Here is a 126999-nt window from a genome sequence, read left to right as displayed (position 1 = left end):
CCTTCCTTCTCATTAGGTGGCCAAAGTATTTGAGTTTTAGCTTCAGGATCTGGCCTTCTAAAGAGCAGTCAGGATTGATCTCCTCTAGGACTGACCGGTTTGATCGCCTTGCAGTCCAAGGGACTCGCAGGAGTCTTCTCCAGCACCATAGTTCAAAGGCCTCAATTCTTTGGCGCTCAGCCTTTCTTATGGTCCAACTTTCACTGCCATACATTGCAACTGGGAAGACCATAGCCTTGACTATACGCACTTTTGTTGACAGGGTGATGTCTCTGCTTTTTAGTGTGCTGTCTAGATTTGTCATGGCTTTCCTCCCCAGGAGCAAGCGTCTTTTAATTTCTTGGCTACAGTCCCCATCTGCAGTGATTTTGGAGCCCAGGAAAATAAAATCTGTCACTACCTCCATTTCTTCCCCATCTATTTGCCAGGAATTGAGAGGGCCAGATGCCATGATCTTGGTTTTCTTAATGTTAAGTTTCAACCCAAGTTTTGCACTCTCCTTCTTCACCCGCAACAAGAGGCTCTTTAGTTCTTCTTCACTTTCTGCCATTAGAGTGGTATCATCTGCGTATCTTAGGTTGTTGATATTTCTTCCGGCAATCTTAATTCCAACTTTTGATTCATCTAGCCCTGCCTTTCTCATGATGTGCTCTGCATATAAGTTAAATAGGCAGGGCGACAGTATACAGCCTTGCCGGACTCCTTTCCCAATTTTGAACCAATCAGTGGTTCCATGTCCAGTTCTCACTGTTGCTTCTTGACCCGCATATAGGTTTCTCAAGAGACAAATAAGATGGTCTGGTACTCCCATTTCTTTAAGAACTTGCCAGTTTGTTATGATCCACACAATCAAAGGCTTTAGCATAGTCAATGAAGCAGAAGTAGATGTTTTTCTGGAACTCCCTAGCTTTCTCCATGATCTAGCGTATGTTGGCAATTTGATCTCTAGTTCCTCTGCCTCTTCGAAATCCTGCCTGTACTTCTGTTAGTTCTCGATCCACATACTGCTGAAGTCTAGCTCGTAGGATTTTAAGCATGACTTTACTAGCATGAGAAATGAGTGCAACGGTGCGATAGTTTGAACATTCTTTGGCACTGCCTTTCTTTGGAATTGGAATGTAAACTGATCTTTTCCAATCCTGTGGCCACTGTTGAGTTTTCCAAATTTGCTGGCAAATTGAGTGTAGCACTTTTACTGCACTGTCTTTTAAGATTTTGAATAGCTCAGCTGGAATACTGTCACCTCCACTAGCTTTGTTGTTGCTCAGCTTTTCTAAGGCCCACTTCACTTCACATTCTAGGATGTCTGGCTCGAGGTCAGTGACCACCTCATTGTGATTATCAGGGACATTAAGCTCATTCTTGTATAGTTCTTCTGTGTAATTTTGCCACCTCTTCTTAATCTCTTCTGCCTCTGTTAGGTCCCTGCCATTTTGGTCCTTTATCATGCCCATTTTTGCATTAAATGTTCCCTTCATCTCTCCAATTTTCTTGAAAAGATCTCTGGTCCTCCCTATTCTATTGTTTTCTTCTATTTCTTTGCACTGTTCATTTAAGAAGGCATTCTTATCTCTTCTAGCTATTCTCTGGAATTCTGCATTCAATTGGGCATATCTATTTTTTTCTTCCTTGCCTTTCGCTTCCCTCCTTTCCTTAGCTATTTGCAAAGCTTCCTCAGACAGCCATTTTGCTTTCTTGCATTTCTTTTTCTTTGGGATGGTTTTGGTTGCTACCTGTTGTACAATGTCGCGAACCTCTGTCCATAGTTCTTCAGGCACTCTGTCTATCAGATCTAATTCCTTAAATCTATTTGTCACCTCTACTGTATATTCAACAGGGATATGATTTAATTCATACCTGAGTGGCCTAGTGCTTTTCCCTACTTTCTTCAGTTTAAGCTTAAACTTTGCAAGGAGAAGCTCATGGTCTGAGCCACAGTCAGCTCCTGGTCTTGTTTTTACTGACTGTATAGAGCTTCTCCATCTTTGGCTGCAGAGCATATAGTCAATCTGATTTCTGTGATGACCGTCTGGTGATGTCCATGTGTAGAGCCGTCTCTTGGGTTGTTGGAAAAGAGTGTTTGCTATGACCATCGTATTCTCTTGACAAAATTCTATCAGCCTGTGCCCTGCTTCATTTTGTACTCCAAGGCCAAACTTGCCTGTTATTCCGGTTATCTTTTGGCTTCCTACTTTAGCATTCCAATCCCCCATGATGATAAGGACATCATTTTTTGGTGTTAGTTCTATAAGGTGCTGTAGGGCTTCATAGAACCGGTCAATTTCATCCTCTTCAGCACTGGTGGTTGGGGCATAGACTTGGACTACTGTGATATTGAATGGTTTGCCTTGGATTCGAACTGAGATCATTCTGTCATTTTGAGGATTGTATCCCAGTATTGCTTTTCCTACTCTTTTATTGACTATGAAGGCTACTCCATTTCTTCTGAGGGATTCTTGCCCGCAGTAGTATACCTGATGGTCATCTGAATTAAATTCACCCATTCCTGTCCATTTTAGTTCGCTGATACCTAAGATGTCGATGTTCAGTCTTGTCATCTCTTGTTTGACCACGTCCAGCTTTCCTTGATTCATGGATCTTACATTCCAGGTTCCTATGGAGAAAAAATCTTTACAGCATCGGACTTTCCTTTCACCACCAGACACATCCACAGCTGAGCGTCCTTTCGGCTTTGGCCCAGTCGCTTCATTCTTTCTGGCGCTACTAGTACTAGCCCTCTGCTCTTCCCCAGTAGCATGTTGGACGCCTTCCGACCTGAGGGGCTCATCTTCCAGCGTCATATCGTTTTGCCTTTTGGTACTGTCCATAGGGTTTTCATGGCAAAGATACTGGAGTGGGTTGCCATTTCCTTCTCCAGTGGATCACGTTTTGTCAGAACTCTCGGCTATGACCTGTCCGTCTTGGGTGGCCCTGCACGGCATAGCTCAGCATACCAGACCACAATACCGTACGAGAGGACGCTCTCTAGAGTAGACCTGTAAAAGAGGGTCATTAGCCTCTTTAGAACGCTGCGGCGGCGTTCTGGGCCCGAGTCCGAATCAAACGATCCTGGCAGAGCAGCATTCCCTGCCCTCCCCCTGCCCTGCCTGGCGGCAGGAACTCGAAGGGGCAAACCTCGACTTTTCCCAGAGTTGGGAGCAGAGGCGGGTGAAGACATTCGAAGGCGAGAACTTCGTAGGCCGGCTTCTTCGGAGAGAAGAGGGCTTACAGCTGGCGGAATGTCGGAACCAAATCTTACTAACCGGCGTTACTTCAGAAAACGTTCAAAGGGAGGAGGGGGAAGCGGTCAGGAGAACCCGCATTGCTGTAGGGCGATTAGAGCCCGAGGTCGCTGAGGCCCCTTCCCGGCAGCAGCACAGAAGGACCTGCTCTGGAAAAGGGAGGCCCGCGAAGTTATTCGGTTCCTGTCTTCGAGCCTCATCTTTCGGGGAGGTCCGCAAGAATCGCCGGGAGACCGGTGGGGCTCCGCCTCTGGCCCAGAGCAAGACGCCCCCCCACCCCTAGGGAGGGTCTGGAAGCCAGAGCTCCGCCCCCGCTGCTATAAGGCGCGGGAAGCCGGCGGACTCGCCGTCTATTGGGGAACGAACGATGGCGGCGGATCGGGTGGGGAGGCGCTTGGGGCGCGCGTCGCCGGCCCGCTCTACCGGCCTCTCTCCCGGAGGCAGCCGCGCGGAACGGACAGCCAGCCCAGGCATCCAGAAGCGCCACGCGCGGGTCACGGTTAAGTATGACCGACGGGAGCTGCAGCGGCGCCTTGACACGGAAAAGTGGATCGACGGCAGGCTGGAGGAGCTGTACCGAGGACGGGTGAGGGGGACGCTGGGCTGGACGAGAGGATTCGCGGTCTTGTCCTTTGGCGGGATGCTTCCGCCTTCCTCCCCCCCCCCCCGTCCAGATTGCCCGCCTGGGACGGAGCAACTCTTATGGCCAAAGGCAGCCTCGTTCAGCTTCCTGTCCTGGTGAAAGAGAGCCGGCCTTCAAGTCTGGTTCCTCGACGCCATGAGGGGGTTAACGTTAAGGCTGCTTGGGACCCCCTCCCCTCCCTCCCTCCCAACTGCTAGTGCTCCTCTGGGGACTGGGGAGCCATCTGCCTTGCTGGAAGGCACATCTGCCGGGGTTGCTTACTTTTAAGGCTGCCGGGAGGCACTTCAATTGCAGCAGCTCGCAGCCCTTCCGGTGAGCAGTCTTGGTCCAGCCTTGCGTTGAGCAGAGTGGTTGCTGCTAGTTTTGCTCAGTGGGATTTTAAGGCTCAGGAGACTGAAGGTTGCTGGTGGCTCTGGGCCAGGAGAGCGACTTGTGGCAACTGGCGAGAGGGGAAGCTGCCCTCGGAAATATAATGGACTGGGGGCTGTGGGGTGGGCCTGTCGCCTTTGGTCACCCATTCAGGTGTATTTCCAGGAACCAGATATTTGTGCCCTGGCTTTTCCTGGGATCTCAGGACAAATTCAGAAATGCCCTCCTCAATCAATACATGGGAAGACCCTGTATGGGCTGCGGAACAGGCAAGACTGAGCAAGAGAGCAACTTCCATCAAATTCAGGCTGGAATCGCGGGAGGTGCATCCCCAGCTCCAAGGTTCTTTCTGGCCCCAAGGCACCTTGGTTTGGAAATGAGGCCAACCTGACCAGGGCAGATGGGCTTGCAGAGGAGAGTCCTCCACCTCCTCCTCCTCCTTGGGAGGAATGTGCATCTCCACAGCTGCTGACATTTTCCTTGCCTAGAAAGGATTCCTTGGGGTGGGGGTGGGGAGCCTGGCCTAGCTATAAAAGAGACATCTCCAATCCTCCCATGAAAGGAGCGAGTTACCATCTGGCTTGCTTTTTTCCCTCCCCAGGGAGTCTGGGAGGGGAGCAGCTCAGCTGGCAGGCCAGCTCTTCTGAGGGAAGCAAGCCCTGGGCAGCCATAGGTTGTTGCTCCCATTGGGGGGCGGCCTTCTTGGTGCAAGGGGCAGCAGTGGCTGTGACTATCCTCTTTCCCCCTGCACACTTACAGGGAGGTTGCACAAAAAGGTTTTTGCACCGGAGGCTTTTACAAAGAGACTGGACAGCCATTTGCCTGGAGTGCAGAGGTCCCTTCCAACTCTGTTATTCTGTTAAGGGGTACAGATGGAACCAGGCTCTTCAAACTGGATCAATTACTTATTACGTGGTGGGAAGATGGAGCAATGGCCTAAGAGTATTTATGCTCCCAGGGAAAGCAGCAGCTACATCCCTGGGATGTTGTAGGGGTGAGATGCTCCTCCTCTTGCCTAAAAAGGGGGTTGTGGGTGGGCCTGGGTTTTGAAAACTTTGGAAGCTTTGTCGTTCCAGATGTTTTTGAACTATGAACTGTGTCACCAAAGAGCTGTGCAAGTTGGAGAGCCTGGGCTATTGTTAAAATGCCTCCCTCTTGTGACACCTCATAACTCATGTTCATAACTCTTGTCTGGATGTTACCATGTTCCAAGCCCCCTTTAGCCTGACTTGATTTTGTGGCAGGAAGACGAGATGCCAGATGAAGTCAATATTGATGATCTCCTGGAGATGGACACAGATGAGGAAAGGGCAAAGAAGTTACAGGTAAGCTGCCTTCACATTACTAGGCCTGCTGACTCACAAGGGAGGAATCCCGAATTGGCACCCTTGATTGGATCCTATCGGGAGGAGTGGAAGGGAGGCAAAAAGTTCAGATTTGAGTTTATAAACCCGGCAGAGACAGAGCAAGCAGTGGAGTGTACAGGGAGCTCTTAAACAGATGCGCACAAATTCTGAAGACGTCGCTGCTCTGAAGTGAAGCTCTTTTCCAGAACCAAACGGTCAAATGATCCTTCATGCTCATTAGCAAAATGCTGGTGCTAATTTCTGAGCACTGAGAATGAGACATAGATTCATCTCACCCTGAGCTATTTATTAATAAGCATACTTAATGTGGAGTCAGCCTAGGGCATGCCATTTTGTTACTAAATAAGAAAAGGGAACTGGGGATCCAAGGCTTCACTACAGAAGGGAATCTGACCCATGGGGGAGATTTTCCTGGTTTAGTTCAAGAATAAAGCTGGGAAAGAGGCTGGAAATGAAAAGGGCTAGACGAATAAATGCTGGCTCCCCCATCCTTTGGGGCTGTTCCTCACTGTAATTTTTTTCTAGGGCACCTTGGAGTCATGCCGCAACAACATAGAGGTGGGTGTCCACTTTCTGAGCACCAGCAATTGCTGGCTTTGACCTGGGTCCTGTGGAACATATATGCCCGCCAAGGGTAGGGTTTGCTTTCCCCAAGAGATGTCCCATTTCCAGCTGCTGTGTAATAGTTGAGGAAAGGCTCCCTTTCACTCTTTGGGGTACCCAGCCTTCTTCCCACCCCATGACTCTCTGAGGAGGCTCCCTTGCAATTCCTGGGGATCTGGTTGCTCTTGGTCTGGGAGTCCCTATTGGAGAGAGATCCCTTTTCTGGCAGGGTTCCCCCAGTGCCAGACATCATCTTCACCTTACTGGAGAAGGATGGTAGGACTCAACCTCCTCCCCACCCCCAGGACTTCACCAGAGAGTTGCTGGAGAAGCTGAGAGGCCTCCGAACTGAACATGTTCTCCGTCGGACAAGTCCCAGCAGCCAGAGGAACCTGGAGCAGGGCCCCAAAGTCCCACAGTGACCGTGAGGCTGGAGAGTTGCAGAGAGGGCTGAGCTGCTGGAAGAACTTGCTGCTGTCTCCCTGCCTACACTAGAATGGACTGGCTCCATGGTCTGCAGGGCGCTGGCCTCAGCCACCTCCACCCTGCTGGAAGGGTCTCCCTGGCCCTTTTGAACTTCTTCTCTTTCTGGTAGATGATGGGCTCTGCTCGGCCCCCTCCCCCCAATAAAGTGCTCTGTCCCCCAGAAGCTCAACTGTTGCCTCTGCCAGAGGGGTGGGGGAGATGGAGGCTTATCATGATTGGGACCCTTGTGGGGGAGAACTTGGCCAAGATCGGGTTTGCCCCGTGAGGCTCTCTGGACATTTGTGGCCATCACCCCAAAGCTGCGTCTGTGTTTGCATGCTCTTGGCTAGGTTTTCTCTGGCTGGGCACATTTGGCACAGTCTGCCTGATTGTCCAGGGCCATGAAAACTCAGAAATGGCTTCCTTGGCCAATGCATTTCTCAGCAGTTGCCCTGTACCTGGTGAAGTCAGGTGAAGTCTCACAGCAGTGAACCCAGCCAGCCTTTCCCTGTTTCAGACAACCCCCTCCGTCAGACAGAGGCACCCAGTGAGGAGTCCTGCCTCCTCCCCTCCCAGCTGGGACCCAGAGGGGGATTGTTACCTTCTGGGTTAGAAGCTGCTTCAGGAGACCAGCAGCACTTTGCGCTTCCTCCTTGCCTGGAGGTCTGCATGGTCCACCAGCAGGTGGGGGGATCCCAGATGTTCAGCCCACCTGCCTGCGGCAGCCCACTCAGTCCAGTCCTCCCTCGAGCTTCTGGATCCCCAGCATTATCTGGCTACAGAAGGGCTTCTCCCAGGCCCCACAGATGTCTGTGCGCATATGGCTCCCCACGTGCACACCCTTCTTGCCATTACTGTCTCTGCAAATCAATCTGTGCCAGCTACTGCCTGCCTCAGTCCAAGCAGGAGGCGGGGGGGGGGGGGAATCCTTTCCTCAGGGAAGAGGCTTACAAAGGGAAGCCAGGCCAGGCCCGGCCCTTCCTCCCTCCTCCCATGGCTGGTCCAGCAGACACTGAAGCCACTGAAGCTGGTGCCCTTATTTGGGAACAAGCAGAGGCTGGAGAGGAGAGGGACTTGGCAGAGCCCTGGGCGGCCAGCTCAGCTTGGCCCTTGTGGCCTCCCGTGGCCTAGAGATGCCCATAGCCCCCTCCCCCCCAAGAAAGGGCTTTTTCTCCAGAGGGGTTGGCCTGAGGGGGAATGCTGGACAAGGGCAGGAAGGGGAGTGCAGTCTGCATTGGGGGCTGCTTTTCAGGGGCTGCTCTGGCAAATGACTTTTTCCTCAATTCTTCCTCCTCTTCAAAAAAATTCATTGAAATTTTGAAAGAGAAATAATCCCCCCAAATAAGCCCCCACAGCATACAAAACAAAAAATAAATTATGAGATAGCGTTAACAAAATGAGGAAAATGGCCTTTTAAGTCACACTTCCTGAATACAATTTTGCTACCGAGCACTTTCCCCATCCCGCAGTATAAGTCTATTAGCTATTCTGCACAACAAATAAACACCGCAGAAACAGCCGTGTGATCAGGTCCCAGAGTTTTGTAATGCAGTTCAAAATAACATTGACAAATGTAACTTGAAAACGTTCACAGCCGTCTACTTAATGTATGTTAAAATATTCCAAAAAAGAAACCCAAATTAGACGGTTCCTTCTTGGCACAAAACATCAAAACTTTAATCCCAATCTGTATATAATGTTAACTGTATAATGTGTTATCCTAAAGTTAACATTGAATTAACTCACTTCATTGTCTTTTACACTTCATTGTTTTATAGTGAGGTGAATTAATGTTTAGTGTCTGAATACAATGAGTTTAAGTTTGTGTGTGTTTATATAAATACATTTAGGTCAAATATAATTGTTTAGTTTTGCAGATGTTATGATTTATTCTTATGTGCTGTTGGGCACCCAGAGTTGCTGTGGTGAGAATCAAATAAATAAACAGGAGTGGCTTGAGCATCTTCAGCATATTCAGGGAAGGATAAATTTAGTTTGTTCCCCAGATCAGTCTTGAGCCAAAATAGAACGAAGCCCAAAATCACCAACTGCAGCCTTGGGCGTTTGGGCTGTTGCCATCCTCCTGTGCTCTGAAAGGCTCCATACTCTCTACCTCTCACTCCAGACCCCCAGTTTGGTGACTTCTCTGGCACTGGGGGAGGGGGCACTTTGCAAATTAAAAGTCCATACTCTGGCCCTGCCAAGCCTGCCCTGCCTGGCCCTGGACCTTGTGGCATTCCTGTCGTGGCAAAGGCTTAACGGGAAGGGCCATGCTGATTCCTCATGCTCCTGTGGTCAAGTCACCATCCATTTTCTCCTGGCTTGCCAGATCCTTGCTTTCCCTTTCCTGTAAGATCCCAGACCCCAAACAGGTTCACTGCCTACTGGAAAAAGAGCCTTTCCACCCTTGCTCCTCAGGCTGTCTCTGATTTCATCTGCAAAATGCGATCCTGGTAACTAAAACCATCTTTGCTCACTTCCGGATCCAGGAGCAATGCACAGCCAGTAACAGTGGCCTTTGTAATCCTGTGAGACACATGGGGGAAGTCCGAGTGCTGTCATTCTAAGGGAGGGAAAAAGGAGCCAGGAGGCAAAGCTTTGCCTTGTCATATTAGGGTTATTGGCAGTCCATAGACCGTAGGGAGGCATCACAGTCCCAAAGGGATCTCTTGCCAAAACTGATTTCAGGTTGATTGGGTCCCAATTAACCTTTGGGATCTGCTTCTCTGAGTTACATCGGTAACCACCAATTGAAAGCGGTAGCTTCCCCTGGCCTACGCACCCACTCAGTGAGCCTTTCCCCGGCTTCAGAGGCAGGCAACTGGTGTGCTTGGGAAGACCCCTGCCCTTCTGGCAGAGGGGGGCCTCTCACCTGCTTAGGAACTGGCAATTGGGGCAGCGGGGCCTGTGAGCTGATCCAGCACAGCAGTTCCAGGATTGCTGGGATGATGATTTTCTTACAGCTGTGCAGAGACCTGGGACCTGCCTTGCCTTATTTCGCACCATAAACTTTGGTGCAAATGGCTTTGCACAATCCACTGATCTAAATCAGCTATAATGTTAAGTGCAGCCACCTATTCTCTAACTGACCTGGCTGTCTCTGCTGCCAAAGAAGGGCCAGCTGATGCCACCAGAAAGTGACTTTGACCCAGGACCTTGGGATGGTCTTGACCTTTGCTCATGTGTGGAACTGAAGGTGTGCAAATGGGCACGCAGACCCCACTGTGCTTGAGCACCTCTCTTCTGCCTCACCTGCTGCAGGGCCCACGGCCCTGGGAGGACCTTCCAATGGTACCTGTGATGCCCCCAGGGGTTCTGCTTGCCTCCTGTCGCTCCCCAGTCCCTTCCCCTTCTTGCCTGAGCAGAAAGAAAAGAGCTACTGAGGAGGAGGCCTTGCTCCACTCACCATTGGAAGGTAATCTCTTGTCCCAACCACAACACAATCTCACTTTGGCTCAGTCCCACCTACTGCCCTTCCTCCCTTCTCCTTCCCCAGTCTGAACTGGTGCTGGTAAAGAGCTCGTGCGCTTTCCGTCCCAGCTTGCCTTTCCACCTCAGAGCAAAATTGTGCCAGTTACAGTGCAAGCTGTGTCTGAAAGAGGCCCCTTCCCAAATTATCTCCTGCTTCCCAAAACAAAGAGGTGTCTGGCAGCAACTTTTCAGACTAGCACGTGTAATTAAAAGTAACCAGCTTTTGCGAGCTAGTTTTCTTCATCAGATACATAAAGTCTCCATGTGCTTGTCTGAAAATCCTACTGAACGCTGGAGGGCAGACCAGAGACTAACGTCTACAGTATTTTCATCTCCCACCTCTTCTATGTGCCTGAGGCAGGCCAGGAATTTCCATCCCTTTTTTTCTAAATTGCTTTCAGCAATGCTAATAAAGGAAACAAGGGTCATATAAATTAGTGAGGTTTTTTTAGCTTCCCGGTTCAATGGGACAGCAATGTTTGTGCTGAAGATAGACCTCTCATACAATAGGGTAGTTAGTAAGTCACAGAATCAAAGGCCAGAAAGGACCTGGGAGGCCTTCTAATCTAATCCAACCCTTTGCTCAAGGCGTTTGTTTGTGTCAGGAATTTGTTTTCTGCTTCCTGTTCCATCCAAGTCTAGGATTCTTTTTGTAGAAATAGGATGCTGAGCTTTAATGTTGCAGAAGACCCAATACTGTTTTTCATTTTAATATCTTTGTCATTATAGTAGCGATGGCAGTGGCCACTTCTCTGGGATTTAGGGATGCAGGTAGCCAGCGCCATCCTGTGGTCTTTTAAGAATTGCACATTAAATGATTTATTTGGTGAGAATGACTTTTGTCTCAGAGGCAAAGGAAGGAAGAAGAGCTCACTTTGGCCTGAAATCCTATTTTGGGATTTCCACCTTTGTATTGCCAAGCTGGCTGCCATAGTTCACTCACTCAGGAACTCCCCTAGGAGACAGGGAGGACACACACCCCAGCAAGCACCTTCAAGCTTCCAACCCACAGCAGAAGCAGTTTCTGGGTGAAGGCTCCTCCAGTACAGCCTAGCCTTGGAGTAGGGAGCCCTCTTGATGTTCAATCAAGCCCAGGCTGATCCTTTCCCAGCCCAGCACAAATAGTCTCCTCTTTCTTGACTGGTAATAAGGCAGTGAGAAATCTCCCTGGATTCTTCTGGGACACCCCCCCCCCTTCCAGGTGGATTGAGGCTGTTGTAAATGTTTTGTTTCTAAAAAGCTGAGATACAACCAAAACCAACATCAGGAAGGCAAGAGGGGTACCCATCTCTGCCATTGGGGAAGCAATGGGTTAGGAGATCAGCAGGGCTACCACCACCACCCCCCAATTCTGCAGGTGCCCTGCCTCTGCCCCCATGTGCAAAGAGGAAAGGGCTTCTCACGACAGGGGGCTGCACCCAAGAGCTACACATTGAGCAAGGCCGGGAGAGTGGATCACCCAGGGGGGATCTTCACTGACTGCTTTTCTAGGTAGCCCCTCCAGGGATGCCCAACGGGCCTCCTGTGCCTGCTGGTATCTCATTCTTGGGATTAGGTGGGCTCGCTCTCCAGGCCACGCATGACCTGCCCAAGGCCAAGGTTTGGCTAGCCCAAGACCTCTTTGGTGGCCATGCCTGGAATGCCCTTCTGAGCTCAACAGACCAGTGCTATGCTCACACCTGCAGGCCTGATTCTGGTCAAACTTACAACAGCAGCTATTGTCTTTTGGGAAAAGGGTCTCCTGGCCTCAACTGTTGGGACTTGAGCAGATCACTTTCATCTTCTCAGCCAGCCCCTCTCCCCCAAGCATTTAGGCTGCTGGTTCTTCCAAGGTCAGTTTTCTCTGACCCTTTCCCCACCACTCCTCACGCCTGCAAAGCATTCTACTGTGGTTGGAAAGCTACAAATGGTAACCTGGCTGACTACGACCTTCTGCCTCACAATGGGAATATTTGAAATAATTCCATACCAAAGTAAGCTGGGTGGCAACCTTTAAAATCACTGCATCATTTAATGCCAGCAGTACAACGATCGGAGTCTTGAGTCTGGACATTGTTGGAAGACGCACGTGTGATAAAAAAAAGCAAACAGCCATGCAACCAAAAATCACTGTAAAAATACCAGAACAATATATACAAATCCCTTTTCAAATAATATCTACATTTTATAGCATTTTTATAAAGCACTGGCAAATTTCATTGATAACCAAGATTTGGGTCTAGTGAATGGATCCTGATTTACAAAGTCAGATTGTACAAATATCACAGAGCATCTATGTCCCTAGGCAGGTTCACAAGACAAAATACTTCACAAAGAGCACATTCCTTGACAAGCTGTTCATGGGTTCCAGGATCAGGATGGCTTCTCCACAGGGACTTGGCCACTCCGGAGAAGTTTCAAAAGGTTCCTTGGAGATCTGCTCCAGCCCTTCTCCATTAATGGACTTCAGTGTGTTTGCATACAAAGCCTCCCCAGGTAAGTGGCTGGAAACTGGCAAAGTAGGAAACCGGCTTGGCTTTCCAAGAAAGCTAGCTTGCATTTGTACCAAAAGGACATAACTTTCTCTCTCTTCCAAGCAAGTTCTACACTGTGTTACATTCCCTGGGCAAAAAAAGGAAGAGTAGGAATCACTAAGGCAGAGAGAGAAAAACAATACACTGAAAAATGTTTTGACACCCCCCTCCCCCCCACCCCCGATCTGTTTCAGATTAAACACTGCGAAGCCTGGGCATGAACCCTGCTCCCCTCACTCACGCCCTGCAGTCTGTCAAGCTGAAAAGCCCCAAGCTGCCGAAGGATTCCTATCCCTTGGTTTCCAACACAGGCAGCAGCCAGCAGCCCTTCTGCAAGCACTTCACAGAGAAGCCACAATCCCGGGCTGCTCATTTGCTCTGTGGGGAAGGTGGGCCTTTTCTGCTGACAGGGGCATCCCTCAGGCAGAGAAGAGGCTGCCTCTTAGCCCCAACAGGCCCATGTAGCTCAGCCCGTTGCTGAGAGGACCAAGAGCCGTATGGTGGAGTCTCCAAATTGCCTGCCTCGAGAGCACACCAGTGCACACGGATGCTCATCCTTCAGGTGCTTCTTGTCAGGGCAAAAGGTCAGTGCTTTTAACTCCAAAAAAAGCAAGGCCTGGCTCTGAAAGAGTTGACCAAGAGAGGGCAGGGGGAGAGATGAAGCAGCCTTCTGAAGACAAATAAGTGCAACTTACTTCTCTGCGTTTGAGAAGAGGCCAAATCCATCAGTTAGAAGCAGCAGAAAGACAGAAACAGGCTGGGGAGCTTCCAGCTCTGTTCAGCAATTCTGGAAAGACCAAATTTGCGGGGCTACAAAAAGGGCCCTTCGTCCACAGCAACCTCCCCACCCACTCCTAGCTGTCCAGCCTGGTTTTTAAGGGAACGGGCTCTGTGCCAGGGCTTTCTGGGATGCCGGAAGGCTATGGCTGCCCCTGCACAGATCGTGGAAACAAATGCTTCTTTGCGGGAATGACAAACCTCTCATTTCTGAACATCAGGGGTTCCCTTTGCTTTTTAGAGGAGTGCAGGAGACATAGAAGCAAATTAGTGTTATTAATAATTTAATTTCAATACTACACTCTGTTTTGGTAGAAGGCATCCCTTCTTCAAGAGGCCACCCACCAGAGACAGAAACAGCATCATATCCGAATCTGGCAACCCAAGAAAATGGCAGAAGGGTATTTAAAACAAAATTCAATAGTTACAAAAATAATTCATCATGGTTACTTCTCCATAATAATTTTTGCTGTGCTAGATTCTTTTTTAAAAAAGGCTATGATACACATATATTGTTACAGTTTAGAAACAAAGATATATATATTCTACAGATCAGCATGGCTGACAGCTTCACCCCTTCATAGGGCACACTAAGAAACTGACATATCCTTTCATCCTCCATTCGACAGACAATAAATACCTGAAGAAGAGAAGCAGGGGGGACGGAGACATGGCCCAGCCACGGTGCAAAGAGGGAAGGGCTGGCAGAACCAGCCAGAGCAGGCCTGAAGACACTGAAGGATTCCGAGTGGACCTCAGACCAATCGGCAACGGAAGCCCGAGGGGCCATGACACAATACTGCCTGGGGTGGCTCAGGACCCCTGTGACTTTCCTACACGGTCGCTTGGAGATTACACTCAGCAAAGCTCAAAAAGATGGAGGTACACAGTCAATGGCAATTCATGGAATTTTTAAAAAGTGAAGAACACTGCTGCTGCTTTCGGACACAAGGCTGCATGTACAAGTCTTTTAATACTACTGACAGAACGGGGAGGCCGTCGGGTCGAAGCCTTTAAAAACGTCCTTCAGAGAGCCCGCATCCTGCAGCTCCCCTTCCTGGGCAGGGCTGTTCCCTGCAAAAGGGCTGCCTGCCCCTGACTTGGCCGCTTGTTTCACCAGGCCATACACAGGTGGCACTGGGAGATGGTGGACGCCAGGCTGAGTGACGGCTGTCTCTGCAGCAGGCACAGTGGAAACAGGAGCAGAGGGGGCTGCCTTGGGCCGTGGCCGATTGTAGCTGTTGTACCGGTCACTCGCCGGCTCTGGGCTGGGCTTCTCGGTTTCCAGCTGGTCCAAAGCTGACCGGCGCACAAACAGTGGCTCCTTTCCTCTGTTGCCACCACCACCTTTGCTGCCTTCGGCGCTCTTGGTGGCTGGGCTCCCTTCGCCGGCAGAATCGGCCGACTTGCAGCCGGGGCTTGGGGTCCTCGGGTCGTAAAGGCTGATCCCGCTCAGGACGCTGCTTTGGCCAGGGCCCCTGCTCAACCCTCCTGCGGTCAGCAGCCTGGGGTCATAAGGGGCTATGCTGGCTGCAGCCTCCGCACCCCCTCCTACCGGGGAGCCGATTTCTGCTTGCTCTGTGGTCCCCGAGGATCCTGGCTCAGGAGCCTTGGGCAAGCGGGGGTCCATGGGCACTTTCCGTGTGCGGGGGTCGCTTGGCTTGTCACTCTGCCCAGGACTGCCTGCTGCGTTGACGGTCTTTAATATCCTGGACAGCAGCTCAAAATCCGGTAGGCTGGAGCCGGGACTGGCAGAGGGTTCTGGCTGGGACCCAGCTCGCTGCCTGGGGTCAGAGAGGCTGGAATTCTGAGGTCGGTTCAGGCGTGGATCGAGGGCAGGCAGGGCCTGGAGAGCAGCTGGGACAGGAACTGATTCCTGCTTAGGAACAGGTAGGGGGATCAAGTCTTCAGGACTCCACAGCACCATGCGTGCAAAACTGGGCATGAGCAGGACCACATCTTTCTTGATGTGGCTGAACTGCTGCAACTGGCAGCGAGGGTCCCTCAGAGAGTGGTTCGGCAGGGTGTCCAGAGGGATAGTGACTGGTTTGTCCCGCAGGGCCCTCTCCCCTTCTTCCTCCTCTGGGACAGGAATGGCTTTCTGGCTGATTGAAGGGCTCGAATGGAGAACTTCTGCTGCTTTAGGGGCAGAGGCCACGACGTGCCGTGCAAGTCGTGGATCGGTGGGCCCGGCATCTCCGGCTCCAGAAGACTCCAGGTTTCGAGAAAGTCTGGGGTCACGCAGAAGGCGAGGATCGGCTGGCCGGCTCTTCTGAAGGCGAGGATCGTTCCTGCCTGAGGCAGGAATGGCGTTTCCAGAAGGGTCTTCGTGGGGTCTGCTGGAACTCTGCTGCCGTAGAGTCTTCAGGATGGAGCTAACGCTGCTGCTGCCTCCATCATCCTCATCACTAGAATACCAGTTGCCAGGATCACCTGATAGAGGAGGGGGGGTGAGCCCATACTGGCTATCTCAGAAGCCTCTTCAAGAAGCAACCAAGAATAATTTCAAAGCCACAACATTTTAAAGAGGAACCTCATTCATGGAAAGTCACTGAGCCGGACAAAAAGATTTCTGCAGACTGACCAAGTTGCAGAAAAGAACTGCTGAAAAATTGCTCTCTCTCAGCCAACAGTTGCCTTGGTCTCCCCTGGCCATGCTGCAATGGGGGGGGGGACTCTGCCTTTCCTTAACCCAAGTGGGACTCATTTCCCGCTTTTCCTCCAGCAGCTCAAGTCAGCTGTTTCTTGGCACCTGCTTCATTTATTTCCCATGACAACAGCCTGTGAGCGTGACTGACCCAAAGTCACCACATTTTTCCAAGGCTGGAGATGGGCCTGCAGTTTCTCCAACCCTCATCCAGCTGCTTAGCCAGCAGACCACACTGGCTCTCCCACTGTCCACAGGTACTGTTTCACAGGGATGGGGGTTGGGGAGCAAGCCCAAAGGAGCGCCCTCCCACCAAGGTCTGTCCCTACACTTTCAGTAGGAAAAATCAAGGGCAGCTTTCTACAGTCCCTGTGGTGATTGAGTAAGCCACCACACTCGGGCAGTGTAATATGTGTACCCTGCCCGTGACCCTGCCAAAATGGTGGCTGCTCCTGGGTTCCGCTGCCAACCTGTCCCCCTGTGGGCTTCCAGGCCCCACCAGCACATCAAAGAACACGCCCAACATGGAGCAGAGCCCACCCACCCATCCCCCCTCTCGGCCCTTGCCTTCCTCGTGGTCTCGGTCCTGCTTGCAGCTCTCTGCCTGCCGGCGAGCCCTCTCTTCTTCCTGCTGCTTCTGCTGGATGCGAAGGTAGAGAGCCCTCTGGGTGGAAGGCAGGAAGTCGGGGATGCAGCCAGAGGGCTTCTGCAGCCTTGGGATGCCCCCATCGCAGAAGGAATCTGGCTCCAGGGAAGGGTCAGGGAAGAGCCCTCCCCCAGGGGTCTCCTCATAGCCTGGGTAGCCCTCTGTGGGGGGAGAGGAGAGCAGTGAGAGCACTGGAACGGAAGGCAGCCACTCAGCCCGCCCCCTGCCCCAATGCCAGGCATACGAAGCCGCCCAGCCCAACTTCACACTTGCCTGGGCCAACCATGAGGCTGGGATCCATCTCCAGACCTTCTGGGTGCAAGTAGAAGTTGTCATAGAAGTCCTGTGTTGGGGGGCCAGGTGGCATCTCCTCGGGGCCAAAGGGCATCATGGGGGGTCCAGGGCCCAACGGAGGGCCAGGGTTCATCCCTGGGCCCATTGGCATATCAGGGCAGATGTCCGGACATAGGTCCGGAAGCATGTCGGGGGGCATGTCGGGAGGCAGCTCTGGATGCCCAGGCCCGGGGAAACGAGGTGGGGATGGACCAGGGTGCCTAGAGGAAAAGAGAGGTGGGATCAGGCACCTCTGAACGCTGGCGGGCTCTTTTATCTCGACAGAGCACCTCACTTCCCCAGGAAATCCAGGCATCTTGGACCTGCCCTCCACAAGGACAGAGACCGGGCCTCACCAACTGTGGCAGAAGCCCCCTCCTCCCCTCTTACCTCACCCCCAGCTTCTCCGCCAGCTGCCCTGTAGGCCTCACGACAATCTCAAAGAGGGAAGGGATCTTCTTGTACAAGTCTTGCTGAAGCTGCTGAGGCGAGAGGGGCTCGTGGATTGGAAGAGGCATCTGTGGTGGCCCTGGTGGAGGAAGGGGCGGGGGCGGGGCAGGGGGGCCTCCGGGCATGGGGCGGCTATTAGGGGACGTTGGAGCTGGGGGCCCTGGGGGACGTGGGGGAGTGGGCAGCAATCCCACCCCAGGAGGTGGCTTGGGTAATGGGTTGATGCCCTGTTTCTTCAACTCCTCCACTTCTTTCTCATCCTCTGCTCCGGCTTCTGCATCATCAGCCAACATCTAAGAGGCAAGGCAAAGGCTGGGGGTCAGTTTCTCCAGTCGCATCTCCCACCATGCTGAGCTGGAGCCCTCCTGGCTACGAAAACTCCAGGGGCCAGCTGAGGCCTCTCTGCAGAGCAGCCAAATCTTGGTGCTCATTTGCTCCCTTTACCTTATCCAGGAGTTCCCGAGTTTCATCGGTGAGTGGTTCATGCGAGAACATGCAGTCATCTCCATTAATGCAGTTCCCAGTGGTGTGAAACAGTTTACAAGGGAAGTCCCGTGCCAGGTGTTCAGGAAAGCAAAAAAAAAAAAAAAAAAAAAAAAGAAGCCACAGAAACCCACCAGCATCAGGAGACCCAAGATTTCACAACTCTCGCTTCTACAAAGATCCCCTTTGGGAAAAAAGCCGGCCCGCAGCCCACAGTGAGCCACTCCTCTGAGTAAGGAGAGGCAGATCAGGGGACCGAAAACCTCCCAAAACCCTGTCCTAAAAATGCTGGACGACAGCAATTGGAAAGGATATCATGCATGTAGGGACAATTCTCCGCCCTGGCACAGTAACCAGTGATGTAAAACTTGCAGAGTTCCCTCTTCTTTGGTAGCTCAATATCATGGCTAAAGTTGCAGTGTTCCCCCTGGCAGGAAAAATACAAAAAGCACACCATTTAGCCACAGACACAACAGAACGTCAACAGATGACTGGATGCAAAACATCTCACCGTGGTCTTCGGGAGAAGGGCTGGTGGTCACAGCCACGGCAATCAAAGGCCAGTCCTAGAATCCTGCCCCCACCCTGCTGCGTGAGCCTGGCCCACGATTAATTCCATCCCTTCACAACTGGGAATGAACAAATACAACGGCAGCTTCAGGGAAAGTGCCACTTTGTGGGAGAACATGCACAGAACAACAGATAGGATAGCAAAGAAGACCTCCAAGTCTGTTGTTGTTGTCATTAAATTAAAATGTCCCAATGAAGTGGGGGGAGGAGAGTCCCCTCACCTCCGCAGCGGAACCTTAATGGCAGGGATCTTGCAGAGATTAAGGCATGCGTCTCCGTAGGGCAGAGAGGAGCTACATGGCCTGGAGCAGGCAAATGAGAATGCCGATTATGGAAAACCATGGCTGCTAGCTTTTCGGGCGTCCTTCACTGTTTCTTTAAGGGCATGTGAATTATTCTGATAACCTCAGATCTCTAAGTCTTTAAATAAACATGGGGCTAAACATCGTGAAGAGCTACTACGAGAACAAATTGGGGGGGAGAGGGGCGCGCACATTTTCAAAGGCTCCTAGCCCATGCCTCCCCCTTCTGCCACGGAAGGGAACGGAGCCGGAGGCTTCTCCGCTCCTGGCAACACAGGGACAAAAAGCCCTGCAGCAGCCCGGACTCCTGTTCCAAGGCACCTGCAGGGAGTCCTCGACTTACAACCTTTTATTCAGTGACCATCTGAAGTTACAACAGCCCTGAAGAAAAATGGCTTGTGACCATTTTTTACACTTATGATTGCTGCAACGTCCCCATGGTCATGTGATCAGAATTTGGACGCTTGGGAACCGGCATGTATTTACGATGGCTGCCGTGTCCTGGGATCACTCCCACCTTCTCACCAGCAAAGTCAATGGGGAAGCCAGATTCACTTAACCACCGTGCTGTTAACTTAGTAACTGAACTGTGGCAAAAAAGGTCATAAAAGGGGGGTGCGACTCCCTTAACTGTCTCGCTTAGCAGCAGAAATTTTGGGTTCAATTGTGGTCGTAAGGCGAGGACTACCGAATTGGGCACCTACATCGCTGACCAAATAAATGAACTGGAACCGAGCTGCACCTACCCAAGTGCATCTTCCTTCCACAAAATACTTGCAGACGACTTTCCCTTTCTTATCTGACTGCTGGTGAGGTTTCTCATGGTCGTTCCGCCTGTAAGTCCCACAGCTACCACCTCCATCCTGTACGGATCACAAGAGAAATACTCATTTGACTGATTTATGTATCAACGTTAGGCAGACCTTTGTGAAAATAAAACAACGTGTAAGAAAGAATAGTGGCAAAAATAAAAGCCAGATAAAATTAATTTGGTATCCTAAATAGTTTCTAGGTGAATAGAAGATATTTTGTTGGTTTTGTAGGAAAAGAATGCCAAAGCTGGTGTGCCGTGAGGAAAAAAGCTCCCACTTGGGTCATCCAATCTTTTGCAGCTGCATTTCACAGTGATTCATGCAACCCTCGAGTCCTCTTGAATAGCCCCGGCTGCAAAGGTGTTCAGGAGTTAAATGAATTCAAGAGTTTAAGGATTTAGATGTGGACCTGAGTCCACTGCCTTACACTCAGTCCAGAGCCAACGAGAATGGAGGATCCGGAGCTTTGCGCCATTTTCTCTATTACCAATTTCCTGATTCGTCTGCATTGAACAGCCCAGCCTCTATCCGTCCTGGCAGGTGGGAGATGCTTGGCCTCACCTGGGCTTCCCAGGGAGTCCACTCCCAGGCTTCCTTGGAGTCAACTGCCCCTTCTTGGCCTCCACCCAACCTCAAGCCCGTTAGACCCAAAGCAAGGGAGGGGCCTCCTAGGCCACTTACCCCCAGGTCATCTTCATAGTAGTCGTCCTCCTCATTGAGCCCCCCTGCTTTGCCTAGGCCTGATCTGCCACGATGACCTCGTCCACGGCTCATCCCCTTGCCTCCTCGTCCCCTGGAGCCACGGCCTCGGCCACGGCCCATGCCTGCAACAAGACCAGTCAAGTCGATTCTGCAGCCCAGCCGTGGAAAGCCCCGCCCCGCCATCTGCTTAGCAGAGGCCTTGGGCAGCCGAGGCTCCAAAGGGGGGAAAAGGAGGGTTTCACTTTTTCTCCCTCCACCCACATACCTCTCCCCCTTCCTTCTTTGCTTCTGCGGTACTGGTTCAGCTCTTTGGAATAATCATCGTAGTCTTCCTCCCCCATGGGCTCCTCTCCTTCGCAGAACTGCCAGGCAGACAGAGGGGAAATTAGCCAAAAGGGACCGTGGCAGGAAGCCAGGCTGAGCAAGGACAGTTCTCGATGTTCACCTCCATCTCCTCATCGTAAATTTCTTCCCCCTCCTCCTCCTCGGGGTGCTCCCCTCTTCCCCTGCCTCGGTTGCTCCTGCCCATGCCTCGTCCTCTCATTCCACCTCTTCCACGGCCACGGTAACCTCGGCCTCGACCACGGCCACCTGTTGACACAAACCAGAGGTGGTGCCAAACCGATCAGACTCCAGCATTTGCATACACACTAAACTATACTGGTTTTGTTTGGTTTACCTGGTTTAGTGTGGTGTGGGAACTGAGCCAATAAGGTTTGCTGTGAGAAAAAGAAGCAACTCAGGGCAATACTCTTAACTGAGACCACTGTTTAGGGGGCAAAGCACAAAGGCATTTGATATCTCTTCCCATCTGTTGTCTCTTTTGAGAAACAACAACGTTTTTATGCCATGCCATACGCTAGCCATACAAACCAATGGAGGTACCAGTATGCCTGCATGCTGACTTTCTGAAATTCAGCTCCCAATTCAAAGAAACCCAGAAAGAAAAGGCATAAAATTTAAAATGTTGCATTACCAGGAGCTGAGTGCCCTTTTGGAACCAGAGTCAATTGGGTCTTGGATAGGTTACATGCAAATGGAGACAGACGCCCACAATAGGGAGAGCTGCACAGTTCCTCGCTGCTGAGGAAAGGAAGCAGAACCAGAATGTTCTGTCTCCATTCTGTTTTGACACTCCAGAGCAAAAAATCAGTAGCTGCTGTCATTTAAAAAGACAGCACACATTCCCCACGGACAGCTACGGACGGACAACCACGTTTTCAGGAGGCCTGGGGGGGGGCGGGGGGGGGGTTTGTTGTCTGGCTGCCTAGTGGCCAGCACCTGCCTCACTCGCTCAGTGTCTGGGCTGAAGGAAAAGCAAGCGTACCTCGGCCTCTGTGTGTCCCCTCCTTTGCCCTCCGGTACTGGTTCAGCTCCTTTGCAAAGTCATCGTACTCTTCTTTCCCCATGTCCTCCTCTTCCTCCGCCTCGTAGTCACAGTAGCCCTCGTTCTCATACACTTCGTAGGGGGGGTAGCTCTTGTTCTCCATTTTAGGATACCCCTTCTTTGGGGCACTGTGAGAGGACGAGTACTGCTGATGGGACTGAAGGCAAAAACACAAATGGTTACGGCTGAACAGAGAGAGGTGACAAGCGGAACTAGACCTCCAAAAGAAGAAGCGGCTCTCAACCCATTTTATAAACCGTTATTCTGTAAAGCGTCACTTTTACACAAGGAGCAGAAGCAAACGACGTTGATTTGCTACCATCCAAACATCACCATCTCGATTGCTCATCTACCCGACATCTGACAGGCTCATCTTCCTCGGGTCTCCCACCCTTAGGCCACCCCTATGGATGACCCTCAGCACTTACAGAGGAGTAGAGGGGGCTGTACTCCCGGTACTTCCGGTGCCCCTTTTCGTTTGGGCTGAAGTCAGAATCCTCACTGTAGTCGGAGAAGTCTTCGCTGGAAGAGGCGTGGCGCTGCGAGAAAGGAGAAGCCGTTGACTCCCAACCAGACGCTGACGTTCCCCCCCTCCCCCGGTGAGTTCTTATCCCACAATTCTGGCCAAAGCCTGGAAGATGGCCAGGTCAGCCCCATGGAGGCGGTCCTCCACCTTCCTGGTGGGAATTCAGTTATCTTCCGATGCAGGATTTGACTACTTTGGGACTGTCAGGCCCCGGGCAGAGGAAACCAACAATTCTGGTTTTGCGAGGGGTGCAGAAAGGCAGACTGGGGAAGGGGAAGCAAGCTAGCCTTCCAACGCTCCCCTCGCATTACTCACTTTGTGTTTTGATTTCCTTTTCTTTTTTGATCTCCGCTTCTCCTTCTCTCTCTCTTTCCGACGCTTCCTTTTCCTCCGGTGCATCTTTTCTTCCTCCGAGTCACTGTGGTGCTTCTCGTTTTTTTCCTTCCTGCTCTTCTCATGGGTCTCTGAAGCACCGTTGGGCTCCTCACCCCCGTCGTCTTCCAACTCTCCTTCTTCCAACTCACCATCCTCCCTGAAAAGGTGGAACAGCAAAATCAACAACTGGAAGTAGCAGGGAAAAGAGCAATGGCAGGTTTCAAAACTGAAAATCACACAAATTGCAAAATATTCCAGTATGTTTTTCAAAAATCCCCCTGGGCAATTCAGTGATTAAAAAAAAAGTCTAACCTGTTAGCCAAAACAGAGCACTGTAGTATTTTACGGCAAGAGAACAGAAACCTACTTACACACGATGGTTTATCAATTGCACTATTTATCAATTGCACTATAATTTATATATTTCTGTTAGATAAGCTGACATTGATAATTCAGTTGTGGCCAGCGATAAATCAGTGTGAATCTGCTAGATTTCTCTTCTCCAAAAGCAGAGCTATTAAACTGACTCTTTCAGCCTTGGGTGATTTGGTTGCTAAAACTCCAGACACGGAGGCTGTAAAATGTGGCATCATCCAATTTCTACTTTCTTTCTACCACAGAGCCTCTCTCTGAAGTTCAGGAACCCAAAGGCCTGAAGACTGCAAGCGCCCTCAAAGCAGATGTTCTTCACCCAATGCTCAGTCAGGCCACAGGGTTCACTGGAGGAGGAGGAGGATACGGGAACGGCGGACTGCTGAGCAACCGATTCAAGAATGGCAGGATTAGGGGAGGCTGATCACGACAGCTGTGTTATGCTTCCACCTTCAGGGGTACGATGAAGGAAGCTCCTACATAACTAAAAGAATTTAGTGCTGGATTTCCAAGGCATTTCTTTGGTTCATAGGATCTTATTGTAACAATGATATATTAGATTTATAAGATTGTCAAATCAAAAGGCAACATACAGTCATCCTAATAATACACAACCAAACAGCACAATGTGAAAATATACAAAGAGTTCCAACCAACCAGCCATCATCAATCAATCAATCAAATGGAACCACAAAACACTCAGGCCTGTCTGAAAATCCAAGTTTTTAAAGCTTTTCTAAAGGGCAGCAAAGTTGAGGCAAAACAAATCTCAGGGGTTGCAGAGGCAGGAGACAGAGAGTCGTTTCAATAGAATTTAGTCTGGAGTTACTACATAGGGCTGCAGCCTTAAATGCACACAGCTGGAAAAAAATGGATGACTTCAGCTCTACCTGTGCAATCATTTACCCAGATATTATTATCTTGTGAAGGCTAAGCCTTCCATCTTACTGACAGCTATCAAAACCAGTTCACTTTCCCCCGCTTGAGGTCTCAGAGCAGGGAGGAAAAACTGTTACATGTACCATGCCCCCCCATGTACAGGATTTTTTTCTACCATTGTATGTGTGTGTGTGAGAGAGATATCTCTAGTTTTAGCTTATTTAAAATTTACAGCTCTTGTTTCTTTTTTGCTTGCCACTACTGTAATGTTAAAATCTCATGGCCAAATTTTACCAGACCCAATTGATACCTTTGTTACAATTATGGCAGAGATATATACATTTGCAGAGGCAACTGTCAATCATCAATGAATAACCCTATTCCATTTGGCAAGAAAAAAAGTGTAAGACAGCCAAATTAACCCCATGTAATTGATCAGTGTATAGAATTCAGTGGTGTACAAAAAAGGAGTAAGAGTGAAACTTACAAATAAAATGCAATTACTGTAATAGATACACATTTAAACTCATTAAAAACAATGGGACATCACCTACTTATGATGATTAATTTAAGGCCCAGTTCTTTGAATGTAGTTACTGAAATTATCATTAAGTCTGGATACAAGCCAACATCTGTTCAGTTATGGAGTTAGGAATTAAGAGAACTTAGATAAATAATATTTATTTTTCTTAATTACCAGATAATTAGGGGAGCTTAAACCCAATACACTTGGAAAACATTAATAAGAGCAAAGGGAACATGGGTGGGTTGGGATCATGGTGATGATGATCATCATCATCATCATTTATACGCCACTCAATTCCCAGTGACACATATTTATAAATGACTTGGATGAGGGACTAGAAAGTACAATCATTGAATCTGGGATAAAACATGGAGCAAGCACCTTAAAAGGGGTACCAAGACGCAGGTGGATCTCAACAAGCTGGAATATTCAGCTAAGACAAATGCAAAACCCTACATTTGGATAGGAAAAATCAAAGGCTTAAGGAGAGGAAGGGCTAAACCATATTGATAGAAGCACATGAAAGGATCCGGGTGTCTTAATGGGTCACATGAGCCAAGAGTTCCAGAAAAACTGGAATAAATCGACAAATAGTGGCAGGCTGGACTGCACTGACCGAGGCAGAGGATCGAGTCAGCCTTAGTCTGTGTTGGTCATTTAGAATATGTGTGCCCAGTTCTGGGCGTTGGATTTTAGAAAGGACACCAATAACTGAGGGAGGTCCGGAGGTGAGCGATCCATAGGATAAGGGAGGCGCTGGGTGTGCTTAGCCTGGAAAGACTGCGAAGAAACACGACTGCCTTCGAGTGCCAGTCGGGCTGGGAGATGGACAGGAAATCCCACGTCTCAGCTCTAAGGCCGTAGGTCTTAATTGGCGTTTAGGAAAAACTTCCTAATGGTAAAAGAGATTTTCACCGGTGGAAATGCTTCAGGAGAGGATGGTTCTCCTACACGCATAGTCTGTAAACACTCCCAGTTTGGGAGAAACGTTGCTCTAGTCCTTTTCAACAGAAATAACCTTTGCCAGGCAGGAAGGGACCCAGCTGCTGTGGGAGAGGCAGAACCTGGGGGCGGAGTTAAAAGAAGGATCCCTACAAAGCCACAAGCTGACCAAGTCCAACTCTGTGCAGCCCACTTGAATTCCGTGGATTCTTCTCTAACTCCAAATGGGTTAGGGTGAGTTGAGAAGACTCCTGTTTGTAGGCTGTTTCGCTTAACTGGACCTTCCCATATAGACCTGGTCTTTCCTGCCTGACACCTGCAGTCACAAAGGCCATCAGGTACAGCCTATGGAACTCTGAAGCATCCCTGGGAGTTGGCCATCCAGCCCTTGCTATTATGCATCCAATATGAACTGCTTCACAGTCGTTCTGAAACAGAATTAACCACAACTTATTGAGTAACAGCAACTGGCAATGCAATAAACTAGTTTATAAACAATGGATTTGAACAACATACAAAGCACGACAAACTAGACTTTGGCTTAGCATGATGAGTGAGCCTAATCCATTTTTAAAGTAAAATCTGGTTATAAACTTTTTTTAAAAAAGTCTAGTTTCCAGTATTCTAAAATAGGAAAGCCCCAATTTCACAAAGTAAAAAAATGCCAATACAGATGCTGATATCTTCTATACTACATGCCAGCAAATTTGCAGGAAACTAGTTAAGACCTTTCTTCTTGCAATTATTGAAAAGTTAGTTTTTATCAATATCCAAATGAAAAAAGGAAGCAAAACTTAAGATCTCTCTGGTCTTGAAGCATGTTTATGCCTCAGTCCAGCTTATCTCTTTCCTTTCACCTGTTTTGTCCCCTTGGGGCCCTTAAATTTTTCCTCAAGGACCTTCTCAGTTGTTGCAGGAACTCTGTTCTCAACTCAACTTCTTCTTCTCTATATTTTCTGCTGCTAAGCCCACCATGAGTCTTTCATCTCAAACTGGGAAAGGACTAAAGCAAGAAATGAACTCCAGAATTATTCACAAACTACAACGAGCAGCCGAAGTGCGCACTTAGGATTTCACGGCCAAACCAGAATTAGACCAGGTGATACAATTTTATCAGATTGAATTGTTCAGTTCTTGAAAAGAAGAGAACCCCTTTCTAGGAAATGAATGTTTTGGCAAGACAGCAGAGAAAAGATGACCTGAATCTCAAGGCTCTCAAGGCCTGGCCTCTGCTGCTTATTGTCGGGTGGAAGAGCAGCCTGTCTAGGCGTGCCTTTTTTTCTCCCTTCGCTTCCAGACTCTCTGATTCTTGGAGACCCTCTGGACAAGTCTCTGCACTTTTCTGGGCAAGATTTTTTGGAAGCAGTTTGCCACTGCCTCCTTCCTAGGGCTGAGAGAAAGTGATTGGCCCAAGATCACCCAGCTGGCTTTGTGCCCATGGCAGCATTAGAACTCACGGTCTCACGATACCAAATTAGCTCTCAAATGCATGCCTATTCTGCATTTACTGGGAGTGCTCCCAAATATGGGACTTTAACATTGTCAAGTGCTGGGTCTTAAGACTGCAACGTCAAAGCAAAAGTAATCTCAGAAGATCTAACACATGTTGGCTTACAGATGTGTGGCAAACTACTAACTACAATTCTGAGTAAAATTATTATTACTGAAAAGTGTATGATTCTGCCACCTTCAACTTGCCAAACATTTTCGCCCCAGCTATAGAGCAAAGCAACATGGTTGCCATGAAGCTATGGTGTTTTCACAGGATAAAGCTGGTATTAGGGGAATTGCTAGTCTTGTGGCTCGCCCACCATGGGACTACATTTGCCCACCTCAGCAGAATGCTCCTTTCAGGTAGGCTACCGCCTCACAGTCAACCTGTGTGAGCTCACAGACCACATGGCTGGAGCCAACCAGCAGCCCAGCTTGGAATTCTCCTCTCGAGTCTGGACCAGACATTCCCCTCCCCTCCCTTCCTGTCACTAATGCAGGCAGTTTTCATAATACTGGCTGCACCACACATTGCGTAATTCAGGGCAAGGAACAGTGCCTGGTTGTTGGAGGACCAAGGAAGCCTTGGCAGAACCTCAGAGGAGAAGGAGAAGTGGGATAACTGAATGTGCAGGGAAACTGTGTGGTCCAGGCACCAAGATGGGAGCCGGGAAAGCGAAGGAAGGACTCAACAATCACAAGGTTTGAAGGGAGCCTAAGAGAGCCGAAGAGGACAAGGAGAGAGGCAGCGATATCACTAGCACTATAATTACGATTCTATCGTTTGAATGCGAGTATACTGAGCACTTCTGTCTCGGAAACAAATTCCTTGTGTGACTGTCTAACCACACTTGGCCAAATGAAGTATCTCGATTCCTAAGGAAAAAACTACAGACTCCCTATGACAGAACTTCATGCTGTGGCTTAGTTCCAACAGGAAAAAAACACGGAAGGATCAATAAGTTATTTACTATTAGTACCAAAAGTACATACATGAGGTTTATTTTAGCTTTGTGCTGAAAACTAGACAGAAATAACTCTTCAGACTGTTTTCTTTTAAAGCTGGTTGTCTCTGCAGCCGCCTAGTGGCCCTGAAGAAGAAAGCTGTGGAAACCCCCCCCGCCCCCCCAGCCAGCCTGATTCATGTATCTTCTGGTAGGATTGCCCTGCAACCCATTGCCACAAAATGGAGGCGGTGCTTCTCTTTTGAAGTGCCCAGGAGGACCCGAGAAGCACCAGCTCAAGCCAGGGGAGGCTGCCGAGGCACACTCTCAAAGCCACCACTGGTGCTGGCGCCAGCAATGTTAACTGTGGGGATTTCTCCATGAAGGAAGATGGGAACAATACAGCTATAGCACCAGAGTTCCTAGCCTGCTTTGAAATGAACCACAAAACTAGGGCAGACCATAGAGTTGCAGCCACACAAAAAGCAACACTCACAGCCAGTAATATTTTAAGAACATTATTGTGAATGGACAAGGTAGATTTTTACCTGCTGTGCTAAAAGTGCACTTTACTCAATAGGTAAAATCATACATTTGGGATTACATGCAAGATGACTTTTTATGAAACTCACTGAAAAACTGAGCACCTGAAAAAAAAGGAAAGGCCGCTTCTACCAAAAAGAAGGCCCAACCCCCTTGCCTGTGGCTAAGCACCAGTGAAATAAGCACAATTGTACCCAACTGCTCAGCCTGACTATATTCTACCCATTTCAATCAGAGCCAATTTGCCTAATGAATTCTATATCCCAGCAGAGCTTCGAGAGAGACTAACTTGACTTTGGATTTTTACTTCCTTGGTGGAGCCAGGAACGCTGTTGCCTTCAAGGGAGAATTTCAAAGGCACGGTCGCACACTATGACACTGGGATAGTTAATTTTGCTTTCTTTTCCTTACAAGTGAGGACATCCCTACCTCCAAGACCAAATATGGAACACAGTTCACTCGCCCCTCTTTGCAGCTCTCCACTGCAGCTGTTACCTCCAGAACTGCTGCAATTATTGAAGCCATTCAATGCCAAGCGACCTCCGGCCTGCTGGCAAACACAATGCCTGAGTGAAGAGACCAGAAAACTAAAGGTGCTGCATTTGTATAGAATTTGGCCAACTCACAAGATTCACCATTGAACCAATTCTTCCCGAAGTGCACGTGCCAAATTCAACAGGGTTCTCTTAGAGCAGAAGACAAGTGGGAAGTCAGGAGATGCCACTTTAAAACAGCAGCTGAGTGGGAATCTGCCTGCTGGCTCAGCTGAGCCCCCTAACCCTGGAATCTCCCAATCCTAATTTTTCCCACTTTTTTTTCTCTCTGCAAAACTATTGGTATCTAGGGCAAAATAAAGCTTTGTAGAGCATTGACCATCGACACTAGCATGTTTGGAGTGTATTCCAAACTACAGGGCAAAGGATCAGAATTTACAGGGTACAATAATATATAAATTTTTTGTATGCTATTTTGTGTATTCCTATGCGAACTCCCAGCCCCATTTTATAACAACTATCAAGAAAATGATTCTGATGGGCCCCAGAAGCTCTGGCCTATTTACCCAAGATTTAGAAATGTCAATGAATTATTTTAAATGCTAAGAGAAAGCTCCATCAAAACATCCTCTTAATGATTAAAAGGATAAATCCGGAGCAGCAAGATAGCAATCTCCATTGAAAGCTGAAGCCAAACGGCAGCTTTCCTTCGCTCTTCCTATGAAATAACCGGGCAAAAGTCAACTGGGTTATGGAAATTTCCAAAAGGTTGATGAAAGCAGAAGTAAAATGGTTAAATGTTTCATATGTTATAGTGAGCTGCTACAAATATTGAAATGTGTCCTTTGAGAAAATGTATATTTGTTGCTTCATAAAATAAAGTATGCAAGTGAAATCTACTTCATCCCAAGCTACAAACATTGGTCAAACTAACTACCCCTATTTTGGCTATCAGGTTTTAGACCAGAAAGGAAATGTTATGCTTGCCAAGAACACCTGATTGACCCTACAGTGTGAATTCAATGACAACCACATTAAAGAGACAGAAATTACAAAGAACTATGCAGGCAATGGCTTAATGTGCATTAGTACTGTATGTTAACTTTTAAAAATGCCCAACTTATTTCCTTGTTTTGTAAATTTAGGTTTTCTAGTACATGAGCACAACACTAACTTGGTAGGCCAGTGAAGAGGAACAAATAAGGCAACATTATTTTAGATGAACAAAAAGAGTGGCTTCCTCCCCAATCAGAAAAAAGAAAATAGTGTGCCAGGGGACAGGGTGGTGCCCTTGATTGGCAAGGAAACTACCAGACCCGGGGCCGGTTCTGCAGAGGACCCGGGCTCGGGGCTTCTCGACCCGATGGGCAGGGCACGGAACAGCCGGGCTTCCTTGATCTCGTGTGGGGAAAAGCGTGGACTGTTTACGGTGTGTGGTTAACAAACGGGCCACAACAGGGGCGCTCAGGTGCTTGTACTGTACACGGCCACGCTCGCGGGGGGGGGGAGCGTGTGGTGACTTGAGGGGGGGAGCTCTGTGATTGCCGCACTTCGCGGCTGCTTACAGTTTTTCTTCGGGCTCAGCCGGACCACGCAGCGGAGGCGGACTCGGCCCACCGGCGGCGTCCGGACGGCACCCGCACCGCGGCGGGTTCGGGCTTTTTAACCTGACCAAAGCGAACTCCGGCGGGATGGCCCCCCTCCCCCCGAGGGACCCCCTTGGCCGGCGCGGCGGGAGAGGAAGGAGCGGCGGCCAGGCGGGAAAACAGGCCGCGGAAGCTGCGGCTGCCACGACCGCCGGCCCGGCCCGGCTGGCCCCGGCGCGGGTGGGGGCTCCCTCCCCGCCCCCCCGCCCGCCCCCCCGCCCCCCGCGAGACCCAGAGAAAAAGAGAGAAGAGAGAGAGAGAGAGAGAAGAGAGAGAGAGAGAGAGGCGGGTACTGGACCTTTCGTCCGGGCCGGGCCCGTGGAGGAGGAGGAGGTGTTGTTGCAGCGGCCGGGCGCCAGCGCCGCCGAGGCCCGGGCTGCCGAGGGGGCCGTGCAGGAGCAGGGGGTTGGCGGCGGCCGGAGAGGGGGCCGGGGGGCTGGCGTGGGGGCTGCTGGGCGGAGGCACGCTGGGGCTCTCCACCGCCATGGGGGGGCCGGGCCGGGGGGGGAGGGCGGGCGGGCGCGACGGGGGCACGGGGCACAGTCACTGTACGGGCGGGCCTGGCGCCGCGCTCGCTCGGTCGCTCGCTTGTGGGCTCGCTGGCCGGCAGGCAGGCAGGCAGGCAGGCAGGCGGCGGCGACGGCGGCAGCAGCAGAGGCGGCAGGCTGGCTCCGAGGCTGCACCACACAAAATGGCGCCGGCCCGCCTGAGAGGAGGGAGGGAGGGAGGGAGAGAGAGCGAGCGAGCGAGCGAGAGCGACGCCCGAGCCAGCCAGCCAGCCAGCCAGGCGCGGCGCGCGCGGCCACACCCGACCCGACCCGAGGCGGCGAGCGTGGGGGCAGGCCCGACGGCGGAAACGCCCGAGCGGCGCCGGAAATTGCCGGGCGCGCCCGAGTGGTCGCGTCACCCTCGAAGGCGGGCGCGGCGCGGCTCCTCGCCGGGCCACGCCCCTCGCCGCCATGCGTAGAAGCCGGCAGGGCGGGAAGGGAGGAAGGCGGCGAGGGGAGGAGGCTGCGCGGGCGCCATGGTGGACGAGAAGGAGCGGCCCGGCGGCGGCGGCGGCGGCGGGATCAGCGAGGAGGAGGCGGCGCAGTACGACCGACAGATCCGCCTCTGGGGGCTGGAGGCGCAGAAGCGGTAGCGCGGGGCGGGCCGGGGGGCGGGCCGGGGCGAGGGCCGGGCGGGGGTCGCCCCTGACGCGCGCCTCTCTTCGTCCCGCAGGCTGCGCGCCTCTCGGGCGCTGGTGGCCGGGCTGCGCGGTCTGGGCGCGGAGGTGGCCAAGAACCTGGCGCTGGCCGGCGTGAAGGCGCTGACGCTGCTCGACCACCGCCAGGTGGGTCCGAAAGGCCTCCCGCCCTGGGGACGGCCGGGGGACCCGGAAGGACGGCCGAGTGAGCAGGGAGGGCCGGGGCGCGCGCGGGGAGGCTCCGTCGGCCGCGGCGGTGAAGCGCCGGTGGAGGGAGCCCGGCGGGCTGGGAAGGGGGCGGCGACCCCTGCTCCGACCTGCCGGCTCCTCTCGGTAGGTGTCCCTGGAAGACGCGCGTGGCCAGTTCCTGCTTCCCGCCGGCTCCCCGGGAAGGAACCGAGCGGAGGCGTCCCTGGGGCGCGTCCAGGACCTCAATCCCATGGTTGACGTGAAAGCAGATCCGGAGAACATTGAGCAGAAACCGGAGGAGTTCTTTACTCGCTTTGATGTGGTGAGTCCCAGCAGGGAGGTAGCAGCCCTGACCCCTTGCTTCAGCCCGTAAGGGCCCTCTTTGCCCACCGATTCCACCAGCCTGCCGGGAGCCTCAGAGGTAAGCAGAGGTTGGGCTGCCTGCCTGCTTTGGTGAGCAAGTGATGGCTTTCTCTGAGGAAGCCCCCCCCCCCCAAAAATTATCTTCTCTTCAAGGGAAGAGAAGGTAGCTACGGCTTCGCTAGCTGCCTTGGGCTGGGGTTAATGTTTGCTTGTTTTGGTCATTTGCATAGAGACAAAGTCTCTCCTGGTGATTTTCATCTTCCAGGTCTGCCTGACATGCTGTACCCAGGAAGTCCTCCTGAAGGTGGATCAAATCTGCAACAAACATGGCATCAAGTTTTTCACTGGTGACGTCTTTGGCTATCATGGCTACATGTTTGCCAACCTGGGTGAACATGAATTTGTTGAGTGAGTTTCTCTTGGCTTGGAATCTGAGGCTGACACCTGTATATGAAGCCGGTGGGGCCGAATGAGATAACTCGCTCAGTATCCTGGGGGGTGCATGATGGCTATGGGTCCAAGTGCCTCTTGGGCATCTGTATTGAAAGACAAGAAGGGAAATGGGTGTCATTCTGGCTGAAATGAGGGGTGGAAACTTATATTAACCTCCCTGCTCTCTTCCCTCGCTCTGCTTTACAGAGAAAAGGCAAAAGCTACCAAAGCCAGCCAGGAAGGGCAGGGGGGCTCTGATGCAAAGAAAGCCAAGCTGGATGTTGCAGAGACAACCCTGGTGAAGAAGGTGTGTGGGTGAAGTTTGTGTCTGTGGAGCATAAAAGATGGGGAGGTGGGCTTGCTTCAGGAAATCTTGACCATTTGGCTGCTTCTTTCAGAGCCTGTTTTACTTCTGTTTATGGTATAGAAAGTTTTATGCATTTCATAGCCAAGCTGTAAACGGACTCCCTACAGCTGAGAGTCCCGTCAGGCAACCTACTCTTGTATTGCAGATTTTAACTGTTTGCTTGGCCTCCCAGCATTTTTTACCTTTCAGGGACCTGAGAAGGTCAACCAGTCTAGCCCCCTGCACAGTACATGATCTAAAACATCTCCAACACCTGCAAAGGAGAACTCTCCACTTCACGTGGCAGCTTGTTATACTGTTCTGTTTATTCCTCAGCTGGTCATGGCTTGGCATTCTAGGTTGATCTATCAGTCAAACTTGCATTAACACCAAGGACTGCCTGGACTTAAGGGTTGAAATGGAAAGTGCAAAAATGCACTTGAGTGCATTTGTCCAATTGAGAACCATGGTTTTATGCATTTGGGCTTCTGTGCTGGAGTGAGCTTGGGTCAACATAGAATAGCAGATGTGGTTCCATGAGAAGAATAGAATTGCAGAGTGAATACCCCGGTTAACCTCTGAAAAATTACAGATGGCAGTTGTAACTCTCAGTACTCCCCCCGCCCCTCAAAAGAGTTTGAAGACATCCCTCCAATGAGGTGCTACCAGCCCCTGGTGGTTTCTGAGGTTTCTCTAGTTGAAGCCTCCAAATTTCTGGCCCCAATTATTTAGAACAATATATCATCACTCTGAATGGATTGTAGAAAACTGGTTTCTGTTTAATAGTAGAATGAAAAATATCCAGCAGGATCTTCTACTGGTTATTTGGATACCTTTATTCTACTGAATGCTTGGTGATCTTGTATTTCAACTGTGGGTCCCAAGGAGGGAGCACCCGTACATCTGCATCTGCCATTCATCCATTTCTATTTGCTAGAAAGGGCTGGGGATCTGCCCTGAGGAGGGGCCGCCACTGCCCCATCTCCTTCTGGCAGATGAGACCACCTTGGCAACTTCCAGAATCCTCCCTTCACTTTATAGCTTGCCCTTCACTGGAGCTGCCTGTGAACAAGTTGTCCGCCTGCTTGAAAGAGCAAATGATGCAGAAAGTTGGACAAGTTGTGCAGTAAAGCAGAGTTAAAATCTTAACTCCTGTATCATGGTGCATCTCCATAGTTCTACTAGCTCCCTGCAGTTTCTGGGAAGGTACCTGTGGAAAAGCATTTGGCAGGTTAAGTGAAGCGATTTGAATGCCTCTGTTGCCTCACTGCCCTTTTCTTTCCCCCAGCACGCTCATTTTTGCCTCCTAAAAGATGCCCTGACTCTCAGCTGGAGCAGCGAAGGGGCCAAGGCAGCCCTGAAGCGGACTGCCCCAGATTACTTCCTGCTGCAAGGTGAGAGATGCAGCTGAGATGGAAGCCTGTGCTGGGATCTGGCCTGGCAATGGGACAGCAGGTCAGGAGGCGAGTGTTCCTTCAGGTCATGTGATTCCTGGCCAGACCAGACAATGGAGGAAACTCCAACTGATGGGCATGTGAGCTCCTTGTGGTCCAAGGGAGAAGCGGACATGAGCTGAAGCAAAGAGCCCTGGGAATTGGCCCTAGAACAGGCCAGGCGTTCATGGAAAGCGCAACGGCCCCTCCCTCCTCTCCGGAGACGGAGATGGAGGGGTGCACTTTTCACCTGGCTTTAGAAGGCGGGCTGCCCCAGTTTCCCTCCCCTAGCAGCTGGAACCTAAAGCCTCAGGTGTACCCAAAACTTGGTTCAGGTGGCCAGAGAAGACTCTGAAGCTACCCAGATTAAACTGGTGCTTTGTATCCAATTCTCGCCATGGGCATTTTGGTTTGGAAAGGCAGCAGTCTCCTCTCTTACTTGGTTAAATGAGGAAACAAATTATGTGCCTTTTTTAAAGGTTTTTTTTATTCCGATTTAATATTTGTATAAGTATCTCAAAGCACTGAACATATCTAATACTTCTCCCTCCTCCTATTTCCCCAGAACAACAACCCTGTGAGGTGGGTTGGGGTGAGAGAGTGACTGGTCCATAGTCACACAGCCGGCTTTTATGCTTTCACTAGTACTGATGATGTTATCTAGTTTGGTCCTGAAATGTCTGCAAGAAAACAACTCAGCTCAGAGAGCAGCAAGGGACCCCTCACTTCAATACTAAGCTATACATTTTCTCCTTTATTGGTGGCTTCCTTGCCTAAGGCAGAACTCGAACTAGCAGCCTCCTGGTTTTCTAGCCTGGTGCCTTAATCACTAGACCAAACTGGCTTTTCGTTCCGGTTTCTCTTCGTTCTTCAGTCACAGCAGTTTGCTGTCATCTGCAGGTCCTCTTTCAGAGGGAGGAGGATCATTGGTTGTGTTTTGGGTCACTCCTTTGGGGAAGAAGAATGTCAGAAGGGGTCAGGGCGGGAAACATGTTTTCGTGTATATGCTGTAGATTGACTCAATGAGTGTGGAGATGGTCCGGATGGACTGTGGATCGTGGCCCGAAGCAGTCACTGCCTTACTAGCAGTGGTTCTCAACAGGTCAAGGGGAGCAGAGATGAGCAGCCCCAAATAAGGGGGGAGTTGGGTGTGTTGCCAGTCTCACATACTTCTGGGCACGCTGCAGACTATTTGTGGTCTCTTCCTCTTGCAGTGCTTTTCAAGTTCCGGATAGAAAAGGGGCGAGACCCTTCCCCACAGAGTTACCTGGAGGATGCAGAGGCGCTCCGCCAGATGCGCTTGGATGTGCTGGCCTCTTTGGATGTTGGAACTGACCTGATTGCTGATGACTTTGCCAGGCAAGGCCCTCTGTTCTACCTTTGACCAGATTAGGGGGCCAGCCTTCCCGCGGGTCTTCAGCGGCCCCCCCCCCCCGGGCTTTGGACCAAACAGCAAAATATGGACTTGGCAGTGGATGGACATCCCGGAGAAAAACTGGCTCAGGATGCTGTGTGCCAGCCACCAAACAGGAACAGTTCCCCTTGGTGGGGCCCAGCAGCCAACGGATGGCGATGCTGGTGCTGGCCTCAATTTCCTCTTTAGGCCTTCTGTGAGATGGATGATGGCTGGGAGTTTCTTGGAGGGAAGAAGGTGGCCATAGCCGCTTTGTTTCTGGAACGAGGGTCTGCTTTAGTGGCAGGGGAAATCCCTCTCCCCTCTCTGCTCACCTGCCGTCATCAGTTCCTGCCAGCTGATCCAATGCAGAAAACGATGTGGCCTCCCTTTGAGTAGGCCAGGAGGGGATACCCTTAGCAGAACTATCTGAACACCTCTTCCGGCTGGTGTGGGGCTGCCTCATCTGCACATCCAGTGCAGGAGGAGCTTAGATGATGGCTCAGGCACTCTTTCCTGCAAGCAACAAGCCTTGTGCCCCTGCCTGACTTTTCCTTCTTTGCTGTTATCCACAGCTGCTTCTCAGAAATGGCTCCTGTTTGTGCTGTGGTTGGAGGGGTGCTGAGCCAGGAGGCTGTCAAGGTAGGTTTTCTGCCCCCCCCCAGGGAGTCTTTCCTGGGAAAGGCATCTCCCAAACCAAGGCTTTGTTTGCCTGCCGCTTCACAAAGGCACACACACACACCACAGCTTGGAGATGGGATGGACTGAAAGACTGGTGAAGTAAGCCCTTTTGCTCTGCAGAGCTTCCTAATGAGAGGCATGGAGGATCTTTGCTGGCAGACAGGCAGGCACAAAGGGTGGGGAATCTTGCTGCCTCCAGGCCTGTCTTGTACTGCCTATACTTTATCTTATTCCTAGGCTCTCTCGCAACGGGACCCTCCCCTCAACAATTTCTTCTTCTTCAATGGCATAAAGGGAAGTGGGGTGGTAGAGTGCCTGGCCCCCAACCTCCCATCCTGAAATATGTGGACTTGGGAGATGGGTCTTCAGTTATGGATTCCCTTCCTGAACCGTCACCCCTCATAATGTCTTTTCCCAACTTAGCCCAAATAAAAACTTCTTTGGTTACCAAGTCTTTCTGGCAATGATTTCCCCACAATATCCCCTTTAAACAGTGGGGGTGGGGGGAGAGAGAGCAGGGGGCCCCAGCCTTGGAGAAGGTAGAAGAGACGATATTTTTTATTTTAATTCCATTTATATCCCGCCCTTCTCCGAAGACTCAGGGCGGCTTACAAGCTTAGCAGTAGCCTTCATTCTATGTATATGCCTGCTTATTAGGGCTTTCACACACACCCCCAAGCGGCATTATTACAAAGTCAGCTTAATTGCCCCCAACAATCTGGGTCCTCATTTTACCTACCTCGGAAGGATGGAAGGCTGAGTCAACCTTGAGCCTGGTGGGACGCGAACCTGCACTAATTGCAGGCAGCTGGTGTTACTTAAGGAGGTATTAGCCCACTGCTCCACCAAGGCTCTATTGATACCTCTGAGTGGAGCCCCCAGGCTGAGCCTGACTTGCAAGAGAGTGGGGCAGGACAGTCTCCAGGGCAGCTGCTGGCCTGTCACTAGCCAGCCTTTAGCTCTCAGGTGCAGTGCCGTGTCCAAGGCCTCCTTGGGAAGGAAAGAGCTAACTTTGGGGTTTGGACGGGGGAGCTCAGGTTCCATGTTAAAAGAGAAGGGCAGCTTCCTGGAAGGGGTCTGTCTTTGCTGGGCCACTGAGAGGGGCTGAGCCGTGCCCAATTCCCGTCTCCCGCTCTTGGAGGGGCCAGAGTCTGTCTTGGTGAGGACAGTGGCCTCTTGCAGTCCTTCTCCCACAAGCCTCTTTGGGGAGGATGCCGGAGGGGTCCCATGCCCTTTGGCACCTCCTCGGGCTACGTTGCTCCGTAGGATAAAAGAGGCTGGTGCCATTTCTGCTTTCATCCGGTTTTATTGAAAAGGAAATATACAAAAAAATTTCTACCTCTTCACAAGATACAGACAACCAAACCCTCAGGTAGGTACAGGCAGCACCCAATTGTATTCTATGTACAAGCATGAAGACTGTCTATGTACACACAGCAGCAGCTGCACCAATGTGCAGGTTTTCCTCCTCTCACCCCACCCCCACCACATATCTGCATACACGTCCGGTCCCTTTTTACAGTGGACATTGTAGGCTGTCCCTCTAGAGTCGAGGTGGCAAGTGCAATTCTCCTCCCCCAACCCGCATGTACAGGCTCAGTGAAAAATATTCACATAGTGCTAACTTGTCTCACCCCTACCCATCTGTGCAGCTCCCCATAAGGCACTGCTGGGCTGGGTGCAAAAGGGTGCCATGGTGCTCCGCAACTCGGTGCAGGGCATTGTTTGCCCACTGCAATGGGCTCAAGGCCGGCTGCTTGCGGGCATCTGTTCTTCAACTGAGGCTGCGGTTCCCCTGGCCAGCAGGAAGAGAAGTCCCAAAGCAGCTCAGTGGATGGCTCTTCGCTCCAAGGCTTGTCTGTCACCCTCTGGCAGGTACGTTGTCCAAGATACCCAGTAGATGGAAGACGAAATGGTACAAGTGGGCCCAGAGGGCACCTCGAGGCCTGCGTTCCTAAATGGGCCAGAAGGAGACGCAAGGAAAAACTGTTGAGCAGGGACATGGTTGGCCACCCCCAGCTCCCTGTCCAGGTGCTGGAAAGGACAAACACCGCTTTGCTACCTCAAATGCACCAGTATTAATACACTCCTGAATTGCTGCTGGTCCGGGCCCTGTCCATGAGTGAAGAGGCCGAAGGGGGTGGGTGCCCCAGTTGGCCTCTTTCTGATCCAGGATGCAGCAGCTCCAAGCCTGGAAACTGGTTTCCCCAAGGGAGAAAGAGTTGGAGCCAGCACCCTTTCTTCTGCCCCCAAAGCTTACCCTTTGCTCGTGGTCTTGATGGAAACGGTCTCCCATGTGGCGAAGCTGAGCCCCGATGGCCTGCTCCAGGTTGAGCGGGGTTCTCGGGAGGTGCCCATTTGGGCCCCTTGCACTTTGTTCTGGCTCTGTGGGGGCTTCCTCTGGGGTCCCAGGTGCTGTTGGCTGCATGCTCACTGCGGAGGAGAAGGAAAGGGAGGTCAGGCAGGTTGGGACAGGGCTTAGCACCAGGAGGTGGGGGGGGCAGCTCCAGTGTGGTTTCCTATCTCCTTGGTAACTGCCAGCTGCTGCAGCTTAGCAGTAGCATTTCAGGACACAGCTTTCATCTCTGCATTCTGGGGGGTTGAGATCCTAAGGGCAGGCAGGAGGGATCCCCATGCCAGCAGGGGCGTTGCCTTCCCTGGTGTCAGCAAGGAGCTGGGTAAAAAGCCTGGCAGGACCCTAGTGGAGGCTCCGGGCACCGCCTCCTGGGCCTCTGCTCCCGCCCTCTCCAACCTCTTCCCAGGCTCCAGAGGACTGGCCTGATGTTGGTGCGGGTTTCCTGGAGGGCTGGGAAAACCCGGACAGGGCTCCAAGATGGGGCCGAGCCTAGGTTTCCCAGGGGGGAAAAAACTCCACTAGAGGCGCGGCACCAACTCCAGCCACGGCTTATCCGGGCAGCCGTGGAGGCAATGCAGAAAGAGAGCAGTCGGGCCGAGCTCCAGGCAAAGCTCGGAGCGAACTCATCGAGGCTTGAACCTTTGGCTGCCCTGGCCGCTGCGCGAAGCAAGCCACTCACCACGGACGCTCCCGGGAGGCTCCAGCGCCCGCCCGCAACGGTAGAGGCAGTTCAGCCCGGGTGGCAAGGCGAGCGGCGGGCGGCAGACGGAGGGCGGCAGGGCCAGCGTCCCCCCCACAGGGAAGGTGGAGCTCCTGGACACAGTTGCTGTCGGCTCCGCGAGGCTCCGGTCCTGCAATGGTCTAGCCATGGCGCTCGGGGGGATCTGCCGGGCATACAGCGGTCAAGGCATCGAGCGACGAATCGCCTGTCCGCGGGGAACGCGGCAGAGGCTCGGCGACCCAGCCAAGGGGCGGAGCAGAGCGGCCGCGCCAAGCCCCGTGTTTGTAAACAAACCAAGCGGCGGTTCGGCACCTGGCTCGTCTCGGCTGCGGGGTTGCCCTGGGCACGGGGTCTCTCCCCGCCCCAACACCAGCCAACGCCCTGATCCCAACCCCGTCGACGCTGGGCTGCGACCACGTGTCCCCCGCCCTTCTCCCCGGCCTGACCGAGTCCCGCTGACCCGCCACGGCGTCCTCCCGCACTTACTGCAGCTGCATGAACCCTCCGGGGCGGCTCGGGGGTCGCGGGGCAGCGCGGGGCTCCGACTGGCACGGGCGGCGCGAGCGGCGGCGCGAGCGAGGCAGGGCAAGCGGACGCGGCAGCGGCGGGACGATTCTCCCTGCGAGCCAGGCAGCCGCGCGGAGCAGAGCTGCCAGCCCGCAGACCCCGCCCGTCGTGACGTCACCGGCCCCGCCCCCAGGCAAGTTCGGGCTTGTGCAGGAGCCGGGGATCCCCCCCGCGGGAGGGGCGAGACGCCCCTGCCCGACAGCCTCTCCGGCTAGGCGCTCGTCTCCGACCGGGAGGACAGGCACCCGAGCCCGCTATTCTCGCCAGCCCCGCTGCTGCGGACCTGAAAGCAGGAGCGCAGCGAGACCGGGAGCCGGTGACCCGGCTGGCGAGGGCGCTCTTTGTCAGCGGCTCCGCATCGACCCTGAGGTCGTGCCCCCCGTTCTTGGGGAGGAACTCTTCTGTCTAGCGCCAGTTGGCCCCTCCAGCCCTGTTTCTTACGCGAAAGGGCAGACAAAGGCAGCTGACCTTTTTGGAGCTGAGCCCGGTTTTCCTGCCCGGGACAGCCGGACCACGAGCCGAGCGGAGGGTTCTGCAGAACCCTCAGACGGGAAGGGTCGGAAGGCCGTCCGTAAGCGAGGGGGCCAGGCCGGTCTTCAAGCCCGGGGCCGACGCCTGCGGTTTCCCGGTGAAGGTGGGCAGAGGGGCTACTAGGCCTCCGCCGCTACCTCGTCCGTTGGGGTGGAGCAGAGGTTGTTCTAGCGGCCGGGCGGTCCTTGGGAAAGGCGCTGGGGTTTAGTGGGTCTTTGTGGGGTTGCCATGAATCCAGAGCCTCTTTGCCCTAGGTAGGCTCGGGGGCGGCTCTGGTCACTGGGCCAAGCTCACAGCTGGGCCGGAGGAGGAGGCGGAGGAGGCTGTTCTCCAGGCAAGGACTGGATCCCGCTCGCTCCTTCCGCCAACACCGGGCAAAGTCTGCTGGGAAGGGGGTGAGAGGGCAGTGCTTCCGCCTGTCGGCTGCCTGACCAGACCCGTCGGGTCGCTTCCCTAAGCCCCTGGCCCGGGCTGACCCTTAAGAGGCGTTGGGCGCGGAGCACAGCTCTGGGCCTGGCCTGCCTACGGCTCGTCGCGGCCGAGGAGTTTGTTTATTCCGAGCGGCCGCGCGAGCGCCCAGGGGAGCGCAGGGAAGAGGCGCGCGGTATCCAGGAACAAGCGGGCGGGGCTGCAGTTGCTCGGTTGCTTCTCCCCCTCTGAGCTGCTGCTCGCGTGACCTCCGGTGGAGGGATCCCGCCGTCTGGCTGGCTGAGCCCCACCGCCGCCGAGCCAACGAGCGTCGCGTCGCCGGGACGGGAGCCGGGCAGCAGCCAATGACGACGCGAGGCGGAGGGGCGGTCGGAGCGCTTTTGCAGCTGTCTCTGTTGCGCTCTCCCTCCCTCTCCCCGCGCTGACATCACTGTTTATTGCTTCTTGGCCAGGCGTGTGGGGGGGAAGGGCTCGGCTGGCACATGCGCCGGGCTGGGCAGGAGGAACGCCTCGCTTCGGCGGCTGCGGCGCAAGTGAATTTGCCCAGTGACAGCCTCTCTCCCTGCGTACGCCGCCTCGCGATGAGGTCATCCCCGGGGACTGGGGAATGGTCCCGGGGAGGCAGTGGCGAGGCTACCCGGACACCCGCCATGCCTTCTAGTCCGCCTCCAGCTGGCAGGGCGGAAGCGATCCGCGCGAACACTGTTGGCCGCGCTCTCCGCCTAAGGCCCTTTGGGCTCTGTCCGGGCATAGGATGCGGGGTAGATCGTTTCTGACTCGCCGAGCGCGGCGGCGAGGCTGGAAATGTCCCGGGGCTTTGAAGGCGGACACCTGGCAGTTGGAGCAACGCTAGAAACCTGCCACGATCTAACCCGGGTCCGGTGCGGGAGGGTATCCGGGGATGTCAGGGGAGTGTCGCGATGCGTCCGCGCTCGAGCAAGTGCGGAAGAGGCGCTCGAGCAAGTCCGGAGCCGGCCGCCGCGAGAGGGATGCCCTGCCCTGGGCCACGCGCTCCCGTGGGTGTTTTGTCTCCGCGGCGCCGGGCGCTTCCATTGGCCGTCGCGGGCGGCGCGCAACCATTCAGCGCGCGGCAAGTGCCTGTTTCCACAGGAAAACCCCTGCCGGCCGCCCAGAAGCCCGGCAACACGCGGCCGGCGGGTGCGGCCGCGCCCCAGTCCGCTTCCCCTGCCGAGGAAGCTAGGGCGGGACTGGCTGACTCCGGTTGCGCTGCCCGAGGCGCGCAGGCACCGGCCGGCCTAAGCGCCTCACGTTCGCGGGCCGGAGACCATTCGGCCTACTCGCTTCGATGCGTGGACTTGGGGAGTAGGTGGGGCCCGGCGCGTGGCGGGCCCTCCAACTACGCGGCTATTATGGCCGCGGGCCCCGGAGCTGCTCTCCCCGGTTCTGATGTCTGCCCGGCCGACCGGCTAAAGCGAGAACACCGAGGGCCAGATGGTGTTCCGGAGAACTCTTGGGCTGCGGAGTCCCCCCTGCCCGTGCGCTGCACCCGCTCAGCGACCCAGGAGCGTCTCTAGGGCCCGATATTCATTTGGCAGTTCGCCAGCCCAGCCCATTTCAAGGGGGAGCCGCGCCTCCCGCCCCTCTTTTGCCTTCGCCGCCGGTGCAGCAACAGCAGAAGCGCGGCGGCGTTTGGTTCCCACCCCTCCAACCCTCTTCCACTCCACCACCACAGCCAATCCGGGCTGACCATCCCAGCAGGAAAAGCAACTGCCATGGAAACAGCATCCGCGGCTACTCCTCCGAGGAGCAGCAACTGGCCCAGAAGGTGGGCGGGCGGGCTGGGAAAGGTCTGAGGACCCTGACCCAGCCAGGAAGAGGAGGGCTGTATGTTATCAGGCTGGGGCACAGCTGCAACAATCTCCGACAGCTGAAGTGCTCTCTGAGCTTGGCTGACATTTCATTATGCAACTAAAGAATATCCATATTACCTAATTAGTAAGCTCAGAGAGCACCCAGGACCCCACAATTCAACCCTGAGCTACAAGTAATGTCTTCCATTAGCACATGTGAAATGGTGATTAGAAGGAGCCAGAAGCAACAGTGGCAGGCTGTTCTAAACTAACCACCGAACCCACAGTGGAAATGGGAGACTACAGGTTTCTCAGTGTTTGCCTGAAGAGGTGCAGGTTAGAGATTGTGCAACGTGTGCTTGTCAATGGTCCTGCATTGTCTTGGGAGTATGATGGGATCACTAGGACTCTATTTGAGTGAGGGTGACATGTAACTAGGGAGATTTACCAAAATCTTATATACAGGGCATTGACCATGTTATTGAAAATAGAGATGTCGATATCCTAAAACCTTTATATGATTCATATAAAGGTTTTAGGATATCGACATCTCTATTTTCAATAACATGGTCAATGCCCTGTATATAAGATTTTGAAAATAGAGATGTCGATATCCTAAAACCTTTATATGAATCAATGGTGGAATGGCATCTGGAATATTACCTGCTGTTCTGGCTGCTGCACCTCCAAAAGGAAACAGTGGAGTATGACACATTTCAGAGGACAGTCTAGGTGCTGGAGTGACCTCCCCAAGAGGAAAGGTTGTAACATTTGGGGAATTTTAGCCTAGCAAGGAGATGAATGGGCGGGCATGATGAAGAGGTGCAAAAGTATGCATAATGTACATAAGGTAAACAAAGATAAGCTATTTTCACCATCCCAAAATACTAGACTTAGAGGTTACCAAAGGAATTTGAATCCTGGAAGAATCAGGAGAGAGAAAAAATGATTTTTAAAATACAAGGTATAATTAAACTTTGGAATTCTGTACGGCGAGCACTGGCTGTTCACCTTGATGGCAGAGGGCCCGCTTCTGAGGGCCTCTGTAGGGCTTTGTTGTGCAGCTTGCTAGCCACTGTGCAAATAAGACTGCTTGATCAGACCGCCAAGGGTGTGATCTAGGGGCATGGCTTATGTTCTAACCTCAACAGGCTTGAACACTGGCTAAACCTAACAGGGTGATGGTCAGCATTAATAAAACTAAAGTTTTATGTTGGAGAGCTCTAGTGTGTAGGTACAGATGAGGGAGTTCTGCTTCGAACTGTAAGATGGGGGCAAATAAATTTAATAATAATGGCAGTTGATTGCAAAATGTGTCAGTCTCCTGTCTAGAGAATTCAGAATCTCTTGAAGACCACCCTCTCCCATCACACCCAAAGGGAGAGCTAGCTCTGCACCCTGCAGCAGGGGCCAAATGAGCACCCACCCTGCGTACCCCACCCCCCGTCCCTTTCCTGCTGCTGCAGATGGTTCCATCGGCTGAAAAAGACATTGTTCTTCTCATCCATCTGATCTGTCCCACCTGCCATCTTCGACTGCTTGTATTGTAACGTCTTTCATTGACTGTTGCAAGCCGCGGGCTGCACATCGATCTCGTAAGTTACGATTACTGTCTCCCCCAGCGCTGTCTGGTCTGGGACGCCTTAGATCGGGCTTGGCTGCAGGACCGGTGCCGCCCACGCCCCCCCCCCCGCTGCCACGGAGAGAAGGCCAGCTTCTCGGTCCGCTCCAGGAGGGGGGTCGGGCTTGCACCGGGACCACCGTCTGCTCTCGCTCCCCCTCCCTGGGTCCCTTCAGCTTAGGGCGAGGGGACAGCGGTCCGCCCGCCCGCTGCTCTGGGCGGAGAGAAGCTCCTCGACCGCGGCTGGCAGGTGAGGGCGCTTTCGGCCGGCAGCTCCAGCGGGACGGGAAGCTCCGGGGCAAGCCCTTCCCCGGAAGGACGAGGCGCCGCTTCACCCGGCCGTCTGCCCGCGAGCGCCCGTTTCCCTACCGAGACGCCACAACCTCCGGCCGAGGGGCGGCGCGGCACGCTGCAAGAGCAGCCTTCTCCGGAGGAAGCGGAAGCCGGTCCTCGGCGGTGAGGCAGGGGGCGCGTGCTGGGCGCCCGGGAGCTCCGGGTCCGGCGAGGAGGATGGTAGGCTGGCGAGGGGCGCCCGGGAGGGGGGAGCGGACGGGGTGGGGGGAGAGGCGGCCGTTCTCCCGCTGCTCTCCTTCCGCGCAGTCCGCCGAGCTGGAGCTGCCGTCGCGGGAGGAGAAGGACGCCGAGCTGGACAAGCGCATCCAGGCGCTGCGGCGCAAGAACCAGGCGCTCATCCGGCGCTACCAGGTGGGCTCCTGGCGGGGAGGGGTCGGCGGGGAGGGGTCCGGCGGGGGGCTCGGCTCAGCGCCTCTCCCTTCGCCCGCGCAGGAGATCGAGGAGGACCGGCGCAAGGCCGAGCAGGAGGGCGTCGCGGTGACCGGAGCGCGGAAGGCCCGCACGGCGGAGGCGGCCAGGCAGCCCGAGAGGCGGCGAGCGGAGCCGGAGGCCGCCAGGCTCGCGGGGCGAGTCCAGCCGGCGCCCGAGGTGAGGCCCGGCGAGCGGAAGGCCGGGGCGGCTGGGCGGGGAGCCGCCGCCGCCGCCGAGCGAGCCTCACGCGCCTCGCTTCTCTCGCCAGGACCGGCGGGCGCTCGGGAGGAAGGCCGTCGCCGCCGGGGGGCCCCGGGGGGAGCCGCAGGCCGGAGGCCGCCCCCCTCGCGCTGAGGCCGGCTGGGTAGGGCCGGGCACGGATGGCGAGGTCGGCGGGCCGCGGGGGCGAGGCCGGCGGCCGCGGGGCCGAGAGGACATGGCCGGAGGCGACCGGCGCTCCCAGGTAAGGCGGCGGGGCCGCGGGGGGGGCAGGCGGGGGGCTCCGGCGGCGGAGCGCTTGCAGGGCTCTCTCATCCCGCAGGAGTGGGAAGAGCGGCGGCGGCGGAACATCGAGCAGATGAACGAGGAGATGGAGAAAATAGCCCAGTACGAGCGCGGGCAGCGGGTGAGTGGTGCTCCGGGGAGGGGCTAGGGGGGCAGGCGGCCCAGGGCTCGACTCAAGCCCTGCTGCTCTCCCCTGGGCAGGACGGGCTGCAAGAGAAGAACCCGGTCCGCAACTTCCTGGACGACCCGCGCCGCAGTGGCGCTTTCTCCGAGGCCGGCCGGCGGGAGGGCAGCCGCCGCCACGTCCGGAACTGGGGTGGCGCCGACTTTGATAAGGTCAAGACGGGCCTAGAGTCAGGCAAAGAGCCGCCCTTTCTGGTGCGTTTGAGTACGGATGTATATGTGTGGGAGAGTCCTTTCGGTCGCTAATACTTTCTGGGCTGGTGTGACAGCTCGCCCCCCCCAGCTGGCTTTCCCCATGGGATTTTCTCTGGCAGGACCGGGGCAGTGGTCGGTTCAGGGGCCCAAAGATGACCTTGGATATGACGCTTTCCATGACTGGCCGCGAACGGGCCGAGTATACTCGCTGGAAGCAGGAACGGGAGCAGATTGACCGAGATCGCTTGGCCCGGCACCGCCAGCCCACTGGGGAGTGGCGCCGAGAATGGGATGCTGAGAAGACAGATCCCGCGTAGGTGCCCCTGATCGCATGGGCCGGCTGCTGACCTTTCTTTGGGCAGGGGATCAGGAGGGGGTCCCTGGAGCAACTGAGCTGCAGAGGTACCTCTGGCTTCTTGTCTCCACAGGCTGAAAGAAGGCAAGGGGCCTCGAGGCTCATTGACTGACAAGCAGGGTAAGAAGGGAACATGTGCTGGGGGGGGGGCTTCCTCTTTGCCAGAGTAGGGACAGTGGGTATTTGACAAGCATCGCCTCTTTGGGCCCCACTGGAGAGCCTCTGCCTTCCTTTGATCTCCTTACTGTTGTAGAGCACTCCAAGCACCCTCCCAAGCTACCCACTTTTGGGGAATTCATGGTTGGGCAGCCTGGGGACCGGCACCGGAAGATTCGAGGCCGTGGGCACCCCCGAGGGAGTCCTCCCAAGTCCTACAGGTGAACACAGGCTGGAAGGGTGGCAGCTACAGCAGAGGGTCTCTCTGCTTGTCCTGCCCTGGTGCGAGACTCTCGGCTCACCTTTGGCCTGTCTCTGCAGCATGCACGACAACCGGTGGGAAAAGGAGGAAGCAGACGGGACGTTGCCTGCATCTGCAGGGGAGGATAAGGCGGAGGCTGCACCTGTGCTACAGGTGGGGAGGGCTGCATGTGGAGTGTTTCTTACTGCTCCCCAAACCAATCTGGGAGACCCAGGTGGGCCTCTGGGGAGCTATGCCCCTGGGGTTGAAGAAGCCTTCTCCCAAGCCGTGGTCCACAATTGAGTCCACAGTAGTTCTTAGATCTCTCCTGTGATCCTTTTCTCTCCTGCCCTGGGATCCCCCAGACAGAGCCACAAATAGCTGCAGCGACAGAAGAGGATGAGGAAGAGGATGAATGGGAGGATGTCAGTGGGGAGGAGGAGGAGGAGGAAGAAGAAGAAGCTGAAGCCAACAGCAGCCAGGATTCTTCCTCGGAGGAAGTTGGGCCTCATCCCTCCTGCTCCCCCCTGCCCCGGAGGCAGCCCAGACAGCAACCCATCATTCGGTCTGCTTCACCTGAAGAGGCTGCAGCCACGGAGGGGGCACCCCTGACCCCCTTGGAGCCAGCAGAGGGATATGAGCCTGTGCCTGACTGGGGGGAAGAGATGGAGATGTGTTCCCCACGAGCCAGCCACAGCAGCCAAAGCCCGTTGGCTGCACCCAGGAAGGAACTGCCTGCTGGGACTGCTGGTAAAGGACGCAGGCAGGCAGGTGGAGGGCTCCTGAGGCAACCCTGGAGACGTGGGGCAGGAGGAGGGTGTATTTTACTATGGGATGCTGCTCAGTGCTGTTCTTCCCTTCCTGCAGGAGAGGGTCCCCCAGTACCACTGGTAGTGCAGGGATCTCTTCCCGTGGACCCCCCAGCAGGAGGGGCAGCCTCTGCTGCACCTAGAGCGTCAGAGGCAGAGATAAAAATGGATGCAGAAGTGCCCGAGCCCAAGGAGGTGGCTAGCCAAGCAAGGTGGAAGATGGGGGTGAGTAGACTCCCTGGCATCACATGATCATTTAGGGACCGGTTCTGGCCTGCCTCCTCCCCCCCCCCCTCCGCAGCTCACTGGAGCTGGAGATCACAAACTTTTAGTCTTCCAACATTCCTGTGTTACTTGCCCTACTCAGGGAAGGAGCTCTACTCTGCCCCCCCTCCCCTTCCCCCCCCCCTGTGGTTCGCTGCCTGCTGCTTTTGGTCCAGGCCATTGTTTTGGTGGAATTATTTTAAATATGGCCAAGCATGTGATGCCTGCTACAATTGCTTCCCTGCTGAGTCCACTGTAGCTTGAAGATCCTCTATGTAAAGGCCTTGAACCCACCTCCAGTTTGGGAAGCAGTTTGAGCTGTAGCAGGGCTGCCTTAAGGCCACGGCCAAGAGGATCCTGTGTCCTATAAGCCTTGGAGAAGTGCTTTTCTCTCTAGGGCTCCTCTTTTTTTGCTGCATGCATCTGTGGTCACTTGGTTATTTGGGGAGAGAATCCGCTTTGCCTCACCAGGAGTGGGTGGGGTGTCGAGCCTTGTTTAGCCCTCTGCAGACTCTGAAGGGAGGTAGCCCTTGGCAGCATTACGAGTGGCCTCCAACAAACTCTACCAAAGGGTGCAGAAGGCAAAAAGTGCTTTGGTGGCTGCAGGTTGAGGGAATCGGTTCTCATGAGCAGCTGCAAAACAGCTGCTGTCAGCCAAGCATGGCACTGGTCTGGCAGGAAAGCTTGTTTGTCCTTTCCTAAGCAAATGGCAGGTGGACCTTGGTGCTGGGAAAAAAGGAGCCGAGATGAATGGAATGGGGGGGGGGGTAGGCACCCCCCCCTCTAAATAATCTTTGCTTCACACAGGGACTGTGTGCTCTGTTAGGTTAACATTCCAATTAAAGCACTATTGTCACTGTCAATGGATAAGTTGCTTAATAGCAAAGCCATCAGGCATTACATTAATGTGACTGTGATGTTTAAAATTATTGTTGTGCTGATGTCCAGAAATCAAAATAAGAGTTATAGTTGGGATGTTAGCTTAAGTTTTAAAATATACATGCAGCATTTTATTGTTATTTTGGAGTATTTTTACTACTATTCAACCTGAAAGGCCACCAGAATAATAAATAGTTCACAAGAGGGCAATTCTTACCCATCTAAGAATTAGGTAAGAAGGAAGAAGAAAAAAATGAGTAAATGAACAATTTTGGTTCAGAAACTCCAAAAGTGTTAGACTGCTATATAAGGCTGGGTTCAAAGAACCGGCTTAACAAACTTGGCTTGAAACTTAACAGCCTATTTGTAGATAGAATATGCTTAACTTGCTTAATTTTAAGTTTTGTGGCTTGGCATGTTGTGCCAATACAGTTAGCCTGGTTAGTTTTTGGCTCTGTGTAGTGCGCAAGTATCAAAGGCTAGTTAATTTAGTCATCAGCTGAAGAGGGTTGCATGAACACAGCTGGCTTATGGCCCCCATCCTGGCTTGGTCTCAGAGAATCTCAAGACCCCCTTTTGGCAGGTCTTCGCCTGTGGCCAGCCTCCCTCCCTCCCGTTGCTGTTTCGTGCTTGGTGACTTTTTCTCTCCTGCCCACCAGGAGCACTTGGAGAGTGAGGCACCAGAGGCTGCACCCTGATGGTTCTTTTCCAGGGCTGCTTGGAATGCAGCCCACCTTGAACTTGAGCCAGACCATCATCTTCCTCAGAGCTGCTGGGTACAGTTGTGACACGCACATGCGCTCTGCATGTTTCTGCCACTCTTGAATAGTCTCTAGAGTTTGGACGAAGCCAGTCGGCTGTTCTTCCCCCTCCCCAATCACCCTTTAGTGCTCTTAACATGCAAATCATGGACAAGTGGGGCCTGCAGCTCTGCTCCCAAAACTTCTGCAATCTTCCTTGGATGGGAAAGGTGGTTTCTTCTCTCCAGCCCAGTTCTGTGTCTAGGAGGAGTGACCTGGTCCCTGGGAGAGTGTGAGGCCCTGTCACGGGGTTGAGAGTTTGGCTTCTCCATTATCATATACGAAGTAAATAATGTCTTGATAATAAAGCTTGCGTGTGTCTTGCCTTCCTGCCTGCTCCATGGTCCTCTCAGAACAGCAAGTGGGGAGACCTTGTGGACATGTCTAGGGAGCGGAGTGGCTGTGGCGCAGAGGATTCTTGGTGGAATGGAAGATATAAAAGCTTGAATAATTTCTTGGAAGAGAGGAATTCTGGCCTGTGCTGGAGAAACTAGCTACCCTTTGCCAAGGCTCTGCTACTGTGCTGACCAGTAGTAGGGAGCCAAGGAGAAGCTTCTAGATAGCCTCAACTGCAGAGGAATTTGCTCTCCCAGGTTATTTTGGCCCTGCCACAGGCATTTGGAAGTACATGGCGGTGCCTAAAGCTTGCCTATCTGGGTTCCCCACAGTCTCTCTTGATGCCATGAATCATGGTCGGAATAGCAGCCCTGGTGTCGCAATTTTCTCTTCTTTCTCCTTGGCCAATTCATTTGTTAATGGCAGGTAGGGAGACTTTCAGCCTGAAGCCCCAGGTTTGTTGGTTTGTATGTGTGTGTGTGTGTGTCTCAAGACTGGATCCTCTATGTTCATAATATGAAAATGTCAGATGAGGTCATCCACTGACTCTGGATCAGGTATCTCCGGTGTAACACCTGAAAGCTATGTATCCACATGTCACTTTGGCCCACATCAGCAAGCAACCTGGGCACCTCTGTAAGGTGCTGCCCAATCAGATTCTGGGGGTTCCTCAACCCAGACTCCAGGCAGGTGTTGGCGTTTCCTTGCATAGGGTGTTGGGGATACAAAAAAGGATTGCCCACAGCCCATGCCTCACCCCATGGCCAGTCCGTTTCCAGCCAACGGGAGCTCGCCAGAATGTTTTGAGAAAGCTGAGATATTTGTCCAAATATTTCTCAGGGTGCCTGGCCTTGGGAGGCTAGTACAAACGGTCCGGCTGCTCTGGTCTGTATCACCTGTCATTCCCCACTCCCAATTTCCCATCACATATACACATCTTCATTGCCCTTCCATTCTTTCTCCCTGCTCCCAGCCTTTGATGGCAGAATGCCTGTCAGGTGCCAAGTTGAACCAGACAGAGCTGTATGTCAGATGCGATGTCAGGTGCAAAGGATCAGGGTCATATGTTAAGTTGCAATTTAGAAGATTTACATGGCTGAAGCCTAAACACTAGAATCTAGTTCAGTACCAAATTGAGAGACCGGTCAGTGGAATTCAAAAGGGCCTCTCCTTGGACCCTCTAAATGGCTTGGGTCCGGATTATCTAAGGGAACACCTGCTGCCGGCATCAACTTCCCATCGTCCTGTGCGCTCCCACAGGGTGGGCCTTCTTAGGGTACCGCCGGTTAAAGAATGCCGGCGGGTTATCCCCAGGGGAAGGGCATTCTCTGTGGGCGTGCCGGCCCTTTGGAACCAGCATCCCATGGAGCTTAGGACCGCCCCTGACCTTCGCTCATTTCGTAGGGACTTGAAAACTTGGTTTTTTGAGTTGTCTGGCCCAGACTGAGGGGTTTTAATTTTTAATTAATGGGGTTTTAGTTAAGTTCAGGGATTAATTTAATCTTAGTTTTAATCGTTTTTAATTGTATATGATGTATTTTAACTTTTAATTTTCCCTGTAAACCGCCCTGAGTCCTACGGGAATAGGGCGGTATATAAATTTAAATATAAATAAATAAAATTATAATGGGCTAAGCTGATGATGTGCCACCCACCTCCTGCTCTGCTTGTTCTCCTACATGCAGCCCCTAAGCTGTTGGTGCGGGAGAACCTGGCGCACATGGGAATGACCACATTCCCATTTATTACTTCTATAGCTAAAACTAAGAAAGCTGGATTAAAACAATGGAGGAATTGGACACGAGCATAAGCAGCCTCAAAATATGGAGGTTGTTGATTGCCCGCATAATGATCCAACCTGCTCTAGAGATCATGCCAAGGTGACTGCCAACCAAACAACCAGGTAGCTTCTTAAGAATGGCAACTCAGATCAAAGGCCACCAAAAGAGAAGATTAAGATCAAGAGAAAAGAAGATGAAACAACTAAATGTCTATGGAAGTTCTCTACTATCCAGGTCATGGTTGTCCCAAAGGTGCTTTTCAAAAGGCAACTGAACTTTCTTGGTCCTTTTTTGAAAACCAAGAAAATTCAGTCATCTTTTGAAAAGTACCTCTGGGATGAAATGAGTAACTTTTCTCCCCATTTATTATGGAAGAACAGAGAGAGGCTGTAAAGAAAATTTGGCCATGGAAGGCTGCTGGCTTGGATGACATCTTTATTGAACAATAAAGCAATTTGGACCAAAAGGGAGATTGGCTACTAGAAATGCTTGGAACAATGTAATATTCTTGGCATCTGGTGAAAGACTACAGTTGCAGCAGTTTTAAAACCAGATAAAGAGCCCAATCACCCTAAGAACTACTGCCCAATTTCTCTCTTGTGTCATACCTATAAAATTTCCTCGCTGTAGCTGTAGAGCCCTCTCTCATACAGCAGCAGGTTAGATTTTGCCCTGCAGAAAGTCACCCTGCACAGATCCTTAATTTAACCCCGTATGTCGAAGATGGATTCCAAAAGGGCAACATAACAGGAACTGTATTCCCAGGTCTCATGGATGCACGGGATACCATCAATCTTGGAATACTGAAGCAGGAAGTTGATGTGACTGAAGATTTTAAACTTACAAATATCATTAGGAATCTGCTTCAGAGCCACATTTTTTGTGGAGTACCAGGGAAGGGAAAGCAGATGGAGGAATCAGGAACGGCTTACCACAGGGTAGTGTATTGGCTGCCACTCTTTTTAATATTTGCATCAATAATCAGTCACTTCCTGTAGGTAATGACAAGTATGTGTATGCTGACGATAGAGCAATGACTACAGGGAAAACATTTTAGGAGGTTGAACATCCTTTAACTGAAGATCTTTCAGAGATGGAGCAATACTGTTGTGCTAACTAATTGAGACCAAATCCAGCAAAAACTCAGATATACGTCTTCCATCTTTGCAATAAGCAGGCTGCTGGGAAGCTGCGTGTTATATGGAAATGGATGTTGGAGCATTGCTACAACCCTAAATATTTAGGGGTCACTCTAGATAGGACCCTAACATGTAAGCAGCAGCATACTAACACTAAATTGAAGGTCAGTGGATGAAATAACATCCTCAGGAAATTAACAAGCTCCAACTTGATAGGGCCCGCAACTTGGGCATCCTCCTGGATTCACGGCTCAGTTTGGAAGATCATATAGGAGCTGTGGCCAGGGGGGCTTTTGCCCAGGTTCGCCTGGTGCGCCAGTTACGGCCCTATCTGGACCGAGATGCCCTACGCACAGTCACCCATGCGCTCGTGACCTCCCGGCTAGACTACTGCAATGCTCTCTACATGGGGCTGCCCCTGAGGACCACTCGGAGGCTTCAGCTGGTGCAGAATGTAGCCGCGTGAGTTGTGATGGGAGTCTCCCAATACTCCCATGTCACACCTCTTCTCCGTGAGCTGCATTGACTTCCAGTTGCCCTCTGGGTGAGATTCAAGGTGCTGGTGATGACCTATAAAGCCCTAAATGGCATGGGCCCGGATTATCTAAGGGAGCACCTGCTGCCAGCGTCAATTTCCCATCGTCCTGTGCGCTCCCACAGGGAGGGCCTCCTCAGGGTACTGCCGGTCAAGGATTGCCGACAGGCGATCCCCAGGGGGAGGGCGTTCTCTGTGGGCGCGCCTGCCCTATGGAATCAACTGCCAACAGAACTCCGGACTGCCCCTGACCATTCATTTCGCCGGGACCTAAAAACCTGGCTCTTTGAGCTATCTGGTCTGGACTGAGGGGTTTAATGTTTTTAAATTGTAATTTTAATTTTTGCAGCTAGACTTAATTTAACTTTATTTTAATTTTATATTGTATTGTTTTTAAATTTTGCCTTGTAAACCGCCCTGAGTCCTTTGGGAGTAGGGCGGTATATAAACCGAATAAATAAATAAATAAATAAATAAATAAATAAATAAATAAATAAATAAATAAATAAATAAATAAACTCGGGTGTCAAACCAGGGGTCCTTCCATTCCCCACTATCTGGTCAGAGCTGAAGAAACTTCTTGGATGAGAAGCAAAACGTCTTCAAAGAAAAACCAAGACAGTACAGTTGCTTCCTGAAAAAGCACCTTTGGGACAAATCAGGGGTCCTTAAGACAATAGCTCTCGCCTGCTCAGTCTGATAAATCAGCTCCTGCTGGGAAAGTAGACCTTGCTCTAAATGACGCTAGCAGAATTATAGTATTACTAGATGCCTTAAACCTGCCCCTCTAGATAAGATCTACCACTTAGCTGGCATTGCCCTGCCTGCTGTTTGCAGGCAAGTAGCAGCAAAGAGAGAAAGGCTCAAATCAATATCTAGAGACAACACCCTCTCTATGGCCTGCAAATAATTCAGCAGAGACTAAAATCTAGGAAAAGCTTCTTTAGGTCAACAGAAGACTTCAAAGAGCTTATAAGCAGAGAGGACCAATGGAAAGGTACAAAGAACCAACACTGGATGGAAGCAGTGGAGAAGCTGACATCTGGGTCTGTGGGAAAGTGTGGAAATTGTTGAACAGGCTGTGCATGGCTGCAACAAGATCCAGAAGCACTCTGAAGAAAGGGAGCTATCCGGTACTTTCTGCCCTTTGGGGATTGTGGTGACATGCAGACAACACATTTGTACTGTGTATGTCCTGTGTGTCCTCATCAGTGCACGCTTGAGCTCATGGCAGTGTGACAGAACACAATGTTGCTAGCTTCTGGACAGGATCTGTTTAACTTGTACATACTTTAATCTTGTATTTTACATTTTAAATTTTATGTTGTACAGGTAGCCTTATCTTAATTGTGATGCTTCTGACATAAATAAACAAACAGGCCTGAAGAAAATCTGAGCAGAGATGGACCGGATCGGCCAGACTCTCATCCCTCTGCAGAAGGCCAAAACTGGGTACACGTGACATCGCAGGCTGCTTTGGCCAGAGTGCCGAGAGGGAATAAGTGCAGAGACGATTCAGAAAGATATTCCAGCAGGGTGAGGTGCCCTGCAGCAGTGTAAGTGGCCTCATGTCAGGAGTCCATACTGGCTTTTCACCTTGAGTTATACATGATCAGCAGGTAGTCTGCTGCCTAGTGCCACAGCCAAGGGTGCAGCAATTCTGTACAGGTGGCCTCATATCCATAAAGTACTGAAAGGTAGCTGGGCTTTCCTAGTACCTGTGGTCTGACAGCCTTCCACACTTCCTCTTTTGTACCTGTTAATGTTGGTGGGGAAAAAGCTCGGTGAACATTTCACCCCACTGACGATCCATGCCTTCTGAAGAGACACGTGCAGCATTGCGCGCTGGCATCCCCAGAACATCTCTGGCATTAGTTTGTCCAGGGAATTCATCCCCCATTGTAATACCCTGAATGATCAGATGTGGTCATCAGAAAGGCAGCTGGCAGAAAACCAACTAAGCAGGATGGTAGCTGCAAGAAAATGTCCCACTGGGATGAGGGTAGGAGTTTCAAATTAATAGAGGATCCTCTCTTCTTTGGATCCCAGTTGGGCCATATGAAACTTGGTTCCTGGCCACCCTTTGGCATGGTGTGATCATTCTGTACCACGCTTGTTCCATACACACACCATTCTGGCTGCTTATAAATCCCCAAACTGCCAAGGCTCCTAACGATGCCATAGGGCTGGTCCCAAAGGTGGCTTTTCCTATGCCTTTGTGTTGGGACAAGAGGGAAAAGCCCTCGATGAGTCTAGACTGCCCTTCTCTGACTTGGAGCAGCTGGTGCGAAGTGGAGGATGGCCTCAGCAAAAGGTCGGCGGGAAACCCCTCGATGACTCTAGACTGCCCTTCTCCGACTTGGAGCAGCTGGTGCGAAGTGGAGGATGGCCTCAGCAAAAGGTCGGTGGGTGTCTTCATTCTGTAGCCTGCAGGACATGTGCATAAGTCTGAGTGTGGCAGGGGCCAAGGAAGGTGTCCAGTTATTTAGGGCCAAGTAGAATTTTTGACCTAATGGAGATCTCTAGGGTCAACATTTGGGAGATGAAGGTACCTAATAAATACCACAAGGGTATCCTATTAATATTTGACTTAATTTAGTGCCTCCAGTTAGGGAACAATTTTTATAATAGACTAGCTTCCTCTTTTAGAGCGTCCAAGCCCCTCCTTGCAAAATTGCCATCTTGAGTCAATCTTGAGCAGAGGGATCACAACAACGCCTTGTCCTCCACCGTAAGTGCAATTTTTTCCCCCCACCTGGGACCATGTAGAGGTGAGGGTTCAAGGGAGGATGGAGACTACTTCTTTTAGGCCTTTGCACATTGGATTAATTTTCCTTTTAAACTGTGCATCTTTTAAGAATGTATATTTGCTTTGTTTGGTAATCCGCATGCACTCTTGCGTCACAAGGGACCTTTCCAGTCCTTTGGATACAAATGATTAACAAGAGCCAAGTGGGATTTGTCTGCACCTATTTTTCTTTCCAAGTGGTTGAGGGACATTCCAGGAGGGGACTCCCCCCCCCCCAGCCAAAGAGAAGAAGGAGCCAAATGCAAGGTGACCAAACAGAGTGCCCACTCCATTCTTGCGCAGCAAGGCTCCTTCCTGGGCCATCCTGAGCAAAATGGGCCTGGCAGTGAGGAGAACTGCCCCTACTGACCCCAGCAACCTCATTCAGTCTAATGGCAGGTTTGGCTATAGGTCGCAGAAATCGAGAAGATTTAATAAATAATGTTTGTTTTTTAAAAACTGGGTCAAAGATCTTCTCTTAAAACTGTGATGGGAGCTACGTATCTTTAGGAGACCCACTCCTCACTCTTGTCTGTCTGGCATCTTCGTGGGCCTCAAATCTATACTTCTAAGATAGTACCGAAGAACAGCGTCCATTTGCTTTACCATTTGCTGTCAGAGGACTGATTAGGCAATGTGTATGGAAAAAAAAAATCTGAAGAAGCATATTTTTAGCTTTCTGGTTGTTCCTATCAATGACCACAGAACTTCTGATGGAAACTAGATCCTACCCAAGTATGTTGCCCAAAGTCATTTGCAGTTGAATATCCTCTAAATTTAAAGTAGGTTATCCTTTTTCTTAGGATTCCACTGAATGTTACAAAAGAGCTTGTGAGTTTTAAATTATGGAGAAAATAAGAAAGCATGAAAAATAAGCGATGAGAAAGCACCAGACAAAATAGTCAAGAAATTCATAGCACAAAGTTGGCTCAAAGTGGAGGTGACAGACTTACTTTGAGATGGAGAACTGCTGTCAGTTAAGAGTGGCATTTGGATGGGCCCTGGTAAAGGGGGTGGAGCAATTTGCCATACTTTGTATATTTATTAATATTTAAAAGCTCTCCAATAGCTGAAACTCTCTGGGCTATTTACAATAAAATGCACTAAAATGTACATTTGAAATAAATACATGTAGAATAAAATCAAATAAAACACAGAGTGAAAACTACATACAAATTAGGCAGTAGCTCTCTGGTCAATCAAAAGCTAAAAGGATGCAGATTGAAAGGCAATTAAGAGCCAAAGTGGAAGGAAGAGGGCAACTGCACTATATTTTGCATGAAATTCTTGTATAGTCCTGAATTTGTACTGCTATACGTATCTTCTGAACCCCAAACACTTTTTGAAGGAGTGGAATATTGTTTCTGGAACATATAGTGGCAGTTTTTTTGAAATAGTTGGGCTTGCAAAGACACTTGATGAGGCCAAGAAGGAGTGGATCCTTCACAACCCAGCTGTTTGTGGGAGCGCAGCTGTCTTAGAGGTGTCAAACTCATGACGTCATGTGATGTGTCGCGACATATCGTGACTTTTTCCCCCGTTGCCGGAGCTGGGGTGGGCGTGGTTTCGGCATGACACCGCCGGTCCACGGGCTGGCAGTTTGACACCCCTGGCACACACTGTCTCTCTTGCTGTGTCACTGGCTTCTTCTCAAACTAGTCTACACTTTTTAAACTGTATATTTTTACTTTAATTGTACCTTATTTTAGCTGATCTTGACTTTTTTTTAACCATAAAATGTTTTGAGTATGTCTTTCCCCATCAGCTTTATTTCTAATCTTCCCCATTTGTTCTGGGTTTTCCCAACTTCCTGTAACAGTTTTAGAATATTTTAGAATGGTTTACCAACAACTGAAAACTCACGAGTATGGAAAGAGGTCCAAACTGGCTTTAAAAAACATTTGCCTCTTCTTGAAACAGATGGAAGTTGGCCTCCATCTTTTGGGAGGAGGGGTGTAACACCCACCTCCTCTCTTTCTTGTCCCTTTACAGAACTGCCCACCACTTGGAGATGGATTACCCTCTGGAAGGTCTTCCTGACATTCCTGACTATGATTATTCAAACTTCACAGAGGAACTTCCCAGCATAGAGCAGAGCAGCCTGAGTCCCATCATCTTGGTGGCCATTGTCCTCTATGCCCTGGTGTTTCTAGTGGGCACGCTGGGCAACGGGGCCGTCATCTGGGTGGTGGCGTTCCAGATGCAGCGCACAGTGAGCTCAGTCTGGTTCCTTAACCTCTCGGTAGCAGACCTTCTCTGCTGCCTGTCTCTGCCTGTTCTGGCCGTGTCCCTTGGCTCCAAGAATCATTGGGAGCTGGGAGATTTTGCCTGCAAGCTTTTGCCCTCCATCATCATTCTGAACATGTTTGCCAGCATCCTGCTGCTGGCCCTAATCAGCATGGATCGTTGTGCCCTCGTGGTGAAGCCCATCTGGTGCCAGAATCACCGTTCGACCCGCTTAGCTTGGAGACTGTGTGGTACGGCCTGGGTCTTTGCCACCCTCCTCACTCTGCCCTCCTTCCTGACCAGAAGAACACAAAACGAGCTTCATAACCTGATACTCTGTGTGGTCGACTATGGCTTCATTGGTGTAAATCACCAAACTGCTGAGATCTCTGTGGCGGTCATGCGCTTCCTCGCTGGCTTCCTGGTCCCTTCGGTAGCCCTCAGCCTCTTCTACGGGCTGCTGGCTCTGCGTGTACGCAGAAGTCACTTCACACGCTCCAGGAGGACCCTGAAAATGATCTTTGTGATCGTGGTGGCCTTTTTTGTCTGCTGGGCTCCTTATCACGTGATTGGCCTGATTCTGGCCAGTCAGAATCAGCGGAGCCCCCTCTTCCATTTCCTGAGCCAGGTGGATCCCCTGACTGTGGCTCTTGCAAGCACCAACAGCAGCATCAACCCCATCATCTACGTCATTGCGGGCCAAGGCTTCAAGGCTAAAATCTGGCACTCACTGACTGCTGTGTTGCGCAATGCCCTGAATGAGGAAATATCAACAGCTTCTTCCCAGGCCAGGGCCCCCCCTCAGGGCTCTTGCACCACCATGGAAGTTCAGAGCACTTGCACAACCCTGTAAGACCTTCCTGAGCAAGGCCGCTGTGCCTCTAGCTTTGCGCTTGTTCCCATTTCGCTGGAAACATATTCCCAGCCGCTCCCTCTGGCCATTCCGCCATACTAGTGTTGCTCTCCGCTGGGACCAACTGCCCATGAACCAGTTACTGTCACTGACTCTTTGGACCACCACTTCTCCCTTACTCAGAGATAAAAATAAATAAGTGGACAGAAATGTGCCTAAACTTTCGTGTATTGCTTCAGTATGCCTGCCTGCCTATGCATGTGTGTTATCTGTGTATAAATATAACAGTTAGAAAATATTACTGATATACTAACATTTCATTTATTGCAACTTATATGGCACTTCATTTCTGAGCAGCCTACACCACTGATATCAGAAGATATAAACTAAAAATCAATCCATGTGCTGCACCACTGTTAGGGTCCTATTTTCCCCTAATTTGATTCCTTTTGTGGAATTACATTCAGAAGAGAATAGAAAACAATAGACTACTCTTCCCAGTGTTAAAGGAAAAGTCTTCATCATGGTTCAGTCCAAGTTGGGAATAAACAACATGGCGACTGCTTTAGAAAGAAGGTTGCAGTTTATTGAAGAGGAGAGCCAGATAGGAAGATGGCTCTGGAAGAAAAGAGAGAGCACATGTAGGGAGTGGGTTTTTATACCTTCTTGAGCCTTTTGTTTGGAGTTGTTCCTGAGTCTGAGTGTGCCTTTCTGGTATCCTGATGGTGTTGGGTCAATCCTATTATGTCCCAAAGGTCAATCCTGCTTCCCTGTGGCTGTGGTTGATGACTCTTAGATTTTTGGTGTGAGGGATTGTTGATTCTAGGGATCTTTCTTCCTAATCCCAATTTCCTGACTCCAATCTTTCTGACAAGATTATCACATCTGCAATTCTGCAGACTTGGTTTCTGTTTGGGACAGAGAGACTTGGGGGCAGGGTTAGTTTCTGATTTTAAAATCCTTTAGGGAAATATATTCTGCCTTTTAAATATTTCCAAAAATATTTCTTTCTCTGTGGGAGGGGGCTGACTTCCCACACTAGATATTCATGTCAGCAGAGAAAGCAATAGCAAGCTACAGATCCAGTTTTATTGCAAAGCAACCAGCACCAATCAAGTACTTTCAGAGCAACAATCCAACAGTGTACTAGATAACAAAGCTATAGTATATGAGAATATAGTACTTTTCAGTCACAGCAGGAGACTGTCAGTTCTAGTCCTGCCTTCAGCCAGGTGGGTGACTTTGGGCCAGCCCCTTCACTCAGCCCAACCCATCTCACAGGGTTGTTGTGGGGAAAACAGGAGGAGGAAGTGGTGTTGGATAAGTTCACCCCCTTGAGTTATTTATAAAAATGATACAGGAGGGGTATAAATACAATAAACTCCAAAAAACAAAAACTAAGGCAACATATATCACCTATTCCAACTCACATCACTGATTAAAAAAAGTCTGTCCAGTCAACCAATTGCCACACAGCCAGTGTAGCCCAGGTACCCATGTGGCACAAACTTCTCATAATGAATGTGTTATGTATTGGGGTTTGGAGAAACACCTATTCACCTGCATACTGGGAACTAACAGTTCTCCAGCACACATACTGAGTTCTAACAGTTCAGGCGGGAACCAAAATAGCCGGAATAATGGGTTCCATCTGATTGGTTGTATGAAGGTATATAAAGAGTACATGCACACCCTACCCCCTCAGTACACTTATGGTTATCAATAAAGTTGCTGTTCCTCTGTATTCACATGCCTGTCATCTTTCCTGCTCATTCGAACCCGAAACACAAGGAGAATGAATGAACCTTTATTGTCAAAGTACAACCATGTATACATTGAGATTGGCTGAGCCTCCCTTCGTGCCCCCACCCCCAACTAACAGTGACACAAACCCTCCATCTTATTACACCACGTGAGCTAATTGCACAACACACCGGCCTCGCAAGTCAATTATGCATAAAGTTTATAAAATTATTTCCCGTTCAAAAGCCTAACAGCCCACGGATAAAAGCTGTTCTTCAGCCTGTTGGTACGGCTGGCTTTACTCATAAACGATCGAACCGCACTTGCTCGGACCTGCCCAAGAAGGGGAGGGCGGGGGAGCTATCTCCCTCTCTCCGCCCACCTCCCCACCCTTCGCAGCTTCCCAGGCTTTCCGCCACAGCCCCGCCCCGCCGTGCCCGCCCACCCAGCGCTTCCTGCCCCCGCCCACCCGGCGCCTGCCTGCCGTGCCGCCGGCCGGCGGGGAGAGCGGCCGGGATGGCGGCGGGGGGCTGGGACTGCGCCGCCACGCGCGCCCGCCTGGAGGCCGCCTACTTCCCGCCGGCTTGCACCGGCCATGAACGGGACGACTTCTGGGCTTTCTTCCGGCGGCTGCGCGGCTTCTGCGAGCGGCGGGGCTCCGGCGCGGGGGGCCGACCGGCCTACGACCCTGAGCGCCGCCTGAACCTGCGGCTGCCGCGGCGAGAAGCACCCGGCGTGTCCCCGGCGCGAGCGCGCCGCTTTGGCCTGGCGCTGCTCCGCTTCCTGGACTTCGCGCAGCGGCGGAGCTTGGCCCGGCTGGCGCGGATGCAGCGGGAGCGCGCCGCCCTGCCCATCGCCCGCTCGCGGGAGGCGCTGCTGGCCGCCTTGGCGCGCAGCCCGGTGGTGCTGGTGGCCGGGGACACGGGCTGTGGCAAGTCCACGCAGGTGCCCCAGTTCCTGCTGGCCGCCGGCTACGCCCATGTGGCCTGCACCCAGCCGCGGCGCTTGGCCTGCGTGGCCCTGGCCCAGCGCGTGGCCCGCGAGAGCATGGGGCGCTTTGGGGACCAGGTGAGCACACGCGCGCGGGCAGCCCCGGGGGGGGGGCAGCCGGGGCCGGGACTGACCGCTCTCCTTTCCCTGCGCAGGTTGGCTACCAGATCCGCTTCGAGAGCGCTCGCTCGCCCGCCACGCGCATCGTCTTCCTGACCGAAGGGCTGCTCCTGCGCCAGGCCCAGCGGGAGCCCACGCTGCCCGCCTACCATGTGCTGATCGTGGATGAGGTCCATGAGCGCCACTTGCACTGTGACTTCCTGCTGGGCGTCCTGCGCCGGCTCCTGCCTGTCCGGGCTGACCTCAAGCTGGTGCTCATGTCTGCCACCATCAACATCCGGCTCTTTGCCGACTATTTTGGGGGCGCTCCTGTGATCCAGGTTCCTGGACGCCTCTTCCCCATCACGGTGAGGGTGCGGGAAGAAAAACACCCAGGAAGTGGTCCAGGGGACACCTGCCTTCTGGAACAAGGTTCCCCTGAGAAATTGAAGGCCTGGCCTGCTGGTTTTTTGGAGGGCTTTTGGCAAGGGTGGTTGAAGCCCCTTCTGGGAAGCGTGGGTTTATTTGTTTGTTTCTCAGATTTGCTGTCTTTTGTGGTATATGAATTTCATATATCAATAAATAATAGTAATCTGCTAAGTCCTTGTACTCACCCTACACTGAGTTTTTAATCGGAAGCTGCCGATGTCCTTCCAGCTGTAGTTCTTATAACATAGAAGGCTTAAAATTGTGATTTGAATGAAGACCAGGTGGGCCAATGTGACCTCCTGTTCCATGCAGGTCATCTATCAACCCATCCCCCCTGAGGAAAGCAGCCGTGGGCGCAGGGAAAGGCTGGGCGCCCAGCCCTTCCTGCGGGTGCTCCAGGCTATCGACCACAAGTACCCGCCGGAGGAGAGGGGAGACCTGCTCATCTTCCTCAGTGGAGCGGCTGAGATTGGGGCAGTGGTAGAGGCTGTGCAGTCTTACGCGGCCTTCACCAAGCGCTGGGTGGTCCTTCCTCTGCACAGCACCCTCTCTGTGGCTGAGCAGGACAAGGTGAGTCAAGCAGGGCTGGAGAGGTAAACTTCTTCCTCCCACTTTCAGCGGTGGGAGGGTCTTGTTATTATGGAGAGGTGACCAATTGAATCCGGGGTGGTGGTGTCACCAGATGGGGTGCGACTAGAGTTTGGGGGCCCTTTCAGCTTGTTGCTGTCTTGTCATCCTTCTATTTTTTCATGGAAAGAGGAGAAACCTTAGCAACAGCACTTAGACTCACATTGCGATCCACGGCACTCGCTAAGCCATTTACAAATGGAGTCAGATTTTTTGGGGGTGGCACCTAATGGCAGCTTTCGAGGCTTCTGTTGCAGTTTTTGTTATCTTTCTCTGGTCAGAGAGATGGGACTTACTTTTTAAAAACAACAACAACCATACCAGAATCTCTTAACAGCCGTTGTCATTGCTCTTCAGATCTTTGGCCTTCCTCCACCGGGAGTCCGGAAGTGCATCATTTCCACCAACATTGCCGAGACTTCCGTGACCATTGATGGGGTCCGATTTGTTGCTGATGCAGGTGAGAGTTCTCCCTGCCTTCCCCCCCCCCCCCCCGCCCTGGGGTTTGGCCGATGGAGGAGAGTTACTTTTTTCTACCCAGGATGCAAAGGAGGTGAACTTGAAGGGAATAATCAGGCAAAGCCATTCCAGAAGAGAAAGAAGAGGCTCAGGCTGGCTCCTCCCTGGGCTGTAAGGAGGGGAGGAGGAGGGAAGCCCCAAGGAGACTCATTGGAGGCAGCTCCTGGTGTCCTGTGGTGTCTTGATCTGATTTGGTGCACAGGGTTGGTTCACGTGTTATTTCTCCTTTCCCAAAACTCAGACCACGTTTCTGCCCTTGTGGCTTTTGTAGAGCTTCTGGATGTTCCCTTCCAGGCCATCTCCATAACGTCTAGACTACAGGGACAGACATGGGGCCTCCACAGTGGAGTTTGGGTTAATCAGCCTGGGCTGTTTTGTGCAGTTCTTTCCTTGGAATGGCACAAAGTGACCAAGATAAAATATTGATGAGGATGATTTATTGCCTGCCTTTCCCAAGACACAGTATAAATCAGGGAAAACAGTCTAATTACCACCTTGCCAGCCATATCTGGGGGTGAAACATCAGGAAATCTGTTGCCTAGACCAGGATCACTAGACCCTGAAGCTCAACACTCTGCAACAGATACTGGCTGTGAGAGCCTACACCACTAATAAAGTGGGTTAATTACAACCAGGGGACACCAGGTGCCGACCCTGAAATTAACCAAGAACAGGACCACATCCACACGCATTCTAAAACGACATTCTATGATACAACCAAGCTTGCAGACATTGTCACTGAAATAAAAACACTAAGAATTGTCACGATTAAAGAATGGATGAGCAGATCCTGCATGAATCATCTAGTCTATATTCAAAAGGTCTTGAAGCCCTGGTCTTCAAGTTGTTCCACAGGTCCTTCCAGAGTAGGATGCGGCCAGTTCCTGAAATCCTGAAAGCAGGACTGATAAATACTGGGGTCTACGAAGCCAGCAGGAGCACCAGGGTTTACCCTGAACCTCGGCCAGCTATTGATCCACTGAAGAGCCAGCCTTGTATTATGAGAGCCGAGAAGAGGAGAAGGTCCAGAACAGCCTGAATAACTCTTGTCAAGGAGCAGCTGCCTAACCCTGCAGGAGTCGACCCATGAGGGTGCCAGGGAAGCTGCCCCCCAAGTTCTATGAGTGTCCCTCAAGGGAAACTTAGCAATTCCCACTGTAAAACTAGTAAATGGATACCAAGTCAGTTGTCCCCCAAAGCTGTGAGCAAACTGCAGCCACCCCTGGGCTTTGGAGGAAGAGGGGGGGGGGGAGGAAGGGCAGTAATGTTTCGAAGGACCTGCAGAAGGAAATGGTGCCAAAGCATTCTGCCATGATTGATCAAGGTCATCAACAAAGGATGGATAACCTTGAGTGTCCTCAGGGCAAAAATAATAACATTGACAGTCCCAATTGGTTCGCTTGTGGGAATAATATAAGGACTAAAAGATAACATGGACAACCGCATCCAGGAACCAGAGTCTAGACCTCTGGTGGTGTCCAGCGATCAAATACATCAACTGCTGATGATGGGCCCCAAAGGGCCTGATCCGAGGGTAGGGCTCATCTCACCGAACGGACTGTCTGGTGATGGCCGTTAGAAGCCAAAAGAAGACTATGCTGGGATTTCCCTCCTTTGATTGAGCTCTGGGTTTTGCTGCTGATACGGTATCCCAACCCCATTCTTTGGACACCTGCTTTGATATCTCCAAAGTTTTTCGTATTTCTTTTCTTCATGGTTCCCCCCCCCACATGCACACTTCTTTTTAGGAAAGGTGAAAGAGATGAGCTATGACTCCAAAGCCAAGCTACATCGCCTCCAGGAGTTCTGGATCAGCCGAGCCAGTGCTGAGCAACGCAAGGGCCGGGCAGGCCGGACTGGGCCTGGGGTCTGCTACCGCCTCTATGCTGAATCAGACTATGACAATTTTGCCCCCTATCCAGTGCCAGAGATCCAGCGGGTGGCACTGGATGCCCTGATTTTACAGGTAGGTTTGCTCCATGGCAGCTGCGATTCAAGGCTGCGTGCTGGGGGAGTCACGAGGAAGACCACTGCTTCCTGCAGATGCCTCATACTGCCTAGTAACTGCTGAAAGGGAAGGGCTGCAGGCTATGCGGATCTATAATGCTCAGGGAGGGTTTGGTATCCCGATGAAGAGTGCTGGCTGATGCCCCACTGCTGCCCCATTGGTGGGGAAGCGGAGGTCTTCAGAGAAGAACCAACACCATCTCCCTCTTGTTCAGGGTGGCAGCCTGCTTTGTGAGAGGCCCCATGTTCCACTCCTAGCATGGGGATGGGGATGGGGTGGATAGACAATAGTTGAAGAGAAAAGCACTTGGCCTAGTTCTGGGCCACAGAAATGTGTTCCAAGTGCCTGTCTGGTCCCTCTGGGTCTTCCTTAATAAACCTATGGATTTGCCAGTCTTCCCCTGGCCTTAAGAAGGAACTCCTCCAATCCTTTTGCAGGTGGGAAGGACAGGCAGGAGAGCAAGCAGAGAGGAGTTGGAGAGTCTGGCTCTTTTGGAGTCACCACTGACTTGCTGCTGAAATGAAGCCACCCTTGTTCTGCCTTTGTTCCCAGATGAAGAGCATGGGCCTAGGCGATCCCCGAGCGTTCCCTTTCCTGGAGCCGCCCCCTCAGGCCAGCCTGGAGGCGGCCTTGGGCTACCTAAAGCATCAGGGTGCCCTGGACTCAGCAGAGGCCCTAACGCCTATTGGGACTCTCCTGGCTCAGCTGCCAGTTGATGTGGTGATTGGTGAGTGATGGGTGCAGCTGGTATCCCCACGGATGAAGACTTCTCCTCCTGGTCGCTTGAGGGGGGCAGAATGCAGTTTCCTGGGCTGCTTCCAGACTCCTCGTCATCTCACAATCTGCCCGGTGTGTCTTCCTGGAATCGACAGCTCCATGCAGGGATCACCTTGAATTCTGTGGGGTGGGCATTGTGCTGAACTTCGCTGGAAAGCCTGAGGGGAGCCTTTCTGTGTCGCCGCCCCCCACGCATGTGCAGAGGAAGGCAGCTGGAAGTTGTGGCTGCCTGGGTGAGCCCTGCCTGCTGCCTCATGTGATCTCTCCCTCTGCAGGGAAGATGCTGGTGCTGGGGACGCTCCTGGATCTGGCTGCCCCAACGCTCACCATTGCCGCTGTCCTCAGCGTGCCCTCTCCCTTCCTGAACAGGGCCGGTGGGCGCAGCGACCTGGACTGTCTGGCGGCCCGGCGAAGCCTGAGGAGCCTACTGGGAGACCCCCTGACCCTTCTGAATATCTTCAACGCCTGGGTCCAGGTAGGCAGGGCACAGAAAGTGCCACAAACGCAGCATGAAGAGCTTGGCCTGCCGATCCTTCCCTTCCTGGACTACATCTTCCTTGAGAGCCAGAGGACTGCCAGGCGGGAGGCTCTCCCTGCAGGGTCCTTTTCCAGCCCAGGGCCCTTGTGCAAGGTGTTTCCTCTGGGTTCCCTGGGCCTTCTCTTGGCGCTTCCCCTTTGCTCTTTCGGCTCTCTCGGAAGGAGGGTGCTTGGTTCACTAGATACTGACTCCCCATTTGAGGCGGCATCTTTCCAGCCAAGCTCCGTTCCTGCTCCAGGCAAGGGGACAGAAAGGTCTTGTTGGCATGTGTGCCCTTTATTTGGGGTATGGAGCTGGGCCTTGCTTCCCCTCTGAGACATGCGAGCCAGACTTCTCTTATGTCTGGCTGGCAGGAGAAAGCAGCCAATCGTCGAGGATCCCAGCGGTGGTGCCGGCGTCGGGGCCTGGAGGAGCATCGGCTCTACGAGGCGGCCAATCTGCGGCGCCAGTTTCAGGTTGGTGTCAATTCAGAAGGGCGGGGAGTGAGGAGAGCTGCTAGACAAACGAAGCTGGGCGCCCGATGGTAGGAAGCTCCCGGTGTGTTGGTGGTGGTGATGTGGAAGAGTCGTGCTGTTCTTTGTCTTCGCTCACAAGGGCACCATTTGTGGAGAGAAGAGGAGGTGGGTTGGAAGGGGCTTCCCTAACCTTGAGCAAGGGTGGGCTATCCTTTCCTTCCGGTTGCTCTGCCAGGAATTGCTGCGAGACCACCGGCTGCTGGGCCCTCCTGCTCAGCCTTGCAGCACCTACGCCCGACAGAGGCGGCGGCGGGAACATCAAGAGCTGCACAGACTAAAGCGGGAGCATGAGCAAAGGGGCGGGCGCCGGCGGAAGCTGTTGCGGCTGCAGGAGGAGGACCAGCAGGAAGGAGGAGGGCCCGGTTTATCTGGGGAAGAGGAGGAGAGCAGTTCCTGCCCAGACATCCAGGTGGGGCGAGTGAGAGTAGGGGCCAACTGACTTGCAGTTTCTCTTTCGCATCCATCTCTCTCTCTCTCACCTCGCCGTGGCGGCACCGACAGCCCTGCCCAGCCGTCCCACTTCTTCTGCAGCCAAAGAAGCAGCTTCATTCTGCAGCTGAGAATGGAGCTCCGGCCTGCATTGCTGCAGAGGCCTTACGGAAAGGCCTCTGACTGCGAAATGCAGGGCAGGGAATGCTGCAGGAGAAGTGGGCTGGTGAGGAGAGGCAGGCTGCAACGGTAAGTGGGTGAGGGCCACATGGGGCAGCTCCACCACCCCCCATGCCCACCCTAGCTTGATTTTTAGGCATGTGCCTCGCCTAAAAACTAGGTTATTTGGGGGGTAAGTCTTATATTAGGCCCATCCCCCAAAATCAAGCTAGGGTTTATTTTCGGGGTAAGTCTTACTTTAATGAACACACACACACACACACACTCTTAAAGGTTTTTAAAAAGGAAAATAATGCAAACTAATACAAAGAAGAAGAGAAGAAAAAGAAAGATGCAGCCAAAAATCAAGAAAGAAAGAAAAAAACATACAGAGAGGTAACTTCTGATCTTCATAGCAATTATGCACACAGTTATAAACTTACCCCTCACTCTGTGGTTACAGGAGCGGCAGGATGGCTCAGTGGTTGAGACGCTGGGCTAGTCAGCTGGAGAGCTGGCAGCCCAGGTTCAAGGCCCAAAGGCCACGCGAAGGGATGAGCTCCCGTTGGTCACTCCAGCTCCTGCCCGGCCAGCAGGAGCATGAAAGAAGGCAAATGTGGGTAGATAAATAGGCGCCACTTTGGTGGGAAGGTCACAGCACTCCACCACGTCATGCTGGCCAGCGCTGGCTTTGGCACTGAAACGGGTGAGCAGCGCCCCTATAGGCAGCAGCGATTAGCAATGGCCACAATTGGGACTAGAATTTCCATTGCCGAGCAACATGGTTGTTAAACGAGTCGTGCCTGATTTTACGATCTTTTTTGCCATAGTTGTTAAGTGAATCATTGCAGTTGCTTAAATCACATTTGTTAAGTGAATCCAGCTTCCCCCATTGGCTGGGAAGGCCCCACAGCGCTGCTTGGAGTGCCCAATCTTTCCACCAGTGCATGCAAGGACCTTGCTGCAGAGAGCCAAGTTCTACCGTTTGTCTCTGAGTTCCGAAAGAAGAACTTCATCAGTTCCTAAACTGAATCGGGGCTTGGACTTGAATCCAGAACTTACCCACTTTTTGCATGCCCACCAAATACTGACGCTTTCTCTAGGGATGCTGCGGCCCCTCCTCCCTCGCCCTGTTTTCAGCAGCTGCTTCCATGGCAGTGGCTGGCACTCTCAGGCGGTCTGTGGCGCATTGGCCCCGAAAAGGCTGCTGCCATGGCCCCGATCACTTTGGGAAGCACAGGGGCTCCCTGCCTCACCCACAAGAGGATGTTTGCAACATGGGGAGGCTGGAATGGGGGCTTTTGGCCCGGTCCTTCTGGAGGGCCCCCCTGAAGCACTTTGGGGGTGGGTCCTATGGACACCAGGGCTCCGGCCTGGAAGGGAGAGGGGTGCGTGCCTGGGTCTGCCTGTCTGGGTCTGCAGGTGGCTGGTTGTGTTGCTGTCGCCTTGCAGGATGTGAATTTCCAGCTGCGGCACGATATGGAGGAGCTGCAGGCAGCTGCCAGTGAAGCCCGCGGGCTCTCAGCTAGCCAGCTGGCTCTGCTGCAGCTGGTGCTGGCCCAGGGCCTTTATCCTCAGCTGGCTGTCCCTGACCCCTTCAACGAGAGCCGCAAGGATTCAGAACAGGCAAGTGTCCCTGCTGGCCACTGTATCTGACTGAGGGTCAAAGGGGGCTGGAGTCAGGCCCGGCGTGGCAGGGGGAAGGTCTTCCCAGGCTTTCAAGAGGTTGGTGGTTATTTATTTATTGCTTCAGTCTGCATAGCCGCCCATCTCACATCCTGCGTGCGATCTGGGTGGCTTTCAGCTGTTAAGCACAAAACAGAAGGATACAATATATAAACCGTTAAAAGACCCTATGAAACCATTCTTGTGTGCTCTCCAGATCTTCCACACGAGGGAGAAAGCCGGCCTTGTCCTGCACCCGACCAGTGTTTTTGCTGATGCCCCAGAGCTGCTGCATTCAGACTCCAAGGCTGGCAGGGACCCAGGTAAGGAGGAAGCCCTTCAGCCCCAGGAGAATCTCCACTCCCGCTGGCCTCAAGAGGGGAGTTGGGAGCTTTTTCCCGGTTTTTCTGGTATTGCTTGGAGGTTTTCTGTGCTGGAAATCATGTTTCCAGCCTGACTTTGAAATGAAGTTATGACGGTGTGGGAGGAGGAGGGAAAACCCAGGTTTCCATCTCAGGATTATTTGGCAGGAGGATAGAAGAGAAGAATAGGAATAGGAATAGGAAGGGACCTTAGAGGTCTTCTAGTCCAGCCCCCTGCTCAAGCAGGAGAACCTATACCAGCATGGAAAAGTGACTGTCTAGCCTTTAAAAAAAAATCTCCAGTGATGGAGCGCCCACTATTTCTGGTGGCAAGCTGTTCCACTGGTTGGTGGTTCTCACTGTCAGGAAGTTTCTCCTTAATTTGAGGTTTCTTCTTTGGTCAGTTTCCAACCATTGTTTCTTCTCCTGCCCTCTGGTGCTTTGGTGAATAACGTGACCCCCTCTTCTTCTTTGTGGCAGCCCCTCAAATACTGGAATACTGCTATCATGTCTCCCCTATTTCTTCTTTTCTTTACACTAGCCAAACCCAAGTCCCGCAGCCGTTCTTTGTAAGTTTTAATCTCCAGGCCTTTGATCATCTTAGTTGCTCTTCTCTGAATTTTTTCCAAACTTTCAACATCTTTTTTGTGATATGGTGACCAAAATTGGCTGCAGTATTCCAGGTGTGGTCTTACTAGGGTTTTATAAAGCGGTACTAGCACCTTGCGTGATTTCATTGGAAAAAAATATGGGAGGAAAATGAGCCTTATCCATCTGAAGCTTCTGTTGCTGCTTATTTATAATTCTTATAATCAGATTTAATGGTCCACTCCTCTGCAACAGTTTGAAGAAATTTTAAGCTGGGCTTCTTGAAATGGGTTGGCTGAGTGCTGCATCCTGAGTGGACTGGGGAAAGAAAAAATAAGTCAACCTGCATTTGAAATGTAGGAAAACCTTAGATAACATTTTTTAGAACTAACAACTCCTCTCAACACAATTCACAATTGACAGTTCGTGTTTGTGTTGTGGGAGATTTATTATGTCATCCCAATTAAAAATAAGGCATAAGAGACTTTGGGGTCTGGCTTTCTTCTTCACCTGTGTTGACCTTGGGTGTTGCCCCTTGGGCCAGCCTGCCTGCGGGGCAGTTGGCCGTCCTGGGTCAGGTACAGGTTGCGCTGAAGCAGCCAAGAAGAGAAGCGTTGCGAGAAGCAGCAAACAGGCTGTCCTCTCCCTTCGTGGCTGGTTCAGCTGGAGGGCAGTAAAGGGCGAGCTAGTCTGGCTCAAGGCCGGGAATAAGACTATTCTGGAGCTTAGGAAGGATGGGCTTTTGAAGGAACCTGAGGGAGTGGCCTTCCTGCCCACAGATGCCAAGGAGAGGATGACTAGTCCCCCCCAAATCCTGTCCTTCGTCTCACTGCTGGAGACCCACAAGCCCTACCTGGTGAATTGCCTCCGCCTGCCAGCACTGCAGGTGAGTGGGGTCTGGCAGGCTGTGTGTCTTGCTCTGCCCTTCGGGTTCTCTCCCTCCTGAAACAGCTGCTTTCCTCCCCAGGTGTTGCTGCTTTTCGCTCGCTCTCTCGACACCAACGCCCACTGCACACGCATTGTGGCTGACTCCTGGCTTGAGCTCCAAGTCCCCGTGGCAGAGACGGCTGTGCAGGTGCTCAGCACTGCCCTGTGCCTCCGGGCCTCTTGGGACAAAGTGCTGGACAGGTGTCTGGAAAGATTGGCAGACCCGGCTGGGGAGGAGGCAGAGGCAGAGGCATCACCCAGTGTCCCGGAGGTGCGCCAACTCACACATGAACTGTCGAGCTTTCTGAAGACAGAGGTGCGTGACTATGCCATGGGGAGAAAGGCGGAGGCTGTCCAAGGCTGGTAGGCTGTTGTCTGGGGAGGGGTTGTGGCTGCTGGGTTAAGGGGTGGAGGAGGAACCTCCTTGCCAGTCAGGAGCAGGGGCTCGGCCTCTCTGATGCTGCTCTGAGCATCATCTCTGGATGTGCCTTTAGGTCCAGTACAGCCTCCGGCGAATGACACCTCTGGAGCAGCAGCACCTGTATGGAGGCCCTCGGATGGCACTTGAGGAGGCTGAAGGGCTGCCCAGCTTCTTCCAGGGGGTGCAGCTGGTGCCCCATGAGGTGAAAGGTGGCTACAGGATTGGCGACTTCTTGACATTTAATTGTCTGGCAGTGAGTCCAGGAAGGGTTAGGGTTAGGGAAAAAATCCTGGGTTTGGGGATGTTTCTCATTCCTGGCTGTGGGAGGTGGCAGCAGCCCACCGGCCCTGTGTACTTTCTCCTTATGCCCTCACAGGATGAGGGAGATCTGTATAGTGACTGCCTGCGCAGCTTTTGGGCTTGCTCACGATGCGGCCTCTACATGCCCTTCACTCCTCTGGAGCGTATGGCCCACGAAGAGACCTGCCAGTCTCCTGACCCTCAGGACAGGGAGCCCGGCCTTGAAGGCAAGTCCTTTTGGAGCTGCATTTTCAGCAGGTGGTCCTGGGTTTGGGGAAGGAGAGGGGCAAGGGCTTATCTTCAGAGCTGGAGTCCTGGGGTCCCTCTCATTGTGCCTTCTCTGCTCCCCCAGGGCCCAGAGGGGGTGCAGCAGTGGCTGCCTCTGGCCCTTCTGCCCTGCAGCAACTCTACCACTGTGCCGTCTGCCAGGAGAGCCTGCACCTCACACCCACAGAAATCCTGAAGCATCGGAAGCAGCATCAGGGGTGCCTGTGAAAGGGGCCTGGGGGACCTTTGACTGCTTCTGACAGTTGGATCGCTCCCTGGAACTGGCTGTGGTTCGGAGGATGAGCCCAGGGAAAGGGGAGGCTGGCTGCTCCCCAACAAACTCTGATTGACACAATCAAGGGGCAGTATGAGTCACTGTGGGGCATGCCTGGAGTTGCTGCAAAAACCTTGAATTGATGTGGGCATATTGTAATTGTGAGTCATTACTTATTTTGCTGCAGTAATTAACCAGGACATTTTTAACCATTCTGCTAAAATAAAATATGCTAATTTTAAGCTGGGGTTATTAGGATGTTTTAATAATAATGATGATAATGATGATAATAATAATGATAAAGTTGGAAGGGAACTTGGAGGTCATCTAGTCCAACCCCCTGCTCAGGCAGGTAATCCTATACCATTTCAGACAAATGACTGTCCAGTCTCTTCTTAAAAACTTCGTGTTGGGGCATTCACTGCTTCTGGAGGCAGGTTGTTCCACTGGTTAATTGTTCTAACTCTCAGGAAATTTCTCCTTAGTTCCAGGTTGCTTCTCTCCTTGATTAGTTTCCATCTGTTGCTTCTTGTCCTGCCTTTAGGTCCTTTGGAGAATAGCTTGACTCCCTCTTCTTTGGGGCAGCCCCTGAGATATTGGAACGCTGCTATCATGTCCTCCCTCGTCCTTCTCTTCATTAAACCAGACATACCCAATTCCAGCAACTGTTCCTTATATGTTTTAGCCTCCAGTCCCCTAGTCATCTTTGTTGCTCTTCTCTGTACTTTTTCTAGAGTCTCAACATTTTTTTTAAATTGTGGTGACCAAAACTGGATGCAGTATTCCAAGTGTGGCCTTACCAAGGCATTGTAAAGTGGTTATTAATACTTCACGTGATCTTGATTCTACCCCTCTGTTAATGATGCCCAGCACTGTGTTGGCTTTTTTGGCAGCTGCAGCATACTGCTGGCTCATATTTAAGTGATTGTCCACTAGGACTCCAAGATCCCTCTCACAGTTACTATTGAGCAGGGTACCACCTATACCAGGGGTAGGCAACCTTGCTGGCTCAGGAATTCTGGGAGTTGAAGTCCACGAGTCATAAAGGAGCCCAGGTTGCCTACCCCTGACCTATACTATACCTGTACATTTGGTTTTTCTTGCCTAAATGTAGAATCTTACTTTTCTTCACCATTGAATTTCATTTTGTTAGATAGCACACAGTGTTCAGGTCTGTCCAGATCCTCCTGTATCATAAGCCTATCTTCTGGAGTGTTGGCTATTCCTGCCAGATTGGTGTCTGCAAATTGGATGAGTTCCCCATCTATCCCCTCGTCCAAATCGTTGATGAAGATGTTGAAGAGCACTGGGCCCAGAACAGAGCTCTGGGGCACCCCACTACACACTTCCCTCCATGTAAATGCAGTTCCATTGAGGACCACACGCTGAGTACATCCGGTCAGCCAGCTACGAATCCATCTGGTGGTGATGCTGTCTAACCCACATTTTTCTATCTTATCAAGTAGTAGGTTGTGATCTACTTTATCAAATGCCTTACTGAAGTCCAAGTACCGTATATACTTGAGTATAAGCCGAATTTTTCAGCCCACTTTTTGGGCTGAAAAAATCCACTTCGGCTTATACTCCAGTCAACAAAAAAAAAAAGAACTTACCGAGGACTTGCGCGCGGCCGAGCTACTTTGCCTGACGCTGCTGGGGTCGCCCGGGCGCCTCTGCTCGCCCTCAGCAGCACCTGGCCCGGAATCACATGCGAAACAAGCCCGGCAGAGGAGCCGGAGCGGCGAGCAGAGGCGCCCGGCCCAGATCCTGCAAGGCCCGGCCGAGACACGCCCCCAGCAGCGGAGCTGCTCCGGCTCCTCTGCCGGGCTTGTTTTGCATGTGAGCTACTTTGCCTGACGCTGAGAAGACCCGCTTGGGCACTCGGGTTGGTGTCAGTCTCCGCAGGCCCTTCTCATTTCCAGGAACATCAAGCGCGCTTGGCTCCCCACCCCCACGGCAGGGCAGGGCAGGGCAGAGACTTGCTCGCCCTTCTGACGGCCCTGAAGAGAAACGAAGGGCTTGCAAACTCCCCGCGAGAAGCTGGGCGAAGCATGCCGCTACAACCGCCAGGTCTGCGAAGCAGCCACCCACACTCTCCAAGCCGCCATCGGACCCGAAAAGTCCCGTGAGGCCCGTGCGACCGTCGGCGGCTGTTTCTAGCTGCCGCTCAGTTGATCGCGCTGCGTGACCACCGGTAGACGTCCCCGGCTGCCCCTTAGCTGTTTGTGCCGGCGCGGAACCTCCGCAGCCGCTCGCAGTCTCCTTCAGCCGCCGATCAGCTGTCTGTGCTGACGCGGACCCTCTGCGCCCGTCCACAATCTCCGGCCGCCGATCAGCTGTTGATGCGGCCGCGGAACCTCTGCAGCCGCTCGCAGTCTCCTTCAGCCGCCGATTACCTGTTTGTGCCGGCGCGGAACCTCCGCAGCCGCTCGCAATCTCCTCCGGCCGCCAATCAGCTGTAAGTGCGGCAGCGGGTCTGGCGTTCGCCCGCCGAACAGTTGGGGGGTGCGGGCGCCAATGGGCCTTCGGTGCTGCGCGGGCATTGTTGGAAGTGCTCCCCTGGTCCCCGTAGGGCTTGACACCCCCATTTCGGCTGCTTCGCAAACTGCTTCCTCCACCCCACCCCACCCCACCTCACCCCTCCCCGCAAAAGATGCCGGGGTCGACAGCGTTTTTTCTACCCGGAACAAGCAAACACGCAGGCAACCCTGCACTATTCAGCTCAGTGAAGTCACGCTTGAAACGGCTTGAAACGCCCGATCAGCTGATTTTCGGGGCGGAAAGCGTGCGGTGTTGTTGTGGTTTTTTTTCCTCCCCCCGAAAGTGAACGGCAGCTTTCTGTACTAGTGTATTTGTACTGCCGCGAGTGACAACTGACAAAGCTTGCCGGTGTGATCTTGATTTTGGAACTGATGAAGTCTGTTAACTAATTGATTGGCACTCCGGTCGCTCATCGCCGTGAAACTAGACCTTGTTTTTGGGTTTTTTTTTTGTACTTTGGGCTGATCAAATGGAATAAATGGAATAAATAAAAACACTGGCATGTCAAGACACCAGCACAAAGACCAAGGTACAAGCAGCTCTCCTTCAGTCATTATTGAAACATTTGATCAGCCCAACTTCTTCTTCTTATTATTATTATTAAATCTGTTTTTTAACCAAGCGTGACTTCACTGAGCTGAATAGTGCAGGGTTGCCTGCGTGTTTGCTTGTTCCGGGTAGAAAAAACGCTGTCGACCCCGGCATCTTTTGCGGGGAGGGGTGAGGTGGGGTGGGGTGGGGTGGAGGAAGCAGTTTGCGAAGCAGCCGAAATGGGGGTATATAGAGGATGGGAGGTTCCCACCGAGAGAGCCAGCAGAGTTGTTGTCGAAGCGCGTCACACGCCTTTCCAACCACCAGAGAAGGGAGGAATAAGAAAGAAACACACACACACACACACACACACCAGGAAATCGAGGAAGCTTGCGTAAGATCTGAAGGAGACACGATCGTGGGAAAGGCACCGAGCGTGCCGTGGAAAAAAAAGAAAGGGTGGACTTGGGCTCGGCTGGTTTCGCAACGGGAAATGGGAAATCCCCGCAAAAGATGCTGGGGTCGACAGCGTTTTTTCTACCCGGAACAAGCAAACGCTGCCCCCAAAACTGGGGCGTTTCAAGCCATGGCTCCTCCGGCAACAGTCGCTTAAGCTGCAGTTCATCCGGTTCCCCCAGCCTTTCCAAATATTCCAGGCTGGAGCATTCACTCCCTCCGCAGTTCCTCCAGCCATTACGAGCCGTTTCTGGTTAAGTTCAAACAAATACAAGCAGATTCAAGCCGTGGCTCTTTCCGCCCCGAAAATCAGCTGATTGGGCGTTTCAAGCCGCGGCGTTTCAAAACTGCCACAATCTCCCGGCAAGACCTCCTCTGCAGTTCCTCCAGCCATTACAAAGCAACTCTGGTCAAATTCAGGCCGTTTCGGTCTAATTCAGGCAGATGCAAACAGATTCAAGCCGCGGCTCTTCCACCCGAAAATCAGCTGATCGGGCGTTTCAAGACGCGGCGTTTCAAAACGGCTACAATCTCCCGGCCAGACCTCCAGCTGCCTCACCTGACAATCGGGGAGGGGAGGGGAGGGGGGAGGAAGGAGGAAGAAACCAGCGCACCCTTCGCCCTTTTATTGTCGCAATCGAAGAGGCAGGAGAATGCGGGGTGGGGAGGGGAGAGAGAGAGAGAGAGAGAGAGTAGAAATCCCTATTTTCGGAGCCGAGAAGAGAAGCGCGGCTACAGCAGTCGCTAGAGTTCCCCCCAAGGGGGCGGAGAAAGAAGAACTCTCGGAGCGTTTCTTTCGTAAATACGCGCGCAGGCACACACTCGCCCAGCCGCGCGCTTCGCCCAGCTTCTCGCGGGGAGTTTGCAAGCCCTTCGTTTCTCTTCAGGGCCGTCAGTAGGGCGAGCAAGTCTCTGCCCTGCCCTGCCCTGCCGTGGGGGTGGGGAGCCAAGCGCGCTTGACGTTCCTGGAAATGAGAAGGGCCTGCGGAGACTGACACCAACCCGAGTGCCCAAGCGGGTCTTCTCAGCGTCAGGCAAAGTAGCTCACATGCAAAACAAGCCCGGCAGAGGAGCCGGAGCAGCTCCGCTGCTGGGGGCGTGTCTCGGCCGGGCCTTGCAGGATCTGGGCCGGGCGCCTCTGCTCGCCGCTCCGGCTCCTCTGCCGGGCTTGTTTCGCGTGCGAGCTACTTTGCCGGCCGCTGCTGAGGGAAGATCTCTGGAGAGGAGCATAAGGTGAGCTGCTGCATTTCCCAGCCTCGGCTTATACTCGAGTCACTAACTTTTCCCATTTTTGGGGGGTAAAATTAGGGGTCTCGGCTTATATTCGAGTCGGCTTATACTCAAGTATATACGGTAAATTATATCCACAGCATTCCTCTGGTCCACTAATTTTATCACTTGGTCAAAGAATGCGATAAGATTTGTCTGGCATGATCTGTTTTTGACAAACCCATGTTGGCTTTTACTAATGACTTTCTTTGCCTCTAGGTGTTCACTGATTTGTTGTTTGAATCTTCCCAGGTATTGAGGTCAGGCTGATAGGTCTATAGTTTCCTGGATTTATTTTTTCCCTTTTTTGAAGATGGGAACTACATCAGCTCTTTTGCAGTCCTCTGGTAGTTCTCCAGTGCTCCAGGATCTTTGAAAAATATAGTTCAGTGGTTCTGAGATCACATCTGCCAGTTCCTTGAGAACCTTGGGGTGTAATCCATCTGGTCCTGGTGATTTGAACTTATCTAGGCTGGACAGGTGCTCACTTACCATTTTCTTGCCTATGTTAACTTGTGTTTCTAATCTGTTTTTATGGTACTGTTTTTGATAGGTTGGACTGTTTTTTCCCATTGTGTAAAGACAGATGCAAAAAAATGAGTTAAATAGTTCTGCTTTCTTCCTTTTGCTTGTCACCTTCTTGCCACTTTCCCCCACTAATGGACTAATCATTTCCTTAACTTTTTTCTTGTTTTTTACATGTTGAAAGAAGCTTTTTTTGTTATTTTTGATTTTGGTCGCAGGCCTTAATTCACTTGGAGCCTTAGCTTTCCTCACTTCATCTTTGCAGGCACGGGCTATTTGCTGATATGTGCCCCTCTTTCCACTTTTTATACTTGTCCTTTTTATCTTTCAATTTATCAGAGAGTTCTTTATGCAGCCATGCTAGTTTCTTTTGAGAGCTGTTATTTTTCTTCTTTGTTGGTATTGTGCTAGACTGGGCTTTTATTATCTCACTTTTTAAAATTTTCCAAGCTTTTCGAATTGTTTTCCCCTTGAGGATTCTCATCTATGGAATCCTTCCCAAGCTCTCTCCAAGTTTATTGAAATTAGCTCTCTTAAAGTCCAAGACTCTAGTTTGACTGTGTTCTATTGCTTGTTCTTCCAGAATATTGAATTCCAATATTGCATGATCACTTCCCCCCAAGGTTCCTGTGGCTTCAACATCTTCTATCATTTCATCTCTTGTTAGTGAGGATTAGATCCAATATGGCTAATCCCTGAGTTCTCTACTTTTTGGGAGACAAAGTTGTCTGCTAGGTTTGTCAGGAATCTGTTTGATCTTCCACTTGGTGGAGAATTTGTCTTCCAGTTGATGTCAGTGTAATTAAAGTCCCCCATTACAATTGTGATGTGCCTCCTACATACCTTAGTTAGCTGACTAGCAAAAAGTTCATCTATTTCCTCTGTTTGGTTGGGTGGCCTATAGTATACACCTATGGCAATGTCATTCCCCCCCCTTTATATTGACCCAAATGCATTCAAGACAGTTTTCATCATTGTTGTGCTCTATTTCTGTAGAGATGTAGTTATTTCTTATATAGAGAGCAACTCTACCTCCTCTTTTGTTTAGTCTGTTTCTTTTAAATAATTTAAATCCCTCTAGCTGTGTGTTCCATTTGTGGGTTTCATCCCACCATGTTTCCGTAATGGCAACAATATCATATTTGCCCTCATTTACCTGAATTTCTAGTTCAATAAAGTTAATAAAATCAACTACTGTGTATCAAAGTCCAAGTGGCAACAGAAATTCTGAAAACAAAAAACCAAACAAAAAGGAAACAATCCATTTTTGGAAAGATCTATAAGAAACTCAGAACTGTACTAAAATGATGGATAAAAGAATTTGAAGATGAATTTATAAAAAATGAAATGGAAGAACAAGAGCAGAAATTGCTAAAATTGGGTGAAGGATTAAAAGCAACATCTGAAAATCATTAATTGCATGACTCAATTTTAACTGAAATATCTAAACAGCTTAATGAAAAGGGAGACATCAACAACTGGTTAATAACTGGCAAAATGTATAGGATTCAAAAGGACTCAGCAAAAGTGACCACACCTCAACCCTACAATGTTTAAATTACTCATAGGCATAAAAGTGGAGAACACCCAAGCTTATTTAGATGAAAATAACATCCTTCCTGTAAAACAAAGGAAATAAAAGGAAAAGCAGAGGTACAAAAGTTTAAGTTCAGATTGATAAAGTGATGTTGGAGAATTGCAAAATGTGAAAATCCATTTTACATATCATTTGGATTGATTATAAAATGCATTTGATTCATTATCACATAGTTGGATCATCAAATGTTTGGAAACAACGTTGTTGGAATAACCATGATCTCTGTTCCTATACATGTAGCTGGCTAGTACTTTTCTGGCTAGTACTTTTCTACCATGGAAAGTCTTCAGTGAACCATGTGTAAGGAAGTAAGCCATAAACCCAGAAAACAAAGAAACCTAGGAGAGAGGTCATTTGGCTACAGCCAGATAAGGGCATAATCACAGCATTCCTTCACACCATTGGCTATTCCATTTAAGGCAAATTCTGACGCCTCCTGCAAATGATTGGTCATTACTGTATTTGAATCTACCTCTAACACCTATGTCCATTTAGGATAGTTTAGAAGAACACATGTGTAACCATGATTGGTCAATTTGAATAATAATAAAATGTGATTGGTTGCTTTTGCTATAAATAAACAAGGTCCACTGCTCCTCGTGGTCCAGTGTTCAGTGTGCATCCCAGGAGCAGCGGGGCCCTTCCCCCGAGAGATCTCTGTGTCTTTCTTTCATGGGCGCCAACCCTGGGCAGGAGCAGCCTCTACCCAGCATCACCAGCAGCTAATTTCTCAACCCGGCTGCACAAGCAGCAGCATCCCTGCAAGCAGCAGGTTCCCAGCACAACGTGTCAGTAAAAACACTAGGATGTTTATAGTAAAAATATGAAGCAGCACAGGACAAAATTGGTTGGAAATGAAAAAATATGGGCTCTTCCAGAGTGACTCATTATCATCTTTATTACTTGTGATTGCTGTGATTCCCCTTTAAGTGACTTTGAAGGAAGGAAATCTTGGTTACCAAGCAGGAAAAACTGCTAATAAAATCTCATCTTTCCTTTATGTCGATAATCTGCAGCTTTATGGAAAATCAGAAATTAAAATCCAGTCGTTGACAAATATCAAAGGATAAAGCGATGGAATTTGGCTAGAGAAATGTGCTAGAGTAGTAATAAAGTTGTGGTGATAAGATCACAAACAGTAATGGAATCGAAATGCTAAACAGCCATGCCCTTGAGAACCATCAGGGTGAAGTTTACAAGTATCTGAGTATTTTACTGTTGGATTTCATCAAGCAAGGACAAGGTAAACGTGATTAGGACAGAGTATATCTAAAGACCCCTTCATGGATTACTGCCTTGTCGTGGCGAAGGGGCTTGCGTAATTCAATGAAGCTATGAGCTATGCCGTGCAGGGCCACCCAAGATGGAAAGGTCATAGCAGAGAGTTCTGACAAAACGTGATCCACTGGAGAAGGAAATGGCAAACCACTCCAGTATCTTTGCCATGAAAACCCTATGGACAGTACCAAAAGGCAAAACGATATGACGCTGGAAGATGAGCCCCTCAGGTCGGAAGGCGTCCAATATGCTACTGGGGAAGAGCAGAGGGCTAGTACTAGTAGCGCCAGAAAGAATGAAGCGACTGGGCCAAAGCCGAAAGGATGCTCAGCTGTGGATATGTCTGGTGGTGAAAGGAAAGTCCGATGCTGTAAAGATTTTTTCTCCATAGGAACCTGGAATGTAAGATCCATGAATCAAGGAAAGCTGGACGTGGTCAAACAAGAGATGACAAGACTGAACATCGACATCTTAGGTATCAGCGAACTAAAATGGACAGGAATGGGTGAATTTAATTCAGATGACCATCAGGTATACTACTGCGGGCAAGAATCCCTCAGAAGAAATGGAGTAGCCTTCATAGTCAATAAAAAAATAGGAAAAGCAATACTGGGATACAATCCTCAAAATGACAGAATGATCTCAGTTCGAATCCAAAGCAAACCATTCAATATCACAGTAGTCCAAGTCTATGCCCCAACCACCGGTGCTGAAGAGGATGAAATTGACCGGTTCTATGAAGCCCTACAGCACCTTATAGAACTAACACCCAAAAATGATGTCCTTATCATCATGGGGGATTGGAATGCTAAAGTAGGAAGCCAAAAGATAACTGGAATAACAGGCAAGTTTGGCCTTGGAGTAAAAAATGAAGCAGGGCACAGGCTGATAGAATTTTGTCAAGAGAATACGATGATCATAGCAAACACTCTTTTCCAACAACCCAAGAGACGGCTTTACACATGGACATCACCAGACAGTCAACACAGAAATCAGATTGACTATATGCTCTGCAGCCAAAGATGGAGAAGCTCTATACAGTCAGTAAAAACAAGACCAGGAGCTGACTGTGGCTCAGACCATGAGCTTCTTGTTGCAAAGTTTAGGCTTAAATTAAAGAAAGTAGGGAAAAGCACTAGGCCAGTCAGGTATGAATTAAATCATATCCCTGTTCAATATACAGTAGAGGTGACAAATAGATTTAAGGAATTAGATCTGATAGACAGAGTGCCTAAAGAACTATGGACAGAGGTTCGCAACATTGTACAACAGGTAGCAACCAAAACCATCCCAAAGAAAAAGAAATGCAAGAAAGCAAAATGGCTGTCTGAGGAAGCTTTGCAAATAGCTGAGGAAAGGAGGGAAGTGAAAGGCAAGGGAGAAAAAGAAAGATATGCCCAATTAAATGCAGAATTCCAAAGAATAGCTAGAAGAGATAAGAATGCCTTCTTAAATGAACAATGCAAAGAAATAGAAGAAAACAACAGAATAGGGAGGACCAGAGATCTTTTCAAGAAAATTGGAGAGATGAAAGGAACATTTCATGCAAAAATGGGCATGATAAAGGACCAAAATGGCAGGGACCTAACAGAGGCAGAAGAGATTAAGAAGAGGTGGCAAAATTACACAGAAGAACTATACAAGAATGAGCTTAACGTCCCTGATAATCACAATGAGGTGGTCACTGACCTTGAGCCAGACATCCTAGAATGTGAAGTGAAGTGGGCCTTAGAAAAGCTGAGCAACAACAAAGCTAGTGGAGGTGACAGTATTCCAGCTGAGCTATTCAAAATCTTAAAAGACGATGCAGTAAAAGTGCTACACTCAATTTGCCAGCAAATTTGGAAAACTCAACAGTGGCCACAGGATTGGAAAAGATCAGTTTACATTCCAATTCCAAAGAAAGGCAGTGCTAAAGAATGTTCAAACTATCGCACCATTGCACTCATTTCTCATGCTAGTAAAGTTATGCTTAAAATTCTACAAGCTAGACTCCAGCAGTATATGGATCGAGAACTACCAGAAGTACAGGCAGGATTTCGAAGAGGCAGAGGAACTAGAGATCAAATTGCTAACATACGCTGGATCATGGAGAAAGCTAGAGAGTTCCAGAAAAACATCTACTTCTGCTTCATTGACTATGCTAAAGCCTTTGATTGTGTGGATCATAACAAACTCTAGTTACTATTCACTATGCATTACATCCCTGTAGTGATAGTGATTATATCTGCCGCACAAAAACAGGCAGAGGTTTACTTTGAATAAAACTGCTGAAGAAGAAAAGCATGCACGGCTGATCACATAAAAGATTGCCAAGAACAAATATATTTGGAACTTACTGAATGTGCAAGAAACAAAACATGAATATTGAAATAATATAATGAAAACAAGAACTGACAGCTGTCATTACACAGTCAATTTCTACAAGGGATCAAGGTGAAAGTGGATAAAGATAAAACCTGGCAATGGTTTTCAACTTAAAGTCATTCTGTTTTCTAAAATTATTGCCCTCTCCAAATCTCAAATCTTGTTAAAGCTTTTTGCTTTTTAAGTCAAAATCCTTTAATATAGTATTTTCCCCTCTTGATTACAAAACAAAAGGAATTCATCAAGTCTTTTATATCCAAAAGTATTTAAGAAAATGAGGCTTTTGCATATCTGGCATTCATAAAGGCTGCACAGTTGTTTTGAGTGTGATGGTAATCCCTCAGCTCCTAAACTGCCAACCCACAGACCCCAGGAGAAGCTGGATTCCCAGAGTCTCGTGAGGAGCAGCTGTCCAGATCACAAATGGGCAGTCTCTCAATCTCTATAACTTCAGAGAGAATTTCATTGGTCAAAAGTTGTTGCCTGGCTGTTGATCTTTGCTGCAGTGTTGCCCCTGCTTGCATATATGTTCACAAGCACATTTATCCCATCATAGGTCCTCACCCGGAAACCTGAAATCATAGTTGTTGGCAAGCATGGTTTTGTGATCAACAGAAGGGAACCACCAAAGGTCTCAGGAATGACTACCGTGGTTAGGTGGGTGGCTCGCTTCTGTCTGTGTCCAGCAATTGCTTTCATCATCTCTAGAGAGGGGCTGACAGTGTTTGTGGCGTGCTTTGTTCAAGGGGCAACCGAATAAGCTCTAGAGGTGCTATTAGCATCAGCATCTGCTTGACTCATTCATCTGTGGGCTTCCATAGTGTCCACTATTATGAGGCTTCTGAATTGCATCACTGAAGGTCAACTAAACACAAGACATTGGAATAAAGACAGGCATTTACACCCACTCAGCAGCCTTGAGGGAAGTGGGTTGCTTTCATTGTATCAATACAGCAGGAGCTTTGGAATTTCCCCACCATAAAAGATTTCTCATTTCTAAAGCTCCTTTTGCTTATCAGTTAAAAAGATGCTGGCTGTGTAAGGGAGGAAGAGGAGAGGCTTTATGGAACATGGCATCCTGGGCACAGAAGAAGGGAAACATCATGATCACGTGGCATCCTGGGCACAGAAGAAGGGAAACATCATGATCGGAGGAGTTGGCCTCATCCTTGCACTCACAGAGCACCAAGGACCCATCCTAATAGTCAGTGTTGCTTGTATGAAAGGAGATGACGGGGAGGGGAGGGGCAGCCAGGGAATGCAGGGGCTGTTTTGCTCGAGCAAAAGACGCTGAAGCTGATTACCTAGTCTTAGTCCCCAGTTCACTGAAATTCAGCAAAAGCAGAAAATTACTCATTTTAAGTAATATTGTGCCTAAAATTAAGCACAGAACTACAGAGATACTGTTCAAGTATCTCCTCATCAAAATTGGTCAAATAGCTTTTGAAAAAAATACTTCCAGGATACAGTTCATCTTGTGATGAAGACTCTTATCATCTAGGGAAGTCTCATCTTTTCCATTAACACTCTGCATGGCAAGTCATGTTGATTGGCATCTTCTCTGCTCTTCCTTGCACTGAATTCCACTTGAGCGTTTCACTCAGGCCTTAAACTTCCTTTTCCAAGTTATTTGTAGCTGCAACTGCCTTGCATCCTGCACCTCGAAGGGGGAGAGCGATGCCCAGCTCAGGATAGCTTCAAGGAAGAGCCTTGCAATGCAGAGATGTAGCCTTGACCTTCAATCTGCTCACTTTGAGCAGCTCTTTCCCCATTCCACCAAGACTTTTGATGCTTCTTTTTCACCTCTCATGATGCTCAGTACAACTTTGTAGAATAATCCAATTCATGGAAATTATTTTACATTTGTAATCCTCTCATGCATCTTCCCCCCACCTTCCATTAAGAAGGGAAGACAAAGCAGCTGCAGAATTCCTGTAAAGTAGCACCTGTCAGGCGCCATCGGTCTGGAAGCATCCTGCTCAAATGTGCTCCTCTGTGGCTTCTCCAGCCCCCACATGGCAGAGTTTGGAGTATGAGAAAACAATTCATTTTCTTTGATTGCCATCTAGAGTGTGGTTTGAACAAATGTTGTGTGGGCAGCTATGAGAAGTACTGTGAAATCACAGAAAATAATGCAGTTCACATCCTTAATGAACCAGTGTAGGTGCTGCCATTTAAAGATCTTTTTTTCTTTGAACAGTTTCGACATCTCGTTTTAAGGTTAAAGGCAACTGAAGGATTACAAAATACTTTGTATGCTTTTGGGAATTGATTGCTAGGAAAAGTGTTTAAGAACCTAGGAAAAGATAGAGGGATAATCTTTATCCTAAAAGCCCTCCTCCCATTCCTCAGAGCGTGGGTGCCTCACGCTTACAAGCAATGCCTGGGCTTCACTTCTCATGGTGGAGAGGGCTGGCCCTGGGGTGGGAGGATTGGGGGTGCCCCAGTTCCACCAGGAGTATTTGGATGCAGGAGTGGGCTCGGGGACTCTTTCTCACAGGAGCCCCAGCCAGTGTCCACTGGGGCATCTCCATTCGTGGGATAGAAATAGTGACAGTACAAGGGTGGTGTCAAAGCAAGAATGTTATATTACTCTAATAAAAGACTTAAGGTAAACAATGCCTCAGAGTTCTTTGAAGAGCTTATCCGTCAGAAACTTGACAGGTGGCTTGACTTCCTGATCCTATCTGATTTCTTTTGCCATATGGTCCAAATGCGTATTTAAACATCTCAGAAGAGTTGCTAGTTTGCAATCCATTTTGGAGAGGATTTGCCTAAGGAACTCAAACCAGCGGAATGAATTATCTATTTTTACTTTTGATTTACCCGTCTTTCCTACTACTGGATTTTGAAATCAAATTTATGAATTATACTGTGATCTGCAAACTAGGATGTGAATGAGAAATTCTAATCTCCAACCACCTCCTTGCCCATCTGTTGGCTTCTGGAGATCAGGACTATTGCTTACTGCATTTGCTTTAATGTAATCAGTTATTTGTCTCTGCTTTGTGATGTTTTACAGGTGAAATGGCCTGCACACCTTTTAAGACCTGCCTTTGCTCAGAAACAGGTTCCCTGCCAGTGTCCTGTAGGAGAAGGGAGAATTTAGGTCACTTGCTGTGGGAAGGGCAAAAGAAAGCCGCACGACAAGAGGGTGGTAAATAGCCATAGCAATGTAGCACTTAGGACTTATACTGTATACCTTCACAATGCTTTACAGGTAAGAATTTAACCACCATTGTCGTGCACACACCTCCACCACCGACTGCCACATTACAACAATGGCTTCTTGGTTAAGTGCCAACTAGAAAGAGGAAGAGTATTTCTCATACCGTACATCAAACAAGTAAGGCTGGCAGAACTTTGTGCAATTTACTCAGCGTGCCTGCTTTTTCTCCCCATTGAAATGAAGTCAACCCTTTCCTCTTGTTCATTGGCTCAGGAAAGGAGACCAAGCCCGGCAGTTTCCTGCCAAGCAGAGGAGGCCATGAACAAGGCCTGCCCTTCCCTGCAGCGGAGTTTTCAGACTTTTCTGGGTTTGAGGAATCCTCAGCCTGGCACCAAGAGCAATGGTGCACTTTCTGGGCATTGGAGATGGTTGGGGCCAATTCTTTCAAAGAGACGCAGCGAAATAAATCTCAGGAGGCCTCTGCCTGTCCTGAAAGGGGGGGGCAGTTTGTAACCGAGGTCATTGCCCCCTTCTTCTGCCTGCTCTTGGGGAGTGTTAATCCTCCTATATATGCTGATGGATGGAGACCAATTTGCAGAGAGCAGAAACACCAGAGTTGGAAGGGGCCTTAGAGGTCTTCTAGTTCAGCCTCCTGTTAGGAGACCCTAGGCCAGGGGTCCCCAACCTCCGCAGCTGCAGCCCGTTGAGAACCGGGCCACACAAGTGGCAGGTGAGGGTGCACACAAAACCATCCCCGCTTCCCCGCCACCATTTTGTGGAACTGGAAAGGTTGGGAACTGCTGCCCTAGACCATTTTGGACAAATGGCTGTGTCCGGTTTCTTCTTGAAGACTTCCAGTGATGGAGCAACCACAACTTCTTAAAGCAAGCCATTCCAGCGGTTAATTGTTCTCACTGTCAAGACATTTCTCCTTGGTTCTAGGTTACATGTCTCCTTAATAACTTTCCATCCCTTGCTTCTTGTCCTGCCTTCAGGTGCTTTGGAGAATAACTCCTCCCTTTCTTCTTTGTGGCAGCCCCTTAGGTAGTGGGAAGGTAATATCTTGTCTCCCCTAGTCTGCCTCCTCCTTAGACAACATATATACATTTCCTGGCCAGTTGGCAGACCCTTCTGGCAGCACCAGCTTGAGGGCAAAGCTCCCTGCGTTTCTTTGAATCGGTGGGTGGGGCGGGGGGGGGGGGCGGCATGGCCTCCTGTGAAGAGATCCCTTCAGCTGCTGCTGCTGGAAACCGCAAGACTCCAGTGGGCAGGCCTCAAAGAAAGGAGCCACGCAAAAGACGGTGTGTGTGTGTGGGGGGGGGATAGAATCAGGACTCGTCATTTCCGTCTGCGAACAGGCACGCGTGCAGGGGCGGGCGCGCCAAGCGCAGAATTGCCAGAAATCCTGCGAGCCTCAAAATAGCCGTCGCTTGGTTTGCTTGCTGGCCCTCCCTTTCCGAGAAAGAGAGGCAGGGGTGCATCCGTCCCCCCCCCCCCGTCCCACATCTTCTGGCACCGGCAGCAGCGATTCATTCGCTGCAGCTGCCCCACTCAGCAGCCGAGCGGGCGGAAATCCTTTTCCGTAACTACCGCGCACGGGCTTCCTTAGCGGTATCCGTGGGCCCTCCGAGCGGTGGCTACTGGGCGTGCTCGGCTGCGACCACCGCGCGGGAGCGTCAGAAGGACAGGAGCCGCGAGAAAGTACGTAGCGCCGGCGGACGATGCCGCGCGTGTGACGAGCCGGCGGGAGGAGCCTCTCCGGGCGAGCGCATGGCCAGCCTCGCCTACCGACTCGGGCGCGCAGAGGAGGCGCGGCCGCGAACGGTGGCCGTCGGGCCAGGCAAAAGCGCGCGGCCAGAGGGGCGTCGCGGCGGCAACTCGCCTTCGCCCAGATTTGCGCAGTCACCGCCTGTCGTTCCGGATCAGCCTTCGCGGAAGAGACCGAGGAGCCGGCGAGAGCGGAGGGCTTCCCGGCCGGCGCGCCGGAGCTCGACGGAAGCGAGCGACCTGGTCTTGCTCCCTCTCCGGGGGGGGGGGGGAAGGACGACTATTGCTGGCAAGGGGCAAGCAGGGCGAGCCCCTTCCCGACCGATGGCAAGCCTCGAGGTGAGAAGGGAGGCGAGTAGGGCGTACTTGGAGCGCCTCCCTGCGGGGAAGCCGCAGCGCGGCTTCTGCGTGAGCCGCAACCGTGCTCGGTGTTTACCAGCGTGGCCGCGGTTCGCTTCCATCGGGCACGTTGTTGTGAAGCGGGGCCACGGGAGGAGGAGGCGCTTCGAAGCTTGGGGCGTGTACGCGCGGGCGCGCTCTTGCTGCTGGCGGAATCGGCCTCTTTCCACTCGTGCCGGGCCTCCTCCGAGCTGGATGCGCCCTTGTCGGCAGCTCACGCGTGGCCCCTACTGGCCATTCTGGGCGGCTGCTCTGAGGTGCCCACCTGGCGGCGGGGAACCTCTATTGGGGAGTGGCGAGCACTTGCTTCCCCTGTGGCGCCGAGGCAGCCCCGAACCGAGCCGGACAACGACGGGATCTCGCGACGAGCGGCGCGGCGCAGCGCCTGTCGGCAGGCAGAAGACTACGCCGCCATGAGAAGCCGGCCGGTACCGGACGCGTCTGGTCTCCAGGCCCGCTGGGACGCCCTCGCCACTGGCACACTGGCACTCGCTGCGCTTTCTCTTGGCCTTCAGCTGCAGAGGCCGCCGGCCTCCCCGCCTTGTGCAGGTCTTGGGGTGGTGGGCCAGGGGCCTCTCTGCAAGGCAGCCTTTGTAGCCGGGAGCCGCGCCGCTCTGGGTGCCACCTTCCAGGCAAAGCAAGGTTTATTTGCTGTCTTTGGCTCAGCCCCTTAGCAGCGCGGTGGGGACCCCTCCTCCGCTGGGCAACCATGTCCAGATCGCCGGGCTCGTTTGCTAGTGTGCGGGTTGGGGCACTTAAGGATGGTCCCTCCTTCTGGTGGTTAGACTGTGAAAGCTGCTGCGGTGGTTCTTGATGGACTCTCCCCGCTGTCATCGAGGAAGTGACCATCCTCTCTTGCTCCTCCTGGGTGGTGCAGCTACTGAGCACACCGGCCTTGGGTGCAGGGCAGTGCGGCTGCTCTTCCCTTCGCCACAGCTGGCTGGCTGGCTAGAGGGGTCCTGAACCAGTCTTTCAGCGCCCAAACCCATCCCTGCCAGACCTCCCATTCTTCCCCAGCTGAAATAGTAGGGACCCTTGAGTGATGCTTGCGGCCGGCTTGTTCCTGGAGGGAACGTGAGGACGTGGCCTGTGCCGGAATGTGAGGACGGGCCCTGTGCCGGCTTCGAGCCTGTCTGGAGTGCTGTGACCTGTGGCTTCTCAGCCAGTGTCTCTGCTCAGCTGGCCGGGTGGGGCCTGATCCTGTGGGAGAGAATGCTGCCAGAGGATGGCCGGCAGACCCACGTACGATTAATGCTTTTTATGTTTTGTATGTGAAACACGAATAGAATGTTGTGGTTTTTCTTTTAAAATGTTTTGGAATTGTTTAATGTGTTAAGCAAATACATTATTTGCCTGGAAAAACATCAATAATTGCATAAATCAGGAGTACAACAGCCACAGCAACTCATCCAAAAGAAAAAATGGGTGCCTTGAAATGTGAAGGTGGGTGTGGCTTAATGAAGAGACGCCACCCAGCCTGTTTCCAAGGCTTCTCCTGCTAGAGGCGAGCCTCTTTGGAGAGTTTTTTCCCTGCTGGACCCCATAGCACAGCTCACCTTGCTCTATGATGCCAGGGCATTTTGAAGGGCCTTTGGCTCCATCTCACTGCTCTGCTGCTGATGGTGGCCCAAAGGGATGGGGTGGTTCTGTGACTCCTGTGACACTCCTGTGGGATGGCAAGACCTGTGGGCCCATCATCTCTTCCCTGCAGCAGGCAGGCCTCAGATTCTGTGGTGTGTGGAGTTGTTGGCTGTTGGCTCACTGGAGCACCATTGTACAGAGGCAATCGGCCAGGGCCTCCTGCTCAGGAACTCTGGGTTTTCATGCGTGTGGAGTCCCACTGGGCCATCTGGTTGCCCAGCTTTCTTTGTTTTCTGTGTGTCTACTGGCTGTTAAAATTTTGACTTCTGCCAAGTTTCTGTTCAGGATCTCTGGAATGAAACCTAAAGTGGGGTTCTCCTTCCTTTATTTCAACTCTTGATCCTCTGTAAAAAGGACATAGATGTGCATGTGGGAAAGGGGGGGAGAGAGAGGGAGGGAGGGAGGGAGAGAGCACCACCTCATTTTCACAAGGAATGCCTTCTTCCTTCAGGGCCTCTCTTTAGTGCCGATGCTTTGGGTGTTTGTGCTGAAAACTGGTCTTTGTTTATTTATTTATGTCCTGCATTTATCCATTTGCATTGGATCAGCATGGAAACCAACCCTTTTGGCATCCTCTGTACCACTTAGCAGCTGCAGATACATTAAGAGATGCCTAAGAGAATGGTAAGTTGCCTAAAAGGCAACTGTAAGACCAATTTAAAAAACAAAAAACAAATAAGCCAAACATATAAGGTTTTCACAACCACAACCTGCGCCAAGGCGTGGAAGAACAACCACATTTTTAATGATTTTCTGAGTGTCATTAGGGTGGGAGCAGTATAAATCTCCTGAATTAAGAGCTATAATTTAGCTGCAAATTGTGTCCAAGTTTATTGTTCTAAACTGCAGGATAAGTGTATAAATTCTAACTAAAACCACGGTTTCCTCCACGAAGTGTGGAGACCTTGGTGCTCTTTGAGCTTGGTTGTTTGCTTCCAAACATTTCATTACCCAATTAGGTAACATCATCAATGTGAGCGAGGCTTGCTACTTGTCAAGGGCCAAGGCAAGGCTCTGGGTCTTTTTTTACTTTCTCAAATAGGCTAACTCTTGCTCTGCAGGGTTCCCTGGTCAGTTGAAATGGGTTCCTTGGTCAGTTGAAATGGAGATACTAGTGGTAGCAGCTGTTCAAATTTCAACTGACTTCGAAGCCCTCCATACTGGCATTTCTAGTTATTGCTTCTGGAGAGTGCAGGAAAGTCCTGCCGCTTCTCTTTCTCTATTGCAAATGCAGCCACAGAATCATAGAACAGGAAGAGGTTATTTTGCCCATCAAAAATGAAGCATCTCCAATAGATGGGTACCTGACACACTCAGCGAAAGGAGCTCACCCCGAATGTTGAGGTTTTCCTACTTAGAACAATCTGGGCCTTAAATACAGGATGTGGCAACCTTTGTAAATACATGTCAGTTGCCAAACTCCCAAAGTTTGATAATGTGACTGTGAGGATGCTGCAGTGGTCATAAGTGTGAGAATGGTCATAAGTCACTTTGTTCAGTGCCACTGTAAGTTTGAGCAATCAATAAATGAATGGTTGTAAATCAAGGATGACCTGTAACAGTAGGTGGGTTTCTCTCTTCTGAATATTTCTCATAGTTACCATGCCTGAGGATCACCCTCTGGTTGTTTTTTGGAAGTCCGTCAATCTGCAAAGTACAAGGCTTCCCATCAGTTCCAGCCTGCTTTTCGGGAGGGGTTAGGGGGCTGCTTTTGAGGGCCTTGTTAGAAGTTTGTATTTACTTGGCAGTTGTGCAGGAAAAGCTATTTTCAGCCTTTCTTGGCTCACAGAGCCATTTCCGTTGGGGCAGGGAGTGGGATGGGAAGGCTGTAATGTTCAGGCTGCTTTACCTTGGGCATCAACCTTTGCTGCTCTGTTCTTGCCTAAATGTAGAACCTAACTTTTTCACCATTATTTTGTTTTTCCAAATTCATCTGTGGATGTCTCACTCCATTGTATTGCATATATCACATTGCTCATTTTATGTCTGGTGTTTTCTCCTTGGGGTGGACAAGTTTCTGCCTTAGTGTATTTTGGGGTTTAAAGTATATATGTATATTGTGTTGGTTGAAAATCCTCCTGAGCTTTTCAGATATCCCTGCAATGTATGGAATGACAACTCAAAGAATGCAAATGACCAGCTGTCTGCAAGGAATATAAATCCTTCCATTCCCCACCATCCAATCAGAGCTGAAGAAGATTCTTGGATGAGAAGCAAAATGTCTTCAAAGAAAAACAAGAAAGTCCAGTTGCCCTCGAAAAAGCACCTTTGGGACAATGACAACATTGCTTCGTTTGTTCTTCTCTTCTTTGTTTGTTATAGAGGAGCTCCTGCTGGGTCTTTTTTTTAGATGTGAAAGCCCAGTTGGGATAGCCACAAGTTCTGAGAGCTTCCTTGATTTGTTTTAATTCTTCTTCTTTTCCCTCTTTACTGGTAGGCAACCTTCAGCCCAGTGGTGTAAGGTTCTGATCACTCCCATTTTGTGTTCCAGTGGGTGGTGAGAATCAAAATGTAAACACTGATCTCTGTGTGTGGGTTTTCTGTAAACGTCAGTGTTAAGGCTTCTGTTTTCCTTAATGTGTACTGCTCAGTCCAAGAAAGCCAGATTATTTTCCTTGACATCTTCCCATGTGAATCAAAGAGCTGATGTTACAGAGTTGATTACAGAACCACCCACCCACCCCACCCCATATAGATCAGGCAGAAGCTTGTCCATTCCAAGGATAAAACATCCAGACACAAACTGAGCAATGTAATATATGCAGTAGAAGATAGTGAGACATGTGCAGATCTGTTTATTGGAGAAACAAAACAACCACTTCACAAATGCATGGCACAACATAGGAGAACAAACCCATCAGGACAAGATTCAGCAGTCCATCTGCATTTGAAAGACAAAGACCATTCTTTTGAAGACAGCAAAGTCTACATTCTGGATAGGGAGGACTGCTGGTTTGAAAGAGGAGTCAAAGAGGCCATCTATGTTAAAATTGAAGAGATCTCCCGCAACAGAAGGTGAGGGGTACGACACCACCCTTCTCTTGTTTACAACACAGTCCTTTCAGCAGTTCCAAGAAGGCTCTACACCCATTTGCACTATTCAGGTGACCCAGATGAACCCCCAAGTGGCCTTAATGACTCTTAGAGACAGTGCTAACAACCAGATGATTGCAAGGAATATAAATCCTTCCTCCCCCTCCATTCAATCAGAACTGAAGAAGCTTCTTGGATGAGAAGTGAAATGTCTTCAAGAAACAATTATTCCAAAGGTGCCTTTCGATAAAGCACCTTTGGGATAACGATCAACCACCCTTTTGCTCATCTAGTGACTTTATGTGAACTTTTTCCATACTAATTTATAGCAATAAGTAGAAAAAACAGTCACTGTACCATTTAACTATTCTTTTTTTTTTTATTGAAAAGTTTTAAAATACAGTTTTCCCTTAAGAAACCCCCCTTCCCCCTCCCTGCTCCCCCCCTACCTCCCCCCAACCTCCCTCCCTCCCCCCCTCCCTCCACCCTCCCCCTCCCCCCCCCCCGACTTCCCAGAGCTAAATACAAGGTATATATATAAAAAGCAATCATAAACAATCATATACTAACAACTATAAGTTCTAAAATCCATCACTCTCTAGCTTATATAGGAAAAGACACACCTTAACAATATTAAATATATATAAAAAACTAGAATAAAAAAAAAAAAGAAAAGAAAAAAAAACACGAAAGAAGACTTATTCAAATGCTACGTAAAACTTCTTAACCCTATACTTGTTCTGGATAAACTCAATCCATTTTCTCCATTCCATAATATAGCGTTCTTGCGAATGATCTTTCAAATAAGCCGAAATCTTCGCCATCTCTGCCAGGTCGGAAACCTTTAAAGTCCACTCTTCTATGGTCGGCAGTTCCTCTTTCTTCCAATATTGGCCTATCAAAAGTCTTGCCGCCGTAATTAAGTTCAACATCAACTTAGTGTCCACAACTGTAGCGTCTGCAATTATTCCCAACAAAAAAAGTTGCGGACAAAACTTTATCCTCTGTTTAAAAATCTTCTGCATATTCCACCAGACTTTTATCCAAAAAGCCTTAACCTTTTTACAAGTCCACCATATGTGGAAATACGTTGCATCTTCATCACCACACCTCCAACACTTAGGCTGATAATTCGGATACATACTTGCAAGCTTTTTAGGATCTAGATGCCATCTATAAAACATTTTGTAAAAGTTCTCTCTTAAATTTTGAGCTTGTGTAAATTTTACGTTCCTCACCCAAATCTTTTCCCACATGTCCATTGTAATAACTTCCTGGATATTTTGGGCCCACTTTATCATACAGTCCTTAACAAGCTCTGTTTCCGAGTCAATCTCTATCAATGCAAGGTATATCCGTTTAATATGTGCTGACCCCTGATTTCTAATCTGCTTAGTCAAATTTCCATCAATCATTGTAAATCCATTTTTCTGGTCTTCTTTCCACCTGGCCTGTAGTTGAATATATTGAAACCAAGATTGAACAACCTTCTCTTCTCGCAAGAGGCTATATGATTTCAAACACCAAACATTCCTTTCCAGACTTAAAATTTCCTTATACGTAGTCACATCATGTTTGAAACCAGCATGTATATTTTCTATTGCGTGTTTTGGAATTGCCCACAATGGTATCTTGCTGCTTAGCTTATGTCTATACTTCTTCCAAACTCTCAGCAATGCCTGTCTTAAAATATGCATCCTAAACACAGTATCTACCTTCTTATCATACAACAAATATGCATGCCAGCCAAACAACAAATCATGGCCCTCAAGATTTAATAACCTCAATTGCGTCAAATTAATCCAATCACTTATTCCTACTAATGCAGCAGCTTCATAATATAATTTAAGATTAGGCAGTTTAAGGCCACCTCTCTCACGAGTATCCTGCATAATCTTAAGTTTAACTCGTGGCTTTTTCCCTGCCCACACAAATTTATTGATACCTCGCTGCCATTCCTCCAGATTAGAGTCTTTCTTAAGAATCGGTATCATTTGAAACAAGAATAAAAATTTGGGCAGGACATTCATTTTCACTGCTGCAATCCGTCCCAGCAAAGACAATTGCAATTTTTGCCAACTCTCCAATTCCTTTTGAATTTTCCCCCATAGTTTTTCATAGTTATTTTTATATAGCTTTGTATTGGAGGGCGACAAAATCACCCCCAGATATTTAACCCTTTTAACAATCTCAAATCCAGTTAATCCTTCTAAGAGAGCCTTCTGTGAAACTGTCATATTTCTAGCCAAAATTTTAGTTTTCTGTATATTTACTTTAAATCCAGAAACCTTCCCATATTGTGTTATTATCTCCATCAGGTCCACAACAGAGTTCTCTGGCTGGGTCACTGTAACAACCAGATCATCTGCAAATGCTCTCAATCTATAGTCCTGATCCCCAACTTGTATCCCTTTAATTTTTTCCGAGTTCCGAATCTTAACCAATAGTATCTCTAATGTTAACACAAATAACAAGGGCGATAACGGACAGCCTTGCCTTGTGCCCTTCTCAATATTACATGCTACTGTCAGGCTATTGTTGACTATGATTCGGGCAGTTTGTTTTTGTTATAATGCCCTAATCGGCTGTAAAAAATTTTCCCCAAAATCCATTTTATCTAGAACTTTCAACAAAAATTGCCAATTCAATTGATCAAAAGCCTTTTCAGCATCTAAAAAAATTAGCGCTGCAGAGATCTGGTTGTGCCTTTCCAAAAACTCTAACACATCAACTATATGTCTCACATTATTTTTCATTTGCCTACCACTAATAAACCCCGTTTGATCCCCATGAATCACCTGTTGCAGAACCCTCATCAGTCTATTAGCCAAAACCTTAGCAAATATCTTATAATCTGTATTTAAAAGCGATATCGGTCTGTAATTTTTAACTAAAGTAGCATCCTGGTCTTCCTTCGGAATCAAAGAGATAAAAGCTGTTCTCCAAGACGGAGGCACCTTTCCCCCCCTCTGGATTGTCTGGAACAGTTCCTTTAACGGTTTTATCATCTCTAATTGTAAGTTTTTATAATAGGCCGCAGTCAAGCCATCCGTGCCTGGTGCCTTATCCACCTTCAGTTCCTTAATAGCTCTAAAAATTTCTTCTTCTGTAATCAGTTGATTAATCCCCTCTTTTTGTACTTGCGTAAGAACCGGGATGCTAGCCTTCTCCAAATACTTATCAATATCTTTTGCATTAATGTCCTCTTTAGTATATAATTTCGAGTAAAAATCCACAAAGGCATCCTTAATAAGATTCTGTTGATACACAACCCTTCCTTTATACTCAATCTTATCTATATTAGATGCCCTTTGTTTTTTCCTCAGTCTATAAGCTAACCATCTGCCTGGTTTATTAGCATTGCAGAAAGTATTATGCCTAGCAAACCGCAGATTGGTCGCCACTTGGTCAGCCATTAATTTATCAAATTGTCCTCTTAACAATCTAATAGCCTCCTTGATCTTCACATCCTCTGGGTTCAAAATCAAAGCCTTTTCTTTTTCCTTTATTTCATTCTCCAGTTCTTTCCTTCTAGTTTCCACTGCACGTCTATGTCTATTATTCATATATATCAACACTCCTCTCATGTAGGCCTTGCTAGCATCCCAAACCATATCCATAGAGGTACCCTTATTCATATTAATCTCAAAAAAATCCTTCATCCGCTGTTTGCATTCTTCCACATTTCTCTGATTTCTAAACAAATTCTCATTTACGCGCCATGAGCGCCTATCTCCTTTTTCCTTATCAATCTCCAACCACACTGGACTGTGATCAGAGATAATTCTTGCGCAGATCTTCACCTTTTTAGTTCTCAAAAGAAAATCATAAGTCAACAAAATAAAGTCAATCCTCGAAAAAGATTGGTGTCTATCAGAATAAAAAGTATAATCCTTCTCCTGCAGATGTCTCTCACGCCAAATATCTCGCAATTCCAGGTCATCCTTCATTTCAAAAAAAGATTTAGGCAGTCTAGCGTGACTTGGAATGCGCTTAAAGGCTCCAGCCTTATCCAACTGTACATCCATAACTCCGTTCCAGTCCCCCATAAAAATAAAGGATTTATAATCCAACTGGGTAAGCTTTGTATGAAGTAAACTAAAAAAGTCAGCTTGTTGTTGATTCGGTGCATATAATCCAACTAGAAGCGTCTTTTTACCTGCTAACAACAGCTCAATCATAACATATCTTCCATGCTTATCTGCTTCGATTAGATCCGCTGTTAAGGCACTTTTAACATAAACAACCACTCCATTTTTCTTATTCTCTGCAGAAGCAACAAATTGCGTACCCAGCCTCGAGTTCAATAAGTACTTTTGATCCAAAACTCTAATATGCGTTTCTTGCAGGCATATAACATCTATCTTAAATTGTTTTAAATATTGAAAAACTTTCTTCCTCTTCTGCGGTGAATTTAGTCCATTAACATTCCAGGTTAAAAATTTAGTTGCCATGTATATCCTCGAAAAGCTCTTGGACCACAGCTTTGATAGGACTAACTTCCTTAGGCCGTGCTCCTCCCACAGCTTGGCTATGAATGCGTTGTGAAGAATCTGAAGGCTTTTGCTGCTCTTGTTCTTTTATTTTCTTTGCTCGTTTTAAAGCAGCACGTGTCACTCTTTGCTCTCTAGGATCATCCAAAGAAATTATAGCTTGATCTCCTCCAGCACCAATTTCCTCTGTTTCCTCCTCTTGTTGTTCTTCTTCTCCAGATCCCTTTCCAGCTTCCAGAAGCGTTAATGGGGTTGCTTTTAAGACATTATTGTAAAAATCACGCGCTTGCTTCACAGTAATCAGCCTGTACCTTTTACCTTCATACATCACCATCAGCCCATCTGGAATCTCCCATCTGAACCTTATATCTCTTTGCTTAAGCTCTTGCACAAGAAATGTATAGTCCTTTCTTCCCCTTAAAATCCTTGGAGGAATCTCCTTTAAAACCAAGACTTCTTGTTCAGCAATCACGACCTTAGCATCATAGGCAGCTTGTATAACTTGATCTCTAATTTCTCTTTTTGCAAAATAAACCACCACATCTCTAGGCAATTTTCTCTGTCTAGCAATCCATGAATTCACCCGAAACACTTTGTCCATAGCTGCTCTTATTTCAGATGCTGGCTGGTTCAATACCCCTTCGAGAGCCTCAGAGATCAGCTGCTTTAAATCTTCTTTAACATTCTCTTTTAAACCTCTGATTCTGACTGCAAACTGCATCTGGTAATATTGGGTAAGGCTTAACTCCCTTTCCAATTTGCCTCTTACATTTTCATTCTCGCGTGCTTTTACTTCTAATATAGCATTCCTTTGAGCCAAATCATCCACTTTTTCATCTAAATCTTCCACACATTCCGCCACTTTATGCACTGAAGTCAAAATGTCTACCCTCATCACGCTATACTTCTGTTCCATCCTCTCTTCCATTCTTTCCTCGAATTTCTCCAATTTCTCCTCCATCTGTGCAAATTTATCAGCAATTGATTGATTAATTGAGTCCAAAAGTACCTGGGCATGTTTATCCAGAGCATCTCGCAAATCCTTCGATGTCAGCACTTCAGGAGGGTGCAACGCCTGTAGTGATGATTGTTGCACCGGCGAGGATCCTCCACTCCGGAGAGTTTTAGAGGGAGGTTTAGCCGCCATCTTTTAATCCTCAATTATGACGCACTTTTAATTAAAGTTTAAAAAGTCCAACAAGTTCGAGAGTATAATAAAATAACCCTCTTCACCTTTTTCCCTCTTGCACCGCTCTGCCTGCTCCTTTAAATCATAGTCCTTTCTTCAGGCAGGGATGGTTCGCAGACGCCTGGCTCTGCTCCAAAAAAATCGGAGCAGAGACGACGGCCAGCTGGGAGCAACCCAGGCTTCGGGGGAGTTCGATCCTTCAGCCGCCCAAGCTCCAAGCTCAGGCGGCCTCGGAGAACTCTACCCCTACCTGGGGCCTCACCCCCTCCTCTTCTCCCGAGGAGGGGGCTTCAATTTCGCCCGAACAGCTGATCGGCGCTGTTTCGGGCGAAAAAACAAACAGCTGAGCCGCGGGCAGCCAGGGGAGGCTGTCTTCGGCGCCGCGCCGCCACCGGAAGTCCTGTACCATTTAACTATTCTTAACTTTTGTACATTTTCTGGAAATAAAATAAAAATTAATAGCTATATCATACACTGTTGTTGGTGTAGGTTTTTTATTTTTTTGCAAAGATGAAGTCAGGAAAGCTAAGGCTCAGGATGAGCAAAGACTTGCAACAAAAATCAAAGATAATTAAAAAAAAGTTTCTTTCAACATACTGTATAAATAACAAGAAAAAAGTCAAGGAGACAGTGTCATGTTTCTGGCAGATGAAATTCTTTAAAAGAACTTCGAGGCATTGTTTACCTTAACGAATCTTTTATTCGAGAAACAAATTATCGACACTACATAGTTAAAGCCAAAAACTGAATTCCCTTCTCCTAGGCACAAAGTAGCAAAGCACAATTCCCTCCTCCAATTAACAGTCACAAATCACATTCCCCAATTAGCTTGAAGCGTGCGCTTTCTCTCCAGCTCTCCTGCCCACCAAATCTTTACCAGCTCTGGGCGCAATAACCTTGATTCCCAGGGCTGAGTTATTGTTGTTATGACTAAGTGGACTCTCATCCACATCCCCCCTCCCAGCATCATTTAACTCTAAAACCAGAAGAGAAAAGATGTCTGTTGTCAAAGAGAGAACATCTGATGTTAGCAGCATTGACAACAGTAGGTCTATTTAAGAGAGAAGATGGCAAGGAAGTAACAGGCAGTAGAGAGAAAGCGGAGCTGCTTAACTCATTCTTTGCATCAGTCTTCAAGCAAAAAGAAAGCCTACCAAAAACCTAAGTGTAAAAGACAGGCTAAAAATAAAAATTAAATAAGCAAGAAAATCGGATAGAGAACGCCTATCTGATCTTGATGAATATAAACCACTGGGATCTGATGGTTTACATCCCAGAATTCTGAAGGAGCTGGCAGATATAATCTCAGAACCATTTTATCATATATTTCAAAAATCCTAGCACACCAGGGAATTACTTGAGGATTGGAAAAGAGCTAATGTGGTCCCCATCTTCAAAAAGGGGAAAAAACAGACTCAGGAAACTACAGACCAATTTGCCTAACCTCAATATGTGGAAAGTTGTTGGAAATGATAACCAAAAAACAGATCTCAAAATATCTAGAGACAAATAAAGCTATAATTAAAAGCCAGCATGGGTTTGTTAAAAACAGATCATGCCAAACCTTTTTTTTTTCATTCTTTGACAAAGTGAACCACCAGCATTTCACTGGTCTTTAATTTAGTCACCACCAGATGGATTTGTAACTGGCTGACAAAACGTGCTCAATGAGTCATACTCAATGATACTACATTTAAAAGGAGGGAAGTAAGCAATGGGATGCCACAAGGCACCATCTTAGGCCCAGTACTCTTCAATTTCTTCATTAATGACTTAGATGAGGAAATAGAAGGGGAACTCATGAAATTTGCAAATGACACTAAGCTGGCAGGAATAGCCAACACCCCAGAAGACAAGCTCAGGATCCAAAAACAGATTTGAACAATGGGCCCTATCCAACAACATGAAATGTAGTGTGGAAAAAAGCAAGGTTTTAGGCAGGGAAAACCAAAGATACAACTACTGGTTAGGCGAAATCTGGCTCAAAAGCAGTAACTGTGAGAGGGATCTAGGAGTCCTAGTGGATGATAACTTAAACATGAGCCAGCAGTGTGCAGCAGCAGCCAAAAAAGCTAATACGATCCTTGGTTGTATAAACAGATGCATAGAATCAAATCACGTAAAGTATTAGTATGGCTTTATAAAGCCTTAGTAAGGCCACACCTGGAATACTGCATCCAGTTTTGGTCACCACATTACAAAAAAGATGTTGAGACTTTGGAAAAAGTGCAAAGAAGAGCAACTAAGATGATTAAAGGACCCAGATTGTTGGGGGCAATTAAGCTGACTTTGTAATAATGCCGCTTGGGGTGTATGTGAAAGCCCTAATAAGCAGGCATATACATAGAATGAAGGCTACTGCTAAGCTTGTAAGCCGCCCTGAGTCTTCGGAGAAGGGCGGGATATAAATGGAATTAAAATAAAATAAAATAAAAAATAAAGGCCTGGAGACTAAAACATATAAAGAATGGTTGCAGGATTTGGGTTTGGCTAGTCTAGAGAAAAGAAAGACAAGGGTGGACATGATAGTGTTCCAATATTTGAGGGGCTGCCACAAAGAGGAAGGAGTCAAAGCACCAGAGTGCAGGACAAGAAGCAATGGATGGAAACAATCAAGGAGAGAACCAACCTAGAACAAAGGAGAAATTTCCTGATAGTGGAACGTCTTGCCTCCAGAAATTGTGGGTGCTTCATCACTGGAGGTTTTTAAGAAGAGACTGGACAGCCACTTGCATGAAATGGCATAGGGTCTCCTGCTTGAGCAGGGGGTTGCACTAGAAGACCTCCAAGGTCCCTTCCAGATCTATTCTGATTCTGATTCTGATGAAATGTTGGTTTCATCTCCAGGCACAGCAAGAGCTGTTTGTAGAGATGGGGCTGGGTGGCTTGTCAGCCTTGTAGCCGGGCAAAACAGGGAGTTGCAGATTTTTTTCTGCACTAGAGCCAGATGTTTTGGGGGATGAAGCTTTGCACTCAAGAGGTGCAAGATTTTGATCTTCATTGACACTTTGAAATGTTGGATGAAATGTAAAAGAGTTAAAATAAGTAAAGATTACATTTATTTTAGAAGGCAACCCTGTTCCTTCAATTTTGTATTATCCCATTAAAATGACAATGGCTATAGCAGGATTGCTTTTAATTTGCAAACTCCCTTTTGAATAATTCTTAGTTAAAACTTAAAGGGTACATTATATCTTTGGCAGTCAAGCCGGTATAATGGAACAAGTGGCATGCAGCACTTCTAAGATGAATTGGGGGATGCTTCTTTGGTGTCCCACCTGATCTTTGTTCTGTTTTCCATAAGAAGCCAGCTCCTGAGTTTTAAACATGGAGTCCAGATCGGAGCTTCTTGGGCACTTAACTGCTTGGGAAAGCTGTCTCAAAAAGGTGGCATTTGCCATCAACCTATTGAAAAAGACCAGCAAATTGAAATGACTCCAACCATCAATGATAGAAATTGAGCAAAAGAAAGCTAAAACTTTGTTGCACAGGGAAGCGTAGGAAGAAAATACACATAGGAGCAGGTACAAATTCTGTATCTTTCTTTATTCAATGAAGGGGTAAAGTGTAAATTATCAGTCTCTCAAATTTGTGATTCTTCCTCTTTCTGAAGCGCAGTCTGTTTATTTGATGAAAGAAATGGCCTATTTTGCATATAAGTGTTGGTACATTCTGAAGAGCACTGAGCATAGAACCTAGGAGACTCAGCCACCTAAATAGATCCTCTTGTTTTACCGTTATTAAACGGGTTTGTTTCTGGTAGGTGGAAGCTTTCTCTCCTGCAGCAGATGGTAGTTCATGCTTTTGGTTCTCAGTGCTAGAAATGGGGAAAGTGCCATCCTGGCCACTAGATGCTCGAAAGTCTTCGGTAATGCATCCCTTTGCCGTTCCAGATAAATTGTTTTCCAGCGGGAGACTGGAGGCAGATGACAGAGGATGGAAGGTCAGGCATGGCCAAGGACTTTCTTGGCTCTAGAAGAGGAGTGAAAGCCAGGTGCCAAGCAGGCAACAGCCGCCGGTCACAGTGGCAGCTTTGCAGAGGGAACGGCTGCTGGGGAAGCCGAAGGAGCACCAGTCTCCCACTTGAAGGCTTCCCAAAAGAAGCACCTGGTTGGTTGCTGCAGAGGCAGGATGCTGCACTGGGTGAGGCCCTGATCTGCTCGTGCTGTATGTGCTCTTGATGGAAGTTAAGTGGGGAATGGAATTGTGACACTCGTAGTTGTAACTGCCACAGTAGTTGGATGCTTCTAGTTATGCTCATTGTTTTTACTTAACTTCTGATGGAGCACCTTGAAAACCAGTGCAAGGTTAGGGCATTAAAATGGATTCCAGACGGTTGGCATAATTTGTGGCTTTGCAGCTGGAGTAATGAGGTCTGCAGTGAGGAATCCTCTCACCAACAACTGCAGGAGGTGGAGTGTGAAAATGGACTTCAGGATGCCACCGTGCAGTTGATTTATTTGCATCGGGCATCAGGGTGCACATGGGCACATGGGTGTCTGCTGTGATGTCACACACAGGTGTCCTTTTTCCATTGGAATGGCAGGTGCATCTTTTCCAAAGTGCTGAGGAGATTATTACCTTCTACTTTTGAAAAGGACATGGGCCTTTGCTCATCCATTAGTTGAACTAGTGAACTATTAATTTATTACAGATGGATTTTTTTCTTGCTTTCATTTTAATTTGCCTTCCTGCTTGTTTATTTGTTTATTTATTACATTTATTCTCACTGTCACACAACTCTGGGTGGCTTACAATGTGATAAGATTGTAACCACAGGGTGACAAGGCCCCATCTGGGCCCCAGGCCAACCGGTTGAGCCAGGTTTTAGAGAAGGTCACAAGGATGGGGGCAGAGTTCACCCTGAGGGCTTTGGGGTTCCACAGGGTGAGTGCTGCAGCAGAAAAGGCTCATCTGCTGGACACCGCCAGCCCAAATTCTTTGATCAGTGGGGTCTGCAGCATGCCCCTTCTGCTGGCATCGGTGGTGAGCCAATCGCATTGGAGTGAGAAGGATCCTCAGGTAACTTGGACCCCCCTGCCATAAAGGGCTTTAAAGGTGGTAAGCAACACCTTGAATTGGACCTGAAAGCAAATGGGTAACTAGTGTAAGAACTGTCCACGCAGCTGCATTCAGAGCCACCTGTAGCTTCCAAATACTTTTCAAGGGTAACCCCATGTAGAGCACATTGCAGTAGTCCAAGTGAGAGATAACTAGGGCCTGAGTGACTGAGCGCAGGGATTCTCAATCCAGGAAAGGGCACAACTGGTGCACAACCTGAAGTTGCACAAAGGCTCTCCTAGCCACGACTGCCGCCTGCTCTTTCAGCAGGAGTTGAGAGTTGTGTACTAGGTCTGGCAGGGGCAGTGCTACCTTCTCCAGAACTAAAGATATTAAAATACGTTTATGTGGTCTTTACATTTCTACATTTTTCTTAATATGCTGATATTTTTAATTGTGTTTGCTGCTCAGATTTACCTTGCTGAGATGGGCAGTCATATAAACAGAAATACATGCTTGTGTTTGTACACAGCCCCTTTTATTATATGCACGTGTCCATACATAGCCATTTTATTGCAACCTGTTCCATCACCTGCCAAAGTTTCTGCTATAATAGAATTCCAGTACAAAAAATGGTCTCTGTAATTGCAGGGAGAATGACTTCCTCCAAGACCACTAGAACTGCTGGGTTAGCAGAGAAAATGCAAGTTTGTGTAGAAGACTTATCACATCAAGTTCATCCAACAGCAAGGAGCTTCTGAAGGAAGTAGATGCACGGCTGGAGCTCATTTAGCAGTGAACTTGAGGAATACTTAAAAAGTAAGAGCAGAATCTCTCCTTATCTTGCCTCTTTCCTCCCCTCTGTCTGTGCTTTTTCTGTCTGGTCAAAAGGCTGCTCTGTTGCTCTCTGTCCCTTCAGAATGTGGAGCTGATGTCTCTCTGTTGCTCAGGAAAGCTTAGTGGTAGAGACAAAACTTCCCTGTTTCTAGAATGAGGAAAGAGAACCTGGAGGCACAGAAAACTGAAATATTGAAGTATTTCAATAAAATGTCAATATTTTAATATTGAAAACGCTATCTTCTAGAATCTTATTGGCACCCTTAATATATTTAAAGGTTTCAATCATGTACCCACGTTCCCTTCTGTCTTCCAGGCTGTGCATATTAATTTCCTTCAATCTCTCCTGAAAGGTTTTGTCCCTCAAGCTTTTCACCGTTTTGTTGCCCATCTCTGGACTCGCTCAATGTTCCCAATGTCTTTTTTTGAGTGAGGTCTACAGAACTCGACACAGCATCTCAAATGGAGCCTGACTAATACCTTTTATAGTGCGATTAAGACAGACTGGAACCTCCCTGTATGGTCCACATGTCTTGAGAAGGAAGGCTGTGAGTGAGAATCCAGGGTGGGCAAGTTGGAGATGATGTTTCTCCACTGTGGCCTTTCTCTTGCGAACAGCCTTTCCCTGGAGACCTGGAGGTGCGCCCACTCCTAACTCTGGCGCCATTGGACTATAAATGGAATGTTTTAAGTCCCTCTCAAAGGAGACACCAAAGAATTTTTGTGGTATGGTGGATTTGTTTCTGGTGTGTTCCTGCTGATTATGAAGGGAATGGTTTCTTTAGGAAGTGCTTGGGCTTCCATTTGAATAGTCAAAGGTCAAAGGTGTGTTCTGTTCTGGGAAAAAGAATGTTATAAAGAGTCTGATAGTGCAGCATGCCTTGCCAATCTGCTTGCAGCAAGCTGAGATGGCTATTCCTCTGGAAAGCAGATTGTGGAGATAGTCCAGCACCACAGAAACCCTTTCTGATTGCAGAAGCAAGGATACCGAATCCCTCAATGGGCAGCCCTATTCTTTCAACAGACTGTAACTGAACAGAGGTTCTGAAGCTGTGCTGGGCATAATACCTGCATGGCGACATGCCTGCCAGGCTTGAAAATTTTGCAATTAATTGCTTGGTCGGGTTTTTTTGGGCTGTGGGCAAATTTGCAGCAAAGATGGGACAAATTCTGATTTTGCAGTTTTGGAAGGGACATTCAGTAGTTGAGTCAGCTGTTAAAAGCTAGGATTTTCAAGTTCATTTTTTCCTATAAAATTAACCTTTGTAATGACAAGCTATGAGCTATGCCGTGCAGGGCCACCCAAGACGGAAAGGTCGTAGCAGAGAGTTCTGACAAAATGTGATCCACTGGAGAAGGAAACGGCAACCCACTCCAGTATCTTTGCCATGAAAACCCCATGGACAGTACCAAAAGGCAAAACTATATGGAAGATGAGCCCCTCAGGTCGGAAGGCGTCCAATATGCTACTGGGGAGGAGCAGAGGGCTAGTACTAGTAGCGCCAGAAAGAATGAAGCGACTGGGCCAAAGCCGAAAGGACGCTCAGCTGTGGATGTGTCTGGTGGTGAAAGGAAAGTCCGATGCTGTAAAGATTTTTTCTCCATAGGAACCTGGAATGTAAGATCCATGAATCAAGGCAAGCTGGACGTGGTCAAACAAGAGATGATAAGACTGAACATCGACATCTTAGGAATCAGCAAACTAAAATGGACAGGAATGGGTGAATTTAATTCAGATGACCATCAGGTATACTACTGCGGGCAAGAATCCCTCAGAAGAGGGAGTAGCTTTCATAGTCAATAAAAGAGTAGGAAAAGCAATACTGGGATACAATCCCCAAAATGACAATGATCTCAGTTCGAATCCAAGGCAAACCATTCAATATCACAGTAGTCCAACTCTATGCCCCAACCACCGGTGCTGAAGAGGATGAAATTGACCGGTTCTACGAAGCCCTACAGCACCTTATAGAACTAACACCAAAAAATGATGTCCTTATCATCATGAGAGAGTTCCAGAAAAACATCTACTTCTGCTTCATTGTCTATGCTAAAGCCTTTGATTGTGTGGATCACAACAAACTCTGGCAAGTTCTTAAAGAGATGGGAGTACCAGACCATCTTATTTGTCTCTTGAGAAACCTATATGCAGGTCAAGAAGCAACAGTGAGAGCTGGACACGGAACCACCGATTGGTTCAAAATTGGGAAAGGAGTCCAGCAAGGCTGTATACTGTCGCCCTGCCTATTTAACTTATATGCAGAGCACATCATGAGAAAGGCAGGGCTAGTTGAATCAAAAGTTGGAATTAAGATTGCCGGGAGAAATACCTATCAACAACCGAAGATATGCGGATGATACCACTCTAATGGCAGAAAGTGAAGAAGAACTAAAGAGCCTCTTGTTGTGGATGAAGAAGGAGAGTGCAAAAGTTGGGTTGAAACTTAACATTAAGAAAACCAAGATTGTGGCATCCGGCCCTCTCAATTCCTGGCAAATAGATGGGGAAGAAATGGAGTTAGTGACAGCTTTTATTTTCCTGGGCTCCAAGATCACCGCAGATGGGGACTGTAGCCAAGAAATTAAAAGACGCTTGCTCCTGGGGAGGAAAGCCATGGCAAATCTAGACAACACTCTAAAAAGCAGAGACATCACCCTGTCAACAAAAGTGTGTATAGTCAAGGCTATGGTCTTCCCAGTTGCAATGTATGGCAGTGAAAGTTGGACCATAAGAAAGGCCGAGCGCCAAAGAATTGAGGCCTTTGAACTATGGTGCTGGGGAAGACTCCTGCGAGTCCCTCGGACTGCAAGGTGATCAAACCAGTCAGTCCTAGAGGGATCAACCCTGACTGCTCCTTAGTAGGCCAGTTCCTGAAGGTGAAACTCAAATACTTTGGCCACCTAATGAGAAGGAAGGACTCACTGGAGAAGAGCCTAATGCTGGGAAAGATGGAGGGCAAGAGAAGAAGGGGACGACAGAGAATGAGGTGGCTGGATGGAGTCACTGAAGCAGGAGGCGTGAGCTTTAATGGACTCCAGAAGATGGTAGAGGACAGGAAGGCCTGGAGGAACGTTGTCGATAGGGTCGCGATGGGTCGGACATGAACATGACTTTGCAGCTAACAACGACAACAATGACAAGGAAATTAGAAGCAGACTTAAGGGATTCCAGTGCGTGGAGGAAGAATTTTGTTTATGAGGGGAAATATTTTGCACAAGCTTATCTTGGAGGCGGTGGTGAGACCTCTCCTCAAGAAGCCTGCCTTGGACCCAGCTGTGTTAAATAACTTTCGTCCGGTCTCCAACCTTCGCTTCCTTGCGAAGGTTGTTGAGAGTGTGGTGGCGCATCAGCTCCCTCTGGTCCTGGATGAAGCGGATTATCTAGACCCCTACCAATCGGGTTTCAGGCCCGGGTACAGCACGGAGATGGCATTGGTCGCTCTGGTGAATGATCTCTGGAGGGCCCGGGACAGGGGATATTCCTCTGTCCTAGTCCTATTAGACCTCTCAGCGGCTTTCGATACCATCGACCATGGTTTCCTGCTGCGGCGTCTCAGGGGATTGGGAGTGGGAGGCACAGTTTTTCAGTGGTTCTCCTCCTATCTCCTGGGACGTTCGCAGTCGGTGTTGGCAGGGGGGCAGAGGTCGACCTCGAGGTCTCGTTTGTGGACTTCCTCAGGGGTTGGTCCTCTCGCCTCTCCTGTTCAACATCTACATGAAACCGCTGGGTGAGATCATTCGTGGTCTTGGAGTTGGGTATCATCAGTATGCTGATGATACCCAGCTTTTCATTTCAACCCCAAACCACCCCAGTGATGCCCTCGACGTGATGTCCCGTTGCCTGGAAGCGGTTCGGGTCTGGATGGGGAGGAACAGACTTCAACTCAACCCCGACAAGACTGAGTGGCTGTGCATACCGGGATATTCAGAATATTCCATCTCTTTCCATGGGGGGTGAGCTATTACCCCCCGTAGATAGGGCTCGCAACTTGGGAGTCCTCCTAGATTCGTGGCTTACTTTGGAAGACCATATAGTGGCTGTGACTAGGGGGGCCTTCGCCCAGGTTTGCCTGGTGCGCCAGTTGCGGCCCTATCTAGACCGGGATGCCCTGTGTACGGTCACTCATGCGCTCGTGACCTCTCGTTTGGACTACTGCAACGCTCTCTACATGGGTCTTCCCTTGAGGACCACTCGGAGGCTCCAACTGGTACAGAATGCAGCCGCGAGAGTTGTGTTGGGAGTCTCCCGATACTCCCATGTTACACCTCTGCTCCGCGAGCTGCATTGGCTGCCAGTTGTCTTCCGAGTGAGATTCAAGGTTTTGGTAATGGTTTTCAAGGCCCTACATGGCATGGGTCCGGAGTACCTCGGGGATCACCTGCTGCCGGCGTCAACTTCCCTCTGCCCTGTGCGTTCCCACAGAGAGGGCCTCCTCAGGGTGCCACCGGTCAGAGAATGTCGTCTGGTGGCCCCCAAGGGAAGGGCCTTCTCTGTGGGCACCCCGGACTTATGGAATCAGTTGCCGGTTGAGCTCCGGACGGCGCCTGACCTTCGCTCCTTCTGACGCGATCTGAAGACCTATTTATTTGAACAAGCCGGCCTGGCCTGATGGGGGATGTGTTGGGGTTTTTTATTGTGGTTTTTTACATTATTATTTATTGTTTTAGCTCGGGCTTTGTATTTAATTCTCTTTTTAACTTTTGTACCTTGTATTTTATATGTGCCCTGTTCACCGCCCTGAGTCCTTCGGGAGAAGGGCGGTATACAAATATAATAAACTATAAACTATAAACTAAACTATCTTGTAGGAAATGCATGAGTCTACTCATAGCAGAAAAAATTAGGCTGCTGAATCATCTCTCAGTAAAGAGGATGGGATGGAAAGAAGACCTGAGCCTGCCCTGGAGTATGTTTGTCAGTCAAAAAAAGAAGCACAGTATGCATGGCCTAGAGACCCTTGGGTGATTCTAAATTAGCATTTTTATTTTGTGGCAGTTATGTCTTTTCCACATGCAGGTCCTGAAGAAAGGAAACCTAAACCCCACTTACCTTCCTTCTCTGGGTTGTTCCAGGTAACTCAGGGTGGGTTTGGCACCAAGGCAACATTCAGGTTTTGTCTGGAGCTTAGAATTTTGGTGGCTTATAAATTTAGTTTGTCTGGTGAGTGAAGATGTGGGTTATGGGTGGCTTGGTAGATCTTTGGGGGCCACAGAAACTATTGGTCAGCAATGGTACCCTCAGTGGAGGCTGAAACAAATGGAGCAATTGGTGGCTGTTGATCAGCTATTCATGAACTGTTAGGTGCCATGTTGATCGGTGATTGTTCAAGTGATTGGGGGGGCGGGATTTGATTGTGTGGAAATTATTGCCCCTTAACTAAAATGGAGAAGTAAATCAAGGATGTTCCCAAAGGAAGAAGTGTTGTATTCAGGACTATATTTCGGTTATACACACAGGCTGAAAAAAAAAATCATATACTATGTTCACGTGAAAGAGGTCGCTTCTCTAGACTCATTGGCCATGGAACCAGGAGATGAGCGCCCCCCCCCCAGTGAGGTGGAGAGAGGTTAGGGAGGGTTTCTTCAGAGACTGCAGTATAAAGTGAGTTAGAGAGGAGTCTTGTGGCTGCTCGCCTCTCCTGATAGAGCGATACCGGGTGGGGGTGGGGGCAAGGGGGTGGGTTGGTCTGATCTGATCAGGCACCCTGTCCTTGAGCTTCTTGGAGTAGCTTTTCTCCAGCCCAGAGGGGGTTATTGTCGAGTGAGCAGAAGCTTTTTCCTGCTGCATTTAATTTATGGACTTTTCAGAAGAGCAGTTTTGAAACACTGGAATAATAGAGGATAAAAATTAAGTGAGAGATGTGCAAATAGTTGTTGTCAACTTTGTGTTATATTGTAAGATGTTTGTGGTGGGAAAAGAATTTGGCCCTTCAAAATAATGAGAAGGCTACTAGCTGGAAGGCTTCTGTTTGTATCATACTTATATTTTTCTGTTTGCAGCAATGGACAAAGTGCAGCTAAAAACCATCACAGCAAGCCAAGTAAACAAGCATCAGGAATTACCAGTATTTTCAGCCTGAAGAAGCTGAATGGGTCTCATGGTGCCTTGCCCGGCTTATAAGGAATAATCTCCTGGTCTGGCAGCGGCTGGAGCACTTTGCAGAAAGGCTGCCTCAGAAGTTAGACATTGTTTCTTTCTTTTGAGGCACACACTAAGATCAGCATTAGGAAACAATGTTAAATATTACAATTTGCTATTAGCTATAACCAAAGGAGGTTATATCTCAGTTGCTGGGTTGGAGTTTCCATTTAGGGATAGAAAAGTGAGATTCCTTTCACATTCCTGTCATTGGCAAATACCAGCTCCATCCCCTCAACCGAAGCAAGCTGGACCTATTATAACAACCAGGAAACACCATGGGATTAATTGGCAGGAAAGTAGCGTGACAGATGTGGCAATCCACCTTGGACCTTGGCTCACCTTAGAAATCAAATCAGGCAGCAGGTATAAAAAAGAACTTCGTGGCTGATCAAGGAGTTCCACCTCCTGGGGTCCTCTGAACATTCCTGACATTTTGTGGCAGACCGAGACAAAATTCTGACCTACATACATAAGTTATTTTTCATGGTTTTATATAACATTTCTTGCCTTTTTGCTGAAGCAGTAAATAGAGTTACTGTATCTGTGTGATTGTCTTTAAGGGAAGCAGGGGCAATGTCAGTGTAACAGTTTCTGGAATGAAATACAGTAAACACCCTGAATAGTTTCAAAAGATTAACACGGCTGGAAACGAAGAAATGTAATTCTCACAGGAGCACATTGATCCGATACTGAATGCATCTTTCTAAGTGCATCCAGCCTCAAGGACATCACATTAGAATATGTAAAATTGCAAGAACAATGCTGTCATTAATTATTGATGCGGCATAAGATAAGAAACGCAGTATTGAAATCTGAAGCCTCTATGATCTCTTATCTGAAGCTATTCTGGTTAGATAAAATGTAATGCATTTGAGATCCTGGTTAATCCTTTAATATAACTTAAATATTGATTATCATTAATTATATGCCATCAAATTGTGCTCAACCCTTAGTGACCACATGGTGTACTGCAGAGAGATGCTTCGTAGTCCTCAAGGGGAGGAAGAGAGCCATAAAGTGGAAGCTTTACAGAAGGGAGAGAGGAGGAATTTTCTGACTGAGAGCCAAGGAACACCTTGTCTCTGGGAATTATATTGTCTGCATCACAGGATTAGGAAGCCATTTATTGGAGATAATTCTTGCCCTGGGAAGGGGATTGAAGACCTCCAAAGTTCCTTCCTCCCCCTTTATAGTTCTATGACCTCCACCCTTTTATATCTTTTAAAAAATCTTTTTTAAAAATAAACTCTGTTTAAAGTAAAAAGCAATTCAAGAGGCCAGCAGCACCTCAGAATGAAATTCTGGACTCCAACCATGGCCATCTTTCAGTCTCAGGCTATTTTTTTTTAATGTCCACAGCAGATAGATTAGCTGAAAAATTAGCACAATGTGAGAGTAAGCAAGTAGACTCCCAGGCAAATGCTGCTTTCCATTATTTTTTTTTACTTAATCTAAAGCATGTTTTGTTCAAATTCACCTTCATGGATTTGTCTATATTTTTTTAGGTGCCCTCTATATCTTACCATGGAAAAGTGGGTTTTCTGCCTTCTGGTCACGAGCACCATGGCTATGAGGGCCCTGATGTGTCCCATGCGCTGCAGCTGCCAGACAGTGTCCCCCTCTTTCACCATTCTCTGCACGAAGAACGGGCTGCTCTTTGTCCCTCCTGCCATTGACCGACGGACAGCAGAACTCCGACTGATGGATAATTTCATCACGAGTTTGCGCAGGAAGGATTTTGCAAACATGACAGACCTGATCCATTTAACGCTATCACGAAATACAATCAGTCATATTATGCCTTATGCATTTTTTGATCTTAAAGGCCTTCATGCATTACACCTGGATAGTAACCGACTCACCTATATTGATGAGGATCACTTCAAAGGGTTGATCAACCTTCGCCACTTAATTCTCAGTAACAACCAGTTACATTATATTTCATCTGGATCTTTTGATGATTTTATTGACATAATTGAGGATCTGGATCTATCCTATAATAATCTTGTTAATGTCCCCTGGGAAACCGTTGGGAGGCTTTCAAATGCCAATACTATTAGTTTGGATCATAACCTCATAGATTTTGTTCCTGAAGGCATCTTCTCTGACCTTCACAAACTGGCTCGGCTGGACATGACTTCTAACCAGCTCAGGAAGATCCCTCCAGACCCTCTTTTCTCCCGCATCCCTGTCTACGCCAAGCCCAAGGGCACCCCTCTGTCCTCTCTGGTACTGAGCTTTGGAGGGAACCCACTACACTGCAATTGTGAGCTAGTGTGGCTGCGGCGCCTGACTAGGGAAGATGACTTGGAAACCTGTGCCTCCCCACCCGAGCTGATGGGCAAGTACTTCTGGTCCATTAAGGAGGAGGAGTTTGTCTGCGAACCACCAATGATCACTCGCAGAACGGCAAAACAAGTGATCATGGAAGGACAGAGCGTTTCCTTGAAGTGTAGAGCAGTGGGTGATCCAGAACCATACGTGCGCTGGATTTCACCGGGAGGAAAATTGGTCTCCAACACTTCTCGAACAATTTCCTATGAGAATGGGACTTTAGACATTTTAGAGACTTCCATGGAAGAGCACGGCATGTATACTTGTATAGCATCCAATGCTGCAGGGGAGTCCACTGCACCAGTTGAACTTCTGGTCAACCCATATCCTCATCTTGCTAACAGCACAAACTCTGGCAAAGAAGCTGAGACGGGCCCGTCGGATATCCTTATTTCGGCCAAGTCCAACTTCTCTAATGAAACCAAATCTCGCCAAGAGAGGAAAGTGGCCATTGCTGAGCTGACCTCATCCTCTGCCCTCATCCAGTGGCCTTCGCAGCACCATATTCCCGGGATGCGAATGTTCCAGATCCAGTACAACAGCTCTGCTGATAACATCCTGGTGTACAGGTACGCATTTTTGCCAGGCTTGTTTCAAGTTTATTTCTGGCACGGTGTAGTGGTGGGAAGCTCGGTAATTAGAGGAGTAAAACCGCTTGCATGATGCTTTCGCATGGAATGAGTTGGGAAGGTAAAAGGAAGATCCTCATGAGGCAGAATGAAAAGAGAAACCTCTCCCACTCAAAAGGGAAAATCCAAGCCAGGGCTTTTAGTTCCTCACATTCCTTTTAAACTAGATAGATGAGAACTGCATTGAAAACAGGCTGGTCAATTTGATTTCATTTTTGTGCCTTGATTCCCGGTGACTGTCTGGAGTACTCCCTGTCATTTTCTTGGCCACATTATTACGGCTGAGAGAGAGTGACTGACCCATGGTCACCCAGCCGGCCACATGCCTAAGGCAAGACTAGAACTCACCGTCTCCTAGTTTTCTGAAATTGCTTCCTGGGCCTAAGCTTAACAGTAGCTAGGGATGGAGCTCCTCAATTTCCTCAATTTGCCAGTCCCAGTTCTGCTCCCCATGGCAGGTGAAATATGGCCTTGAATAAATTTCATGTCTAGGTTAGTCAGAGAAAAACCTATATGTCAGGCCTTTACATAATCAAAAACAGCAATTTAAATATGTATATGTATGTATGTGTATATGTATGTGTGTGTGTGTACACTATAATGTTGCTTTGTTAAAGAAAGAATAAGAATGCACCATCAGCTTGAAGCAGTTAAAAAACACAGCCTTGTGTGTTGATGTTACAGAAAACTTCATAAAAATAGGTTTAATGCTATTTTTAAGAACCCTTTGGTTACTGGGCAATCTAAAATAATGTATGCATGCATGCATTTATTTCCACTTGTATGGCCATCCATCTCATCATGTTAATAACCAAGAAACAATAATACAAACTTATGAAATTCCTTCCGTAGCCCCATGATATCCTATACCCATAAGGGGTCCAGTAGCTCCTTTTCCTACCAAGAAATGCTATCAAAAGACAGAAGCCTTCATCAGCTGCAGTTTACCTGACGAGACACAGCTCACGAAAGCTTCGGCCTTTTAATAAAGATGCTACAACAGTCCAAAACACTGCTAGTGGATCCCTTCTCATGTCAGCTGTCTGCACTCAATTGCGTTTGGACCAAATCGGGTAAAGGTCATCCCTCTGAAGTTTTAGGCAGATCTCCAAAGCTGGCAAATGCCTGTTGCCATCAAAGCCGTTTCCTGTTCAAAGTGAACAAAGTGGTAACCGAAGCTTCTCAGGCATAGAGTCATCTTTGGTGTCGTGGTTGCAAGGAGGTTGGTCAACAGAGGCCATCCAATAAAGCAGCCCTTCTGCACTCAGTCACATCGCTCTGTTCCCTTTGTGAAGTTTGCCTGCTTGCATCGTTTTGTGTCCATGTTGCCCTGTGTTCACCAGGCAAGTAACTGGTGGCTGCCCCTTTGGCTCACGGGCATAAGGTGTCTACGGGGGTGAGTACATTGTGATGTCAAAACACAAATTGCACTCCATATATACTTGTGCGCTATACTGTGATGCCAGGAGAAGAAGGCAGAAGGCATCACAACATCATAATGCACACTTTGCCATTTTAACACCCTCATGGCCACCAACGGACACCTACACTGCCTACACAGCCAACGACTACCCTGTTCATACTTTTAGCGGTTCAGGAAATCACGAAAGTGGAGAGGGATGACACTGGGTGGTTCTCTTGCTATATAGACTGAGTTTGTCTTCTCTTGCAGGATGATCCCACCTTCTAGCAAGTCTTTCTTCCTGACCGACCTGGTTGCTGGGAGGGACTATGACCTGTGTGTCCTTGCTGTTTATGATGATGGTGTCACTTCTCTGACAGCCACCCTCATGGTAGGGTGTGTGCAGTTCTCCACAGAGGAGGCATACCAGCAGTGTCAGTCCCTCCATGCACAGTTTCTTGGTGGAACCATGATTATTATCATCGGAGGCATCATTGTGGCATCTGTCCTTGTTTTCATCTTTATACTTCTGCTGAAATACAAAGTTTACATCAACCATCACAAAACCAAAAACCCTGAAGTGAATAATGTTTGCTCTCAAACCAATGGTAGTCAAAGTAACTCTATGGTACATTCCAGTTCCAAACTGGCTGAATGGATCCAACAAGAACGCTCAAGCTCACCATTCAGAGGCAAAACTATAGTAGACTTTGACTACGAACGAGCAGCCTCTACAGAAGTGTCTGTTTTAAGAAATGAAGTCTTTCCTTAATAGTTATGCTGGTTCCAGGCAAGAAGCACTAAAAAATAACTAATGTAGTTGTATTTTAAGCTTCACTGTCTATTTTTAAGATCAGATGGTTTTAAACACTATTTTTTTAATCTGTAAAAGTTCTTGCATTCCTAACTATTTTTGTTGCACTATATTAAATATAAAATCTGATTTTGAAAGTTTTTAGTCATTCTTATCTGTTTGCAACCAAGTCTGGATCAGTACTTTCAAAAGCTCCGTATACTTCAGGTTACGTGCTACTAAGCAGATGCATTTCCCTTCAGCACCCTAGATCATACTTCACAATAGTATGCTGAGGAGGAAGTGCATTTAAACAAACAGTGGTAAAAATTGTCAGGGGAACTGCCAGAGTTCAAAGAACAGGACCCACCCCAAACCACGTCTTAGGAAGACAAAAACTCTTGGAGTCAGTTCTAGTCCAAAAGGAATCTTTACTAGGACATGCTTGGTTGTGGGAATACAAGACAGGACTTAGTATTGTTTTACAAATTGAAATTTTATAAAAGGTACCCAGTTCAACCCCCCTTCCCTCAGCCCCCATCCTTCTACTTCGTGTCAACCCTTTCAGGGGGGGAAAAAAGAACTTCGAATCTTTATCTCCCCCTCCCTTTTGATCCCCCTAGTTCAAAAGGTTTCCTTGGTCTTTGAAATAACCTAAGGCAGGCTGAATCCACATATGCTCCTCCTTCCTCGGGAGATGGCAGAATCCGTAGGGGGGGGAGATAATGTTTTAAACATTCATTTATGAATGTGATATAAATGGATTCTGACATCCCGCTCTCCTTAAAAGAAAGATATGTCCATCTGTAGGGAAAGAAAGAAAGGAAAAAAAACATATATAAATGTTAACTCGATTTGTTCGGATATTCTGTATGAAATCTCTTAAGCAGCTTTGGTGCTTTAACGTGGCGTTTGCTGACCCATTTGTTTTCTGAGGAGGGGAGGTGTTTCCAAGCCAGTAAATATTTGGTCGTTCCATGATGTTTCCTGGAATCCAAAATTTCTTTCACCTCAAAATGTTGTTCCCCTTCCACCATGATGGGAGGTGGTGGTGGTGGGATTTTTGTTCGTAGGGGAGATTGTTGTTCTCTCTATTAGGCTGCAGTGAAAGATTGGGTGTATTCGTCTAAGATATTTAGGTAGTCCTAATTCAACTGTTGCTGGGTTTATGATTCTTTTAATTGGAAAAGGTCCAATATATTTTGGTCCTAGTTTTTTGCAGGGTTGGAGTGATTTAAGGTATTTTGTGGACAGCTATACCATCTCTCCCACTTTGAACGGTGTGGAATCAGCTCTTTTCCTGTCTGCCTGTGTTTTGTATGCTAGTCTAGTATCTGTTAACGCTTTTCTGACAATAGGCCAGGTGTATTGTAATTGAGCAATCCATTCCTTTAGTTCTGGAATTACCGGTTCTTTTGGGGTTAGTTCAGGTATGGGGTTGAAGCTTTGGCCTGTAGCTACTTGAAAAGGAGTGTAACCTGTGCTGGAGTGGACTGCATTATTATATGCCACTTCTGCAAAAGGCAGCAGGTCTGTCCAATTGTTCTGCTGAAAATGTACATAACATGTTAAATATTGCTCAAGTACCGCGTTAGATCTCTCACATTGCCCGTTACCTTGAGGATGATGACTAGATGTCAGTCCTTGGGTAGTTCCTAACAGGGATAAGAATTCCTTCCAAAATGCCGAGGTAAATTGCACCCCTCTGTCAGATATGATGCGTAGTGGTGCCCCGTGCAATCTGTAAATATGCTGTACAAAAAGTTTTGCTAATGCTTTTGCAGTTGGAATTTTTTGGCAAGGTATGAAATGAACTTGCTTAGAGAACAGATCTGTGACAGTCCAGACAACGGTGTTTCCGTTGCTTTCTGGTAGTTCTACGATTAAGTCCATGGTTATTTCTTTCCATGGGGCTGAGGGATTCGCCACCGGTTGTAACAGTCCTGGCGATTTCCCTTGCAACCTCTTAGCCATCGCGCAAATTTGACAACTGCTCACATAGCTTTCTATGTCTTTTTTCATAGATGGATGGCCACCAAAATTGCCTTTTCGTTAAGTGTAATGTTTTTACAAATCCAAAATGCCCTGCTAATTTTGTATCATAGCACAGTTGCATGAAATTGATCCTCTGGGTGGTAGGTATGTATAACTTCTCACCCACCCAAGGTAACCTATCTTTAATTGTGCACACATGTCTATTTTTCTGGAACCATTCATCGCTTTCCAAGGACTTTCGGAATTCTATTCCGGTTTGTCTATTTACTTCCGGCTTCATTTTTACTTGTGCCCTGGTGGTAACTGGTGCTGCCAGTTGTTGTTCTGGTACAAGTGGTTTAAAGTCAGTTACTCGTGTGCTGTTATATTGGGGCATGCGAGATAATGCGTCTGCCAGGAAGTTCTTCCCCCCCCAGCAAGTGTTTGAGAGTGAAATTGAATCGGTGAAAGTGTTGGGACCAGCGGGCTTGCTTAGGAGTGAGTTTCCTGGGCGTCTTTAGTGCTTCTAAGTCTTTGTGGTCTGTCCAGACCTGGAAAGGTATTTTATTCCCTTCCAAAAATTGTCGCCATGTTAATAACGACCACCTTAATGAGAACGCTTCCTTCTCCCATATTGGCCACCATTGTTCTGTTTCTGTGAGTTTTCTGGATGTATATGCGCAGAAAGCACATAAAAAGTTCGAAAGCACGTAAAAAGGCAAGTAGAAAAATAGGGACCACTACGGTGGGAAGGTAACAGCATTCTGTGCGCCTTTGGTGTCTAGTCATGCCGGCCACATGACGGAGACGTCCTCGGACAAGCGCTGGCTCTTCGGCTTTGAAACGGAGATGAGCACCGGCCCCTAGATTTGGAAACGACTAGCACGCATTTGCGTGGGAACCTTTACCTTTTACCTAATAGGGCATCATATTCCTCCTTAACTTGATTTAAGGCTTTTGAAGCAGGACTCCTTCTGTGCCTGTGTTGCAGCAAACGGACCTCCCGTTGCCCTATTAATAATAAGGTGTTAATAATAAAGATACAGAAGAATAACCTTAAAATGCCATTAAAATGGTTTAATTGTGGCTGCTTGGAACACAAGACGGCACTATTTTCAGTTCCACAAGGACTACAGAACAGGCACAGAAGAAGGAATCCTGCTTCCAAAGCCTTAAAAAGGCTTCTTTCTTTTGGTGGCTGCAATATATGCTTTGACAGAGTTTTCCGTCCCATAGGATTAGCAATCGAGGGCATCGTAGTACGCCTTTTCAATGACCTCAGTGCTATGCCTAAGGGACAGAAAACCATGCCCTCCCTCGGTCCAAGCAGGTACGGCAGCCACCAAAAGAAAGAAATCTTTTAAATGGCATTTTAAGATCATTATTCTTTATTAATAAAACCTTATTAATACCAGGCCATTTAATTCTGCGCCTGTGTCTCAGGAAAATGGCCATCTGTCACCCTATTAATATCAATAACGCGTTAATATTAACTATTAACATTAATAAGGCGTTAAGAATAAAGATGGAGAATAATAACCTTACAATCCTATTTAAAAGATGTATTTCTTTTTGGCGGCCGCAATACCCGGTTTGACCACAGGAGGGCAGGCTTTTCCGTCCCATCGCATTAGTAAGGCCTTTTGCCTAGGATCGGGAAACCGAGAAGCGAAGCACCAAAGCGCAAAGCGTCAGCCAAAGCGTGGCCACTCTACGCTTCCCCGAAAGGGACGAGCCGCTCCCGTCGGCCTTCTGCGCGCGTCCGTCGTCTTGTTCCTCCCGTGTAATCTCCGAGAGCCCTTCTCGGTCCAGCGGACTTCCTGTCCGTTCATATCGGCCGTCCCCCAGGACCTTTGTACTAGGACCTTTCCATCACGGCTGACTTCCAGTCCTTTGTTTTTGATCATTCCCCTAACTTCCTTTCAGAGAGTGAGATAGACCTTCTCGGCACGGTGGACTTCCTGTCCGAGCAAATTCGCTGCTCCCCCCAGGGCCTTTGAAAAACGACCTTTCCACGATGGCCGTTTTCCGGTCCATCCTTCTTAGTCATCCTCTAACTTCCTTTCGCGGCGACCTTCTGGGCCCGGCGGACTTCACGTCCGATCAACAAGTTAGACCGTAGATTTAAAATGATATTAAAAAGGTTTATTTCTTTCGGCGGCCCGGCCGCAATACCGGTTTTGACCACAGGAGGGCACGGTTTCGCGCCTCATAGCATTAATGAGGCCGTCGTAGGCCTTTTGTCTAGGATTGGGACACCGAGAAACGAAGCCACAAAGCGCAGAGCGTCCTCTTTTACAGAGACCTTGAAACGGCCGACTTCCTGTCCGTTGCTTTTAGTCTTCCCTGCCAACTTCTTTTCGCAGCGACTTTCTCGCCATGGCGGGCTTCCTGTCAGCTCAGCCACGGCTTCTGTTGTGCTACAAAGACCGCGGAGCTCCTTTTTAGAGCCGGGGCCGGCGCTCAAGGTTTTTGGCGACAGGGTCCGGAATGGGGTTCCGTCCCGTCTCGGGTGTCTCCTCGAAGGCTGTCAAGCAAGGCAGCCGTTTAATGGTGTTTTCCCAGCGTCCGACTCCCGGATGTAGAAAAACGAGCGGTATGGCGCTTCTCTGTATAAGATCTTAATAGGTTCCTCTTAAAAGCGTACCCCGCTCACTCCCGTCCACCAAACCAAAATGTTTTCATTCAAGAATAGTTTTGCTTGACCTACCCTGTTATTTCTTTAAGGAGATCGTACGTACGTACGTTTCTTTTTAATAATAATAATAAAAAAATCGGAAGGCACCTTGGAGGTCATCTAGTCCAATCCCCTGCTTAGGCAGAACTTACAGAATCACAGAGTTGGAAGGGACCATGGAGGCCATCCAGTCCAACTCCCGCTCAAGCAGGAGACCTTACAAAACCACACAACTTGGAAGGGACCCTGGAGGTCATCTAGTCCACCCCAGTGCTCAGGAAGCCCTATACCATTTCAGAGAAACGGCTGCTCAGTCTTTTGTTAAAAACTTCCAGCGTTGGAGCATTCGCCACTTCTGGAGGCAGGTTGTTCCACTGGTTAATTGTTCTCACTGTCAGGAAGTTTCTCCTTAGTTCTAGGTTTTGGGGTAAGGCACATCATCACATTTCACATCATCAAGTGAAAATCGGAGGAATATTATGCCACTGAAATTAGTTCAAATTAAGCATCAGGATAGGTTTCAGGCGGAAACTCAGTTAACGAGAAGGACGATTGCCCTAGTCTTAAATCTTCTGAGAGTCGGGCAAAGAGCCACTCTCCAGGGTCCCGTCGCAGAGTCCAGTAGCTGTGCAGAGAAGGCCCTTTCCTAGGGGCCCGACGCTTTACTTTCTGGCCGGGGTGGGTGGGAGTCAGAAACGACCTCCAGGGCCCTCTTAGCAGCAGAATCCAAAACAGAAAGGAGGACACGAGACAGGCAAGCGGGTAGCTTTGCAGCAAGCAGGCGGCATACGAAACCCAACGTGGTTCCGATAGTATTTTGGGTCCTATCGAGTCAGCACTGGTTTTCCGAGCATAGGGGCAACTTCAGTAGCTGTTTTGCATTTGTCTTTAGCCCTCTTTTGGGCAAGAAGCAGTCTGCATAACACTCGTTTCTCCCACTTTCTAGAACGAGGCCGCTCAATGGATGCAGGCGTAGAGCCCTTCTGCGAAGACGTTTCATCAGCTTGTCCCTTGGAAAGGGAAACATCAAGGTGACCACCCTATCCTTTGGGCCACGGGGGACAGCGAGAGCTTGGAGTTTAGAGGTAAGGAGTCGGTGTTTTGTGTTACGTGCCTACAGTCCGCTCCGATCTTCTCGGCAGCGCTCTCCATCGCTTCTGGCTCTGCCAATGCTGTAACTATCTGTTTTGTTGTTAAGATATAATGTGGCATCTGCCTTTTTCACAAGCAGTAACAAACTTTCCAGGCCCCTGCCAATAATTTCTTTAAAATAAAACATTTGCCTTTTAAAATAGTGCCACAACGTTGTTACGCTCTGCCAGATTTTGTCTACGCTAGTTAGTAGCAGAATATCCACAGAGACTCGTATAGACTGAAAAGCAGTCGGGGAGCACTTAGCCAGAGGGCCACTCTGTAGTCGCAGAGCGCCTCGTGAGCTACAGGGAAGCCCATCCTTTACCAGAAGGAAGAAAGGAAAGATTTTTTCTAAAAAGAAAACAAAAAAATGTAAGCTTTTAAGCAACTCTATATTCTCCCCAAGGGGACTTTTTTCACCTGCAGTGTCAGTGTGAGGCTCTGGTGTCTCAGTTTGCCTTTCCAATCCACTTAAGCAAAAAATTTTAAACGAGATGATCTCATAATTCACTTCTCTTAACAGACAGGAGTAGAAGAGGAGTCGCTTCACCCACACGGCCTAGAGAGGAAGGAAAACATCTATTGCCCGATCGGTCATGTCCTCGCCAACGTGGTTGGCCTCGGGAAGGTTCGTTCAACCAGCCTTCGACAGACCATCCACGGAAGACTTCAGGGGCTTCCTAGATCACGGTAGCCCCAGCATTCAGTCTCGGCTTAACACGAGGCGTACACCAGGCCGGTGCGGCCGATTCAGGAAACCACAAATTCCCACTCGGGTCAACGCGTGAAACCTGTTCGTTCAGGCAAGCAGCCGCCCTCGCTACTGCTGGGCAGGCCTCCTCGCCTGCGCCCTGGAGGCCAAGCCCTTCTGCCTCCTGGGATGCAGACTTGCTGCAGCTGTGCCTTTTTGTCTCCTAGCAGGTGGGTTCTTTTGCTCCGCTTCGATCTGCTCTGCTTTCCTCAACCCATTTTTTGCTGCTTTCATGTGCTGCCTTCTCTGTAAATCTACGCGAAAGCTGATGAGAAGTAAAGTTTTAGTATTTACCGAGAAAAAAATATTGTTATACGTATAGTCATGTGCTGCAGCTGTAGATGGAGAAATAAGTGTGGAGCCAGCATGAGAGGACGGGGTTCGGTCTTTGTGGAAACCGAGTCGGTGGAAGCATCTGAAGAGACTCTAAAAGGACCAGCCGTCTGCAAGGAATATAAATCCTTCCATTCCCCACTATCTAATCAGAGGCGAAGCGGGTTTTCAGACGAGAGGCGAAACATCTTCAAAAAGGAACGGGATTCCGGTCACGTCTGGAAAAAGGATCTTTGGGATAACCACGACTCGGACGACTCAAACATACAAAGAAACCATTTGAAAATATTAAACACGGAACATATCGCTAGGGAACAATTTAATCGTTTTTAATGAGAAAAGTACATTTGTAGAAAGTAAGCCTACATAGCACATACATATATATTAAGAAGGTAAAATGTGACGTCTCATTCCAAATCCTATTTTGTATAAAATATAGGAGTCCAAATAACATTAAATAATTAGGTTGAAACATCCCACCAGGAGTACTTTAATTTTTATTTTATCGATATAATTAAAGCCTAAAGGCGAGGATCTGTAGAAAAGGCAACAACAAACCAATATCAGGCAAAGACGCATTTGTCTGCATTGTGAAACGGCCAAGCATTAAAAGTAATTTATTCATATTGTAAAGATAAGGTAAGCGGGGAATTTTCAGAAAAAGACATAATCGCTTGCGTGCGGAAGGGTCAGTCTGAATTTGCATTCCCACACGCGTAAGAACGCACACACAACCGGAATAATTTAAAATAGTCAAACGGTCACAAATCTACCATTCTAAACGAAGACGCGTTAGGAAGCCTTCCTTTTAAAAAGAAACCTTACTTCAACTTCCCGTTTTACGTAAGCTCCCCAGCGTTTCCATCCCAATTATCGATCAGGTCCACGCTTCTCAAAATTTAGCAATTCTGCTAGTATCCGCTATTTCCCATATCGTTAACCAGTAATTTCCTGGGAAATTAACAAGGACGCAACAAAACGTTTTTTGCGTAGCAAGATAACTTTCCGAATCCTTCCGTCAAAAAATAAATACATTAAAAAAATAAAAAAAACCTTTTTAACGGCATTTTTAAATCATTATATATTATTAAAATTATTAATATTAACAGGCCAACGTAAGGCTTAATTCGCTTTAAGGCTTCTGAAGAAGGATTTGTTCTTCCGCGCTTGCGTTGCAGCAAACGGGTTCCGTTTAAACATTAATATTAATAATGAGGCGTTAATATTCATATGTAATAATAAAGCATTAATAAAAAGGAGAAGTTAAAACGCCATTAAAAAGGATTTTTTGTTTCGGCGGCAGCAATACCCCGTTTGACCACAGGAGGGCACCGTTTTCCGTCCCACACCATTAACATAGAGGTCTTTCGCCTAAGATCGGGACACCGAGAAGAGAAGCCCCAAAAAGCGCAGAGCGTCAGCCAAAGCGTCACCATTCTACGCGTCAGCCGGCTCGTTCTTCACGAATAATCTCCGAGAGACCTTCTGTGCCCGACGCACTTCCTGTTCGTCGATATCGGCCGTCCTCCAGTTCTTTGAAATAGGACCTTTCCATCACGGCCGACTTGCGGTCATTTCTTCTTAGTCATCGCCCAAGTTCCTTTCGCGGCGACCTTGCGGGCACGGCGGAATTCACGTCCGATCAACAAGTTAGTAGACCGTCCATTTAAAACGCTACTAAAAATATTTTTTTTATTTTGGCGGCCGCAACTCCCCCTTTGACGACAGGATGGCAGTTTTCCGTCCCATAACATTATCACCGAGACCACGGTAAACCTTTTCGAAGGCCTCAACGCCGCTATCGTTAAGGGACGGAAAACAGTGCCCTCCTTTGGTATACGCCGGCGTAGCAGCCACCAAAATAAATCAACCTTTCAAGTGGCGTTTTAAGATTATTATTATTTATTAATCAAACCATATCAATATTAGGTCCTCTTATTCTGCGCCTGTGTCTCAGCAAAAGGGTCACCCGTCCCCCTATTCATATTAATAAGGCGGTAATAATAAAGAAAGGTAATAACCTCAAAACGCCATTTAAAAAGGATTATTTCCTTCGGAGGCCGCAATACCCGGTTTTACCACAGGAGGGCACGGTTTTCCGTCCCATAGAATTATCATTGAGAACGTCGTAGGCCTTTGGCCTGGCATCGGGACTCCGATAAGCGAAGCAACAAAGGGCAGAGCGTCCCCTTTCACAGAGCATGGCGCACTTCCTGTCCGGCCCCCCGGGCCTGTGAAAAATTACCTTTCCATCATGGCTGACTTCCGGTCCGTTCTTCTTAATCATCCCCCTAACTTCCGTTCCCAGGATGGCGGACTTCCTGTCCGGTCAAATTTGCAGTCCCCCAGGCCCTATTGGTACGTTCTTCTTAATTATCCCTCCAACTTCCGTTCCCATCATGGCGGACTTCCTGTCCGTCAAATTTGCAGTCCCCCAGGGCTTTTTGGTCCGTTCTTTTTTATCATCCCCTAGCTTCCGTTTCCATCATGGCCGACTTCCTGTCCGTTGAAATTTGCAGTCCCCCAGGGCCTATTGGTACGTCCTTCTTAATTATCCCTCCAACTTCCGTTCCCATCATGGGGACTTCCTGTCCGTCAAATTTGCAGTCCCCCATGGCCTTCTGGTCCGTTCTTTTTTTTATCATCCCGCTAACTTCCGTTTCCATCATGGCCGACTTCCTGTCCGTTGAAATTTGCAGTCCCCCAGGGCCTATTGGTACGTCCTTCTTAATTATCCCTTCAACTTCCGTTCCTATCATGAGGACTTCCTGTCCGTCAAATTTGCAGTCCCCCAGGGCCTGCTGGTCCGTCCTTTTTTATCATCCCCGCTTACTTCCGTTCTCAGCATGGCGGACTTCCTGTCCGTTCAAATTTGCAGTCCCCCAGGGCCTTTTGGTCCGTCCTTCTTAATCATTCCCCCCCCCCAACTTCAATTGTGCTTAATGGGGTTAAATGTGGGTTAATTGTTATTAATGGGGGTTAATGGATTAATAATGGTCAATTGTTGTTAATGGGGTTTAATAGGACTAATAGTGGTCAATGGGGGTTAATGGCGGTTAATGGGTTTTAATGGAGTAAATTGCGAGTCAATGGGGGTTAATGCACTTAATGGTGGTTTATGGGGGTCAATGGTGGTTTATGGGCATTAATGGGGGTTAATGGGTGTTAATTGTGGTTAATGCAGTTAATGTGGGTCAATGGTGGTTTAAGGGGGTTAATGGGGGTTAATGAAGGTTAATGGGGGTCAATGGTGGTTTATGGGGGTTAATGGTGGTTAATGGGTGTTAGTGCAGTTAATGGGGGTCAATGGTGGTTTATGGGGGTTAATGGTGGTTAATGAAGGTTAATGGGTGTTAATGAAGTTAATGGGGGTCAATGGTGGTTTATGGGGGTCAATGGTGGTTTATGGGGTTAATGGTGGTTAATGAAGGTTAATGGGTCAATGGTGGTTTATGGGGGTCAATGGTGGTTTATGGGGGTTAATGGTGGTTAATGAAGGTTAATGGGGGTCAATGGTGGTTTATGGGGTTAATTGTTGTTACTGAAGTTTAATGGTGGTTAATGGGTGTTAGTGCAGTTAATGGGGGTCAATGGTGGTTTATGGGGGTTAATGGTGGTTTATGGGGGTTAATGGTGGTTAATGAAGGTTAATGGGTGTCAATGGTGGTTTATGGGGGTTAATGGTGGTTAATGAAGGTTAATGGGTGTTAAT

General features: G+C 49.3%; 8 protein-coding genes and 1 long non-coding RNA gene across 23 annotated transcripts; 7 read left to right on the top strand and 2 right to left on the bottom strand.

Moving 5' to 3' along the window:
• The first annotated feature begins 3603 nt into the window (after positions 1 to 3603).
• Positions 3604 to 9148, top strand: PPP1R14A (protein phosphatase 1 regulatory inhibitor subunit 14A). Its single transcript, XM_081334589.1, has 4 exons — positions 3604 to 3828; positions 5499 to 5579; positions 6147 to 6179; positions 6530 to 9148. The coding sequence occupies exons 1-4, from the start codon at positions 3610 to 3612 to the stop codon at positions 6644 to 6646; spliced, it is 450 nt and encodes a 149-aa protein (XP_081190715.1). The 5' UTR covers positions 3604 to 3609; the 3' UTR covers positions 6647 to 9148.
• Positions 9149 to 12147: 2999 nt separating this feature from the next.
• ZC3H4 (zinc finger CCCH-type containing 4) lies at positions 12148 to 31205 on the bottom strand. The gene is made up of 14 exons (XM_081335457.1): positions 30819 to 31205; positions 22624 to 22840; positions 22211 to 22321; positions 21723 to 21939; positions 20841 to 20986; positions 20661 to 20757; positions 20375 to 20517; positions 19628 to 19744; positions 18325 to 18436; positions 17971 to 18080; positions 17467 to 17819; positions 17017 to 17297; positions 16665 to 16904; positions 12148 to 15883 (listed from the first exon to the last, which is right to left on the bottom strand). The coding sequence occupies exons 1-14, from the start codon at positions 31004 to 31006 to the stop codon at positions 14427 to 14429; spliced, it is 3789 nt and encodes a 1262-aa protein (XP_081191583.1). The 5' UTR covers positions 31007 to 31205; the 3' UTR covers positions 12148 to 14426.
• A 154-nt stretch (positions 31206 to 31359) lies between these two features.
• SAE1 (SUMO1 activating enzyme subunit 1) lies at positions 31360 to 36994 on the top strand. 2 transcript variants are annotated; one of them, XM_081335456.1, is made up of 9 exons: positions 31360 to 31612; positions 31742 to 31853; positions 32044 to 32217; positions 32524 to 32666; positions 32898 to 32997; positions 34325 to 34430; positions 35684 to 35828; positions 36438 to 36504; positions 36781 to 36994. In XM_081335456.1, the coding sequence occupies exons 1-9, from the start codon at positions 31545 to 31547 to the stop codon at positions 36880 to 36882; spliced, it is 1017 nt and encodes a 338-aa protein (XP_081191582.1). In that variant the 5' UTR covers positions 31360 to 31544; the 3' UTR covers positions 36883 to 36994. The 2 variants fall into 2 exon arrangements, with proteins under 2 accessions (XP_081191582.1, XP_081191581.1); XM_081335455.1 differs by having other exon boundaries at positions 31360 to 31657.
• Positions 36995 to 37835: 841 nt separating this feature from the next.
• On the bottom strand, positions 37836 to 40280 carry LOC308671969 (uncharacterized protein). Its single transcript, XM_081334506.1, has 4 exons — positions 40107 to 40280; positions 39579 to 39783; positions 38804 to 38976; positions 37836 to 38497 (listed from the first exon to the last, which is right to left on the bottom strand). Exons 2-4 carry the CDS (start codon positions 39766 to 39768, stop codon positions 38405 to 38407), a joined length of 456 nt encoding a protein of 151 aa, XP_081190632.1. The 5' UTR covers positions 39769 to 39783; positions 40107 to 40280; the 3' UTR covers positions 37836 to 38404.
• A 4546-nt stretch (positions 40281 to 44826) lies between these two features.
• Positions 44827 to 50055, top strand: CCDC9 (coiled-coil domain containing 9). Of its 2 annotated transcripts, XM_081334955.1 has the most exons (13): positions 44840 to 45092; positions 45180 to 45284; positions 45366 to 45521; positions 45613 to 45807; positions 45886 to 45969; positions 46050 to 46226; positions 46346 to 46539; positions 46655 to 46701; positions 46835 to 46958; positions 47059 to 47152; positions 47344 to 47728; positions 47846 to 48012; positions 49590 to 50055. In XM_081334955.1, exons 1-13 carry the CDS (start codon positions 45090 to 45092, stop codon positions 49626 to 49628), a joined length of 1770 nt encoding a protein of 589 aa, XP_081191081.1. In that variant the 5' UTR covers positions 44840 to 45089; the 3' UTR covers positions 49629 to 50055. The 2 variants fall into 2 exon arrangements, with proteins under 2 accessions (XP_081191082.1, XP_081191081.1); XM_081334956.1 differs by lacking the exon at positions 46050 to 46226 and having other exon boundaries at positions 44827 to 45092.
• A 4887-nt stretch (positions 50056 to 54942) lies between these two features.
• Positions 54943 to 59598, top strand: C5AR1 (complement C5a receptor 1; the record flags this gene model as incomplete). 6 transcript variants are annotated; one of them, XM_081334765.1, is made up of 4 exons in its annotated part: positions 54987 to 55077; positions 55803 to 55922; positions 56171 to 56252; positions 58302 to 59598. In XM_081334765.1, the coding sequence occupies 3 exons, from the start codon at positions 55907 to 55909 to the stop codon at positions 59386 to 59388; spliced, it is 1185 nt and encodes a 394-aa protein (XP_081190891.1). In that variant the 3' UTR covers positions 59389 to 59598. The 6 variants fall into 6 exon arrangements, with proteins under 6 accessions (XP_081190895.1, XP_081190894.1, XP_081190891.1 ...); XM_081334768.1 differs by lacking the exon at positions 55803 to 55922 and having other exon boundaries at positions 54959 to 55077; XM_081334766.1 differs by lacking the exon at positions 56171 to 56252 and having other exon boundaries at positions 54993 to 55077.
• A 2017-nt stretch (positions 59599 to 61615) lies between these two features.
• DHX34 (DExH-box helicase 34) lies at positions 61616 to 74726 on the top strand. Of its 6 annotated transcripts, none has more exons than XM_081334760.1 (16): positions 61616 to 62199; positions 62277 to 62588; positions 62962 to 63219; positions 63634 to 63736; positions 65544 to 65761; positions 66356 to 66530; positions 66856 to 67055; positions 67472 to 67573; positions 67809 to 68042; positions 69674 to 69847; positions 70104 to 70209; positions 71616 to 71722; positions 71804 to 72079; positions 72258 to 72386; positions 72561 to 72711; positions 72837 to 74726. In XM_081334760.1, the coding sequence occupies exons 1-16, from the start codon at positions 61648 to 61650 to the stop codon at positions 72977 to 72979; spliced, it is 3240 nt and encodes a 1079-aa protein (XP_081190886.1). In that variant the 5' UTR covers positions 61616 to 61647; the 3' UTR covers positions 72980 to 74726. The 6 variants fall into 6 exon arrangements, 5 of the variants coding, with proteins under 5 accessions (XP_081190886.1, XP_081190885.1, XP_081190887.1 ...); XM_081334759.1 differs by having other exon boundaries at positions 71804 to 72034; positions 72258 to 72437; positions 72837 to 74725; XM_081334761.1 differs by having other exon boundaries at positions 65718 to 65761; positions 72258 to 72437; positions 72837 to 74723.
• Positions 74727 to 88626: 13900 nt separating this feature from the next.
• On the top strand, positions 88627 to 116570 carry LOC308672454 (leucine-rich repeat and fibronectin type III domain-containing protein 1-like protein). Of its 3 annotated transcripts, XM_081335413.1 has the most exons (4): positions 88627 to 88864; positions 104933 to 105100; positions 112766 to 114163; positions 115896 to 116570. In XM_081335413.1, exons 3-4 carry the CDS (start codon positions 112785 to 112787, stop codon positions 116395 to 116397), a joined length of 1881 nt encoding a protein of 626 aa, XP_081191539.1. In that variant the 5' UTR covers positions 88627 to 88864; positions 104933 to 105100; positions 112766 to 112784; the 3' UTR covers positions 116398 to 116570. The 3 variants fall into 3 exon arrangements, with proteins under 3 accessions (XP_081191539.1, XP_081191540.1, XP_081191538.1); XM_081335414.1 differs by lacking the exon at positions 104933 to 105100 and having other exon boundaries at positions 88632 to 88864; XM_081335412.1 differs by lacking the exons at positions 88627 to 88864; positions 104933 to 105100 and having other exon boundaries at positions 112365 to 114163.
• A 4097-nt stretch (positions 116571 to 120667) lies between these two features.
• LOC308672512 lies at positions 120668 to 124640 on the top strand. Its single transcript, XR_014027441.1, has 3 exons — positions 120668 to 121125; positions 122016 to 122154; positions 122727 to 124640. It is a non-coding gene; the product is annotated as an uncharacterized lncRNA (long non-coding RNA).
• Positions 124641 to 126999: the final 2359 nt, after the last annotated feature.

The sequence above is a fragment of the Vipera berus genome, assembly GCF_964194415.1.
Source record: "Vipera berus genome assembly, chromosome: 9".
NCBI lineage: Eukaryota > Metazoa > Chordata > Lepidosauria > Squamata > Viperidae > Vipera > Vipera berus.
Note: the sequence above shows the minus strand (reverse complement) of the source record. Positions and strands in the feature narration are given on the sequence as shown.

Bases quoted from the DNA above. Each gene is read 5' to 3' on its own strand.
- ZC3H4 (XM_081335457.1), bottom strand. From the start codon at position 31,006: ATGGCGGTGGAGAGCCCCAGCGTGCCTCCGCCCAGCAGCCCCCACGCC. The intron at 17,298-17,466 runs GTAAGAGGGGAG...CTTTTCCTCTAG, and splicing joins GCGGAGAAGCTGGGGGTGAG to GCACCCTGGTCCATCCCCAC. The intron at 16,905-17,016 runs GCAAGTGTGAAG...CTCCCCCCACAG, and splicing joins CAGCCTCATGGTTGGCCCAG to AGGGCTACCCAGGCTATGAG.
- SAE1 (XM_081335455.1), top strand. From the start codon at position 31,545: ATGGTGGACGAGAAGGAGCGGCCCGGCGGCGGCGGCGGCGGCGGGATC. The intron at 32,998-34,324 runs GTGTGTGGGTGA...TCTTTCCCCCAG, and splicing joins AGACAACCCTGGTGAAGAAG to CACGCTCATTTTTGCCTCCT. The intron at 36,505-36,780 runs GTAGGTTTTCTG...TCTTATTCCTAG, and splicing joins TGAGCCAGGAGGCTGTCAAG to GCTCTCTCGCAACGGGACCC.
- LOC308672454 (XM_081335412.1), top strand. From the start codon at position 112,719: ATGTTTTGTTCAAATTCACCTTCATGGATTTGTCTATATTTTTTTAGG. The intron at 114,164-115,895 runs GTACGCATTTTT...CTTCTCTTGCAG, and splicing joins GATAACATCCTGGTGTACAG to GATGATCCCACCTTCTAGCA.
- DHX34 (XM_081334758.1), top strand. From the start codon at position 61,648: ATGGCGGCGGGGGGCTGGGACTGCGCCGCCACGCGCGCCCGCCTGGAG. The intron at 66,531-66,855 runs GTGAGTGATGGG...CTCCCTCTGCAG, and splicing joins GCCAGTTGATGTGGTGATTG to GGAAGATGCTGGTGCTGGGG. The intron at 67,574-67,808 runs GTTGGTGTCAAT...TTGCTCTGCCAG, and splicing joins ATCTGCGGCGCCAGTTTCAG to GAATTGCTGCGAGACCACCG.
- CCDC9 (XM_081334955.1), top strand. The intron at 45,808-45,885 runs GTAAGGCGGCGG...CTCATCCCGCAG, and splicing joins GAGGCGACCGGCGCTCCCAG to GAGTGGGAAGAGCGGCGGCG. The intron at 46,959-47,058 runs GTGAACACAGGC...CTGTCTCTGCAG, and splicing joins AGTCCTCCCAAGTCCTACAG to CATGCACGACAACCGGTGGG.
- PPP1R14A (XM_081334589.1), top strand. From the start codon at position 3,610: ATGGCGGCGGATCGGGTGGGGAGGCGCTTGGGGCGCGCGTCGCCGGCC. The intron at 3,829-5,498 runs GTGAGGGGGACG...ATTTTGTGGCAG, and splicing joins AGGAGCTGTACCGAGGACGG to GAAGACGAGATGCCAGATGA. The intron at 6,180-6,529 runs GTGGGTGTCCAC...CCCCACCCCCAG, and splicing joins CATGCCGCAACAACATAGAG to GACTTCACCAGAGAGTTGCT.
- LOC308671969 (XM_081334506.1), bottom strand. From the start codon at position 39,768: ATGGCTAGACCATTGCAGGACCGGAGCCTCGCGGAGCCGACAGCAACT. The intron at 38,977-39,578 runs GTGAGTGGCTTG...TCTCCTCCGCAG, and splicing joins GCCTCCCGGGAGCGTCCGTG to TGAGCATGCAGCCAACAGCA. The intron at 38,498-38,803 runs GTAAGCTTTGGG...TGGCCCATTTAG, and splicing joins ATCAAGACCACGAGCAAAGG to GAACGCAGGCCTCGAGGTGC.